Source organism: Tetrao urogallus (assembly GCF_951394365.1).
Source record: "Tetrao urogallus genome assembly, chromosome: 3".
Classification (NCBI taxonomy): domain Eukaryota; kingdom Metazoa; phylum Chordata; class Aves; order Galliformes; family Phasianidae; genus Tetrao; species Tetrao urogallus.
The window spans coordinates 150,483-294,661 of record NC_136815.1 but is presented as its reverse complement, the minus strand read 5'-3'; the positions used below and the strand labels follow the sequence as shown (position 1 = coordinate 294,661).

At 51.7% G+C, this 144,179-nt stretch overlaps 1 protein-coding gene across 1 annotated transcript; it reads right to left on the bottom strand.

Annotated features, from left to right (window-relative positions):
- Positions 1-39,113: 39,113 nt before the first annotated feature.
- On the bottom strand, positions 39,114-140,931 carry SCRIB (scribble planar cell polarity protein; the record flags this gene model as incomplete). Its single annotated transcript, XM_079533726.1, has 45 exons — positions 39,114-39,274; positions 42,032-42,083; positions 45,112-45,186; positions 45,927-45,964; positions 46,356-46,495; positions 47,178-47,342; positions 52,055-52,243; positions 52,560-52,649; positions 54,114-54,282; positions 56,851-57,007; positions 60,193-60,300; positions 61,185-61,313; positions 62,066-62,107; positions 62,660-62,698; positions 66,529-66,591; positions 68,488-68,895; positions 73,863-73,946; positions 74,716-74,772; positions 76,780-76,836; positions 77,083-77,202; positions 77,908-78,096; positions 83,329-83,445; positions 84,371-84,547; positions 88,732-88,842; positions 89,076-89,333; positions 93,834-93,914; positions 94,359-94,673; positions 97,165-97,242; positions 97,871-97,960; positions 110,209-110,271; positions 112,316-112,633; positions 113,171-113,404; positions 114,674-114,799; positions 115,281-115,405; positions 116,340-116,506; positions 116,762-116,961; positions 117,158-117,276; positions 117,936-118,080; positions 118,164-118,238; positions 119,140-119,203; positions 122,247-122,303; positions 122,720-122,809; positions 124,088-124,166; positions 124,399-124,516; positions 140,770-140,931. 45 exons carry the CDS (start codon positions 140,929-140,931, stop codon positions 39,114-39,116), a joined length of 5,901 nt encoding a protein of 1,966 aa, XP_079389852.1.
- Positions 140,932-144,179: the final 3,248 nt, after the last annotated feature.

Sequence of the window (144,179 nt, the reverse complement as noted above, 5' to 3'; positions counted from 1 at the left end):
CTGAGAGCCGCCCTGCAGGGAAGGACTGGGGGTCCCGGTGGACGGCAAGCTGGACGTGAGCCAGCAGTAAGCGCCTGCAGTCCGGAAGGCCAACCGTGTTCTGTGCTGCATTGAAAAAGGGGTGGCCAGAGGGACAGGAAGGTGATTGCCAGGTGTTTGTTCCCCTCTAGACAGCTCTTGTGAGGCCCCATCTACAGGGATCCTTGAGGTCCCTTCCAACCTGGGCCATTCTGTGATTCTGTTGTGGATGCCCCATCCCTGCAGGCATTTGGAGGCCAGGCTGGATGTGGCTCTGGGCAGCCTGGGCTGCTGGTTGGCGACCTGCACACAGCAGGGGTTGGAACCAGGTGAGCGCTGTGCTCCTGTGCAACCCAGGCCATTCTATGAGGGAAACTGCCTGCTTTCTGCAAGTGTCTATACTGCTCAGCACTAATATTCACAGGGCCCCTGTGTCTCTGGTGGGCAACAAGAAGTGCCTGAGGAGGCAGCTGTGAGCAGGAGGGACAGGCAATGCTTTGTCAGAACCCTTTCCCACTCTCTAACCATCTGTGGCTGGAAAGACAGGGCAGGAAATCAAGGAAGGCTGAGCAGGGCTGTGTGTGCAATGGAGGAAGCCGCTGAAGTCACCTCAGGCTTTCTGGTTGCCAATATGAACCAGCAAGAAGTGAACAACTGAAGAAGTGCATTTCTGAAAATGCAAAATCGTATTCATGTTCTTCTTTAAGTCTTTGGCTTAAGCCAAACACAGAGCTGGAGGAATTCCTGTGGGATTGAATACAGAGATCACAGCTGAGGTAGGACAGCAGCCCAGGAGGGTTTGGAAGGAGGCTGATGAGACAAACAGGGACAGACATCTGCACCCAGTTGTGCTGCCGCAGCAAAAACAGCCTTGCAGGAGGGCGTTGGCTCCGCACATACGTGTTGGAAGCTGTCATTTCTCTGCGTGCACTTTAAGGAGTGTCAGCTTAGGCTGGGAAAGCCATGGGATGCCTGCTGGGCTCTGTGGGCTGGGCCCAGGGTGCGGTACGGCCCGCAGGGCAGGCAGCGAGCAGGTTTGTCAGCACAGTCTGGGACGTCGAGCGGCCATCGGCCGTCCTGCTGCTCAGCACACGGCATCACCGCCCCCCCCTCCCCGGCAGCAGGGCAGGCAGATCGGTGCTGACCTCAGGGATGAGAGCTGTGGGGCTGAGGTGGGGCCGGGGAGGAAGGGAGGCGGTTCCCCCACGTCACCTTTACCTGTGAAAACAGAGCCAGAGGGCTGCAGCAAACACCCGAACTGGATCGCACCAAACTCCGGTCCTGCGGCCGAGTAACCGGGCTGGAAAATCTGCACCGTCACCCTGCTGGGCTACGGGGTGAGAAGTGGGGAGGGAGATGCCGCGTCCTCTTCCAGGCAGCTCCTTCTCGGAAGGCAGTGCTGAAGAAGCACCATCAGACCCTGCGTGCGGAGCAGCCGCCGTCTGCCGAGCGTGCCATTGCTGTGCCTGCCTGCTAAGGCTCTGCCATTCAGCTCCGCACGTCCTTCAGGTGCTGCCGGTATCTTCAAAAGCAGAGGCACAAATCTGAGAACTGTGGAGAAAAAAAAACAACAACAAACACAACAGAAGTTATGGATCCGTTGCTATGAACCTCAATGCTCGGAGCTGCAAGGACAGAAGGACAGTCCCCAACAAGTGGGTACCATGAACTGGGAGCAGCGGTGTCTGAGCGTTGTGCTGCTCCCAAGGAGAGGCTGAATGCTGTAAAAATGAGCTCTTTACCCTCCAAAGTCATCAGATTACCCAGAATGGAAGGGTGAGGAAATCCCAAAGTCAACACACTTTTCAGGATGCTTCCCCAATCCCCTCCTTGCAAATCAGTCCCACAGCAGAACGGCTGCTTGGAAGCAGGTGGCACAAACCCTAAGCAGGAGTATTCTTAAATATCCTGCAGCTCTTAGGAAAAAAATAATGGGATTCTGGAGAGCGAAAGCAGCAGGGCAGTTCTTGGGAGCTACCTGGAAGGCATTCAGTAAGATGGGGTCCTATTGCACCGGCATTTCAACTGCTGGTATATGAGAAATGGAACAAGTGTCTGCACCTCGTGGTTGTGCTGAATGGAAAACGGGTTGATACAGACTGAGAGTGTATTACAGAACCCCAGCGTGGCCTGGGTGGCACAGGAGCACAGCGCTCACCTGGTTCCAAGCCCTGCTGTGTGCAGGTCGCCAACCAGCAGCCCAGGCTGCACAGAGCCACATCCAGCCTGGCCTCCAATGCCTGCAGGGATGGGGCATCCACAGCCTCCTTGGGCAGCCTGTTCCTGTGGGTAAAGCCTGTAGTCCTCAATCAGAGTATTATTATTATTATGCTCATTTATTCGAGCTTGTTCTGCTCATATACAGAAACTTCAACCCTTTCCAATTTCCATTGGGCTCAGAGACTGTGGTCATCCTTCCTTATATACACAACCAGTTGCTCTTGAGGCCGTCGATAGGACAAGAGGAATGGTTTTAAACTGAGACTGGGGAGGTTTAGGTTGGATATGAGGAGGAAGGAAGTTTTTCAGCCAGAGGGTGGTGAGGCACTGGAACAGGCTGCCCAAGGAGGCTGTGGATGCCCCATCCCTGCAGGCATTGGAGGCCAGGCTGGATGTGGCTCTGGGCAGCCTGGGCTGCTGGTTGGAGACCTGCACACAGCAGGGGTTGGAACCAGGTGAGCGCTGTGCTCCTGTGCAACCCAGGCCATGCTGGGGTTCTGTGATTCTATGATTATGGGTCCCCTATGGCACGCTGTGGATCCTTATGGCACCCTGTGGATCCTTATGGCACCCTATGGATCCCTATGGCACCCTATGGATCACTGTGGCTCACTATGGATCCTTATGGCACCCTGTGGGTTCTCTGGGCAGCCTGGGCTGCTGGTTGTCGACCTGCATGCAGCAGGGGTTGGAACCAGGTGAGCTCTGTGCTCCTGTGCCACCCAGGCCATGCTGGGGTTCTGTGACGCCATGAACATTATTTTATCCCCTGTGTCAAACACATTGGCAGCCGACTGCCCAGGCCAAAAGGATGCTCTGCAGGCAGGGATTTGCTCCTGCGGTGATAATGCAATGACATTCTATACAACAGCCTTCTTTAAAGCTACTGGAGTGGAATCATAGAGTCCTAGAATGGCCTGGGTTGAAAGGGACCATAATGCTCATCTGGTTCCAACCCCTGCTATGTGCAGGGTTGCCAACCAGCAGACCAGTGGCTTCTAGTTAGCAGTTAGCTTGGAGCGCTTTCTAGTTAGCAGCTGTTAGCACTTCTATGGCTAGAAAAGAAGGCAAGTGCTGTGTAAGGTGATGCGATGTGCTTCGGGTGCTTTCTGCATGCTGCAGAATTGGCTGCCACTCATTAATTTCCCAATCAGCAGCAACACAATGGCTTGCACGAAGAATGCTGCTTTGTCTCCACGCACAACCAATACCATCTGTCTGCACTGAACCATTTGTAAGGGCTAAACAGCACGAGTAGCTTCTGCGAAGAAAACCCCAGGAATACATCTCACCCCAATAAACATCCTCCAGCTTCCCACGTGCTGCAGTTCTACCAAGAGCTCATCCCAGGCTTTGCATGGCGAAAGATGCACAGAATGAGCAACACGCTTTCAAAGCACTTCCTGTCAATGCCAGCAGCAGAGAAGCCAGCTGCAGCTTCAGATATTATCTTGCTTCACATGCTACCACGGTAAACATGAGCTGACCAACCATCCCACAGAAATGGCTTGGTACATCCTGAGCAGAAACTGCTGCGAATGGGAATGCACTGTGATGCAGAACCACAGCTTTTGGATTCCATGCAGCTCTGCAGGTACCCCCTGCTCTGCCCACCTCGCAGACTTCATCTCAGCTCTTACTGCTTTCAGTTCGTGCATCACTGGGTTTTATCTCCACGGGGAACAGCTGTATGAAACCTGCAGAGCTCTGCGATACCGCTTCGAATCTGGTGTTGTTAATCAAGCTGCTCCTAGGCTGAGTCTCCTGTTATAAGTAGAATAAGCCAACATTTGATGACTAATTCCCTACAAATTAGGCGAAAATGGTAACATTCTAATACTGGTTTTTCACAATGAGGTTCCCAAGATACTTCTATTTATTTTTTTAGTATTGCCTCTTTATAAGAAAGGATACGAAGACACTTGGAAGCGTGCAGAGGAGGGTAAGAAACCTGGAGATGGAATTGGAAGCCACGTGCTGCAAGGAGAGGCTGAGCACAGCTGGACTGCAGAAAAGAAGGCTGAGAGGCGACCTCACTGCTCCCTGCAACAAACTGAGCAGCAGAAATGGACGGGGAGCTGTTGGCCCCTTCTCCTCTCTGTGTCCCTGTGCATTGCAGGGCAGTTGGGCACCTTCCAAGGTCCCTTCCAGCCCTAAGGATTCTGTGATTAGATGACAAGCAGCTCCTCATTCCCTATGAAACCTGTGGCAGCTGTCAGGTAGGAGCTCCGGAAAGAACCGAAATGAAGGAGATGTTGGGCAGAAGTAAAAGCAGGGAGGGGGCCCTGAGAGATGGGAGGCCCACGTGGGACCTTGCTTAAACCCACCGACAAAGGCTCTCATTCAATTCAGATGCAAATGTTTGCTTTCATGCCTTTGTTCTTTGGATGAGAATGCACTGAATCCCTTCTCAGATTTCCTGAACCCAGAGTGACAAAGATGATGACAGACATCATTTATTGGCATTCGTGCATGATGGCTAGAAGATTAATCCTAGAAGCTTAGGGAGCATTGATAAGAAAAGAGGAACACCATGAGGGGGTGCCTTATTGCTTAAACATCGCCTGCAAATCTCTTCCTACAGCTTCACTCAGCCCCCTCCCAAAAACCAACCAACCAAGCAACCAAACAGCCCAACAACACAGGCACCATGTTTTTGAGAACCTGAACTGCTGCAACTGGCGAAGAAATTAAGTCACAAACTAAAAATAATACACGAAATGTGTGTACAGGAAGGACTGGAGCTCTTGGAGAGGGTCCAGAGGAGGGCATTGAGATGAGCAGAGGGCTGGAGCAGCTCTCCTATGAGGAAAGGCTGAGGGAACTGGGCTGGTCTGGCTTGGAGAAGAGAAGGCTGCGGGGAGACCTCATGGTGGCCTTCAGTGCTTGGAGGGAGTGGATAAACAGGAGGGGAACGGCTGTGTGTGAGGGTGGGTGGTGACAGGACAAGGGGAATGGCTTTAAAGTGAGCCAGGGGAGGTTTGGGTTGGATATGAGGAGGAAGATTTTCAGCCAGAGGGCGGTGAGGCACTGGCACAGGTTGCCCAAGGAGGCTGTGGATGCCCCATCCCTGCAGGCATTGGAGGCCAGGCTGGATGTGGCTCTGGGCAGCCTGGGCTGCTGGTTGGCGACCTGCACACAGCAGGGGTTGGAACCAGGTGAGCATTGCAGGCTTTGCAACCCAGGCCATGCTGGGATTCTGTGATCATTCTATGATTATGTCTCTTTGTGGATCTCTATGGTACCCTATGGATCCCTATGGCACCCTACAGATCCCTATGGCACCCTACGGATGAGCACTGTGGTCCTTTTCAACCCAGGCCATTCTAGGGTTCTGGTTCTACGATTCAGGAACTGAACTACACGCACTGCTATCATTCAGCTCCTCCAGCTCCTCCAGCTCCTGCAGCCATGTGAAAACGACCCCTCACAAAGAGCTGCTGCCCATCCCTCCATCCAGCCCTGCGCCACGTTCTGAAGGAAGATCCGCAGCAGCAAAGCGATAAAACCTACACTGAAATAGCAGAAGGGGACTGGAAAGGTGAAGCAAACAGGAATGCTGCCCCTGCATTGCACAAGAAAGCAAAGGCCCCATTTTATCCTGCCAATATGACCTGGCAACTGTTTGAAACTCTACTGTACGAGCAGAACTCAGCAGAGCGGGACCCGAGAATTTCTTTCAGGCCATTAAGCGTGCTGGTTAATAGTCCTCATTCGCCTGCTCTGCAGTCCCTGTTGCTTTAGCAGTACCCAAGCAGAGATATCAGGCAGTAAGAGGAACATCCCAACTCCTTCTGAGCCCTTCATGTTTGACAAACTGAACATAAATAAGTGCAAACAAACTACAAGAAGGGGAGCAATCCAGGTACGTGCACACAGGCTTAATGCCACCTGAGGCGCCCACAGGCACTTTTCCTGCCCTTCCAGCTGCTGGTTGAGAAAAGCTGAGTCTCTCATGGGGCTTTGTGCCACAGCTCCATACTTCAGATACCCAGGGCGGCTGCGTAAGTCAATAAAATGGACTGTGTATGCAGTGAGAGCCATCCATCCGCTGAACTTCAGCGCACTGCTTACTCTGATACCCGTTCGGTTTTGAGGGGTCTGGAACACAGGGCTGATGAGGAGAGGCTGAAGGAGCTGGGAATGTTCAGCCTGGAGAAGAGGAGCTCAGGGCAGAGCTCACTGCTCTCTATGGCTGCTGAAGGCAGGCTGCAGGGAGCTGGGGGTCGGCCTCTGCTCTCGTGCCATCAGTGATAGGAGCAGAGGGAATGGTTTCAAGCTACGGCAGGGGAGATTCAGGCTGGACATGAGGAAGTATTACTTGTCAGAAAGGGTGGTCAGGCACTGCAATGGATGCCCAGGGAGGTGGTGGAGTCACCGAGCCTGGGGGTGTTCAAGGAAAGGCTGGATGTTGTGCTGAGGGACGTGGTTTAGTGGGAGCTGTTGGGAATAGGCGAACGGTTGGACTGGATGATCTTTTAGGTTTTTTCCAACCTTGGTGATTCTATGATTCTATGATTCTATGAGACGCAGACTCCTTTATCTATGAAGTGGATTCTTAATGAGTACACATATAAGCCGCATGTCCTGATGCGTCACTTTTCCAAATGACCCAAGGTGCTCCGTGTGGGCGCCTTCCATTGCTGTTGGCTTTCCCAAAGATTAAGTATCCAACAGCTTTATTATCAGTGCTCTTCTTTCACTGATCAAAACGTTAAATAGAGAGGACACATCGCTGACGTTCTGGGATCTGTTCAACACAAACCTACCCGACGCTCTCTACAAACTTCTTAATAATTTAAAGCGTGCCTTTCCATTCTGCAATGCCTGCTGCACGGCAGTACCGCAGCTTCCTTTTAGCAAAGAGCACACCAAGGGGAATACTACAGCATCTCACACAGTACTGCAGACCACTGGTTAGCACCATTGCCAGCCACCAGATATCTGCCCTGAATGCTGCAGCATTTCCCTAGCATTCTATCTGTGGCAGTCCAAGGAAGATGGAAAGCCTTACGTACAGCTCTACAGCTGTGCCATGAGGAAAAGCCAGTGCTTTGGACATGGCCTCAATTCCAGCAGTGCATCACTTCCACTCCAATCTGCAGGGGGAGAAGCAGCAGGCACGGCCAGCAGGCAGCACACAGCCCCACTCTCTGCAGTGCTGACCGCTGGAGGCTGTGGAGCAGTGGGCAGAGTACAGAAGGGTGCCCAGGCGGCCAAGAGGGCCAATGGCATCCTGGCCTGCATTAGAAATGGTGTGGCCAGCAGGAGCAGGGAGGTGAGCATCCCCCTCTACTCGGCACTGGTGAGGCCGCACCTCGAGTGCTGTGTTCAGTTTTGGGCCCCTCACTGCAAGAAAGACATTGAGGCCCTGGAGCGTGTGCAGAGAAGGGCAACGAAATGGTGAGGGGTCTGGAGCACAGGGCTGGTGAGGAGAGGCTGAAGGAGCTGGGAATGTTCAGTCTGGAGAAGAGGAGCTCAGGGGAGACCTCATTGCACTGTACATCTGCATGAAGGGAGGCTGTGGTGCAAAAGGGTCTGGCCTCTTCTCCCAGGCAAATAGCAGGAGCCGAGGAAATGGCCAGAAGTTGTAGCAGAGGAGGTTTAGGTTGGATATGAGGAGAAACTTTTTCTCTCAGTGGTCAGGCACTGGAATGGCTGCCCAGGGAGGTGGTGGAGTCGCCGTCCCTGGCGGTGTTCAAGAGGTGCCTGGATGAGGAGCTACGAGAGATGGTTTAGTGCTGGTGGTACTGATAGCAATGGGAGGGGGGTTGGACTGGATGATCTTGCAGCTCGTTTCCAACCTTGTGATTCTGTGATTCTGTGAAGGGCAGATACAGAAGGCAAAAAAGAGCACAGCAGCCCGTCCTCCTGCACAGCCCAGCACTCATGGGCACCTCCCAGGCACTACATGCATTAAATGGGTTTTGTGTGAAAAATACCCTATCTTCTCAGCAACCTGCTTCAGCCATCTTCGCCTTTCCTTTGTGACACTGAACCTCACCACAAAGTCAAATTAATCTTCACCTTCCCCTTTTAATTGTCTCAATGCCTCCATTAGCAGAGTAGGACGATGACCCAGTGCCACATCTCTGTTCCGGTGCAGCATGCATCACTTCTGAGCTCTGTCCATGCTAAATCCAACACGTTTTCTGTTGTTCGTTGCCTCTGGACAACGTCTGTGTCTTTTTGTGACTAATTCCTTGGACTTCCTCTCAAAATGCCATTTGTCTCTGCATCTCTGTACCAGAACAAGGAGCAGTGCCCTAACAGCACCTTTATCTGATGCTGCACATCACAGCAAAATGGCCTGGTGTTCAATTCCAACCTCCATTCTGCATTTTGGCACTTTGTTCTCCACTTTAACTTACATTCCATCAGACTGTGATGCCGCATTTACTGATATTTACCATTTCCTACAGCTTTAGGCTACCACAGCAATTTACCAGGACTGCTTAATGACTACCTGAACATTTCAGCATCTTCCTAAGCAGCGCCAGGCACAGACCCCACTGCTGGGACGTCTGCTATCAATGAGCATTAATGCCTTCTCTTTAATGATGGACAGCAGCCCAACAGAAAACCTATTAACATAACACAGGATTTCTGATCATACTTCAGAAAGCAGCAATTTACATTACTTGGGAAAGTCTGGCCTTATAATAAATGCACTCACACTATCACCAGCCAAAACTGTTTATAATCCCAAAGGACATGTAATTGTATGAATAACCCTGCACCAGCAGCACGTGCTTTCATTTGCATTATTCTGGCTTTCCGGCCAGGCTGGTGAGGTTTTGTTCTGGAGTTACCTGCATTTACCTTATGGCACCCTGTGGGTCCCTATTGCACCCTGTGGGTCCCTATGGCACACTATGGATCCTTATGGCACCCTGTGGATCCTTATGGCACCCTGCGGATCCCTATAGCACTCTGTGGGTCCCTATGGCACTCTATGGATCCCTATGGCACCCTGTGGATCCTTATGGCACTCTATGGATCCCTATGGCATCCTGTGGGTCCCTGTGGCACCCCATGGATCCCTATGGCACCCTATGGATCCCTATGGCATCCTGTGGATCCTTATGGCACCCCGTGGATCCCTATGGCACCCTGTGGATTCCTATGGCACCCTATGGATCCCTATGGCACCCTATGGATCCCTATGGCACCCTGTGGATCCTTATGGCACCCTGTGGATCCTTATGGCACTCTATGGATCCCTATGGCATCCTGTGGGTCCCTGTGGCACCCTATGGATCCCTATGGCACCCTGTGGATCCTTATGGCACACTATGGATCCCTATGGCACCCTGTGGATCCCTATGGCACACTGTGGATCCTTATGGCACCCTGTGGATCCTTATGGCACACTGTGGATCCCCACAGCATCCTATGGATCCCTATGGCACCCTATGGATCCTTATGGCACCCTGTGGATCCTTATGGCACTCTATGGATCCCTATGGCATACTGTGGGTCCCTGTGGCACCCCATGGATCCCTATGGCACCCTATGGATCCCTATGACACCCTATGGATCTTTATGGCACCCTGTGGATCCTTATGGCACTCTATGGATCCCTATGGCATCCTGTGGGTCCCTGTGGCACCCTGTGGATTCCTATGGCACCCTATGGATCCCTATGGCACCCTGTGGATCCTTATGGCACCCTATGGATCCCTATGGCACCCTATGGATCCTTATGGCACCCTGTGGATCCGTATGGCACCCTATGGGTTCTCTGGGCAGCCTGATCTGCTGGTTGGTCACCCTGCACACAGCAGGCTGTGATCATTTTCAGAAAACTTTGTGGCAGATCTAATTAACGGCCTTCTGAAAGCAATCTGCTTTTATTCACTGGAACGACTGCAGCACGCTCATGTAGCTCACAGCTGGCAGAGCACGGACGCATCACACCACCAGCGTGAAGTCAGCTCTGTTTGTAGAAATCTCACAGCAATACCTGCCCTGCTCTTCCCTCGCCACGAGCCACAGGCAATTACCTCTGCAATGGAAGTGAACTGCAGCGCCCTGCACTCACCGTGGGTTTTACACACAGGCAGCCCTGCAACAGCCACTGCGCGATGACACACCTCACTATACAGTGCTTTTGTGGGTGGCCATTAATCTGGAACTGTATTTGAAAGAACACACGTCAAGCCATTTTCTCTCATTAAATTGCTACGATGACTCTTCCTCACACGAACGATGTTGATTTAGGTCATAATCCTCCATAAAGATTATAGGTTTGCCCAATCCCATTCCATACACAACACCAAACTCGGCACTCTTCAGCACTAAAGCTCTTTACTTTCTGGCCTGTCTAAACAAAGAGTCCCCACGCGTTCAGTGTCCAACATTCACCCTCAGGGCCTGAACCCTCCCTCTACTCTATGCTTCTGAAACGGGAGAACAGAACACGAAATCCTCTGTTTGGGATCAGATCAAATATTCTGGTAGTCCAGAATCGCATTTCCAAAAGGATCAAAGAGTCCTGCAGAATCTGGAAAACACACAGAGATAGGACGAGCAATTATAATGCTTATAGCCAGCTTCCCTAAGTCCATTTGAGCTCCTAAGGCACACCAGCGTCCTGAGCCAGGCGTGCTTTAATGACTTCAAAGGATTTTGCTTATCAGAAACTCACAACGTTTCCCCAAATCCACCCATAATTTCAGTATCCACAGCAGCCAGAGGCAGAAGTTTTACAGTTCAGCTACAAACAACAGCCTCCTTTGCTCCCATTCTTCTTTTGCTTTGGCTAGGAAAATCAGTGCCTACAGAACCTCACTGTGCCACATCGATTGCACACATCAACTCAGCCATCACACTTCTGGATGGACACCACCCCCTTTATCCAGCTGCTTCTTGCATGTTTCCAGCAACCCTGATCCAGGTCTATCAGTATCTGAGGTGTGGGGGGCAGAATGGCGAGGCCGGACTCTTTTCAGTGGGGAGTGGAGACAGGACGAGGGGAAACGGCCGGAAACTGCAGCATAGGAAGTTCTGCACCAATGTGCGAAGGAACGGCTGTGCAGTGAGGGGAGGAGCGCTGGAACAGGCTGCAGGGAGGTGGGGGAGTCTATGGGTCCCAACGTGTCTCAATGGGTCCCAACGTGTCTCTATGGGTCCCATTGTGTCTCTATGGGTCCCAACGTGTCTCTATGGGTCCCACTGTTCACTGCAGCAGGCTGCCCAGGGAGGTGGGGGAGTCTCTTGCTCCGGAGATGTTCCAGACCTGCCTGGATGCCAACCTGTGCAACCTGCTGTAGGAACGGCTTGGGCAGGGGGTTGGACTCCATGAGCTCTGCAGCTCCCTTCCAACCCCTACAGTTCTGTGATTAACCCTCTACTCAAGCGCCTCTGAATTATTCTCTTCTCCTGCATCATTACTGGAAGTTGTGGGGTTGGAGCTCCAAGGTGAGAGTGTAGAATAGCTTTATATCACAGAATCACACCCACAAGGATCACTGAGCCAGCGCATGGCCCCACACAGGAGCACCAAAGCCCCAAACCCAACATCTGAGTGCTGCCCCAATGCTCTCTGAGCTGCAGCACCTCAGGGCACCCCCACTGCCTGGGAGCTGCCCCATGCCCGAGGTGCACAGCCTCTTCCTAACACTCTCCTGCTGGCATCAGAGGAAGCCATGGATGCGACGGGCCTCCCTTCAGCCTCCTCCTGGGCTGAACAAACCAAGGACCTCAGCTGCCCCTCATACATCCCTCCCCACACCCTCACCACCTCTGCAGCCTTCATCTGGATGCTAAGAATTTCATGTCCTCTTCATTCTATGGCACTCGAGGTGAGCCCACGCCAGCACAGAGTAACTCTGCTCCTTTCATAACATTCCATCTGACTTTGGGCTGCGACGGAGCACGGAGCATCCTGCTAACGGGTAGGACAGCATTACTAATTTCTTTTTAATTTCCTTTCAGTTCTCCCGTTGCTGAACTGCCCCAGCAACAAGCAATGATTTCCCTGAATCCCAACAGGCAAACGCCCGTGCTGCTTTGGTTCAATTTTCAGTTACAGTAAAAGGTTTTGGATGGGAGACAGATTAAGTATCAGCTCTCATCATATTGGTCCTTGCTTAAGAAGCCCTCATAATCTAAACCACATTAAACACAGCAAACAGATGAAAGGGAGAGATATCCAAGGGGTGCAGAGGAACAGGGAGATGTGTGAATTTGGCATTATGCATCACCTGCTGTGCAACTCAGTGGCTCATGAGCTCTGTACTGCAGCCAGCTTCTACAGGGAGATCAGGAAAGCAACATTTGGATGGAGTTTCATAACATAACAACCATCACAACGCCCAGAGAAAAGAAACTTGCAGGCAACAGATGAAGTCTCCTTGAGAATACTGTGCCCCACCATCAAGGGCGTGTGGAACAAGAGGACACAGCTGTGGATTTATTTGTTCCATAGATTCTAGACTAGCTTTCCAAAAGCACCAGTCATTAATTAGAACCTTTCCACAGCAGGTAATGAATGAACCCAAACTACAAATCTGAGCTCTTCCCCGAGAAATTCCTCCTCCCAGCCCATGAGGAGAGGCAATAATGAACACAGGGAGAGGAGAGGGCAACATAAAGAAGCATTCAGCACGCTGCTCCTCAGAAGTTGCTGCTCAGCACTGTAATATAGCACAGATGTTTCAGTGCAGGAAGAAGCTGAAGGAGAAGGCAGACTTTGTAGCTGCTTATGAACAACTCCTCCCATGCTCAGGGGCAGCGGATGAAGGAAAGCAGGAAGGAGCTCGCTGAAAACCTGACAAGTGGGAGATGAAAGCAGATAAAAGGGGCTGATGAGAGGCAGGATCTCATCCCAGTAGCCAAGATCTCCCCACCCATCTGCTCAGGCTTTCCCAAAGACACTGCAGTGGCTGCTCCTGTAGGTGATCACTGCCCTCCTCATCCACAACACACAGAACCCCAGCATGGCCTGGGTTGCACAGGAGCACAGCGCTCACCTGGTTCCAAGCCCTGCTGTGTGCAGGTCGCCAACCAGCAGCCCAGGCTGCCCAGAGCCACATCCAGCCTGGCCTCCAATGCCTGCAGGGATGGGGCATCCACAGCCTCCTTGGGCAACCTGTGCCAGTGCCTCACCGCCCTCTGGCTCAAAAACTTCCTCCTCAGATCCAACCCAAATCTCCCCTGGCTCACTTTGAAGCCATTCCCCTTGTCCCTACATTGGCAGGGCAGAAACAGGAGGAGAGAAAGCAGCGTGCAGCTCTTCATTCAGTTACCAGGGGCTGTTTTGAGTCTCCTATGAAACCTCCCTCTGGCTCAGCCCAAGGCCTGGCTCTGTTCACATCGGTGTAATTGGGAGCACCTTTGTCAATTCGATATCACCACAAGCACTCTGCTTTGCGAGCCACTGAAGCCATCAGACCAGAGAAGGCTGCCCACTTCATAGTGAGAACAGCAGGAGGTGATGTGGGCACAGCTGCACGCATCTCTGCAAACGTTCAGCCGTAAGGACAGGTTTCATCTAAGGCAGAGGAGGGGGAAATAACAGAAGAGAGACAAAAGTTTTACCTCTAGACTAAAACTAACAGCAGAAACTATACTCTAAACTATAGAGCATGTTAACTTGTGCTTCGTTTGATCCTCAGGCACAGAGACACGGGATGCTTTGGGTTGGAAGGGACCTTTAAGTGCATGCAGTTCCACCCCTGCTGTAGGCAGGGATCACAGCCCCGTCCAGCCTGGCCTCCAGTGCTTCCAGGGAGGGACACCCACAGCCTCACTGGATACACCTCAATGGAGTTTCACTTCATTTCCAGAAGAGCAGTGTGAAACTCTGGGCTCAGAAGAGGTGCCTGGAGGATCACGAAGCCCTACATTTAAACAACCACCAAAAAAAGACCTGCATCTTTCTTCATTCTTCCGAATGAAACGTCAGGCTTGAATCAGAACTGAATTGAGACGGACTCTATTTCTCCACCTAAGCAAAAGGAAACTGGCTCGATGTTTCCCTTCCATCTGCTGCTGCTTAATGCCAGCCCTGGCGATGCCTCAGCACCTCAGGCAGCTTTATCTGCCTTTGCAGCGCTGACTGCAGCGCTTGTTGTGACGTGTTCTGCCTGCACAGCGAGTTCCCACTCTGCCTCTCTCAGGTGATGCCTTCCCTGGCTGGACCTGCTTCTCTGCTTCCAGACACTCCCAAAAGCAGAGGCTTCCACAGCACTCCATGCACAAGCAGACGGGGCTGACTGACAAGCAGCGGCTGTTCCACACTGGTTGGTAGGTGATCTCTGCCCGAGACCCCACGCCTATGTGCAAGTAATTGCACACCTTCCTGAGCATACCCACCTTGGTTTTGTTGCCTGGGTACCGTCAAGAGCAGGGGGCGACCCAAAACGATTCACTTTTGCCTGCCAGACTCCCAGCACGGCCACGCAACCACTGCATGCTATGGGCGTGCGGAGGGCTGCCAAACTGCAACGGCGTGAAGCAGAACGATTCTGAGTGCCACCAAGGATGGCGTGAAGCAGAACGATTCTGAGTGCCACCAAGGATGGCGTGAAGCACAACGATTCTGAGTGCCACCAAGGATGGCGTGAAGCACAACGATTCTGAGTGCCACCAAGGATGGCGTGAAGCAGAACGATTCTGAGTGCCACCAAGGATGGCGTGAAGCACAACGATTCTGAGTGCCACCAAGGATGGCGTGAAGCACAACGATTCTGAGTGCCACCAAGGATGGCGTGAAGCAGAATGATTCTGAGTGCCACCAAGGATGGTGTGAAGCAGAACGATTCTGAGTGCCACCAAGGATGGTGTGAAGCAGAATGATTCTGAGTGCCACCAAGGATGGTGTGAAGCAGAATGATTCTGAGTGCCACCAAGGATGGCGTGAAGCAGAATGATTCTGAGTGCCACCAAGGATGGTGTGAAGCAGAACGATTCTGAGTGCCACCAAGGATGGTGTGAAGCAGAACGATTCTGAGTGCCACCAAGGATGGTGTGAAGCAGAATGATTCTGAGTGCCACCAAGGATGGTGTGAAGCAGAACGATTCTGAGTGCCACCAAGGATGCATCCTGGAGAACGGCAGGAAGGAGAGATTTCTCAGTTGTGATCCCAAAGGAGCGAGTGGGCCACAGCTGGCTCCTGCTAAACGGCATCACTTTCGCCTCTGTATGATGGGTGGGTTCCCAAAATGTCCCGAGCCTCCAAAGCTCAGAAACAAATGATTTAAAAACGTGCCTTTGGCTTGATAAAATCGAAGACAGCAGAACAGGCTGCTAATATCCTGCGAGAGCAGCTTCTAGGAGAGCACAGCGATGCCTATGCTCAAACTGCTTGGGCTGGCATGCTAACAGGACATGGAAAACGCTGGCTTGCTCTCAAGGAAACGCTGCGTTAGAAAGAAGAGTGGGAACGGACCCGTCTCCTGGAACACGGTTAAGGTGTGTTTGGTTCTTTAGCTCTGCACAGTGCAATGGATGCACGGCTGGTGCCTTCTAATCCTGCTGCAGCAGACCATTAACAGTGACAGCTATGCTCGTCCCTCCCACCACCTTCTCCTGTACGCACTTCTCAACAAAGGATTTTAATTCTGCGCAGCAAGGATCTCTCAGCTTAAGGCCAACCTCACAGTGATCTGCACAGAGCACTTCAGCTTTCAGTGCACCCCAGGATTTCCTGGCGTAGACACAACAAACCGCCATGGAAATTTCACAAGAGCTACAGCGAAGATGCCACACCGCAGCCCTCTTCCAATCTTCCTGTCTGTATTTTCTGCTGTCTCTCAGCGCTTCCATTCCGAGTTTCTCTCGGTTGTCGGCTCAGTGCCTGGGCTGCTGATATTTGAAGACAGCAATAGGAAACCTGTTATTCCTGTCACAGTGTTGTGTGCACGCAACTCCAGGCTCCCACCTGAAGCCATCTGTTCAGCCCCTGCTAACAGCCCCATGTCAGAACACCTGAGCAAACGGGAGCCCACTCTTTGCTCGGTGGTTTTATACGAATCATAGCCATCATCCTACAAGATACCGTCTTTGTCTGCTGTGGTTTAGGAATTTCATTTCACCTGGAGTCACCAGACAATAATCTGCTTCAATTCATTTATTCAGTTCGCTCACTGAACTTAGAATCATAGAATCACCAAGGTTGGAAAAGACCTCAAAGCTCATCCAGTCCAACCGTTCACCTATTCCCAACGGCTCCCACTGAACCACGGCCCTCAACACAACATCCAGCCTTTCCTTGAACACCCCCAGGCTCGGTGCCTCCCCCACCTCCCTGGGCATCCATTGCAGTGCCTGACCACCCTTTCTGACAAGTAATACTTCCTCATGTCCAGCCTGAATCTCCCCTGCCGCAGCTTGAAGCCGTTCCCTCTGCTCCTATCACTGATGGCACGAGAGCAGAGGCCGACCCCCAGCTCACTGCAGCCTCCCTTCAGCAGCCATAGAGAGCAGTGAGCTCTGCCCTGAGCTCCTCTTCTCCAGGCTGAACATTCCCAGCTCCTTCAGCCTCTCCTCATCAGCCCTGTGTTCCAGACCCCTCACAGCTTTGTTGCCCTCCTTTGAACACGTTCCAGGGCCTCCATGTCTTTCTTGCAGTGAGGGGCCCAAAACTGGACACAGCACTCGAGGTGCAGCCTCACCAGAGCTGAGTACAGGGGAACAATCACCTCTCTGCTCCTGAATTTCTGGAGATAACAGCTTGATCTCCCACACTACACACATTTGAGTTCACCGTATGAACCGATGCAACAAGCAAACCATCTGAGGTGAGCAGCAAACAGACTGTGTGCTACCAGCAAGTGATGGAGCAGAGCTGTCAGCACACACCTCTGCTTGCCGTGCAAGGGATCCCTGACAGAATTAACTGCTGCAGAGTCAAAATGAACCATGCATTCAGAACCACACAACCCCAGCATGGCCTGGGTTGCACAGGAGCACAGCGCTCACCTGGTTCCAACCCCTGCTGTGTGCAGGTCGCCAACCAGCAGCCCAGACTGCCCAGAGCCACATCCAGCCTGGCCTCCAATGCCTGCAGGGATGGGGCATCCACAGCCTCCTTGGGCAGCCTGTGCCAGTGCCTCACCACCCTCTGGCTCAAAAACTTCCTCCTCATATCCAACCCAAACCTCCCCTGGCTCACTTTAAAGCCATTCCCCTTGTCCTGTCACCACCCACCCTCACACACAGCCGTTCCCCTCCTGTTTATCCGCTCCCTCCAAGCACTGAAGGCCACCATGAGGTCTCCCTGCAGCCTTCTCTTCTCCAAGCCAAACCAGCCCAGTTCCCTCAGCCTTTCCTCATAGCAGAAGGTCCAGGGGATCCTCCTATGGGGCAGTGGAAGGGCAAAGGAGGAGAAAAGTTACATGTTGTAATTTTCCCTGTGAAGTGGTTATTGAGAAAGTATTTCAGCTTGTCAGTCTTAACTCTTATGCAAGAATAAAGAGTGTGCAGTGGCATAGGCAGTCACTGGGGCAAAACAATATTCAGAGCTACTGCTGCGTGCTGAGAAGGACTGAAAACTGAGAGTCTGCATTAAAAGGGTCCTCCACAGAGGGGTTACCCGATGAGAAAGCAGTGCTTATGCCAAACTCACTCTCTTTCAGTCAGTCATGGAATCACACAGTGCTTAGAGCTGGAAGGGACCTTTAAAGGCCATCTGATCCAAGTGCCCTGCAATGCACAGGGACACCACAGCTACACTGGGCTGCTCAGAGCTGGGTCCAGCCTTACCTCGAAAGTCCCCGGGGATGAGGCACCCACCACATCACTGGGCAACCTGTTCAGTGCCTCGCAGCCCTCAGCAAAAGATTTTTTCCTTATATCTAACCTAAATCCCCCTCCTCAAGCTTGAAGCCGTCTCCCTTGCCCATCACCACAGGCCCCGCTCAAGAGCCTGTCCCCTCCTTTCCTGCCGCTCCCCTTTAGATGCTGACAGGCCGCTCTCTGCTCACCTCGCAGCTTTCCCTTCCCTTCTCCATCAGCACAGCCCCAGCTCTCAGCCTGCCCTCGTAGGAGAGCTGTTCCATTCCTGGGACCATTTCTGTGGCCTTCCTCTGGAAGTGCTCCCACAGCTCCACGTCTCTCCCGTGCTGAGGACTCCTCATCCGAACCCGGTGCTCCAGGTGAGGCCCTGCAGCACAGAGCAGCGGGGCAGGATCCCTCCCCTCCATCTGCTGGCCACGCTGCTTTGATGCAGCCCAGGTCGGCTTTCTGAGCTGCGAGGGCACAGCGCTGCCTTCCCACCCACCATCACCCCCAGGCCTTTTTTGGCAGGGCTGCGCTCAATCCTTTTATCCCCCAGCTTGTGTCGGTAATGGGCGCCGCCTCGACCCGGGTGCAAGATCTGGCATTTGGGTTTGTTGAACCTCATGAGGTTCACCTGGGCCCACTGCTCAATGCTTTTCCTTGGATTGCTACTCCTGAGAACATGTGCAACTCCAAGAAAAGGCCCAATAAGGTGTGGTGCAATTTGGAGGATAACTGCATGCAGCCCTGGGCCTTTACGATCCCTCACGCCCTGACTGACACTTTAGAAAACAACTCTTCTCCATCAAGGTTTGCCAAACGGGGCCTGAAAAGCAGCCCCAAAGCGTTCCCCTCATTCGTGAAAGTGCAAGAAGTCCAATCCTGCCAGGTTTGCTGGTGAGTTCCAGTGGTTCAGAACAATTGCCTGAGCCACGAGGCAGGGCTCAGTCCGCCTCCTGAGCCCCGACCCCACTCTGTGCCCATTACAGCATACTGCGCTGGGACATTTTCACTTTTGCCTCTTGACATGCAGTTTTCCCCACAACCACACCAGGAGCATGACTTTTTTTCTTCCTCAGCCTATTTGCTATTGGCACTGCCAGATGACAGCAGACACACCTCCCTCAATCATTCCAACACAACTCTGCAGCTCCTCGGACAAATGGAGGCCAGGTTAAAATGAAAATAAGCAACATTGTGTCCCCAGGCTGCACACCCGGGCCAGTTTTAATGGCACGGAGGGATGCTACCTTGTTTCTTGTCTGCTTGCCTCTTTACTCTCACCCAACGGAAGCTCAGCTGCTGAAGCCTGATGCAAAATGATGCTGATCACCAGAGCTTTGCACTGAATTTGTCCCCGCTGTGCATGGAGGCTGTTTGCATGCTTGTCCTCTATCACGGCTGAGCTGATTGCAGCTTTCACAAATTGGCTGCTTTCAGCAGAAGGTTTTTATAGGCGCTTCTTCCCCTCTCCAAGCGCCTCTAACCGCTGTGGATGACAGAGAACCTGGGTCCTGGGGCCAGACAAAGGCCATAATTGAACTCCATTGACCGTAGTCAATTGAGAGTGCTGAGAACACAAAACCTTCCTTCTCCTTCCTCTCTGCACACACACACAAAACCAGAGTTCAGTCAGACAGGCTCACATCTGTGGAAAAAATGAGCTATACGTGCATGTGAATGTGTCCACACACATCTGCCTGTGCCTCTGCATGTACGTGCATGAATGTCTGCGCTGCTGCTTGCAGGCTGTGCTGGCAGACAGCTGTGCAGCCACGCACACAGCGTGAGCACAAAGCAGGCAGGGGGACAGGGAGCTTCATGAGATGTTCCTCATCGCAGCATTTCAGTACCTAAAGGGAGCCTGCAGACAGGAGGGGAGTCAGCTCTGTGCAAGAGGAGATAACAGCAGGACAAGGGAAATGGTTTGAAGCTGAGGGAGGGCAGATGGAGGTTGGATGTCAGGGGAAGTTCTGTGCTATGAGAGTGGTGAGGGGCTGGAACAGCTGCCCAGAGAGGCTGTGATGCCCCGTCCATCCCTGGAGGTGTTCAAGGCCAGGTTGGATGGGGCCCTGGGCAGCCTGGGCTGCTCTGAAATGTGGAGGTTGGTGGCCCTGCATGGCACAGGGGGGTTGGAGCTTCGTGATCCTTGGGGTCCCTTCCAACCCAGGCCATTCTGTGATTCTGTTCCCTGGCTCTTTGCCTCCTGCAGGGCTCTTCCAGCCCTACCACCACGCACTGACCCAGCGTCTGGAGCACACGTGCCTATGTGTGGGCACGGACCAGTGGTTGGTGCCCTGCACGCAGCAGGGGCTTGAAACTAGATGGGCGTTGTGCTCCTTTCCAACCCAGGCCATTGTAGGATTCTAGGAGGATTTCCCACCCCAGCAAAAAGCCAGTTCAGACTTCTTGGGAAGCCGAGTTAAGCTGTGAGATCTCTTCCCAAGGACAGAGCTACGTTTGGAAATATTCTCTCTTTGGGTTTTTGTCCAAGAAGATGGGACAGGTCGCCTCAGCAAGAAACTGGTGGGTCCCTTTCCTCACGACCACAACACCGTCTGTGCTGAGGTACTCTAGCCCAAGCTGCCTCTCCCATTTGGAGGCATTCAAAGCCAGGCTGGATGAGGCTCTGGGCAGCCTGATCTGGGTCGGAACTCAACGATCATTATGGTCCTTTTCAACCCAGGCCATTCTATGATTCTACGGTTATGGCTCCCTATGGATTCCTATGGCACCCTATGGGTTCTCCAGGCAGCCCGGTCTGGTGGTTGGCGGCCCTGCACACAGCAGAGGGTTGGAACTCAATGATCATGGTGGTCCTTTTCAACCCAGGCCAGTCAGTGATTCTACGATCTCCTCGGACTCTCCTCGTCCCCCCGCATACTCACAACACGTTGCCCCTAAGCCCACCCAGCCCCACCTCCCACCCGTACAAAAGCCCTGCCGCAAACTCTGAGCGCCCAGCCCAGAGCAGAGGAGCAGAAACGGCCTCCCCAGCCCCTGCCCACCGCTTCGGGTACCCCAGGAGCTCCGAACTTCTCCTACCTTCCCAGGTGTGCAGGGCAGGTGGCGGGTCTCGCTCTCAGCTGGCTCCGCCGCCCTGGACGTGCCTGCAGCCTGATTCACGGGCACCTCCGAGCCCGCAGGATCAAGCTCCACCCAGGGCAGAGGGTGAGTAAGAGAGAGAAAGGCAAACTCCGGAGAGTTGTTCCCTCCCCGGGATTGCAGGGGAGCCAGAGATAAGGGCTGCGCATTCCTGAGCCGCGGGCGGCCTCTCCCTTCCGTCTGCCCCGAGCCTGTCAGACCAGCTCAGGCCTGGCACCGGGAGCGGGCCCGGGAACCATTGCGGGGAACCAGGGCCGGGCCCGGGCACGGCGCAGGCCGGCACCGCGCTGGGACGGCGGGCGTGGGCTCAGCAGGGCCTTGCCGCGCTCCGGGTCCGGGCTGGAAGGACTTTGGTGTGCGGTGCGGCCGCGCTGATGCAGGAGCAGCTCCACAGAGCAGGGCTGGCTCCTAGGCCTCCCTCAGCAGAGTGCTGTGCATCCCAGGCCTTACCACAGCCACAGCCCCATATCCTATATCCCCAGTGCCTCACCCACAGCCCCACATCCCATATCCCCAGTGCCTCACCCACAGCCCCACATCCCATATCCCCAGCGCCTCACCCACAGCCCCACATCCCATATCCCCAGTGCCTCACCCACGGCCCCATATCCCACATCCCCAGTGCCTCACCCACAGCCCCACATCCCATATCCCCAGTGCCTCACCCACAGCCCCACATCCCATATCCCCAATGCTTCACCCACAGCCCCACATCCCATATCCCCAGTGCCTCACCCACAGCCCCATATCCCACATCCCCAGTGCCTCACCTACAGCCCCACATCCCACATCCCCAGTGCCACAGCCACAGCCCCACATCCCACATCCCCAGTGCCACAGCCACAGCCCCTCATATCTCCAGCACTGCCCCCAAAGGCTCCATAATTCCTTATAAACATGCAGAGCAGCAGGGCTGATGCAGGAGCAGCACCACAAAGCAGGGCTGGCTCTTAGGCCTCCCTCAGCAGAGCAGCCTTACCCACAGCCCTGTATCATGGAATCACAGAACAGTTGGGTTGGAAGGGACCCCAAGGATCATGAAGCTCCAACCCCCCACCACAGCAGGGCCACCAACCTCCCCGTTTCAGAGCAGCCCAGGCTGCCCAGGGCCCCATCCAACCTGGCCTTGAACACCTCCAGGAATGGACGGGGCATCACAGCCTGTCTGGGCAGCTGTTCCAGCCCCTCACCGCTCTCATAGCACAGAACTTCCCCTGACATCCAACCTCCATCTGCCCTCCCTCAGCTTCAAACCATCCCCCTCGTCCTGCTGCCATCTCCCCTTGCACAGAGCTGACTCCCCTCCTGTCTGCAGGCTCCCTTTAGGCACTGCAGGCTGCACTGAGGTCACCCCGCAGCTTCTCTCCTCCATGCTGAACGAGCCCAGCTCCCTCAGCCTGTCTTTGCAGTGGAGGTGCTGCAGCCCCTGATCCCCTTTGCGGCTCCTCTGGACCCTCTCCCACAGCTCCCTGTCCTTCTTGTGCTGGGCTCCAGCCCTGAACGCAGTGTTGCCGATGGGGGCTCACGTATCCCCCAAAGGCTCCGCAGCTCCTTACAAACGCGCCCCTGCCTACACGGCGATGCCCTCAAAGATAACGCGAAGCCGGGACACCCCGCCCCCCAGCCGGCTCGGAGCAGGGCAGAAAAAGGGTTAAGCGAGATTCCCCGCAGCCCCGGGCGTGGCAGCTCCTGTTATTTCGCCTTTCATGTTCTATCTTATTCCACTTGGCAAACTCCGCGGCCGCCGTGTGCCGGGCGGTGCCCGGGCTGCGGGGAGGGCGAGGCGGCTCGGCGCTGACTCAGGGCGGGCGGCCCGGTTCGGGCGGGGCGGGGCGGGGGGCGCGGCCGCCATTTTAGGGAGTGAGGAGTTATGGGGGGGGGGGAAGGGGGCGGAGCCGGGCGGGTGCTTCCAGCAGGGCGGAGGGGGTGGGGGTCATAGAACGGCCTGGGTTGGGGTGGACCGCAACGGTCATCTGCTTCCAACCCCCTGCTGTGTTCAGGGTCACCAAGAGACGCATAGGGACACATGGATCCCACATAGGGACACATGGATCCCACATAGGGACATATAGATCCCCACAGAGACCCATAGATGCCACATAGGGACATACAGGTCCCCCATAAGGACCCATAGGGACACATAGATCCCACATAGGGACACGTAGAGACCCATAGGGACCCATAGGGACCCATAGATTCCACACAGGGACACATAGATCCCCACAGAGACCCATAGATGCCACATAGGGACATATAGGTCCCCCATAGAGACCCATAGGGAAACATAGATCCCCATAGGGACCCATAGATCCCCATAGGGACCCATAGATCCCCATAGGGACACATAGATCCCACATAGGGACACATAGAGACCCATAGGGATCCATAGGGACCCATAGATTCCACACAGGGACACATAGATCCCCACAGAGACCCATAGATGCCACATAGGGACATACAGGTCCCCCATAGGGACCCATAGATCCCCATAGGGACACATAGATTCCCATAGAGACTCATAGATCCCCATAGGGACACATAGATCCCCATAGGGACACATAGATCCCACATAGGGACATATAGGTCCCCCATAGAGACCCACAGATTCCCATAGGGACACATAGATTCCCATAGAGACCCATAGATGCCACATAGGGACACATAGATCCCACATAGGGACACGTAGAGACCCATAGAGACCCATAGGGACCCATAGATTCCACACAGGGACACATAGATCCCCACAGAGACCCATAGATGCCACATAGGGACATATAGGTCCCCCATAGGGACCCATAGATCCCCATAGGGACACATAGATTCCCATAGAGACTCATAGATCCCCATAGGGACACATAGATCCCCATAGGGACACATAGATCCCACATAGGGACATATAGGTCCCCCATAGAGACCCATAGATTCCCATAGGGACACATAGATTCCCATAGAGACCCATAGATGCCACATAGGGACACATAGATCCCACATAGGGACACGTAGAGACCCATAGAGACCCATAGGGACCCATAGATTCCACACAGGGACACATAGATCCCCACAGAGACCCATAGATGCCACATAGGGACATACAGATCCCCCATAGAGACCCATAGGGACACATAGATCCCCATAGAGACCCATAGATCCCCATAGGGACACATAGATCCCACACAGGGACACGTAGAGGCCAATAGAGACCCATAGGGACCCATAGATTCCACACAGGGACACATAGATCCCCACAGAGACCCATAGATGCCATATAGGGACATATAGGTCCCCTATAGGGACACATAGGGACACATAGATCCCACATAAGTACACATCAATCCTCATTGATCCCACATAGAGATCCATAGATACCACATAGGGACACAGAGGTTCCCCATAGCAATCCATAGGGACACATAGATCCCATATAGGTACCCATAGGGACAAATAGACACCCATTGAATCATAGAATCCCACCATGGCCTGGGTTGCAAAGGCCCACAGCACTCACCTGGTTCCAACCCCTGCTGCGTGCAGGTCGCCAACCAGCAGCCCAGGCTGCCCAGAGCCACATCCAGCCTGGCCTCCAATGCCTGCAGGGATGGGGCATCCACAGCCTCCTTGGGCAACCTGTGCCAGTGCCTCACCACCCTCTGGCTCAAAAACTTACTTCCTCCTCATATCCAACCCAAACCTCCCCTGGCTCACTTTAAAGCCATTCCCCTTGTCCTGTCACCACCCACCCTCACACACAGCCGTTCCCCTCCTGTTTATCCGCTCCCTCCAAGCACTGAAGGCCACCATGAGGTCTCCCCGCAACCTTCTCTTCTCCAAGCCAAACAAGCCCAGTTCCCTCAGCGTTTCCTCATAGGAGAGCTGCTCCAGCCCTCTGCTCATCTCAGTGCCCTCCTCTAGACACTCTCCAAGAGCTCCAGTCTTTCCTATGCTGGGGGTTCCAGGCCTGGATGCAGCGCTGCAGATGGGGCATCACAAGAGCCAACGGATGGGGGCATTCACCTCCCTGTCCCTGCTGGCCGCCCCTTTTTCAATGCAGCCCAGAACACAGTTGAATGCAGCTGAGGCTGTGCAGAGCCCAACCCTGGCACAGGGCAGCCCAGAGGATGAGGCAGACACAGCTCTGGGCATTGCTGTGAGTCATTTCCACCTCACACCTGAACTGCCTGCCTCACAGCGTCATAGAATTGCTCAGGTTGGAAAAGACCTTCAAGATCATGGAGTCCAAGCGATAGGACAAGGGGAATGGTTTTAAAGTGAGACAGGGGAGGTTTGGTCTGGATATGAGGAGGAAGTTTTTGAGCCAGAGGGTGGTGAGGCACTGGCACAGGCTGCCCAAGGAGGCTGTGGATGCCCCATCCCTGCAGGCATTGGAGGCCAGGCTGGATGTGGCTCTGGGCAGCCTGGGCTGCTGGTTCCTCCGCGATCAGCGCAGCTCAGCTGCAGTTTATCTTTGTTACTGAAGGTCTGCATTGCATCCCAGGCTGCGCTGACATTGCAATGCCTCCAAAATCCATCCCGTGCCATCGGGTGGCTTGCTCTGCTGCAGAGCCCCACGTGTGGTCACCAATGTTTGGTTAAATCAATTCTGCCCTAAACGTGTGTGGCAAACAAGCTGTATTACCCTCATTTGGACCTCAACAAGTTTACCTGATAGATTATTCCACCTTCCTGTAAGATGGATCATCCCAAAGGTTTAAATAATCAAATCAGCCTCTACATTCTGTTGCAGAATCAAAGCCATGATGGAATGCCTCGTCCAAGAACGCTGGCCTTCAGATAGCTTCTTCCCTCCCTGCTGTCCATGCATATGGCATTTTCTAGCACCCTGCAGCAAGAGGTGCAGAAATTGAAGACAGAGTGGCCAAATAAAACAAAATAAAGCTATACAGCAATAGCCTGTTTGCAAGTACATTAAAGCTGGGCTTGGGCTTAGGGGAGGTTGCCCAAGCAGGCTGTGGATGCCCCATCCCTGCAGGCATTGGAGGCCAGGCTGGATGTGGCTCTGGGCAGCCTGGGCTGCTGGTTGGCGACCTGCACACAGCAGGGCTTGGAACCAGGTGAGCGCTGTGCTCCTGTGCAACCCAGGCCATGCTGGGATTTTATGATTTCATGATTCCATGGGTCCCTATGGCACCCCATGCATTCTCAGGGCATCCCTATGGATTCTTATGGCACCTAGTGGATCCCAGTCACTCCCTGTAGATTCTTAGGACACCCTATAGACCCTTAGGACACCTTATGGATCTCCATGGCAGTCTATGGATCCTTATGGCACCCAAAGGTGACCCGTGGATCTGCCAGGTGCCTTAAGGGAACCTATGCATCCTTAGCGCAGCCTATGGATCCTTGGGGCACCCTATGGATCTGTATGGCATTGCTATGGATGCTGATGTAAGCCTTTGGATCCCAGTCACACCCTGTGGATTCCTTGGGCACCTTCTGGATCCTTATGGCCCAGCTATGGGTCCTGTGGCACCCTTATGGCACCCTATGGGTTCTCTGAGCAGCCTGGTCTGGTGGTTGGTGACTCTGCACATAGCAGAGGGTCATTCTGGTCCTTTTCAACCCAGGCCATTCTGTGATTCTATGATTCTGTGATGGAGGAGACGGGCGGCAGTGCCCTGAGAGCCTGGAAATAGGCACGATGGAACAGACACGTTACATACCTGTGGGATATTCTGCTGTAGGAACTTATTTAACTCGGTGCTACGAGACAGGAGAGTGCAACTGCAGTTGTCACCAGTGAATAAATGCTGCTTTTAATTGTCCCTCCCTGCGTGGCCCAGGGCTTTATTCACCACCTGCCACTCAGATTGCACCAATGGAGCCATTAACCTCCGTGGAGCCACGCTGCTCATCACTGCGCTGCTGGAATGCTTCACAAACACCAATTAGCTCCTCAGTACTCAATTGGGATGTGATGAGGTGATTATCCCTATGTTGCAGGAAGGAACTGGAGCAGGAATATTCCATTTCCAACCCCCTCTCTTCAAGTGCTCGGTTGCAGATCGGCACCTTTGGGGAATGCAGCTGGATGGCGATCTGTGGAGGTGAAACAATTTTAAATCTGTAATTTCTTAATCTTTCAGTGATTTCTGCTCTTAGAATGGCTGCATTCCTGCAGCACATCGTTGTGGTGCTGATCCCTCTGCTCTGTCTTCTTCTTTTCCTCTTCTCTTGGGTAGAATCGTGTGTGGCCTAAAATATTTTCCTTTGATAGGGCTTTTATGTTCTGTTCTTGCTTTTAATGTGCAGCTGGCTGTTTTGCTGAAGGCAAGATCAAATGAACGTGTTTTGAAGCAAAGCAGGAGCAAAACTGCACTCATAGGAAGTCTTGCTGCGCTGCTGGGATGCTCTCAGTCCGTCTGTGGCAGTTTGGAACCTCACAAGGTAGGTGTGTATCCTGTGTGTCTCCTGTGTGCATACCCTGAAGGCCTTTGCCAGTGCATGGAGTGCTTGATCAGTTCTTGTGGTTAACACATTGCTAAGGAAGTGCTTTGCTGCTTTCTGTAAAATTCTTACAGCCTGATTGCTGAATGCTTTGTTCAAAAGCACAAATAACTGTGATCATAGGCTCACAGAGTCATAGAATCACCAAGGTTGGGAAAGACCTGCAAGATCATCCAGTCCAACCTTCCACCGTTCCCTGAGAAAGGACTGAATAGATGAGAGCAGGAGAAGCTGTTGGTCGTTGCTGTTATCAGAGAGCGTCACTTAAGAAGGAAATCACAGAATTGTTTTGTTTAAAAGATCTCTTTGGAAACACGCAATGCCATGCAGAGCCACTCAAATTCAGCTGTGTCCAACCTGCAGCCCATCATGGCTCACAAAGAGGGCAGAGCTGTGCTGACTGCAGTGATAGAAAATGCTTGAGAAGGCACCCTATGGATCCCTGTGGCACCCTAAGGATCTTTATAGCACCCTAAGGATCCATATGGCACCATGTGGATCCCAATGGCACCCTATAGATCTTTATGGCATCCTATGGATCCCTATGGCACCATGTGGATCCTCGTGGCACCCTAAGGATCCTTATGGCACACTATGGATCCCTATGGCACCATGTGGATCCCAATGGCACCCTATAGATCTTTATGGCACCCTGTGGATCCCTATGGCACCATGTGGATCCTTGTGGCACCCTAAGGATCCTTATGGCACACTATGGATCCCTATGGCACCATGTGGATCCCAATGGCACCCTATAGATGTTTATGGCACCCTATAGATTCCTATGGCACCATGTGGATCCCAATGGCACCCTATAGATGTTTATGGCACCCTATGGATTCCTATGGCACCATGTCGATCCCTGTGGCACCCTAAGGATCCTTATGGCACACTATGGATCCCTATGGCACCATGTGGATCCTTATGGAACCCTGTGGATCTTTATGGCACCCTAAGGATCCATATGGCACCATGTGGATCCTTATGGCACCCTATGGATCCCTATGGCACACTATGGATCCCTATGGCACCCTATGAATCCCTATGGCACCCTATGGATCCTTATGGCACCCTATGGATCCTTGTGGCACCCTCTGGATCCCTATGGCACCCTATGTGTTCTCTGGGCAGCCTGGTCTGCTGGTTGGTGACCCTGCACACAGCAGGGGGTTGGGACTCAGTGATCATCGTGGTCCTTTTCAACCCAGACCATTCTATGACTCTATGGTTCTGTGCTCCTTTGGCTTTCCAAAGCATCAACCCTGACCCAACCACTTTCTTTCTCGGGTCGTACTTTGGCCATCTGGTTTTCTCCTTTGAGCTGAGCTGTCTGTGCTGCCCTGCTGTAGGCAGGCTGTGCCAAAGGACAGCAGGGCTGTGTGCAAGCTTTGTGTCATCTGAGCTTATCATCAGTGGCAGAGACAACTGAAACTGTAGGGGAAAGGTTTCTTTCCCTGAGTGAAGTTATCTCCACCTCGGTGTTCATTGGCACTCCAGTTGCAATACAGCATGCTTCAAGAATGAAGGATGTGTGCGACTCTTCCTCTTTGCTTTATGCCTTCACATGTCTTAAATGCTGCCTTACGATTTTTGCCTTCGCTTCTCCACATTTTTACCTTTTCTACACATAAAACCACAATTGTTGTCATGGGCTTTGCTTTATAGTGTCACATTGAAGGTGTGGCTGTTTTCTCTGCTTCTGAGGTCTTCTGCATGGCTGAGCATGGAATGCCACACTTGAGCTTGAGATCATAGAATCATCGAATCGTCACAGAATCCCAGCATGGTCCGGGTTGCAAAGGCCCACAGCTCTCACCTGGTTCCAACCCCCTGCTGTGTGCAGGTTGCCAACCAGCAGCCCAGGCTGCCCAGAGAACCCACAGGGTGCCACAGGGATCCACAGGCTGCCATGAGGATCCACAGAGTGCCATAGAGATCCATAGGGTGCCATAGGGATCCACAGGTTGCCATAAGAACCCATAGGCTGCCATAGGGATCCATAGGGTGCCATAGGGATCCACAGGGTGCCACAGGGATCCGCGGGGTGATGTAGGGATCCATAGCAGTGCCATAGGGATCCATAGGGTGCCACAGGGATCCATAGGGTGCCATAGGGATATATAGGCTATGCTAAGGATGCATTAGTTCCCTTAAGACACCCTGCAGATCCATAGGTCACCTTTGGGTGCCATAGGGATCCTTAGAGTGCCATAGGAACCCATAGCACTGCCATAAGGATCCTGAGGGTGCCACAAGGATCCGTAGGTTGTCCTAAGAATCCCCAGGGCACAATTGGGATCCATAGGGTACCATAGGGATTTATAGGGATGCCCTAAGGGTGCATGGGGTGCCATAGGAACCCATAGAATCACAGAATCCCAGCATGGCCTGGGTTGCACAGGGAGGACAACTCTCACCTGGTTCCAAACCCCTGCTGTGTGCAGGTTGCCAACCAGCAGCCCAGGCTGCCCAGAGCCACATCCAGCCTGGCCTCCAATGCCTGCAGGGATGGGGCATCCACAGCCTGCTTGGGCAACCTCCCCTAAGCCCAAGCCTGGCTTTAGTGTACTTGCAAACAGGCTACTGCTGTATAGCTTTATTTTGTTTTATTTGGCCACTCTGTCTTCAATTTCTGCACCTCCTGCTGCAGGGTGCTAGAAAATGCCATATGCATGGACAGCAGGGAGGGAAGAAGCTATCTGAAGGCCAGCGTTCTTGGACGAGGCATTCCATCATGGCTTTGATTCTGCAACAGAATGTAGAGGGTGATTTGATTATTTAAACCTTTGGGATGATCCATCTTTCAGGAAGGTGGAATAATCTATCAGGTAAACTTGTTGAGGTCCAAATGAGGGTAATACAGCTTGTTTGCCACACACGTTTAGGGCAGAATTGATTTAACCAAACATTGGTGACCACACGTGGGGCTCTGCAGCAGAGCAAGCCACCCGATGGCACGGGATGGATTTTGGAGGCATTGCAATGTCAGCGCAGCCTGGGATGCAATGCAGACCTTCAGTAACAAAGATAAACTGCAGCTGAGCTGCGCCGATCGCGGAGGAAGCTGGGGAGCCAAACCAGCTATCCTAAATACGGCCATGAAATGCGGCTGGGGAGCAGCACTCCTTGTCTGGAGGCTCAGGATTGATGTGTTGAACCAAAGATGATGTAAGAAAAGCAACTTTTATTAACGAGGATGGGGCTCGTCCCTTTGTGACGCTGAAATAGCACCGGATCACAGACCATCCCCAGCTGGAAGGCGCCCATCACGTCCAACTCCCTGCACTTCAAACCCTGCTCCTGCGAGCATCGCCCCAGGGCTCCTTCAGCCTTCATTGATTTTGGCCCTTCCTGAGCTGCTGTCCCACCTGTCCCTGAAAAATACCCAGAATGGTTGATTACAGCAGCAGGATTCCTAGCACAGAGATCTCGCTTCTGAGGGTCTGCAAGGATCCTTCGTTGTCACACTGCAGCGTGAAGACATTGCCTGCTTGTTTCCAAGCAATAATTAGTAATAATCAGCTTTGAAATAATACGTTTTTTCAAGCGGAGTGTTTCTTATTCTGCAAGATGATTGCGTTTATTTTTCCTTATTATTTCCAAGATAATAGTGGTTATTTTAAGGGAAACCTCAGCTTATGCGTCCACTTGTGCATTTGGTTTGCTTTTGTAATTAGGATGTAGATCATGTCACACCGCTTCCTTCTGTAATACCTCTGGATAATGACTGTTTGTCACTGACGTCTCCAGCTGGGCTCTGCTATGCTATAACTGCCTTTGAACAAAGAGCCAACAGGAGGGAAACGTTTGCTGCCCCAGTTTGCTGATAATCCCAGTTAATGACACGATGCTGCCGGGGGATCAAACAAGGAGTCAGAGAGGAGCAACCCTCGGTTCAGGTGGCTGCAGCTGCCACAGCTGTGGACTTCAGTGCTGCAGAAGAATGAAAGGAGCATCCAGAGGGACCTGCACAGGGTGGGAAGTGGGCCCAGGTGAACCCAGTGAGGTTCAACAAGGCCGAGCGCAGGGTGCTGCATCGGGTCGGGGCGATCCCAGGTGTTGATACAGAGTGGGGAAAGAGCTCCTGGAGAGCAGCCCTGCGGAGAAGGACTGGGGGTCCTGGTGGGCGAGGAGCTGGGCATGAGCAGAGGGCTGGAGCAGCTCTGCTGTGAGAAAGGCTGAGGGAACTGGGCTTGTTTGGCTTGGAGAAGAGAAGGCTGCAGGGAGACCTCATGGTGGCCTTCAGTGCTTGGAGGGAGCGGATAAACAGGAGGGGAACGGCTGTGTGTGAGGGTGGGTGGTGACAGGACAAGGGGAATGGCTTTAAAGTGAGCCAGGGGAGGTTTGGGTTGGATATGAGGAGGAAGTTTTTGAGCCAGAGGGCGGTGAGGCACTGGCACAGGTTGCCCAAGGAGGCTGTGGATGCCCCATCCCTGCAGGCATTGGAGGCCAGGCTGGATGTGGCTCTGGGCAGCCTGGGCTGCTGGTTGGCGACCTGCACACAGCAGGGGTTGGAACCAGGTGAGCGCTGTGCTCCTGTGCAACCCAGGCCATGCTGGGGTTCTGTGATTCTATGGGTTCCTATGGCATCCCTATGGATCCTTATGGCATTCAATGGATCCCTGAGGTGGCACTCAGAGGTGACCTATGGATCCACAGGTTGCCTTAAGGGAACCTATGCATCCTTAGCACGGTCTACGGATCCCTGTGGCATCCTATGAGCTCTATGGGCAGCCTGGTCTGGTGGTTGGTGACCCTGCACACAGCAGGGGGTTGGAACTCCGTGAGCATTGGGATCGTTTTCAACCCAGGCCATTCTAAGATTCTATGGCAGCAACAACAAACCCAGCTGAGAAGAAGGGCTCTGCTTTCATTTGCCCTTTGCTCCCCGTCCTGAATGTCGTCTGGAGCTGCATTTCCAGCTGGCCGCTCAGCACCGCTGTGTGCAGCCGGCGATGGAGGTGGCTGACTGAGGGGGTGCACTGCAATGGAACTGCTGTGTGCACCTTGTGATTAAAGTAGTCTGGGGCTCGAAAGAAATCAATTCAGGTACAGCAGGGCTCAGTAATCAGCTCTTTTCCATTCTTAAGGCAGGACTTGGATGAGATTTGCCTGCTGACTCAGTATAATGTTTTTTTCTCCTGTTAGCTCTGGTGTTTTGGTCTCCTTGGTTGAGATCCACGTTTCCATCTCACCGTCTGTGCCAATAAAAATAAAGATATGACTACAAAATGAATAGGTTATATTTTCCTGCACATCTAGCTGCATACAGCAGGTTTTTGGTCCAGCTGCTCACAAAAAATGCCACTGCCTTTCCTTGGGCGCTGCGCAATAAAGATGCTCTGTGTTCCTGTGTCCTGCATCGCATCCTGGTTTTAACTGGCTCATTTCTTCCTCACATTCACACGCATCTCCCTCACACTGCACCTTCAGCCTCGGCAGTTCCTTTTAAATGCCTTCACATTTGGAATTGTTTCCTGAGCCGTTCCTACGATGGCCCTGCAAAGCAGTTTGGTGGCACGACTGGCCAGAAGGGGCAGGAGCACGAGGTGGCAGCGCGCCTCCAGGGCTGCGTTGCTCCCATCCAATTCGTGGCTTTTGTTGGCATTACACATAGACCAACCCTGCCAAAATACACCACAGGAAATCAGCGCCTGCCTCCAGCGTGTCTGTGCCTCAGCATTCATCCTCCTGCTTTGGAAATCACAATGGACTGCAAGAAAATCATGGAATCACAGAACTCCAGCATGGCCTGGGTTGCACAGGAGCACAGTGCTCACCTGGTTCCAAACCCCTGCTGTGTGCAGGTCGCCAACCAGCAGCCCAGGCTGCCCAGAGCCACATCCAGCCTGGCCTCCAATGCCTGCAGGGGTGGACAGGCAGTAACTGAGAAGGCATTGCTATTCAAGGGACGTTTGGATGTTGTGCTGAGGACATGGTGTATTGAGAACGATTGGTGGTGGGTGGGTGATTGGACTGGGTGATCTTGTAGGTCTTTTCCAACCTGGGTGATGCTGTGATTCTGCACAGAAAGGCCAGGGTTGGAAGGGACCCCAAGGATGATGAAGCTCCAACCCCCTGCCACATGCAGGGCCACCAACCTCCACATTTAATACCATCCAGGCTGCTCAGGGCTGCATCCAGCCTGGCCTTGAGCACCTGCAGGGATGGATGGGGCATCACAGCCTCTCTGGGCAGCTGTTCCATCCTGGAACGTCTTCCTCCACCCCTGGCATTGCCCTGGCATTTCAGATCCCCTGTTCTGCTGCAGTGGAAGAGAAAGCTGAATGCTGCTGAGCGACAAATCCTTTCTGCCACTCCTGGGTTTGATCCGTTCCAGACACTTTATTTGTATGGATTCACTTACCCGGGTTAAACACAACTTCCTCCCCTCCGTCGATCTGCCCTGGATTCGCCTGGATTTTCCTGCTTTCGGCCCAGCTCATATCAAGGAGCAGCGACAGCCGGCGGGCGCCCAGCAGCCCGGTGCTGCATGCAGCGCACGCCGCCCGGCACCGAAGGATCGATTCCCTTCTCTGCGGCTTCTCTTTGCTGACAGGTCCTGCAGGAGTCTCTTCACTGCCTCGCGGTTCCCCACGGTAATCACTCGCTGTAAAGAACTTCTGAAGTCTGGCTGCGACGAGACCCGACGTTACGATGACGAGCAGGGCTGACGCGAGGACCGGCCCGGGGCTCCGGCTGTTCTGACCGGCGTTCAGCTGCTGCCACCACGCTTTTCTCTCGGGGAAAGACACGGGACGCGGCACGAGGAGTGAAGCTCCCTGCTGCCGGATCGGCTGCCTTTAACACGAGACCCGACGGGCAATCAGCACGGCGTGGTGTTCGGCTTCAGCGGGACGGAATATCGAGCGCGACGCGACGAAGAGAAAGCAGCCGCTGGTCCTGGATGGGAATGGTCAGAAAAAGGCTGAGCAACATCCCCTGCCCAGAGCTCATAGCTCCTTTTAGCAGCCCTCAGCTTCGGAGCAAAAATTAATTCCTAATGTGTATTTTATTTGCACAAAGCAGTGCTGCGGCACGCAGGGAAGATGCACGGATTGTAAAGTGATAAGAAAACGTGCTGCCTCTTCTGCTCTGCACTCAAATGAGTCCGGAGGAGCATCACGGAGATGGCCAGGGGTCACTGAGATGAGCAGAGGGCTGGAGCAGCTCTGCTGTGAGGAAAGGCTGAGGGAACTGGGCTGGTTTGGCTTGGAGAAGAGAAGGCTGCAGGGAGACCTCATGGTGTCCTTCAGTGCTTGGAGGGAGCGGATAAACAGGAGGGGAACGGCTGCGTGTGAGGGTGGGTGGTGCATGAAGTGAAAAACTTCCTCCTAATATCCAACCTAAACCCCCCCTGTCTCAGTTTAAAACCACTCCTCCCTTGTCCTATCACGATCCACCCTCATAAACAGCCGTTCCCCCTCCCTTCAAGTACTGGAAGGCCACATTGAGGTCTCCCTGCAGCCTTCATTGTTACATTATTCACAGAATCACAGAATCACTGAGGCTGGAACAGACCTTCCAGATCACCCAGTCCAACCATCCACCCATCACCAACAGTTCTCACTAAACCACGTCCCTCAACACCAAATCCAAACGTTCCTTGAACACCTCATAGAATCATAGAATCACCAAGGTTGGAAAAGACCTCAAAGATCATCCAGTCCAACCGCTCACCTATTCCCAATGGCTCCCACTGAACCACGTCCCTCAGCACAGCATCCAGCCTTTCCTTGAACACCCCCAGGCTCGGTGACTCCCCCACCTCCCTGGGCATCCATTGCAGTGCCTGACCACCCTTTCTGAAAAGTAATACTTCCTCATGTCCAGCCTGAACACCGCTCACGACCGGTCGCCAGCTGGATTTGAGTCCATTCACCACCACTCTCTGTGCCCGGCCCTCCAGCCAGCTCCTCACCCAGCCCACAGTGCAGCCATTCAAGCCTCAGGCTGCCAGCTTCTGCAGGAGAATGCTGTGGGAGACAGTGCCAAAGGCTTTGCTGAAGTCTAGGCAGAGCACATCAACAGCCTTTCCCTCATCCACCAGATGGGTCACTGGATCATAGAAGGAGATCAGGTTGGTCAAACAGGACCTGCCCTTCACGAACCCATGCTGCTAGGCCTGATCCCCCTGCATGATCTCCCTCCAGACAATCTGCTCCATCACCTTCCCTGGCACCGAGGTCAGGCTGACAGGCCTGTAGTCCCCCGGATCCTCCTTACGACCTTTCTTGTAAATGGGAGTCACCTCCAGGCTCAATGACTCCACCGCCTCCCTGGGCAGCCCATTGCAGTGCCTGGCCACTCTTCCAGAAAAGCAGTATTTCGTTATTTACTTATTCATCACCACCTGATTTTCTTCTGAAATCACGAACTCCACTTGTGACGCCTCACACGCACTTCTGTCCTGTTCTGCTGTGCCATACAGTTGCTGTGTGATGCTCAGTGGCTCCAATGATGAACTTTTGCATGCGTGCTTGGCTGGAGGCCTTACCCAGCAGGGAGCGTAGCGCTGCCTCGTCACCACTGCATGTTTCTCCTCACAGACTCATTGGTGCAACTGTTTTTATTTATTCCCTCTCTTAATTTATACTAAATCACTCGAATTAGAGTATTAGAAATTCCTGAGCTTTGCAGATAGAAGTTCTACCATTTTTTAAGATAAATTAAAAGAAAGTGTGACCTGATAAAGGTAACGAGCTTAGAAATATTTATTGCACTTGAGGCCTCCTTTCCTTAGGATGGATAAGTTCAGATCTCTTTGGTTCTCGGAGTGAATATTCCACATTCAAGGCAGAAACACGGAACTGTTTTTCCATTAAACTGAACACAGCACTCGAGGTGCGGCCTCACCAGAGCTGAGCACAGGGGATGCTCACCTCCCTGCTCTGCTGGCCATTCCTAATGCAGGCCAGGATGCCGTTGGCCCTCTTGGCCACCTGGGCACACTGTGGGCTCGTGTTCAGCCCAGCATCAACCAACACCCCCAGGTCCTCAAGCACTTCTCCTCCCCATCCTGACCTCCATTTCCCTCCGAAGTTTAAAGCCATTGACTGCAGCATCCCGTCGTGTTGTTTGTTTCATCAAGTTTCATTGATCGCAACTGCTCTGTAGCTTTTTAGCTGCGCAGTGGCTTCCAACTCTTCGTGATCGCTACCCATGCACTGGTATTGAGCCACACCAACTGGGCCATTGACCGCGTCACGTTTTAGATGAACGCACCCCAATACGCCACACCACACCTTGCAGGCATTTCACAGATGTCTGCTTCCCTACTGGTTCCCAATACGCCAGCATCTCCTGGCCTAAACTTCATCTCCTTTCAGTCCACAGAAGCAGGGAAATGGCTGATATGTTTGCTGGATTACGGCTTCGTTAATAACAAGAACCAAAGTTTAGGAATTGCAGACTTCACACCGGGTAAAAGGAATAACTCAAGGTTCTAAAATGTAAAGTAAACTTTATTATCCTTGAACCACAAAATAGATTTCTTTGGTTGTACAAATGTCACTAGTTACAGTCTTGATGCGCTAATTAATTTTCCCTCAGAGTCTCTCAGGAGAGAAGGGGAGAGAACCCAGAGCCTGGCAGCGGGTACCAAAAAGGGAAAGAAGAAAGAATCACGTTAGTCACCAAAACAAATCCGAGATCGCTTCCAAAACTGCTCTTGTTAAAAAGCATACGCTAAAATTAGACTTTAAAAAAGGAAAAGCTCCAATTGCTGATGATGGAAGCAGCCGTAGCTGCAGCTTGTTATTCCGAGTTCCCCCTTCAGAGCCCTACCAAATTAAACCACGTGGAGTCAGTACAAATGAGTTTGGCATGAAGGGAGATGCTCGACCATAAAAAAAATGCATCCAGTCACTCAGCAAATGCATAAGCAGACGTGCCTGCTGCTCCCAAGCCACGTCCCAGGTAAGGTTCAGCCCTGGCCTTACTGCTGGAGTTCAGCAGAGAGCACCAATGGATCTGGATGGACAGATCAATGACTGCTGAACTCTGACGCCTTTCTCTGTATTGGAGGCTTTAACAAAAGAAAACCCAACGAAAACAAACCAAACAAAATCCATTAAAAAAAAAAAAAAGGAACGGGGATGTTTTATTTCAGTAGTGGGCAGTAGAACAGCAGAGACCGATTTCAGAGCCGTGAGCAGCATCAGCCTCCTCCATGTCTGTAGAGCACACTGGATGCAAACTGTTCACGGCCACTGTTCCATGTGCGGCAACCAGGAATCACACCCAAGTCCCTTTTTCATTTTTCTTTTTTCCTCTTGCTTGGACAAGCATGTGTTTGCCCTGTCCTATGCAGACAGCGGCCTGAAGTCGACACGCAGGCACACAGCAGCACCGTGCGCTTGCTGCAGGTTCTTCCCAGATCCATCCCACCCGCTGCGCTCCCTGCCTGGCAGGCAGTCACTCCTTCAGACCCCGCAGGCACCCTCACAACATCACCTATCATCTCACAGCCAGTGGGACTCACCCACCAGTACCCTACCTGTAAGACCCCGTTAGTCCTAACCTGACCCAGCAACGCCACTTCCTACCCTTCCCCGTTCCCTGAATCCTAACCCCTACCTTATTTGCTGTTTACACCTCCTACCTCTGCCGCCGTATTCCTAACCCCTCGCTATTCTGCTTGCTATTGCTGCCATGCACTCACATTGCTATTGCTCCTTCTACAGCTTCTCAACTCCTTTCTCATTTCTGCCCCAGCGCACCCGTTCAGCTGTGATGTGGACAGCAGGCAGACACCTGTCTGACACCCAGCACCGTGCGCAGTGGTACACGCTACGTGCACACAGTGTGTGTCTGGGGTAGATTCCTGTCTCCCAAAACAGTACAGCACTGCAGGCAGGAGCAGCTCCCTACATGGGACAGGTGCTGCGCTCACAGAGGCAATGGAATGGAGCTGATGCTTCCTGGAGCTGGCACAGGCTCCGGCTCATTCAGTCTTCTTTTGAGCACACAGGTGTCAGTGTTAGAGGGAGGCACTTCACTAAAATTCCTTTTTTGTTTTTTTCTTTTTTGCCTCCAAGCTTCCACACGCTCCCAAAAGAAAGTGAGGTGACAGCGTGGGAGGTGGAAGAAGATGCTTCTTGGCAAAAGACTGGAAATTAAATAGGAGTGAAGGCTGGAACTTCCTTCTCATTCAGACCAGAGTAGAAGCTCTCATATTAACCATTAAACAAAAGACCCAAGTTGAGGAAATAACAGCTGGAGCCCAACACACTCACACTCTATGTTCTCCCTGTCCTACCGTCCCCGCCCTCCCCCCCAATATTTACAGGCTAACAAACTGCAGCTGCCCACTGTCCTACCCACGCTTCCTCTTGGTTACCATCCATCAGTCCCGTGCCATCCCACGTGGGGTCAGGACGTGCCCCAGTGCTCTACCGGGTGAGAAAATAGGGCGGTTCACAGCCTTAAGGAAGTCGGTTGACCGCAACGCTCCTGGGGTGCTCAGTTCCACCCGGAGCCCAGGAGGCAGCGCTATGGGCAGTCTGGTGCCGCTCCTGGAGCACGGGAAGTTCAGGAGCCCCGTGTCGGGCCATCCCAAAGCCCAGGAGCTTTGGATTGCCTACGTCGGGACGGCGGCCTCCAGGCTGCGCCGGCTGTGCCGCAGTTTGCGTTTGCTGCTGTACAGAGCCATCTCTTCAAGTGCAGATGCGGTTGGCGTTGATGAGTCACGTGTTAATAGCATTTCCTCCTCCTCTGGCTGTCCGTCTTGCTCCTGAGGAACTGCGTAGATAAGAAGAGAAGTAACAGATTTAGGAGGAGGTGCTCGATTTAAGCATTGAGATGGTTAACGATGACACGAGGGTGCCCTGCATGCTGAGACGTAAATCACAGCAATGCCATGCCCAGAACTTTTAGGTGATATGTACCTGAAGTGCTATTAGTTTCTGGGAAGGAAGTGGCACTCCTCAGCAGACATCTTCCCCCAACACCCAGGACTCACTGAAAACGGTATGGAAGTGCCAAACTGCAGGAATAATCAATGCCCAGAAGGCACTGAGGTGCGCGCTTGTGCTCGAAGCGCTGCAGTAGTTCCAACAGAGCATTGGGCACTGAAGAGCACTATGAGCATCATATGGGACTGAGAGAGGTGAGCCTCTTGGTTTTGCTTAATGCTGAAGCTGGATGAGTGAAGTCCTTTCTGTAGGCTGCATCTTGGGTCTTCCACCCAAGGGCCTCATCACAGAGCCACTGTGGCAGGGCTGACCCTCAGTTAACGTGGTCTGAGATTTGCACCTGACCTACGTTGTACTTTTACGTACCCCAGAAAATCCACCCTTTGTGATAATGTGGCTTGAATGACTTCCACGAAGTACTTTTGTAAGAAAAAAGCTTCATGAAGCCACAGAAGTTTTCGTTCGACTTCCTGAGAAGCTTCTCTGAAGTCTGTGAATTCAGCAGAGAACCTCAAATACAGCAATCTGTCAGATCAGAGGTGCAGTCAAAGCTGCTGATCTGTACTTAATGGCCCACCCTCTGCTCTACAGCCATGCTCACAGCAATGCCCTCTTTCTTACAGGAAGCAGGTAGAAGCTTGTTGTGACCCAGAACCCTTCCTGAACTACTATGTAGCATCAACCTATGGTTTGAAAAGGACGCAGAATCAAGAGAACACAGGTAACCAATGCGACGTCTTGGAAGGATGCTGGGACTGACAACCAGGGAGCTCACTTTCAAGCAAAACAAACTGGAATAAAACAAAGGCACTGGCAGACATGTAGGGAGATGTTCAAATGGGGTGGAGGACTCAAAGTGCTTGGAGGGAGGTCGCTGCTCTTAGACCCAGTGGAATTTGCCAAAGGAGACATCAAACATGGAAATAAGTACGGTCTCACCACAGCACACTGCATCCTTCAAAAAACTTTTGAACTGTCTCAAAGCTCTTAATGAAAATAAACTGCTATAGGATAAAAGACACATCCTTTAGTGTGTAAGTAAGTAGTTAAAGCAGAGGAAAATCGCAGGAAGAAATGACCTGCCGTCACAAAACAAAGCAGTTGTCTGTAGCTGGCTCTGTGTTTGGAAACTAAAGAGAAATAGCAGAAGCGATGATGACTGCATTGAGAGGCACTACAGATTACTCCCCACTGGGGCAGTCAAATGGAACTCCACTCCCAAAAGGGCATCAGGATGTTATAGAGATGGCTGGGAAATAATGTGGAAGGTGGAATTAACTGCAGGTGTGTATACAGATTCAAGAAAGTGAACAACTCTGAAACTAAAGCCTCTGGTTTATAAAATACAAAACCAAAAAGGTTGTAGTTTGGAGCAGTATTCTGGAAAGAATTGCTTTATGCTCCTTTCTTCTATGCTTTTCCTTAGCACTCCATGCAGCTCATTACCAGATCATCCCAAGCCTTGTGCTGACGTCGTGCATCTGCTTTTATGCTTTTGTTTGAAGCTCGGGTTCAATATAGATGGTGTGTAGCTCTGAACTGATTCTGCAGGCACTGGAAGGAGCTTTCTGAAGATATGAGCACACTTCTTAGCAATGCAATTCCACTTTTGATTGTAAGATATCAGAAAAGATGGGAGAACGATTGAATTGAGAATGGACCACCTCAAATGAAAAACCCAGGATTTTCATTTCGGAGGTTTGCACTACAGCAAACAGAAGCTGTTCTCAGTACATTTCATTTCAGCATCTCTGCAGTAGAATCCCCACTGCCAATGTCCTGTGTATGGATCAGCCATCTGGAGTGGAGCCTTTACTAAGAGTGATTTGCCAAGATAAAACTGACAGCTGAGCTGTGTAAAATAAAATAAATAGCTGCAGAGGAGGGAGAAGAAAGCCAGCATCAACTGCTGAATGAAAGAAAAGCGCTGTTGAGAAGAAGGCATGCCCTGCTGTGCTCCACTACAGCACCTGGAATGAAGCAGGACATGGTCTGAGCTGTCCTTTAAGGTCGGGAACACAAAGACATACTGCAACTAGCACAGTATGAAGAGATACAGAAGTCAAAGCTTCAATTAGTGCTCGTTTAGGTGATGGTGCACACAGCTCCACAAGCTTAGACCTGGGGAGTCACTCACCAAGCTCCATCCAAATGCCCTCCAGTGCCAAACCAGGATGACCTCCTGCACTGCCTGCTGCTGGCAGCGACTGTTCCAGCAGAAGGGGTACAAAGCACCCCTAATATGGATGCTGTCCCCTTAGAGCAGCTGCCAAAGGCCAGGACTTCCTACCCGCATTCTACCACCCCTCTTCACTCAAGAGCACAACACGAGGTTAGGCATGCTCGTAACAAACAGTTCTCAGCAAATCAGCCATTAATAACCACAATGCAAATATCCTACCCAAAACTGAATGTGGCGAATCTCAAGGTTTCATTCTAGAATGGACAAAAAAAAAGGATAATGCTTCAAGTAGCAAGAAGGTGAGGACCTCAGGGTTGACTCCACAAGCAGGTCAAGAAGAACACTCTAGAAAAGGATGGGATGTAAGTGGTACAGGAAAGTCTCCTTTTGCCACTGGCTTACCTGAGTTATTTCTGTCCTCAACATATCTGAGGTCATCAGCTGCGTCAGGAGACTGGAAAGAAGAAGACATGAGCATTTACCTCTGTAACACCAGTGCCAGGTAATTTCCCTCTCAAGCCTGTGACAAACTGCAAGAACACCTTTTGCCTCAAAGGCTCTGGTGGTGCAGCAGCCAGGGCATGGCCCTCACATTCAAGTTTTCTGCTGCCATCAAGCAGCCCGTTGTCTGAACTGTGAGGTGAGAGCTGTGTCTGCCCACCACAGCTCTCTTATTACTTTGTCTGGGGAGAGAGGAGGGGACAGTAAGTGACAGGAAAGGCAAAAAGCAGGAAGGCTGTTAAAAAGGAGCAGAAACATGGGAGGGGACCGACAACACAGGACAGTGATGCTTCCTTGAGAGTCCTGGACCCAGCTCTGCACCTGCGCTGCTCTCAGGCCTGGCTTCTTAGGCAAAATCAGTGGGATTTTTTTCTTCATTTAATTACATAAGGAATCATAGAAGCATTAAGGTTGGAAGAAGCCTAATAGATCACCAAGCCCAACCCAACCCATCCCCACCATGCCCACTAACCACGTCCACAGGAGCCACATCTCCACGGCTCCTGAACACCCCACAACTTCTGCCACCAGGGCACCCGCCTCAAGCATCAGTGGGCCTACGCTGCCTCTAGTGTTAGTTTTATCTGCAGTGTATTTGATGAAGCCCTTTCTGTTGCCCTTGACCCCCTCTTGCAAGGTTAACCTTACAGCCTTCATGGAAGGAGGACAACTCTAGCGACCAACCACAGGTGCCTGTAGTTCAGCAGATCAGAGCAACGCCACCATGTGAGAACCATGACTTTGGTCACGGGCCAAAACTTGAGATGGCCTGAAAGTCAGCACTCAATCACAGAATCAAAGGGGTAGGAAAGGATCTCAAGAGATCATTGAATCCAATCCCCCTGCCCAAGCAGTTCCGTACAACAGGTCGCACAGGTGGGCGTCCAGTTGGCATTGAGTATCTCCATGGTGGAGACCCAACTTCTCTGGGCAGCCTGTTCCAGCGCTCCGTCACCCTTACTGCAAAAAAGTTCTTCCGTGTGTTAGCACAGAACTGCCTGTGTCCAGCTATTAGGCTGTCACTCCTTGTCCTACTGCTACTCACCACTGAGAAGAGCCCGGCCTCATCCACCTGCCTCCCACCCCCCTATAGAAATTTATAAGCATTTATCAGCTCCCCTCTCAGTCTTCTTTTCCCCAGGCTGAACAGCCCCAGGTTACTCGGCCTTTCCTCATACAGGAGATGCTCCAGGCCCTTTATCATCTCTGTGCCCTTCTGCTGGGCTCCATCTAGGAGATCCTTGTCTTTTTGGAATTGGGGAGCCCAGGGCTGGATACAGGGTTCTAAATGTGGCCTCACCAGGGCAGAGTAAAGAGGGAGGAACATCTCCCTCAACCTGCTGGCCACGCTCTTTTTAATGCACCCCAGGATCCCATCGACCTTCTTGGCCAGCAGGGCACACTGCTGGCTCATGGCCGACCTGTCGTCCACCAGGACCCCCAGGTCCTTCTCTGCAGAGCTCCCCTCCAGCAGCTCAAGTCCCAACCTCCACTGATACCTGCGGTTATTCCTTCCCAGGTGCAAGACTCAACATTTGCTCTTGTTAAACCTCATCAGGTTCATCCCTGCTCAACTCTCCAGTCTGTTGAGGTCTGGTGGAATGGTAGCACAGCCTTCAAGCCTGTCAGCCACTCCTCCCAGCTTTGCATCATCAGCAAACACGCTGAGGGTGGACTCTATCCCTTCACCCAGGTCGTCAATGACGATGTTGAACAAGACTAGACCCAGCACCGAACCTTGGGGAACACAAGGTCTCTGATCTCTGGTATCCAACCAGAGAGCAGTTCAGCAATCATCGCTGCCAGTTCTCTCAGCACACGTGGGTGCATCCTGTTGGGGCCCGTGGATGTGAGCGCTGATTTTGGCTACGTGCTCCCTAACCAGACCCACCTCAACCAATGGAAAGCCTTCCTTTCCCCAGACACTCTCTCTTACCTCCAGGGTTTGGGATTCCCAAGGGCTAGACTTAGCATTACGCACCGAAGCAAAGCAGGCATTCAGAATCTCTGCCTTCTCAGCATCCCCTGTTACCAAGGCACCCACTTCATTCAGTAGGGGACCCACATCTTCCCTAGTCTTCCTTTTACTGTTGACATACTTTAAAAAACCTCTTATTTTGTTGTCCTTTACCTCCTTTGCAAGGCTTAATTCCCAGAAGGTCTTTGCCTTTCTCACTGCATCCACAGAGGCCCTGACAACATTCCTATAGTCTTCCCAAGTGGGCACTTTTTCCACAAATGTGGAAATATGGACTTTCTTATTTTCTTTCTGTTCATCCAGGAGTTCCTTGCTCATCCGCACAGGATGATAAACTTGGGGACTGGTATCAATGTCCCAAGCCCTATTTATTTTGCTCTTACAGAAAATTTAGTCAATCTGCACACAGTGCTTCAAGGACAGAGAAGTCAAAGCGCTCTGCATTTGTTCATCTATTAATCCAAATTTGTACTTAATACTTACCCTAAGCTTAGCACTTCAGAACTACGCAAACGTTTCAGAAGAGCTCAGTATTCATTTTAATAATGTCATATGAACTTATTACTTCATGATTATCGTAACATCTACAGCACAGCTACTTGTGGGGCAGGCTGCTGGATAATTCCACCCTGAAGTTAACACCAGCTCCCATTTGCAATTAGTTGGCAACCTTTTCTCCTTCCCTTTCAGTTCTCATCTTTCGCTTGAAAACATTTCAGGATCAGTTAAGGTGAAAACGTGACTGCTTTGTATTTGCAAAAGCTTTGCCATCGCTTTTAAAACCATCTGGACCAACTTCTTAACACCTGACTGACGCCTCCAGTGGCTCCTCAGTGCAGCATGGCCAGCTGTCATTGCCCCATACATGGGGGGCACCCTGAAGAGCTCTTCCTCACGCCATTCAGCCTCTGTTCTGAGGGTCGTCACATCATATGCAGCACTTCCACTAAATCAAGCCCTGACCGATCCGACAGCAGGCAGAAATTCAGCATGCAGTGAATACCTGGATTTCGTAAACAGGTTTGGAGGAAGGAATAGCAGCAAATTCCCGGTAGTCAAACTTCTTTTCAGACATGGACTAGAAGGGACAGTAAATGAGAAGAGAGAGAAAAGAGAGAGTGAGGAGAGAGGAGTGGATGGACACACAACAGCACCCTGAGTGATCTATGGAGAGTTAGCAGCAAAGCATCATTCACAGTTAGTGTCAACGGTGTCTGGATCCAGCCTCTGGGAAAGAAGGCATCTCAGGGACACTGGGACTCTGCATTTTGTCTGTCCTGCTCTCAGGGTAGGTGCTCCAAGCTGCACAGAAAACACGACGTGCTCCAGTGAGCTGCACATCTGCACTAGCTTGGGTAAGAACCCTCTCTGTATGGAAAAAATCAGCAGCAAGATTCCTGACAGCTCCAGCACAGCTGACACTTAATTCAGAGCTGGTGTGTGACTTTGGGCAGAACCAGGTCCCACATTCTGTTGTACCAATTTTGACAGTTCTCTGCAACGACGTCCTGCTGCATTTATACAGCACTTAGAAAAAGTAAGATGCTGATTTCAGCTCAAGTTTTTGGTTTCGTGTTATTGAGAAGAGAATAAAACAGAGAAGGGGAAAACAGACATTGCTGCCTATTTGTACAAAGGGGATGTCCCTAGCAAAGGGCATGGCAGAGCTCCAGCCACAGTGCCCTCTTCACAACTCTGCCTCAGGCTGAGTATTTAAATAGGGACCTCGTAGCCCAGATGCACGATCCACACCCAAGGTGAGTAACGGAGAAATCCCAAGCTTACAAAGGGAACAAAAGCAAGCAGAACGTGTCATACCAGCCTTCCTGGTGAAGTGACGTTCCTGGGACTGCAATCTGCAAAAGATGACACAAAAACACTGCTTACTGAATGTCTGTATTACATGCAACACACACACATGCCTGCCCCTTCCATTCAGCAGTTATTTAAGTCTGATAAAAGACCAGACTCACAACAGACACTCTCAAAACAAATGCCTCTTTTTTTTTTTCTTTTTTTTCTCTTTTCTCTTCAACTCTGCTCTTGTTTCCCACAACCATCACTTCGATGTTTTGGTATCTCAAGTTTTCTGTCTGTTAGAAACATCTCCTGTGCTCAGAGATGTCATGTGCTCAAGCAGGTCCTTCCAGCCTCAGCTGAATGAATAAACTGCATCCTGCCAATCTCCTTTCAAGCCAATTAATCTGCAGAAGCATTAACTCTTCCTCAGAAGCTGCTGTACAGTACCTTCCAGTGGTGTTGGTGACGGGGTAGGAACGGGTGAAGGTGACTCTGTCACCTGCTCCAGAGTGCTGCGCTTCTTTCCCTCCTTGGACTTGGCAATGACCATTTGGGCTTTAAGGGCATCCTGTTCAAGGGATTTCATCCTGTCTCAGAAAGGAGGAGGAACGGAAGGAGAAAAAGACATCAGACATTGCTTTCTCTACAAGAGATGAATGCCGTCTTCTGTGCCCAGCAGCTGAACCACAGTCAACAAGCTGAGTGCAGAAAGGCCAGACGAACCCTCGGTTCCCCGCAGCAGACATTCAGAGCAGGAGAGAACAGCTCAGTTTGCTGTCATCAGACGTTACTGTCCTGAAATGCACGCGTTGTCACGTGTGCTGAACAGAGCCTGGAGCTCAGCATCAACCCACTGAGATGCTGGAGGCCTTCCCAGAGGCGCCGTGTGTGACAGAGAGCAATCCAAATTGAGGAACGTGAAGGGGAACTGCCAGGGCTCAATGTCTAGGTGAGCTTTCAGGGCTTTACTCTCCTGTGTTTCTCAAGTGTGCCACACTTTATCCCTCTGCTGCCACTGGGACATTATAAATCACCTCTGAAAAAGGGGGTTCAGCCCTCACAAACGCCGGCTCCCACCCAACCAGACAGACCCAGCGTCCACCCATCATCCCCACTGACTGCCAGTAGTCTGTGGTACCTTAGGGAAATGAACTCCAGCACCACTGAATCCTCCCTAGCCCTACAAGGACGCAGCTGGGAGCACGGTGTTAGGATGGGGGACACAGACAGGACGGAGCATGCAGCTGGCAGGGATGGGGCTGTGCACACCTGGATTGGTTTCCTGACCCAGGGGTTCTCGAGGCGTGACTCTGCACTGGACTAGGCATCTGAGCTGGCCTGGCCCCGGGAGCAGGAGCCCATTGCCGGGACTGGTACAGCTTCCTGGCCAGATCCTGCTCGTACTGTTTAATACTGTCTTCAAGAGTTGAGGATCTGAGGAGGAGGAGGAGGAGGAGGAGGAGGAAGAGAGGAAGAGGAAAAGGAGAAGGAAGAGGAGATGATGGTAATGAACATTACAGTGGACAAATACAGGGAGAGAAAGAAACAGATACAGGAACATACCCTGGCAAGGAGAAATGTATGTCTGAAAAGGGAGCAGCCATGGTTACAGCAGGCTCCTACACCTCGTCCTTCCCAGCACCAACTGCTGCAGAAGAGGGCAACCTGGGATGATGTGCCCAGAATTGCTCGCTTCAGAGACTACATGTCTAGAGAACGCCCTCCTCACGTGCTGGGAGGACTGGAAACATCAGCAGATCAGTGCAAAAGGCTCAGCAGTGGCTGCAAAGAAGTTTGTGTGTGTGTGTGTGTGTGTGTAAAGCAGACTGATGGAGTACAGGGCATGAGCACACGTGCGTGCACGCACAGTTCATCACCTCCATGTACGCTGCATGCTCATACATATCTGACCATCTGTCAGCATTTACTTTTGTTTGACCATTGTAAAACAGGATCACGGAGTTGGAAGGAACCCATGGCAAGCACTGAGTCCAGCTCCCGACTCCACAAAGGGCAAGGTGAGTGTTAAACCACAACTCTAAGAGCATTGTCCAGATGCTTCTTCAGCACTACTGACGGGTTTGGAACCACGACCACCACCCTGGGAAGCCTGTTCCAAGCTCACATTCTGGTGCAGAATCTTTCCCTCGCCCCCAGCCTGACCCTATTGACACAGCTCTGTGCTGTTTCTTTGGGCCCTGTTGCTGTCACCAAACAGCAGAGATCATAAGTTGGCTGTGGGCTGCCACAAACGAGCTGCAGGCTGCCATGAAGCCTCCCCTCTGTCTTCTCTCAGCTGAATAAACTGTGGCTGCTCCTCATACATATCACAGAGTCATAGAATGGCTTAGGTTGGAGGGGACCTTAAAGATCATCTAATTCCAACCCCCTGCCTTGGGGACAGTTGCCAATCACTACATCAAGCTGTACAAGGCCACATCCAACCTGGCCTTGAATGCCTCCCAAGATGGGGCATCCACAACTTCTCTGAGCATCCTGTTCCAGTACCTCACCACCCTCTGAGTAAAAGATTTCTTCCTAACATCTGAACTGAATTTCCCACCTTTTAGCTTAAAGCCATTTCCCCTTATCTTGTCACTATCAGATGGTGTAAAAAGTTGATCCCCCTTCTGCTTCTGAGCTCCCTTCAAATATTGGAAGGCTGCAATGAGGTCTCTCTGGAGCCTTCTCTTCTCCAAGATAAACAAGCCCAGCTCCCTCAACCTTTCCTCACAGGGGTGTGCTCCAGCCCTTTGATCATCTTTGTGGCCCTCCTCTGGATGCACTCCAATATTTCCCTCTCTGGTCCTTTAACCAACTTTGTTGGTTGTCCTCCTTTGGGCACATTCTCTTATTTTCATATCCTTCTAATACTGTGGAGCTCACGTATGCTAGGCAAAGTGAAGCCACACCAATGCAAAATGAGCAAGTACATTGTGAAGGGTCTGTTTGGCACAAGCCCCAGCACACACGCAATCTCAGAGCTGAGTGCATCCACAAAGGAGCGCATTGGAAAAACCAGCAGGACGCATGTTGGCCTCAGCAAGCTGCTGCTCCTTCTCAACGTGTGCCTTTACCCCCTCAGTCACAGCCTTCCTGGGGCACAAACGTCAGCATCTGTGTGTGCTGAGATCACCTATGGAGGATGGGTCCCTGTGTGTCTCCCCAGCAGAGGAAAGGGAGTGGGTGTGTGGTGGTGGGGGGGCACCGCATGTCCTGGCAGGGCACTGATGACACAGGGAGAAAAGGGAAAGCCCAAGGTGGTGTGAGTTGATGGGGTCACAAGTGACAGCACACAGACCAGAGAACTGGAAAGAAGCAGAAGATAGAAGATTAGAAAGAAAGTAATAAAATCATGCACTTAAAGAAAATACACGTTAGTGAGGCAATCCTCCCCACACAGCACGTGTGGGGCTGCACGGGGAAACGAGACGCGAGCCTTGGCTGCCACCACGTCACCACTCTGCAGCAGTGATAGGAGATGGCTCACATCAGTGAGAGCTGTGGTGGTAGGGACAGTCTGTCCTTGGACTGGAGGAGCTCACTGTGGTGATGATCCCTGCCACTGTCAATAAGTCAGGCCTTAACACCACCCAAGAAACAGCCAGATGCTTCTTGGAGAGGAAAAATACACCTTGCTATCAGCAGCAAAATGAAGCTGAGAAGCTGCTCTGCAGAACTCATAAACTGAACACTGAATCTGACAGAAGCTGCACTGGGCATGCTAATATTCAGGCTTACAAAAGATCAAACCTGACAGACCCTGCCCCATCAGGGAAAGACACACAGGAATGGTAGGCATGAGGGAGAGAACATCCTGGTGTTCTGCTTGGAAAGGGATGGCAGATCAATCCCCACCACTTCTCTAAACAGAATGATGTTGAACTTCAGGTGGGGAAGCACAGCAGCCAACTTCTCTTCTGTTGGACCAAATGCAACAGTGGAGGTTGGCGTGGTCGCTTTTTAGTTTGTTTTTTTAAGACACCAAACGTGAGTAGCAACTCTACAGAGTATGCCTTCTCCAAATGTGTCGGTGGTACTTAAACAGCGTTCTATTCGTGTGCAGTATTTCATGTATTTAACACCCCCAGCCTTCCTGTGAGACAGACTCGCTATTACAGTCCTCTCGCAGTGCAGAGACTCAGAGATCTGACCAAGTTCATAAGGAACCACGTGCCAGAGCCAGAATCTGGGATCAGTCCCAGCCCAACCTCTCCCAATAGTCTGTAAGCACACATTCGTTGCCCAGAGATGTGGTGGATGCCCCATCGCTGGGGACTTTCAAGGAGAGGCTGGATCAGGCCCTGGGCATCCTGATGTAACTGTGCACGTTCCTGTTCACTGCAGGGGAGTTGGACCAGATGGCCTTTAAAGGTCCCTTTCAATTCTAAGGATTCCATGATTTAGGACTCTTTAATTGGTTCTGTGACACCCATCCAGCTTCTGGTCTTGTAATCAAAGGCCAGTGCCTCTATTAAAGCAAGTACTGCTGTCAAACACTCTTCCTTACACACATACTGTTTTTGGCAAAGGGTTATTCCTGGATTAATGTGAAAACACAGGACTTTCATTTGCAAATGATGCCTCCTGAAAAGCTGTGACACAGAAACCACAGGAATAACATCAACTGGAGCAGGAGTGTGATGCCATAGACTGCAGAACATTCAGCAAGTCAGAGAAGCAGACAGAATCTCACCGTGTCTGAGTCAACAGCCCATAGAGGAAACAATTCTGTCACACCACACTGTGGTCACTGTATGTAGGCAACCCCATTTCTGGGGTGCAGGCAAAGGAGAGATTGCTGAGTGCAAATTCCCCCTGGTTGGAAAGGACCTCTGGAGGTCACCTAAAACCACTCCAAGCAGCGCCAGCTTCAAATGTGTAACAAGGATGCTACGAGATAACAGAAATCACTCTTCCAAATGAAGAGTGATTCTAACTGGCAAGCTTTTCAGTGAGCTGATCAGCCTTCTGACACTGCAGAGCACTGCACTGGAATTAAGGTAGTGCTTCATAACAAAAAAACAACAGCTGAGAAAGACCAGGTAAAGGGATCATCCACAGCAATGGAGCTGGAGCATGCCAAGAAAGTGTTCTTCTACAGGGGAAGAGCCTCAGTAACTGCAGACGTTAGCTCAGCACAGCTCTAAATAAGCATAATCAAAGCCACAAGCAGATCTGTCCTATGATGAAGTGACAATGGAAAGCTGAGCCCTCTGCAAAGCTCCAGGTGAGCCGTCATCACTGTGAACTCCACCCAAAGATTTCTTCATCCCCAGAGCCTCACCAGAGGGATGTGGCACCATTAGGATCCACACCTCACCTCAAACATGAAGGTTTTAGGTTGTATCACCTCACACCAATCCCTCCAGCATCCAACTGAGCAGTCTGGCAAAGGCGAGTCATTAGCTTTGCTGTTCTTCTAAAGCCTCCCACTCAACCTCCCCAGAAAGAGCATTTCAGATTTATTTTGAGTCCCGGAATGCTCTTGTAGCAGACAGGAAAGCTGTCATCAGTTATAGCAGCAGCTTGACTAATTCTTTAAAGGAATTATATTACACAGCAAGGGCCTGGACCGACTTCCAATCTAAAGCTCTGAAGCTCTCTTTCTTTCAAGACAGATGCTGACTCACTCTGTCGTAGCTCACGATACAACCGGTGTGGATAAAAATTCCCTCATCTTGCTCATTTTTTGACTTCAGCAAACCTAGCAGCCTAGCAACACTGACTCTATGAAATGTCCTTGCTGTTTTTCGTTTTGGATACGTCAGCCTGCAGCTTGGAGAAATGTGATCTTTCTCGTGTTACAAAAGAGATGGGGAATGGTGTGCTGGAAGGCAAGAGATGCATTCACTGTCACACATAGGCATAAGAATTGTTGGTTTTTTTTTAAATAAAACTCCACTATCTTCAGGTCTGTGCAGACACAGTTGGAATATGGGACTTCTCACTCACATAGCTGGTCAGAAGCAGATGAGTTCAGCCAAGCAGCGGATGCTCTGCACTGTTTGAATGGAAGAAATGTGCAACTACAACCTCTGCAAACATATGGCATAAGGGAAGTTTTTCTGTTCCCCATCTGAACACCCCGGATTCTTCCCTGAACTGGCCTAGAAAAGAAAACGATGAAGCTCCTTCTGTCTCACCGTGCTGCCCTCCACATCGCTCGCTTCTCTGCCTCCAGAGCACGACGTTCTGCTGGAGAAAGTTCCTTCTCTTGGCTGCTCAGGAGCTCAGGACTCTGCATTCGCAACCTCTCCTGGTGCCGCCGCTCCGCTTTGGCTGTGCGCACCGGGGCCAACGCATCCCCTGCTGCAAGACTTAATGGACTCAACCTGGGCAGAGAGAGAAGCAGTGAGAAACAGGCAGCCCTCATCCACTTCAATACTGCCTGCTCTTCTCAAGGTGATGACCAACACCCTCGGACGCTGTTCTGCACCACCCCCAAATCCAAGGACATCATTTTGAAGGATAGAAGAATAACACAAACACAAAGGTAAGTTTCTGCTAAGTATTTTTTTTTTTCCCCAATTACAGTTTCATCTTCTCCACAAGATTTTTCCTTTTACACTCCGTATTTGCTAAAAAGTAGGAGTCCCTTGTTCCATCACCTGGCAGTTTCAAGGCAAAGCACATTGCTCATCCCCTTACCCAGACATGGAGTTCGTTCTCTGTTCAGGCTTCATTCCTTCTTCCAGTGAATTCCTCTGTGAGCTGTTGTTCTCATTCACCTCTGAGGTCCTAAACCAGACGAGCACATCAGCCAGCAGTGCCACAGGCTGGTTCAGAATAGATGCACACCCCAGAACACAACACAGACCAGTTCGAAGACACAACCTAGAATGTTTTTGCTCAACATCTTTTTTTCTCCATTACTGCAAGCATTTCCTTGTTGATTTCATAATAGTTTATGCTCTCCAGCTCCCTTTCCATGCTTTACAGCCTGGCTGCTCCCAGCCTTTTCCTTTGCTGATGTTGGATATGCATGAACGTTAACAAAGGCTGATCCTCCTGAGCTGTAAATGAATGCATGTTTGGGGTAGGGACAAATCCTGACTCACCTCAGAGTAGTGATTCTCTACACAGACATTCTACATGCAACTGCTTGACAAACTGAAGTCGTGTGCTCAATGACCAAACCACTGCACATCGCATCAGCTGACAGCAAGCCAAACAACCCTGCTTTCCACAGATGAAGGCGTCCCCAGCCACTGTGCCTTAGCTGGCAGTCAGAAAGCTCATGAATTTGAGCTTTCCTTTTTACTACTCAGGTTTACTTTGCTTAAATTCCAGTCTCAGCATGAAAAAATATTCCAAAATGCACAAATTCAGCCTATTCTACTGCATCTCCTTTGTCCAAGCATAAATAATAAGTAACTGGAAGTCTTCCATCTGCAGCTGTCCCTGCACAGATAAGAACTGGGAGCTGAAAGCTGGACTCATCCTCAGAGCTTTCCATTGCTACATTCACCGTAGGCTGAGCAAAGTAACCTGATGGAATCAGCCTTGCTGTTCCATAAATTCCCACATTTCAGTATGAAAAGAAGAGGGGATAAGCAGGGCTTCCCATCGAGCCTAACAGTTGGTTTGCACTCATTTGCTGCCCTTCCTCAGAGCTGCCCACTGACGGGCCAAGGTCAGCACAGAAGGTGGGAGGTCTCCGTGCATTCATTGTGCAAGCACATCATCCACAGAAACTGGCCAGAAATCATTGAGAGAAACGAGACTGAACACAACAGCATGAATGTTTTCAGTGTCTCAGCCTGACAAAAACAGTATCAAAGGCTGAGGAGAATCAGATAAGTCCAAAGGCGGATGCTGCAGTTTTATTCTAGTGCAGCCTTACTTTTATTTGAAGTTTTATGAGAAATGTTTTCTCATTCCCCAGCTCTGTGCTCAAGAATGAGAAAAACACCAGAGCATTCTGGAGAACAAATTCAGGAAAAAAATACTACAAGAGCAAAGCTAGGTTCAGCACCAGGGCTGTTCCTGAGCTGGCTATCTCCAAAACTCAATGGCTTTATGCACCCGAGCATGGAGCTGAAGGAGGCGTTCTTCTGAAAAGAACACTTGGAAACAGGACTGCACATGGCACGCTTTTACATCCAAGAGAAAGTAATGTTCAGCTTTCTTCCCCAACAATCACTGATGCTGAGACACTCTGACACACAGGGGTGGCACCGAGATGCTGCTCCATAGTCTTACCGAGTTGCTGGAGCCTGGCTGCTCCTTCCATTCAGCCTCTCAATCTTGTACTCAACTCCTTCAATGATGACAGTGGACTGCATGCTCATCTCAGGCACTTGTTTTATCATCTCGTCCTCTTCCACTTCTTCCTCCAACAGAAGGCTACGTTTCTGCTGCAGTTTTCGAGCTGCCAAAACAAGACGGACTCATCTTACACCACACTGAACTCCACTAAATCCCACAGGGATGCAGACTCTGGGCAGGACCTTGCACTCAACATCACTGCAACTTTGTGTTGCTTTAAGCCTACCCTCTTCTCGACAAGCATTTGTTTCTCCTCCACTCCTCCAATGCTTCAGGTGTAGAAGACCCTCCCCAGTGCTGGGCCTGTCCTCTTCAATATCTTTATTGATGGCCTGGAGGAGGGCATCGAGTGCACCCTCAGTACATTCGCAGGTGACACCAAATGGGCTGGAAGCGTGGATCTGCCTGGGGGTAGCGAGGCCCTACAGAGGGATCTGGACAGGCTGGAGAGCTGGGCTGAAGCCAATGGGATGAGGTTCAACAAGGCCAAATGCCAGGTCCTGCACTTCAGCTACAGCAACCCCAGGCGACGCTGCAGGCTTGGGGCGGTGTGGCTGGAGGACGGCGTAGAGGAAATGGACCTGGGGGTATGGATGGATGCTGGGCTGAACAGGAGCCAGCAGTGTGCCCAGGTGGCCAAGAAGGCCAATGGCAGCCTGGCCTGCATCAGAAACAGTGCTGCCAGCAGGAGCAGAGAGGTGATTGTGCCCCTGTGCTCAGCACTGGTGAGGCCGCACCTCGAGTGCTGTGTCCAGTTTTGGGCCCCTCACTGCAAGAAAGACATGGAGGCCCTGGAATGTGTTCAAAGGAGGGCAACGAAATGGTGAGGGGTCTGGAGCACAGGGCTGATGAGGAGAGGCTGAAGGAGCTGGGAATGTTCAGCCTGGAGAAGAGGAGCTCAGGGCAGAGCTCACTGCTCTCTATGGCTGCTGAAGGCAGGCTGCAGGGAGCTGGGGGGCAGCCTCTGCTCTCATGTCATCAGTGATAGGAGCAGAGGGAATGGTTTCAAGCTACGGCAGGGGAGATTCAGGCTGGACATGAGGAAGAATGAGGTGTCAGAAAGGTGGTCAGGCACTGGAATGGATGCCCAGGGAGGTGGGGGAGGCACCGAGCCTGGGGGTGTTGAAGGAAAGGCTGGATGCTGTGCTGAGGGCCGTGGTTCAGTGGGAGCCGTTGGGAATAGGTGAACGGTTGGACTGGATGAGCTTTGAGGTCTTTTCCAACCTTGGTGATTCTATGATTCTATGATTCTAAGTTCCACTCCATTCTTTCAGTCCCACCCTTACTCAACAAGGAATCTCTCTCCCTTAGGTGCATTTTCTTTTTACATTCCAGTGCTCCTGATGAGAGGCGACGTTTCTCCTCATCTCCCACACTCAGCAATTCTCAAAACAAGCTCAAATTCAAACCTGAAACTCTGCAGTTCTCCTTCCCATCGTGTTCTTTGTACATAAAGAATCTGATGTACCCAGAACATTTTTACAGGCTGGATGTGTGATTCTTTCAACCACATCACATCAAAGAAACTCCAAAGCACAGCTGCAATTTCTTTTTCTTACCTTCCTTTCTACCTGTCAGGATATCTGTTATGAGCTTACTCTTGTCTCAGTTTGTATTCACGTTCCTGAAACTAAGAATGCTTCTGATGCTTCACACCAATTCACAAACAGCCTCTGAACAGACATATGGGAGGGAAGGCAGGAAGAACAGCAAGATACAGAACGAAAGAGTCAATTTGCAAAAGGAATTCTTCTATAACTCTCGTGAGCAGCAGCAAGTCATGTTGTTGTACATGCTCCCAAAGCCAGGAATCTAATCCCACCTGTATTTTCTTATGGGGGGGGACCAAACTTCACCAGAACCCCTTCAATCCAATCACTGTTGTTCCTGATTGACATTTAAAGCACTGTCCAAACAGGAAGAAATTACACCGAGGACTACAGCAGTCATTTTCCCTCCTGTGAAAGTACTGCACAAAATCAGAGCAGTATACCAGGCCATGAAAGCTCTTCTGTCACACGATCCTGCATAAAGATGTCACAGGCAATCCTGTTTTCATCCCTGCAGGATTGCACCAGCTCATAACCTCCTGCTAATCAACTCTGGCATCTTACAAAGAAACACATTTGCAGTAGCTCTGTAAAATTGTTTTGAGGTGTTTTATGAACTCCAGGAAACCCTGACCCTACAGCACCACCACCTGTCCACACAGAGCAGCAGCCAGTAAAATCCTTGATGTTCACATGTATCAAGCAATCAAAAAATACAGAATCACATAAGGACTTCAGTTGAAAAGGACCCTACAGATCATCAAGCTCCAATTCCCCATTATGAGAGGTGGCCTCAAGTTGTGCCAGGGGATGTTCAGGTTTGATATTAGGAAAAATTTATTCTCTGAGAGAGCGGCCAGGCATTGGCACAGCTGCCCAGGGAGGTGGGGGAGTGGAGGAGCTCCAAAAGCATGGAGATGTGGCACTTGGGGACGTGATTAACGGGCATGGTGGGGATGGGTTGGGGTTGGACTTGGTGACCCTAAAGGTCTTCCCCAATCTTAACGACCCTGTAATTATAAATAACCTCCTACAAGCTTTTGTAGGTGTTACATTCCCAGTGTGTGCAGTCTGATGCTTCACTTCAGAGGCCAAATTTCCCTTCACAGAACGAAGCGTACCTTCCTCTTCCTTCATCTTCTTCAGGTCATCCTCTCCCACCAAGGAGACGCGTTTGGGAGGTTTGTCCACCTGCTGCTGCTTCACCTCCACTTCGAAGTATTTCTGCCTCTCACGGAAGGATCGCTGCTCAGGGCTGTGCAGGCTCTGCGTCGGCACCTGTGAAAACCCACAGAGGCACTGCTCACAGAGCGCCCAAGCCAAGCCCCAGCCTCAGCCCCGTGCTCCACAGCACTCCCTTCCCCCTTCCCCAGCCTTCCCCTGTGCCTGCACTGGGATGCTTTCTCCATATCCACAGTCCCAAAAGCCTGTATCCTCTCTGAGGTGCTGGCCCAGCTCCTGCTCCAGCCACCAGACCTCAACTCTGGGGCTGGTTTGGGTTTCTTCCTTAGCAGGAAGTTTTTCACACACAGGGTGGTGAACCACTGGCACAGGCTGCCCAAGGAGGCTGTGGATGCCCCATCCCTGCAGGCATTGGAGGCCAGGCTGGATGTGGCTCTGGGCAGCCTGGGCTGCTGGTTGGCGACCTGCACACAGCAGGGCTTGGAACCACGTGAGCGCTGTGCTCCTGTGCAACCCAGGCCACGCTGGGGTTCTATGATTATGGCTCCTCATGGGTCCCTATGGCACCCTGTGGATCTCTATGGCACCCTGTGGGTCCCTATGGCACCCTGTGGGTCCCTATGGCACCCTATGGATCCCTATGGCACCCTGTGGGTTCTTATGGCACCCTATGGGTCCCTATGGCACCCTATGGCACCCTGTGGGTTCTTATGGCACCCTATGGGTCCCTATGGCACCCTATGGATCCCTATGGCACCCTGTGGGTTCTTATGGCACCCTATGGGTCCCTATGGCACCCTATGGATCCCTATGGCACCCTGTGGGTCCCTATGGCACCCTATGGGTCCTTATAGCACCCTATGGATCCCTATGGCACCCTGTGGGTCCCTATGGCACCCTATGGATCCCTATGGCACCCTGTGGGTCCCTATGGCACCCTATGGATCCCTATGGCACCCTGTGGGTTCTTATGGCACCCTATGGGTCCCTATGGCACGCTATGGATCCCTATGGCACCCTGTGGGTTCTTATGGCACCCTACAGATCTTTATGGCACCCTATGGATCCCTATGGCAACCTGTGGATCCCTATGGCACCCTGTGGGTCCCTATGGCACCCTATGGCACCCTGTGGGTCCCTATGGCAACCTATGGGTCCCTATGGCACCCTATAGATCCCTATGGCAACCTGTGGATCCCTATGGCACCCTGTGGGTTTTTATGGCACCCTATGGATCCTTATGGCACCCTATGGATCCCTATGGCACCCTGTGGATCTCTATGGCACCCTGTGGGTCCCTATGGCACCCTACGGATCCCTATGGCACCCTATCAATCTCTATGGCACCCGATCAATGTCAATCAATGCGGGTTCTCTGTGCAGCCTGGCCTGCTGGTTGGCGACCTGCACACAGCAGGGGTTGGAACCAGGTGAGCGCTGTGCTCCTGTGCCACCCAGGCCATGCTGGGGTTCTGTGATTCTACGATTCTCTGCGCTGGTCTGAGCAAGCCATTCCCAAGGACACTGAGAAACGGGCATGCATTAAAAGGATGGTCTGCCATCACTCCTCCTCCACAACCAAGTGTCACCGATGTCACATCAACAGCAACAGTCAGGGACATCACTTGGCGGAATGGTAAATCTACTTAAAATTTAATTCTAAGAAGTGGAAGCTTCGCTGTCAAGATAATAAATCCCTATTTAACAGAATAAATAACATAATATCAGAAGAACAGAACGATAGGGAGTAAAAAAACATTGATCCACAAAATCGATTTGTGAACCAGAAATTAGAAATTGTAAGAGTATCATGAGAACTGCCAAGAATTATTACAGATAACACTGTTTTTTAGTTATATAAGTGAAAATGAATCGCAGGAGGAGAGAAAATAGACTACCTTCAACTTCAGCCTTACCTCCAACCAGAATGTTCTTGGAGCAGATTTAGCCCAGCCCTATGTCTTGGAAGCTCAGTGAGCTTCTTTGTATCAGAACAGCAAGGTTAAGACTCATCACCCTAATGCCCTGGGAGAACAGTGCTATGAAAGCCAGTAAGCTTTCAGTACTTCATGGGCAAGGGTGACCACCTGCAGTGTGAGCAGACACCAAATTCCAACAAGACAACTACGCATCCCTCCCTCAAAGCACAGAATCACAGAATCACAGAATTGTAGGGGTTGGAAGGGACCTCCAGAGATCATCGAGTCCAAACCCCTGCCAAAGCAGGTTCCCTACAGCAGGTCGCACAGGTCAGCATCCAGGCAGGTCTTGAACATCTCCAGAGCAGGAGACTCCACCACCTCCCTGGGCAGCCTGTTCCAGTGAACAGTGGGACCCATAGAGACACGTTGGGACCCATAGAGACACATTGGGACCCATAGACTCCCCCACCTCCCTGCAGCCTGTTCCAGCGCTCCTCCCCTCACTGCACAGCCGTTCCTTCGCACATTGGTGCAGAACTTCCTATGCTGCAGTTTCCGGCCGTTTCCCCTCGTCCTGTCTCCACTCACCACTGAAAACAGTCCGGCCTCGCCATTCTGCCCCCCACACCTCAGATATTTACAGACCTGGATCAGCTCCCCTCTCAGCCTTCTTTCCTCAAGGCTGAACAGACCCAGCTCACTCAGCCTTTCTCCATAGCAGAGATGCTCCAGGCCCCTCACCATCTTGGTGGCCCTCCGCTGGACTCTTCCCAAGAGATCCCTGTCTGTTTTGTGCTGGGGAGCCCAGAACTGGACGCCGTGCTCCAGGTGAGGCCTCACCAGGGCAGAGCAGAGGGGGAGGATCGCCTCCCTCGACCTGCTGGCCACGCTCTGTGCAATGCACCCCAGGATGCCATTGGCCCTCTTGGCCACAAGGGCACACTGCTGGCTCATGGCAACCTGTCGTCCACCAGGACACCCAGGTCCCTCTGCGCAGAGCTCCCCTCCAGCAGCTCATCCCCCATCCTGTACTGCTGCATGCCATTATTCCTCCCCAGATGCAAGACTCTACACTTGCTTTTGTTAAACCTCATCCGGTTTTTTTTTGCCCAGCTCTCAGCCTGTCCAGCTCTCGCTGAATGGCAGCACGGCCTTCAGCCAATCCTCCCAACTTCGTATCATCAGCAAACTTGCTGAGGGTGGCCACCATCCCCTCATCAAGGTCATAGATGAAGATGCTGAAAGCAGGTCTGTCTGCGATAAACCAGTTGCTGTCTCCTTCCTACCCTCACTTGCGATGCTCCTTCTTCTCTGTGTTCCACTGTTTGGGTGACGTTGCCCCCAACCAGCAGCAGTTACCTGTGTCTCGAGCAGAGGGTGTGACAAGGGCACTGCTGCAAAAGTCTTGTATGCTTGCTTGACGTTGATGGGAATCTCATCAGGAGAGGGTGGTGATGGTGGCTTTGGCTACAGCGACAAAAACAGAACATAAAAAAAAATCACAGTTGTTACAAAAAAACAGAATGTGGGGGAAACACTTCGAAATGCTCATCCTGCAGAGCCTGAGCATTGGAATAAGAAAGAGATGGCTGCTACAGCCTTGTGCAGAAGGGTGAGCACTGCACTGTGTATGTGCTCTATAGAGCAGCACAAGTATCATAGGCCCATTTTACTTCCTGGCAGGTGGAGGAACGGTAATTCTGGTGGCACCAATCCTCATCGACTTCACCAGAATTTCGTGACTGACCTCTTGGCCATGGGGCCAAACTGATGTCACGATCCTAAAGGATTTCCACCCAACTCAGTGAGCACGCAGCCATCAATCAATGGGCTTTTGGAGCTGGAATACAGTGACATACAGTTAACTGAGCGCTCCTTCGGACTGAGAAAGACAAATCCAGTCCACTGGGAAATGAGAGATAAGCTCTGGCCTTATCCAGTATTTCTGACTAACAGAACCTTCCTCATTGGAAGAGATCTACCGGCGTCACTCCTTTTTTCTTGTCTTTTCCTTCTTCTCCAGTGGCTGTTGTGCTTCTGATTTGGTACAAATCCATACGCGCTTCAATAAAAAGAGAAAGACTATTCTGCAAGTACGCAGCAGCAACTCTTACCCAGGCGAAGACCAAAATACATAAACCCTTCTCTCCCATCAACATAAAGCCCTGAGAATGAGAATCTCTGAAGGAAAACCGATCATTTTGCACATCACCAAACTTACTACAGATGCCATTGGCTTTTGCCCCAAGACGCAAGGCGCTGACAGACAAGGTTTCACGCCTCAGCATAACTCTAAGTGGCAGCGGAGCAGCCTAGGACAAGCTGAGTGAGAAGGAAGTGTGGCCACTTACAGAGCTGTGGACAGCGGAGCACGGCTCGGGCTGCTGGAAGGGATTGGGGCTGTCCCCCTCCTCCGGGTTATGCGAGGCAGCATTTTGTCGCGCTCGAGAAAGAGGCTGAATGACGCCTGGCTTGGTCTGCTTGTGTCAGTGCCACACGAGGGGGGAAAATGCAGACGAAGAGAGAGAGAGGGAGAGAAAAGAGTTGAGCGGTCAGGGCAGCCAGGTGAGTCCTTGGGAAGGAGAGCTACTGCAGCAAACACCAAGCACAAAGCCACGTCTCTGGTGCAAGCATCTGGAGAAGCAAAGAGGTTCAGGCAAAGCAACACCAATGAGTTTAGTGATGCCTGAGTGATGAGGGAGAGCCTTGCCATAGAAATGGCAGCTGCAGCAGTCAGAGGGGAACAGCACAGATATGTCAGAGCTTGGGGAGTGTAAGCATCATGAATGGGAGATACAGCTGGGAATGGGCACTGGCAGAAGTTGTGGTGCAATGAACAGAACACCAGCCAGGCCTGCAATTAGGAATGCAGACAGATAGGAGCAGAGAGGGGTACAGGGGACCAAGATGTCATCAGTGCTGGGTATTGTGTGGAAGTGAACGAAACTCCAAATACTTAAAGGGACCAGAAGCACAATTGGCCAGAAAAACCAAGAGAGCAAACTGCTAACGTAAGCAGGAATACAAGCTATAAACACTGAGTTTTCAGTGTAGGAATATTGAAGACAGTGCATTTGTACAAACTTGGAGGGACACTGAGAAAAGAACACAGGGCCAACAGTGAGAAGTAAGCAGGCTGGAAGTAAGCACACGCAGGAGGAAGAGGCAAGCTTTACATGCTGGAGGATACACAGAGGACACTACTGGAAGGTCTCAGAGCAGATGTACTTACTGATCTGCTGTCATCCTGCGATGCAATGAAGTTAATGGAAGCCTGAAAGCAGAAATAGAAGTGTCAATGCGGAGTCCATAACGGAACCCTTCAGCTAACCCTGCTCCATTCAAAAACAGACTTACCCAACTCTTTCCCCCTGCCCTTCTTCCCATACAGCACAAAGCTTTCAAGTCCCACATCACCCCCTGCAATGCATTCTCCACGTGGGGAGCAGCTCAAAGAGCAGCTTCTCTGAGTTCCTCTGCAAGAAGACACTCACAATTCTCTGCACTTCACACATCAACCCCCCCACCTCTCCACTTCTCCTCCAGCTCAGCCGATCGTGGCCCCTCTTTGCATCCCCTGCGCTCTAGCAAAGTCATCAGCGCTGCAGCTTCTTGGCCAACTCAGCAGAAGGAGCAGGGAACAGCCCTGAGAGCAGAGCAGCTGCCCGGGCACTGCTCTGCAGCAAGCTGAGGGGCACCCCAAGCCCACGAGCCGGGCAGCACGGAGCTAAAGGAAGCGAAAACAGCAGGGCCAGGTGGGAGCAGCACGGAGCAGCATGGAGCAGCACGGAGCAGCAGCACACACTGCACACCAGAGGGAACTTACAAAGCGTGTCTCCCTGCCTGGCCGAGCAGCTGCAGGCATCTGCAGGGGGGAAACACCAGGGGAGAGAATGGAGAGAAAACGGAGAGACCCGCGTGCCCCGGTGAGGCTGAGAGCTTCCCCAGCACACAGAACGCCCTCGCCTGGTGCTATCAGTGCCCCACTGCTCCCTGCCCCAAAGGAAGGCTCACTGCCCACCTCTGCTGTCAGCCATGGAAGAAGACCCACTGCATGTGCAAACCCGCTGCAAACAGTGGAGCAATCATCTTGAGTGCAATCTTGTGGTATGTCCAGGACAGCACAGTGATTGTCTTACGTCCTTTGGTAACATCTGGGTGACCTCTTACATTCTGCGTAACATTCACTGTTCAAGAACTAATTCCACCTGATATCATCTCACCTGATATGCAGGAGACTGTTGCACAAGGCTCTGACTCAGAGGCATTAAATCACACATGTCTGTGTACCAGAAAACTCGTGGATAGAATAGAAGATGGGTGGAGAGTGTCACTAGCAAGGCAAATGGCTCAGCACTGTGACACATGGCACCTTAGGAAACAAGTGCCCAAGTTACTGAGTCCTAACAGCCACAGAAGAAATAAGGAAAAAAAGGCTGTTAAAACAACACAAAGATTGGATCTCAGAAATCAAAGCAGTGAGGAAAAGTTTTCTAAGGACCTTAAGAGACTAAAACGAATGACAAACTCAAGAGAAGGTCAGAAACGTTGTAAGAAATCAGCAGCATCTCTAAAGGCATACTCAGCTCTGAACACAGAAAAGCAAGAGAAAAGCTGGAGAGATTATTCAAAATGGTTCACTCGAGGTACAGGGAACTGATGGCACAGAAAGCTTGAAGTGACAGAATATAAAGTACAGCCAGTGCTGCGTAACAGAGAGATCCCTCTTAAAACTGGGAAGGGAAAGGCCTGCACCTGCAGAAACGCTCCTGGGATGCTCTGAACTCTGCAGAACACGGTTAAATCTGTTTTATTCTTCTCAGAACTCAAGGAGGAAGGAGTGAATGGTTTTACTTGGAAAGGTTCCCCTATCAAACAGTCACTGCTAGGAAAAGCCAGATGATCACTATTGCCAAAGGAATCAAATAGCAATGAACCACCAGTGTCCTCTGATGCCAAATGATTTATCATTGAGCAAGCCCATCCAGAGTTCAGAATGCAGATGGCATTAGCTGCAGGGCGGCTGGTGGCAAGGATGTGTCACTGTGCCTCCAATGCCAACACATTTCTACAAAAAGTACCAGAGTATCACGGCACCTGACTACGACAAGCTGGAACTAGGAACACTCCACCCAAATACCTGTTTAAATTCAAAATAATAATCAACCAATTATTATAATAATCACAGAATCACAGAACTGTAGGGGTTGGAAGGGACCTCCAGGACCTCCTAGAAGGGATCATCGTGTCCAACCCCCTGCCAAAGCAGGTTCCCTACAGCAGGTCGCACAGGTCGGCATCCAGGCAGGTCTGGAACATCTCCAGAGCAGGAGACTCCACCACCTCCCTGGGCAGCCTGTTCCAGTGAACAGTGGGACCCATAGAGACACGTTGGGACCCATAGACTCCACCACCTCCCTGGGCAGCCTGTTCCAGTGCTCCTCACGTCACTGCACAGCCGTTCCTTCGCACATTGGTGCAGAACTTCCTATGCTGCAGTTTCCGGCCGTTTCCCCTCGTCCTGTCTCCACTCACCACTGAAAACAGTCCGGCCTCGCCATTCTGCCCCCCACACCTCAGATATTTACAGACCTGGATCAGCTCCCCTCTCAGCCTTCTTTTCTCCATGCTGAACAGACCCAGCTCACTCAGCCTTTCTCCATAGCAGAGATGCTCCAGGCCCCTCACCATCTTGGGGCCCTCCGCTGGATTCTTCCCAAGAGATCCCTGTCTGTTTTGTGCTGGGGAGCCCAGAACTGGACGCCGTGCTCCAGGTGAGGCCTCACCAGGGCAGAGCAGAGGGGGAGGATCGCCTCCCTCCACCTGCTGGCCACGCTCTGTGCAATGCACCCCAGGATGCCATTGGCCCTCTTGGCCACAAGGGCACACTGCTGGCTCATGGCAACCTGTCGTCCACCAGGACACCCAGGTCCCTCTCCGCAGAGCTCCCCTCCAGCAGCTCATCCCCCAGCCTGTACTGGTGCATGCAATTCTTCCTCCCCAGATGCAAGACTCTACACTTGCTTTTGTAATAAACCAGCAATCTCACAGTGAGGGTCGGCACACATTGGAGCTGCTGGCTGGAAAGATGTGGGCTCTCCCTCCCTGGAGGTGTTCGGAATTTGGTGACCAGACCCCTGACCCGTGCACTTTTTTCATCCAAAAGCTGAGCTTAAGGGTGAAGTAAATGAATATCTAGATCTCTGTCCATTGCAGAACGAGGAGTACCATCCTCACCCCAAGAATACCTCTAGATGGGAAGGACCCTAAACTCAAAGAAAGCTGGCATTTGTGGTCAAAGGAAAACTTACAGGCAAAGAGCCCAAAATACACCTCTGAACATGTATCTGCTGCCAGAAAAGCAATCGGATGGAGCTGGAAGAGAATGCACTGACACTGCATTACCATAATGAACAGTACCTTTCCTTAGTCTTCCTGTGCCCCTGGAGCTCACTTGATTTTAAGGATCTAGGAACTGAAGGAGATGCAAGACAGCATAAGGAAGCAATAGAAGATGGACTGCACTACTGCCCACGACAGCTCCAGCGTTCTATCCACTGCTCCCAGCCATATGCTTTTGACTCTTGTTCTTGACTCTTACTACTGGCAGTGTTAACGGTCACCTCTCCCCAAGATGATGCAATTCACCCTCAACGAGCTGGTTCCAAATTAACTGAGCAAAAAAGGCAGTTCACTTTTGTCAAGCTCAGATTGCTGGAATGGCTCAACCAAAGACCAGGTCACTGCCAGAGCTGTTCGGTCCCAACAGCTGCACAGCAGCCACACTCCCAATGGATGCAAATAACTGAGGACAGAGCACACAGCACAATTTTCATTACAGCTCACAATGCAATCCCATAATGTCCGTGAAGGGAAAATGTCAACGTCCACTTCAGAGTATTTCATTTCAAAAGGCTCACCTGGTTTGCGAAACCCACTGCCATAGAACGAACACTGACATCTAAAACTTCACGAGATTTTAAACAAAGGATCACAGTTTGCACGTGTAATAAGAAGAGCCAGTGAGAATAGGGAACGCTGACGAAAATAAACCAAAAGTTACAAGAGAATTGAAAGATAAAAATCAAAAATTCAGATAGAAAGGTGGCTTAAGTCTTCCAGAAAATCAGTCCCTCGGGGGAGGTGAGCCTGTAAGTGTGTGCACAGCTCCTTTGGTTCTCTTCTGAAGAGCCCGTGTGAGCTGCTGGCACAGCCAGCAACAGAACAGGGGTCAGAGCGGGAGGCCGAGCAGCAGTGGTTCACAGAGCTGAGCTTTCTGCAAACCTTCACTTCCCCACTTTTTCTGACGTGCAGAATTCAACACAGTCTGCATGAGGCACTGGTGAAGCCATTCTCAAAACAGGCAACGACCGCTTCGTAGTCATCTTAGGTACTCCCCTGCTTGTTAATTACTCTGATAATTAAATTAACCCTTAGAGCAGTAGCTCTCCACTGGGTTTATGACCAGCTAATTAAATTCTGGGTCTCAGAAACATTTTGAAAGAGAAGAGCTCCCTTCCTTGTTCTCCAGTTGCATCCTAGAAGGGATTCCTCCACCACAAAGGTATCACTCTCAAATACAGGAACGGCTCTCAAATAAAGGAATTATCCTCAGCTCCCTCTGCCTTGCTGCCCAGTTCTGCCCTGGAAGCACACCTGCCTTCTCCCCATTGCCTGCCTTACGTGCAGCCTCACCTGCTGGTTACTGGGAGAATAAGGGGTTTCTCGCCTCGAATTTCCTGTCCCCGACTCAGGAACCTGCAAGAGAGGAGACAAAGCTCGAGAATTACTGTGCAGCAGCAACTTCCACACTCTGATATCCAGCCTGAGGGCAACTATGGACCACTTCACCACAAGAAAGCAGAGTTAGCGTTGGCCTAACGGCAGGCGTCATATTGCAAAAAGCACTGGAAACAGCAAGAGAACTGTATGAAACAGAGCTCAGATCGCATCCGAACATCCTGCACAGCCAACAGCACCGGGTTAAGACTTCTGCCTTGCAAGGATTTCTGGCAATCCTCTCCCCCAAATCGAGAGAAACTTCATGTCTTGAAGCAACAAAAGCCACTCGTAACCAAAAGGAGACTCTTTCACAGCCACATCCATTGCAGCTGGCCTGCAGCTGCAGAGCAGGGCAGAGCACAGGAAGGACAAAGCTCTCACCCCTTCTGCAGGAGCCCCCACAGCAGCATCACAAGGGCAGAGTCCCAGTAGTTGTGCTGGTTAAGGAACACTACTAAAAACCATTTTAGATGCCTAAAAGTGGAAATGGGTCCTTTGAGATTTCAACAGTTCTTGAAGCAAATCTCTGGGTTTTGCAATTATTATTGTTACTCATGCAGTAGTGAATCCTGTTAATGAAACTCGGGTCAGCTGTGGGCAACGGTATGTATTTCCATATACCAAGCCAGGGGATGGAACCTAAAGCTTACACTGGAGAAAAATCTGATCCTTCCTCTCACCACAGTGACAGCACATGGCAGTCTCAAACCCATCACTTCCATGGCACCACTGCAGTGCTCCCACTCGGTTTGGCTCCGTCATCCTCTGCCCAAAGCCTCCACGTGCTGTTCATCCACCCACCGAGGAGGGTGCTGCTCTGCAAAGAACTCATCCTACAAAGAAAACCCTTCAGCTCCCTGGCCCACCTGACACAGCTCTGCTGCCAGCGCACAGGAGAACAGATGATGGGGAGCAGTCTTTTTACGACAGCGCTGTGGAATCAGATTAGCTTAAGCTAACTGTGACAGCCACCTCCTGACTGATGATCGCTGGATGTGGATGAATCCACCTTTTCTGGTCCACTAACTATAGATCTAGATCTGTATCAATTCAAAGCACAAACTTTGACTTTTAATACACTGAGAGGTTGCAGACATTCTGTCAGATGCCTTGCTCTATTTTCAAATGCCTACACATGTGGAAAAGACAAACTGCCACCACAGAACTGGGCTACGACCACCTAAGACAACTACAGCTGGCTGATCAGCCTTGTTTCCTCCCACTGCTGCATCTGTGGCAGGAGGGGTGCTGTCTGCACGTGGTTCTTCAGCTTCTCTTGCTGTCCAGATCCCCAAAAAGGCCAAGATGAAGAGGAGAGCAGTGCTCACCCGCAACACCTTTGGGCTGAGTCCTCCCAGCAATGCTGTGGGTTACAGGAACTTAAACGCAAGCAGATTTCCCACAGCGAGAAGGGATGTTTTCTCCTGAAATCTAGAAGTCTGATACACTGCAAGCAGTCCTTCAAGGAACAGCACACCCTTGTGCTGTCAGTTAGCTACCTCAGCTACACTCTTCGCTTGCAGAGGTCTAAAACATCCAAGCTCGCTGAAGCCCACAGACACACGTGACACCATCTCCCCGCAGCTCTCTGCTCCCACAGAACACCGGAACACAGCAACACTGCTGCTCCTGCAGGCTGCCCATGACGACAGGAGGTCCTCCCCAGCCCCACGTCTCGGCCTCCTGGCGGAGGGCGCATGCACAGCCGGTATGTTAGTGCTGGAGGACGACCACAGTCAGACAGCACACACACATCACGTGCGTTAGGTTGGGAGCAGCCCAGGCCTCGTGCTGCCTTTGCACGCCCCGTGGTTTAGTAGGAGCTGCGTGGCTCCTGTGTGACCGCATGCTGCACGCCGTAAGAGCGCTTGCCTTGGAGTAAAGGTTGGTCTTCAGCACTCCCTCCCTGCCATAGCCCAGTGGGGGGCCCCCCAGGCAGGCCTTGCCCGCCGCCTTCCCCCTCCGGTTGGCCACCACGAAGGGGTTCTCGCTGAAGAGGATGGGCTGGGAGTCGATCATGCACTCTTGCTCTGGTGCCTCCGGCTCCCGGGGAGGGGAGCAATGGTTGGGATCCCGTTCGTCTACAGGGGGCTTTTCTGCCCCGCACGTGCGCCGGCAGGGCGACGCGGGGTCCTGGGGAGGGCCAGGCTCACATCTGGTGGTCAGGGATGCTGCTGCTGCTGCTGCTGGGGAGCAATCCTGGCCGTCCTGTGCCACCGGCAAGGACAGCATAGTGCGGTCAGTCCCCGTGCCGGAGGTGGCCCTATCACAATGAACGGGCTGTGAGGAAACAGAAGTGTCAGAAAGACATGAAGAGAGCAGGGAAAAGGAGAGGAAGAGAAAACACAGAGCTGGAGGACAGGGGAGAGAGGAACTCCAGTAGTAATGCCCACAGCACCATTCCACCTTCTACTCCATCGCCAGTCCTGTGAGCCCTAGTGCTACTTGAAAGAGAGGACCTTGCTGTCACACGCGATACACACACTGAGTTATCAGCAGGCTCACGCACACTCCCTGCATTTTTCCAGCTCTCATTTACACTCCTATTTGCATTTCAGCAACTCTGCTGCTCTCCAACAAAAGCAACTCCAAGAGCAGCACATGGCCTTCCCCCTCCCGCAGCATTCTCAGCTCCACCACCACACACACTGCCAAACACCATCTGTCTCACCCCAGCTTACTTCCACGTACCCCCAGCACACACAATAACATAAATCTCTCCTCTTGCTCCACTGAGCTCCCACACAGTCACGCCACATCACTGTTCTCCATGCAGATCCGTCCCATCTGCACGCACACGCTCGCTGTTCTACGGGCCCATTTCATCGCTATGCACTCGCGCAGCTGTAACGGCTAAGCAGGGGGTAACAGCACAGATCCCTTCACACGCTCGTTCTGCACGGAACCCATCCCAGACGAAGCACTGACCTTTTCTCCTTTAGTACCATAAAAGAGTGTTTGTTACCCCACCGAAGCCTTCAGCAGTGAAGTGGGGATAATGGGAGAACAATGCTGCAGCCTCCTCCTCCCAGCTGCCGGCGGCGCAGCAGAAAGCCCCTTTCAGCTCAGAGCACATTCCCCAGTTCCTGTGTCACGGCAGCGCTCACCAAAATAGCTCTGGTGGCCGGGTGGGCTGCTGGCTTACAATGGCAGCTGAGAGGCTCAGGAATTCCTGCTGCCCTCCCCCAGCCTTCACCCCCACCCCAACCCAACGCAGCGGATGGCAGAGCTGCTGCTCAGATCCTATTTCTACAGACACTGAAGTCTGTGCTACCCCCAGAAATTTTGCTACTGGACTGTATCCCTTCCCAATGCAAAAGGCTCCTATCAAAAAAATCCCCCTCCTCCCCACCAAAATCCAACATCCTTTTCCCAAGAGTACCATAAAGTATCCTAATACAAACTTACAGTAGGCTAAAAGTGCTTTCAGGAATGTTGCCCATTTGTGGATGCACTCATTAGAAGAATGACAGCAGTCCTCCAGCATGAGGTGGGTTTGCCACCCAGCAGCCATGTCACCCTGACACTGCTTTTCCTTGCCAAGCAGACAGCAGAGATTATCACTCATTCCAAGTGATCCCACAGCACCAAAGCTCACTTTGCTCACGCAGACGGTAAAAAAGTAAATGCTGCTTTTAGGGCACTGTGGAGATGGGCATCTCCCCAAGGCTGCACAAGGACTGGTGGAACTCAAAGTCCCGTTCTGATGATGGACATGACTGGAGCTGAGCTTCACCCACTCCTCGCGTTCATCTCCATCACTGCTGCATGCGTCTCGGTGCAGGATGCCCTGCTCCATCGGCTCCGCATGGATTATTTTTATCAGACGAGCAACAATTTCTATTTTGGGGAGTCAACAATTCTGGCAATGCAGTGTGCTTTTCCCAGCCTTGCTCTGTCACTCTACACTCCAGCACAGAGAACAGGAATATTTCACTTTGCGTTCTCCGAGCAAATACAGAAGGAAATGCATTTGCAGTTTTGACCCATCGCTTTGCCTCAGATGCTAACACAAATCTAATCTGAAAATGAACTTGTGTAACAGTGAGAGAACTAGAGAGAATGGCTTCAAGCTGCGCCAGGGGAGATTCAGGCTGGATGTTAGGAAATACTGCTTTTCTGAAAGAGTGGCCAGGCACTGCAATGGGCTGCCCAGGGAGTGGTGGAGTCACCGAGCTGGAGGTGTTCAAGGGACGTTTGGATTTTGTGTAGAGGGACGTGGTTTAGCGAGAGCTGTTGGTGATGGGTGGGTGGATGGATTGGATGATCTTGAAGGTCTGTTCCAATCTTGGTGATTCTGTGATCAGCTACAGAGAGAGAACTGATTGAGACAAGAATGGTTTGGGTTGGAGGGGTCCTTAAAGATCGCCTGCTGATTGAGTCAAGAATGGTTTGGGTTGGTTTGGCCAGGAATTGAAAGCTTCAGACTGGAAAGCACAGATTAATTAACCAACAGTGGTGACCCGTTACTGACGGATGTAAAGTCATCTTCTTTTCTATAGTCCAGAAAGCAAAACGAGACTATAAGTGTTTTGCTGTGGCTTGGCACAGTCATTCATGGGTATGGTTTCCAAGCCTGTAATATCCAGATAGACTATAACACAGCACCTTTGCTACTGTGATGGCATTATCCTGACTTCTGAATGCAGTACTGCAAACACTGCAGTGCTGAGAAGCTGCCACTGCAGAGGGCATCACTGAGAGGAGCCCTTTCATGCAGCTTTCCACAAAAGCTCTTCAGCTGCACAAACTGCACAAACACGGTTTTGCACGGCAAAAGCCTTCAGGACTCCTACTTACAGAACAACCAGCACAGCAGTACAGATCAACCCAAAGACAGACAAACATCTGCCCCTTTTCTGGACACTGCCCTTGGGGCATCCCCAGGAGAAATTCCACTGCAACCTACAGCAGAGTCATGAAAGAGATTGACCCTTATCGTACATCCTTCTGCTCAGCAGTGCGGAGAGTGGCTCTGCACGGCCTTGAAAGGAGTTACACAGCAGCAGAAGATATGCAAGACAGCTCAGAGGAGAAAGCGCTTGGTGTGAGAGCTGCCAAAGCACAGACAGAAACAGGGTAATACTGTGGGAATGGGGCAATAGCATCAGCCATCTTAATTCAGGCATGCTGTTTGCAGAGAGACAACCTGCTGATTGAGTCAAGAATGGTTTGGGTTGGAGGGGTCCTTAAAGATCACCTGCTGATTGAGACAAGAACGGTTTGGGTTGGAGGGGTCCTTAAAGATCACCTGCTGATTGAGTCAAGAACGGTTTGGGTTGGAGGGGTCCTTAAAGATCACCTGCTGATTGAGTCAAGAATGGTTTGGGTTGGAGGGGTCCTTAAAGATCACCTGCTGATTGAGACAAGAATGGTTTGGGTTGGAGGGGTCCTTAAAGATCACCTGCTGATTGAGTCAAGAATGGTTTGGGTTGGAGGGGTCCTTAAAGATCACCTGCTGATTGAGTCAAGAATGGTTTGGGTTGGAGGGGTCCTTAAAGATCACCTGCTGATTGAGTCAAGAATGGTTTGGGTTGGAGGGGTCCTTAAAGATCATCTACTTCCAACCCTCGTGCACCAGACCAGCCTGCCCAGGGCACCCCCAGACGTGGGCCACTCACACTTCTCTGGTCAGTCTGTGCCAGGGCCTCATCACTTCCACTGTGAAGATATTTGTCCTTATATCCAATCTAAACCTGCCTTCTTTTATTATCCCTTGCCCTATCACTGCACACCCACGTACAAAATCCCTCTCCAGCTTCTTGTAGGCCCTTTTGGGTACTGAAAGGCTGCTATAAGAGAATCCTGACGCTCAGCCTCTCTTCTCTGGAAAGGTGCTCCAGCCCTATGAGCTGCATGCTTTTCTGCTGGTTGGACTGCTTGAATCTTCCAGGCTGTCACCACATGGGCTGGCTGCAGCCAGAACCCTGCTGTCATTGGGAGCTCGTATCTCACAATCAAAGCAGGTGGGATTTTTTCAAGCAGAGCAAAGGTAGGGCTGAGCAAAAGACAGTTGGGAGAAGATAAATGTGCACTAATTGGCCCTTCCCCTGAGATGGGACATTTATAGATGCTGCCCCACACGCAGCATTCCAGTGCTCTGCTGCACATTCCAGAGCCAGGCGCTCCCAGGCTCAGCCATAGGCTCCCAAATGCTGCTCAGCTCTTGGGCTGCTCACAAAGGAACAGCTGCTTGCACGGGGTTGGCTCTCCCCTCGCTTCCAGCTACTCAGTTAAATGAAGAGATGCTGGAAATACTTCAGATGTTCTTCTGATGAAACAATTTTTTGTGGACAGCCAGGAAAGAAAAGGCAAAGCTTGGGAGGATGGGGAGGAATAAAATAAGACAGAACTGGTGACAGTCATGAGATGATACACAAATATGAGAGAAGAGCTGTCTCAATGGAATGAAACAGAGATGGGTAGAAGAGATGATCTGAAACAATGGGAGAACAAAGAGATATTCTGTCTCAACATCAGCAAAGGGTTGGTCCTTCCTGTAACACCAGGAAAGGAATTGGGGATAAGCCTGAGGATGCGAAGCTCTAAGGGAGCAGGCAGCAACTCAGCAGAACAAGCGTGATGCAGGGGGGACAAAGAAAACAGAGATGGAGATGTGACATTTTAAACAACCCAGGAAAGACGGATAGCTCTGTAATCTGTGACATTTGTGGAATCTGGATTTTCTCTTTGCTGAGTTTCCACCATGTATCAGAGATGGCAACACAGGAGGGCAGAGGGGCAGCAGTAGTGCCAAAGGCATCACTGTTATCTCTGCTAGGTGGGATATGCAAGCACTTCTGCTTCCCCTTTTGCAGTCCTAGATGGATCCTAACCTTGCTTTCTCTGCACTCCTTGCTTTCTCTGCACACAGCATTGGTGTCTTCTGTGCCTGGCATCATCTTCCCCTCCTGCTTCTGCAGCTTTCAGTACTTGCTTATTTCCCCACCAAAGCCCCCACACTCCATTCACGTGTATTCTTCCCTCCTGCTGGGCTTGCTTTCTGCCTTGTTCACATCATCTCCTGCACCAAAGCAACCACAGAAGCCACTTCCCTTTCCACAATGGGAAGTAACTTGGCTTTCTGCTCTCACCATTTTCTCCTTCTAAATCTTTCCGCTGCAGCTCCTCCTGTTTCAGACACCTGAAGCCCACTGCAGTTCTGCAGAGCACCGCTACCATCACATAAAGGCAGAGGAGAGGGCAGAAAAGGGAGCAGGGATGTGCACTCAGCACCCATCACTTACAGTGCGATTGACTCTCTGTGAGCCACTGCTGGGCAAAGCAGCCAGGGTCCGATAGTCCATTCGCAAAGGTTCACTCGTGACATTCTGGAGAGGGGGAAGGGGGGAAGCAAAAAACAAAACAGAAACACCAGGAAGAGATCAGGCCAGAATTCAGCTACATCAATCTCAGAGAGCAATTCAAAGGAAACCACCCCTCGTCACAGCCAAGGCTTTGTCTCCAAACGCTGCAGGAAGCTCCCACTGCTGGGATGTGAACCTGGGACTGCTCCAAACGCAGCCACAGGGAAAAGTGACAGCAATACTGCAGGGAACAGCCACACTGGGATGCTGGTCCCCACCATTTCTCCTGTGCAGTGCACACATCCACTCTCTTACAGAAAGAGAAAAGAATACTAAATATATATAACCAGTTTTCACCAAATCCAGAAAGATTTTACAGTCCGGAGCTGGCGATACAGGAGTTGGACTCAATGACCCTTATGGGTGCCTTCCAACTCGGCATGTTCCATGATTCTACATTTAACAAAGTCAATCTGCAATTCCTCTGTGGTATCTATTTTCAGTATTAACTCACACTGTTTGCATAATTGTGCCTGATATCACTTCCTATTTTAATTTGCTTTCACATTTTAGTCATTGTTTTTCGCTAGCTCTTCCTCAACCACGTTAAAGAGTTCCCAATTTCTGCTATCTCCTCATACGCTGAAGCTGTGCTTTTTGCAGGGTACAGGGGGGTGAGGAGAACACATGCAGAGGGCAGTGAGTGCTTCTACTTTTCGGGGGCTCCTCCAGCCCTTAGGCTGAGCTCTGCCTCTTCTCTCCATCTCTCCATCCCTCCCACCACGCTCCTCACCTCTGCCGCCTCCTCAAGCTGCCGCGTGGCCGCTTCCCGCTCCCTACGCATCCACTCCTTCCATGCCACAGGACAGAGCCAGACCAGCATCCAAGCAGTGCAGGCAAAGAGAGAGGGAAAGAGGTCAGCTGCATGCTGGGCAATCATTCCAGAAGGAGAACAGAGGGGTATGGAGGGGGTTGGTGTCAGGATGAGGTGAGCAGAAATCAGCACGTGAGTTTGGCCCAGGGAAGGAGAAGCTGGCATTCTGCTGGGCACTGCCAGCAAAGTGATGGCAACAGCCATCCCATACAAGTAAAGACAGGGGGTTACCAGGGGAGGGAAGAGGGCAGGTGGCTCTGAGATCCTCAGCAGGGCAACTCCTAGGGAGAGGAAGTGGAGCTGAACCCTATGCAGCGTCGCTGAGGGATGGGAACAGGTTGCTTATAGCTACAAGAGGGATCCTGGCAGAGCACAGAGTGGGGAAGCTGCAAGGGCACAGAGAAACAAATCTAAAGAGCACGAGCTGGTGGTCATCGAGGAAAAAGTCCTAAAAAATCACATGCTTGTTAGTAGCATCACAGCCACAAAGCTACAGAGATGGCAATTGTACAGAGGGCTTAAAGCCAGTGGGTGAGCACAGAGTGTCATGAAAGTGGCCAGTAACCAAACTCACTGCAGCTTCAGAGCTGCAGAAGGAAAGAAATAACACCCACTGCTTGATTTCAAGAGGAATTACATCTGTTCATTTATATTCTGTGACTTTTTGCCCAGAGCCTCTGCAGCAGAGTGGGGGCTGTGGACAAAAGGAGCATAATTGCTTTGCTCTACGGCACATTTCAGCCCTTCTGACTGCTTCTCTCCATAAGCAGCCCCCAAAGGGTCCTGAGGGCACAAGGCTGATGGATGGGACGCAGCTGAGGAACAGACAGAGCAGAGAGTTCTGATCAGCACCCGGCCATCCTGTGCATTACCACCAGTGCCCAATATCACACTCCCAATCTCCAGACAGTGATGAGCCACATGAGAAGACGCCAGCGCTCCAGAAAACTGCAGGACCCAAAGGGATATTCAGGGATATTTAAGCTGAAGTGTATGTTGGTGCTGGGTGCTTTGGATAAGTATCATCTACAAAACTGGAGGTCATAAAGTGAAAAGTAACAGGAGCTCCAGGCAGTGCTGATGGAGCTGGGCAACGCCGGAAGTCCATCCCTGCAACATCTGAGCCAAAGCTCTGCGGTAAGGTTACAAAAACAACTGGCAGCAGAGCTGAGACAGAGAAACGTGCCAAGGATCGGCCCATGGAGATTTGGAGTCACTGATATTGCTCTTAGAATCTGAACGATCAAAGAACCAAACTTGGAAGACGTATGCAGAGTGCAACGGTGGTTCCTGAAAACTCGTTCAGCTCAGGGACTGAACAACAGAGAGAACCCAGCAAGATAAATAGATCTAAACTGGAAACCTGAAGAAATGCAAAATGTACACAAACTTATTTGCCAGGAGAGCAGATTGACAACGCACAATGCTAAAGAATTCAATTTTTCCCTCATTTTCCAACAGGATCTGACTGAATAAATTGCAGTTTTAACAGAGAGAACTGGAAAATCCAAGCCCCTCAGGGACAAAGTTCTCGTGCCCAGCCAGAACAACAGCCATGGAAACTGAGGAGCACAAACTCCTGACTGATGAACGGGGCTGATTCCTCAACCTTTGAGCTGTGTGTTCTCATCTCCGCTCATGAAAGCTGTCAGATCATGGAGAGAAGTGATGAAACGTGGGGCTCCCAAGCCAATGGGCCATTTTCCTCAAAGTTGCAGCTTTAAGAAAACCTTGGCCAGAAAGTCCCAGCAGTAACAAACTGCACACATAACAGGTAAGTACCACCAAAGAGGCACACAGGAAGGTACGCCAAAGCCAAAAAGCAACTACAATAACTGAGAGGTGCACTATGGAGAGACGAGGCCCACAGCCCCCACAGCGATCACAGTCGAGTAGAGGCGATCTGTGCCATTTTCCTCAGGGCCTGCAGCCTGGGCAGAACTGCTGTCAAGAACAAACTCCACCACACGAAACATCTCTCACCACTTTCTCCATTTCTTCTCTCTCCCACTGAGTCGCTTCTCTCACCATTTCCATCTCCTAGGAGAGACCAAAGTTAGAGCCACTTCACCCCGTGCTCTCTCCCTGCGTGGAGGATGGCAACCTCGGGAAGAAGCCAGACCACGTCTCAGCCTCGTGCTGGTCCATGTGCTGGGAGCTGCTGATCCCACAAACATGAAGTCCGCTACTTGTTATGCTGCGGGTCCCACACACCAAGGGCAATACTTGAGATTTAACAAGTATTCCATTCCACACCACTCTCCCAGCCAAAGCCAGAACACCCACCTTCTGCAGCACCTCCAGTTCCTCAGGGCTGAGATCCCGGTCAATAGATGAGATACTTTCCAGGCTATTCTTGCGTCCAATACCAGCAGCAAAAGGGTTTGCAATAATTCCTGGAGACATCTACGAAGGAAGAACACAATAACGCATGGCAGAAGCCCATAGTATACCATACAAGATTCCACACCCTGGGCTACCAGATACAGAGCACCAAGATGCTCCTGGACAAGACAGAACTGCTTCACAACTCAAAACCTTGTTGCAACTGTCAATTACAAAAAGAAACTGAGGGCTAGGGAAGAGGAGTTTCAATTAAAACAGGTACAGAAAGGGCATAAGATTACCAAGGACTGAGTATATGCTCTAGCAAAGGATAAATAAAGGCTTTCTAAGCCTCAGTAAAAGAAAACTCAGAAGGCATGGGGCTACCGTGGGTGTTTCCCTGGGTGAAAGGTGAACACCAACGGATAGAAAGAAAATTTACTTTAAATATAACGTCAATACAAGAAAAAATGACTAAAAGAACACTGCAGAAAATTTGTTTGAAACCCACATTTCTATGCAGCACAGTGATATGGTGAAAACAGCTCTGCAATCAGCAGAAGATATCAGCCTTGCGAAGCTACTGTTTTATGAACCGGCAATCACTTCTAGTTCATAAAGCAAGAGAGAAAACTTTGGGATCTGACACCTCAAAAAAACCCAACCAACGAACCGACAAAAAAATCTACAGCAAAAGGCTGGAAAATGCAGCAAACTTCTGTGCAGAAATAAGTGGGCTCCTTATTTCCTTGGTCTCCGCGGGGCTCCTCGCGCCTCCCTTCTCACCTCAATGGCAGCTGCAGCCTTGGGATCGAAGCCATCACACACCAGCACCAGCAGAGCATCGCCCACACTTCGGAGTATCTGCACTGCTTCTGTGTGCGTCATCCCCAGCAAACTCTGATGGTTCACCTCCAGGATCCGCATCCCCACCTTGAGACGGCCGTCCCGCGCTGCGGCCCCAGAGGAGCTCACCTGTAATCCATGGTGGAATGGTGGCTTTACTCAAGGAGCAAAGAGAAGGTCGGGGAGCACGAGGGCCACATCAGGGAGAAGGAGTACAAAAGAGACACGGAAAAAAGGCTGAGGCTACACGACAGGGAAAGAGATTGAAAGTACACAGACACATTGACAGAGAGAGCAAAAAAGGGAAGAATTTGTGTGTTTCAATAAAGGGGAAGTGTAGAAGAAGCCCATTCTGAGAGACGAAAAGAATCTGTATTTGAAATATCTTGTTCCAAGGGAATAAACTGTTTGTTTGTCGATGAAGCAGGTGAGAAAGAAACCTCATGCATCTATGATTTACCCTCAGAGCAAGGAAATTCCATTTTTTGTTGCTGTTCTTGGGAGAGAGGTGGAAAAACGCAAGCATGGGGCTAAATTTTCTGGATAAAGATAAATGAGTCATAAAGACTTTTCACTTCTTTGTGGAAGACAAAGGCATAACAAATCAGAGAATCATAGAATCATGAAGGCTGGAAAAGACCTCTGAGATCACCAAGCTGAGCCACAACGCGTCCCCACCATTCCCACTGAGCACGGCCCTCACTGCCACATCTCCACGGCTCTTGAAAACCTTCAGGGTCAGCAACTCCACCACTTCCTAGTGCAGCCCGTTCTGATGCTTGACTGCTCTTTCTGAGAAGAAATTGCTCCTAACATCCAACCTGAGATTATGAACTTTCCCTCCTCTTTCTCTGAGAGGTACCACGCGTAACTGCTGCTTTTTTTCCCAGCAAATGACAAGAACTTATCCCTGCCTCACGTAACCAATGCCATCGGGGGAAGCAACTTCACATCACATACTGGTAAGGCACAGAAAATGCCAGAGTTTGTCTTAAAAAGTGCAAATATCAATGTGTGTTTGAGGAGAAAATGAAAGCGCGTGCTTTGTCACCAGAACAAAGGAAGTAAAGTTAAGGGAAGGTTATTAACGTTTTCCTCTTTAGGATAAGGAAAAGAGACTGCAGGATTTGCTGTGGGCACAATGTGGAAAGGAGGAAAACAAAGTATGATGTTTGGTATAGGAGAAATATGCAAGCTGGGAAAGTGAAAAAGAAACTGAATGGTGGATTTAGGAGAAAACGCTGTCAGGGACTGTGCAGAAACAGAGGATTCAACTGAAAGGAACAGAAACAGTTGGGGGAAAGGAACAGAACCCTAAATGGTCCTTACTTCTAATGGGAAACCAAAACCTTGTAACAAAACGGGATGCATGCATGGCCAAGCTCAAATGAAGGTCTTGGCAGACTGGCTGTACAAGCAGATGTCGCTGGGAACATGAGTCAAATAATGGCTTTAATTCAACTGCCCAGACTCAAACCAAAGAACCAACATGAATTACGAGCAGCGCTACATAAAGGCTTTGCAAAAAGAGCGTGGAAATGCGGGGGATCTTCTGCACAGCCTGCAGATTTATGCCAAGAGGATAAGGAGAGCAGAGGGGCACCAGAGGGGTGGGGGAAATGCAAGGGCGTGCAGGGCTGGTTGTCAGAGCAGCAGGGAGGCACAGAGAGCATGAGAAGATCTTTGAGGTCCTTTCCAGCCTTAATGATTCTATTCTAAGACAAAGACAATGCAGAGAACTCAGCGATGGGGGGTGGAGGGGGGGAAGAAAAAACAACCAGCAAAGGAAGAGTATCTATTTGGTTCATTATTTTATAGAAGTACTTGGAAAAAGAGAAGGGAATGCTGCACGTGATCTTTTTGTAGGTTTTCAGGAGGGAAAATAGGCATGCATTCATGATGATAGGATTCTATGATTCTATGCATTCATACAATTTCCTACAGGGAGGAAAACAGGAAAATGTGTGAATGGAACGTGCAAGTATAGAAGGTGTCACATGAAGCTAAATGGAACACGACCAAACTCTCCCATTTTCTTTCCCAGGGAGAGCAAATGCACAAGCATGGCAGTAAAACACGCTGAAATAATGGGAGGAAGAGGAGCACATGGAAAAGTATGCCCATAATGCTAACAGTCATCTGTATTACTCTTATCTCACCAGGGGAGACTACGCTATTCCCATTGCAACAGACCATGAACTTCAAACTGTGGATATGTTTAAGGCTTCTGATTGTGTTCAACTCGTAACACTTCAGCAGTAAAGTTTTAACAAAGAAGAGCCAGGTTACAGGTTAAAAAAATGTATGATAATGAAGAGACTCAACAAAAACAACAATTAAGGGAGACTGAGAAGAAAGAACGTTGTAATCAGGCAGCCAAAAAAGAGGAAAGAGAAGAAAAACAACGCTCCATCTCTCAGCTAGCAGAGATAGAGAGGCAGAATAAGCCAAGCAGGAAAAGCACACTGGGTTGGGGAGCTGAGAGTGAAGCTGAAAGACACAGTCAAGGCAGCTGTGATCAGTGCCCTCTGCTCCTTTCCCCTGGCAGCACGGTTAGCACAACTGACGATAAAGTCAGCATCCACAGCACCTAAGTGGCTGCTAACACACAGCCCTGCCTCCTCCCCTCACCCCCTCTCTGCCCAGGCTGTGGGGACCCCCACTGTCAGGGTGCCAAGGGGCAGAGATGCTCTCAGGACCCAAGGGCTGGGTCACTACGGGGGTATGGAGAGTAGCCAACGACAGCACGGACAGGTGGGTTAAACCCCTCAGCGGCATCAATTCCTGCAGGCTGGCTGTCAGGAGATCACAGAATCATTCATGATGAAACAGACCTCGAAGATCACCACGTCTGACCCCAACCCACCCCACGATGCCCATTAAGCCACGTCCCTCAGCGCCACATCTCCACGGTTCTTGAACACCTCTGGGGATGGTGACTGCCCCACTGCCCTGTGCAGATGTGCCACTGCATCACCACTCCTTCAGAGAAGAAATTGGTCCTAATATCCAACCTCAACCCCACCTGGTGCAACGTGAGGCCATCGCCTTTCATCCCATTGCTGTTTCCTGGGAGCAAAAGCCAACCTGCACCTCGCTCCAACCTCCTTTCAGGAGCTGGAGAGAACAGTGAGGTCTCCCCAAGTCTTCTCTCTTCCAGACTGAACCGTCCCATTCCATCGGTCCCCATAGCACTGTGCTCCAGACCCCTCACAGCTCCATTGCCCTTCTCTGGCCACACTCCAGGGCCTCGATGTCCTTCTTGTACTGAGAGGCCCAAAACTGAACGCAGCACTCGAGTTTTAGTCTCACCAGTGCTGACATCCATGTCCTGGAATAGGGAAATGTAACAGCACTGGGAGCACTGCCTATAAAATCTGGCAGCATTAAGCCCTCAGTGGGACTCAGAACAGAACTGTTGCTGGATTCCCCGTGGCCTGGGATGCATCAGCACAGTCTTCGTGAGTCCTGAGTTGTGCCTCTCGTGTGGTTTTACCTAAAATCTGAGTCTGGGTGATGACTGTATTGCACGACTGATAGGAATATGTCCTGATAGGAATATGCCCTTAACATGAGCCAGCAGTGCGCTCTGGCAGCTCGGAAGGCAAATGGGATCCTGGGCTCCATCAGGAGAGGGGTGGTCAGGGACAGGGAGGTGATCGTCCCTCTCTACTCGGCTCTTGTGAGGCCCCATCTGGAGTCCTGTGTCCAGGTGTGGAGCCCTCAGTACAAGAAAGACAGAGAGATTTTGGAAAGGGTCCAGAGGAGGGCGACTAAGATGATCAGGGGGCTGGAGCACCTCCCCTATGAGGACAGGCTGAGGGAGTTGGGCTTGTTCAGCCTGGAGAAGAGAAGGCTGCGGGGCGACCTCATTGCAGCCTATCAGTACCTGAAGGGAACCTACAGCCAGGAGGGGAGTCAACTCTTCAAAAGGGCTGACAATAGCAGGACTAGGGGAAATGGATCCAAGTTGAAGGAGGGAAGATTTCGGTTGGACGTTAGGGGGAAGTTCTTTACGAGGAGAGTGGTTGGGCCCTGGAACGGGCTGCCCAGGGAGGTTGTGGATGCCCCGTCCTTGGACGTGTTCAAGGCCAGGTTGGACGGGGTCCTGGGCAACCTGATCTAAATGTGGATGTTTGGTAGCCCTGCTAGGCAGGGGGGTTGGAACTACATGATCCTTGGGGTCCCTTCCAACCCGGGTGATTCTGTGTGATTCTGTGATCTGTGATTCTGATCTACACAGGGTCCACCCAGATGACAGATGAGCCCGTGTTACTGAGACTTCTAATGATGCTGTGCAACTATAAGGCACACTAAGTGCTAGAAAAGGTGGTAACTAGTTATGCTGGCTGTTAAATCCTTGTTTAATTCGTAGCAAATCTCCAATTACAACCACAACCCCGCGGTCAGCCCTCAGACCGCCAAGGATCCCTAAAGATCTTGCCTTTCCTCTGCAGTGTGCCAGTACAGAAGCACAGAATCACTCAAGCTGGAAAGGATCGCTACGACCACCACATCCAAACCCCAACCCACCCCACCATGCCCACTAAAACAAGCTCCTGAGTGCCACATCTCCACAGTTCCTGAACACCCCCAGCGTCGGTGACTCCACCGCCTCCCTGGGCTCGTTATTATAAGTGATTAACTGGCGGATATGAAGAGTCCACCATGCAACAAGGATTAAGACTCTTCAGAGCAAGGACAGCGTTTCTGCTCTTAGCATAGCAGCTAGAGAAGGAAACAGTGATATCAATACGAACATTCAAAGCAAGCAAGAGATGTGAAACTGCACTGTTCACCACCATGCTCTCTTGACTGATAGCAAAGAAGTTGCAATACTTTTTGATAAGGGTCAGAAAAGCATTAGCTTATACACAGCACTGCATTGGAAAGTGTGTGTTCCTGCCTGGGGAAAAGTGACATGACAAATCAGTATGCATACAAAGGAAAGGGAACACAGTGCACGGCACAGCAGGCACAGCAAGGAACTCATACTGTGTTCAGTGACAAAGGCAAATGCACCTCTGACTGGGCAGGTAAGCAAGCGGGGTAGCAACAGGAACTGAGGGGAAGAAGGAAAAAGCATAGGTTTGTGTCATGGAAAAAGGACCAAAACTCGCATAGCAAAAAACAAAAAGGCAAACAAAGGAAATGAAAGAAGAAATGTTATAGCTGTTGTAAAGGAGGAAACATGAAATGAAACACATTTACGTGCTTCAGCGGTTGGAGAAAACTAAAAGAGAATCAGCGTAGCCAGTGAAAAATGGAGAGAGCACCAAACACAACAAATTCTCTCAGGGATCATCTTGCCTCCTAGCAGGGCATGCACATCACCAAGGGGCAGAATTTGTGGGCTGGTACCTTAGAAATGAAGATGCCTTCGTCAGTAGGATCAAACGGATTTCCAGCATGACCTTTTGCTCCACCCCGGATGCTGATGCCCAGCTTTTCTCCTGGAGCCTTTTCAATGCATATTTCCTGAAAATACAGAAAGATCTCCTTGTTTCTGGCTTTAGATCAGACTGGAATTGTATAGGAAAAGCTTTTAGGGGATGGGCATATTCTAAAAATCCTGAAAGTGACCTGACTTGGACGTTTCACACATTTGGCAGTTGATTCTCTTCTTTATATGGCTTTGTATTTTTGTTTACTTTCTACCTCTATTCATGAAACACGAGAACAATCAGTTCTGATCACAGTATCACCACTGGTACAGCAAGAAGCTCCCTACAGTCCTCAATTGGATATGAACTCACAGGACAGCAGATTCTGTGACCTATTTTAGCAGGGGGTTGGACTTGATGATCTCTTGAGATCCCTTCCAACCCCCCGTGATTCTGTGATTCCACCACAAGCAGAATAGTTTGGGTTGGAACAGACCTTAAAGATCATCCAATCCCCCTCGCTGTGGGCAGGGACACCTTCTGCTACATCAGGCTGCCCAGAATCCCATCCAACCTGGTCTTGAACGGCTCCAGGAATGGGGCACCCACCCAAGCTTCTCTGGGCAGCCTGTGGCCTCAGCGCTCTCTGAGGAAAGAACTTCGTATGTCATCAAGTCTCCCCTCTTTTGCTTTAAAGTCATCACCCCATGTCTTATCACTATCATCCACAATAGAGTCCCTCCCTGTTTTCCTGTAGGCCCCTTTTAGGTTGAGGATGTCTGCAATGAGGTCTTCCCAGAGCCTTCTCCTCCCCAGACTGAACAATCCCAACTCTCAGCCTCTCTTCACAGGAGAGGTGCTCCAGCTCTCCGACCATCTTCACGGCCTTCCTCAGCATCCAGAAAGTTCAGACAGAAGTTCAGTTGCCCTACAGACTCAGACCCCCAGCTAGGTAAGAAACCACCTTCAGAGTTGAGCTATCTGTGAAGAAGGAAGTGCAATCCCTGCTCAGAACCCACCTGCATGCCAGGCGGTGGTGGATCTCGCCTTACTAACACGCTCAGCTCCTGGGTGTTGGAGAGCAGAGCGTTCACGGCCTCCTGGTGCGTGGCATGGCGCAGGTCAATGCTATTCACCTCCAGGATCCTGTCCCCTACCCGCAGCCCACTGCGAGATGCCAGCCCGCGGGGAATGACCTGCAGAAAACAGTTCGTGTTACAACCAGAGAAGGAAATCTGCCCTTGGAGAGGGGCTGACAAAGCCTGTGGCCGCTCCTGTGATGAACAGCAAGTGAGTGAGTGTTATAGCTTCGGCGGCAGGGAGCTCAAGGGCCAATTTTTACGGTGTCTGAAGGCAATCCTCCAACATCCTCTGAGGCCATTCTGACCTTCTCTCTGCAACTGAAGCTCCCCGAGAGGCAATTAATTCATCTGTGAAGAAGCAGCTCAGTGCACTGATGGGTTGATGACATTCAGTGAGCCTCCACAAACAGGAAAATTCCACCCTCATCGTCCCTTATTACATGTCCAAGCATTGCTTGGAGAACTACTCGTCGCCTGGATGACTGCTCATTATCTGAGTGACTCAACATTGCAGTTCATTCATTGTGATGCTTCAACAATTTTCAAAGCCACTGCTTTCTAGAAGAATTTAGAAGAAACACTGCAGAAGGGGAACCGGTCTACACTGTTCATTTCGAGATGCAAAACATCACTCTCGGTTACCCTGACGTGTATTTCTTTGAAGAGGAAAAAGTGATCAACATGGCTGTTTTCTACTTGTTACAAATTACAATTCTAATATTTCCACATATGGTTTCTTCGTTGCAATTTTGGATTTGCTTCCATAACGTTGCTGAAGCTGAGCAGTGTCAGGTCTGGTACAAATCCTTGTACAATCTGCATGGACACCCTTCCAACTCACTGACACTCCATTGATGGCTCTGATGGCTACTGCTTGAAAACTGTCACCCCATTTTCAGCCTGCTGAGGACATTCTGCACCGTAATTACAAGGTCCTGACTTTCTGCAGCAATCAGTGTGTGTGTGTGCTGAGGCCTGGCTTCCCAGCAGATTGCTTGCTGATGGGAAGTAGAGAGTACTTTTTTGCCTGTTGCTTGTGTGCACAGCTATTGCTTTTCCTTCATTAAACTGCTTCTATCTCAAAAACTTGCAAGTTCTTTTCCATCTCACTTTCTTCCCCCCATCCTCTGTAGGACAGGGAGCAAAAGAGAAACTGTGCAGTACTGAGATGCTATCACCAGAAAGATCACAACAAATACCAAGCTACTTCATCCATAAAAAACAATGAATGAAGTAAGATTTGCTCTAAAATGCCATTGAGTGCATTCTTATTTCTCATATTATTATTTGAATCTAATTCCTCTGTCAGTTTTCTGAGAGAGAAAGGTGATACGGGACAACGAGTGTGGCTTCACCAAAGGCAGGCCCTGCCTGACCAACCTGGTGGCCTTCTGTGATGGCTTCACTGCCAGTGGACATGGGAAGATGACTGTATTCCATCTGTCTGTAATTCAGAAAGGCCTCTGACACGGCGCTGAGCTACCAGGTGAAGAAGCTACAAAAGGAGAAGAATGCACTGCATGGTGTCAGGGAAAACAAACAGGACATCAACACGTCCTTGCAGAGAGCTAAGCTAAGCAGCGTATCACTGCAATAGCAGAGGGTACACACTGGGTTGGACTACAAGGGAGTAAACTGTGAGTTGAGAGCAGTGATTATTCCCCACTAACCAGCACTTGCATCTGGGGTGTAAGAAAGACACTGGCAAACCCATCTGGGATGCCTTCCTGTGCAAGCTGCTCTGGGGAACTTCTAGAGGGGGTGGTTGGACTGGGTGAGCTTCCCTTCCAACCCCTATGGTTCTGGGGTTCGTGACTGTCCAAAGGGAGAGAGGCAAGGGAAAAGAGATGGAACAAAGGAAACTAAGTGTTAGGAATAAAGCATTCTTTGTAATGGTAGCTGAACATTAGAACAGATGCCCAGAGAGAATGCAGCATCTCCATTGTTGTGGCACTCAGAACCTGACAAGGACCTCAGCGAGCTCCTCTAAGCTGGTTCTGAGATCAAATGGTTCCTTACAGGTTCCTTACAACTCAAATGATCCTCTTATCCCACATTTTAAGAAGGCCACAGTGGAGGTAGAGAAGGTTCAGAGACAGGCAACCAAAAAAACCAAGAGCATGAAGCAGCACCTCGCAAGGAGGAACAAAAGCCACAACTCTTGATTTTGGGCAGAAAGCTGAAGAAGGAATACGAAGGTGGTGAACAGCCCAAATACAGGACTCCTGATCACCAAATCAGCAGCGTAAGAATGGGACACTCAGAGAAACCACTGAGACATGGGCTAAGAGCAGATCCGAGTGTGCCTCCTTACTGATAGGTAAAGATGTTCTGGGATTTGCAGGCATGCAGGAGACAGGATCAGCAACTCCAAGGGAAGAGAGATGCATGGATGCAGAGAGGACTGGGCAGGGGTATCTCCCCAACATCTCTCATCTAATGAGTGTGGCTGGCTTTCATGGAAAGGAGGATCCGGGGAACTACAGGCCTGTCAGCCTGACATCAGTGCCAGGGAAGGTCATGGAACAAATCCTCCTGGGAGAGATCACACAGCTTGTCCATGGGATCAGGCCCAGCCAGCACGGGTTCATGAAAGGCAGGTCGTGTTTGACCAACCTCATCTCCTTCTACGACTGGGTGACCAGACTGGTCGATGAGGGAAAGGCAGTTGATGTCATCTACCTAGACTTCAGCAAAGCCTTTGACACAGTCAATCACAGCATCCTGCTGCGGAAACTGGCTGCCCGTGGCTTGGACAGTTTTACCTTCTGTTGGATAAGGAGCTGGCTGAGGGCCGTGCTCAACGGGTGGTGGTCAATGGAGTGAAGTCCAGCTGGAGACCTGTTACAAGTGGAGTCCCCCAGGGGTCGGTGCTGGGGCCCATCCTGTTTAATATCTTCATTGACGACTTAGATGAAGGGATTGAGTGCACCCTGAGTAAGTTTGCAGATGACACCAAGTTGGGAGGTGGTGTCGATCTGCCTGAGGGCAGGGAGGCCCTGCAGAGGGATCTAGATCAGCTGGATCGCTGGGCTGAGATGAATGGGATGAGGTTTAACAAGGCCAAGTGTCGGGTTCTGCACTTTGGCCACAACAACCCCATGCAGCGTTACAGGCTTGGGGATGAGTGGTTGGATGAGTGTGAAGAGGAAAGGGACCTGGGGGTGTTGGTTGGTGCTCGGCTGAACGGGAGCCCACAGTGTGCCCAGGTGGCCAAGAGGGCCAGCGGCATCCTGGCCTGCATTAGAAATGGTGTGGCCAGCAGGAGCAGGGAGGTGAGCATCCCCTGTACTCAGCACTGGTGAGGCCGCACCTTGAGTGCTGTGTTCAGTTTTGGGCCCCTCACTGCAAGAAAGACATTGAGGCCCTGGAGCGTGTGCAGAGAAGGGCAACGAAATGGTGAGGGGTCTGGAGCACAGGGCTGATGAGGAGAGGCTGAAGGAGCTGGGAATGTTCAGCCTGGAGAAGAGGAGCTCAGGGGAGACCTCATTGCACTGTACAACTTCCTGAAGGGAGGCTGTGGTGCGAAAGGGCCTGGCCTCTTCTCCCAGGCAAATAGCAGGACCCGAGGAAATGGCCAGAAGTTGTAGCAGAGGAGGTTTAGGTTGGATATGAGGAGAAACTTTTTCTCTCAGTGGTCAGGCACTGCAATGGCTGCCCAGGGAGGTGGTGGAGTCGCCGTCCCTGGCGGTGTTCAAGAGGTGCCTGGATGAGGAGCTACGAGAGATGGTTTAGTGCTGGTGGTACTGACAGCAATGGGAGGGGGGTTGGACTGGATGATCTTGCAGCTCGTTTCCAACCTTGTGATTCTGTGATTCTATGAAAAGGGCTGCAGTAAGCAAGAGGTTTGTGCACTGATCCTGAATAAGATCTGCCAGTGGTACCACGGCACAGAGAGTGGGAGGTTGAAGGACACTGGCCTGGATGCAGGAGAATCTTCTGTTTTTCCTTACAGCTACATATCCATCCCTGACACCTTTTGAGTAATGGCCAATTTCCTGGAATGCCTGCATCTTTTCAGCATTCACTAAAACAGAAGCTCAGCAATTTCAAAAGCTTTCTCTCCCCAAACAGTGCAGCAGGAACGAACCCTGCAGGTTATTATTAAATCATTCAGATTTCTAAAACAGCAGAGATATATTTAACAGAAATTAACTCTTCACATATGCATGCATTTCTCCTCCTCATCCCATTCATTTTTTTTAACCCATGTTACACTTTTCAGACTCTTGCATCAAAATCCTCCGTCTTAACCCCAATAATGAAAACAGCTCAGGAATGTTCAGTGCCGGGATTACCTTTGAAATGAAAACCCCTGGTTCGTGAATCCCAAATGGGTGGCTCGAATGGTCGCTGCCTCCCACGATGCTGAGCCCCAGAGGACCACCTGCTTTTACGAGGTGAATTTCCTGGAAGGAACAAGAAGCAGAGTCACGGAGAGCGGAGAACGTCACCTTATGAATCAGGGATGCTCTGTGTGAGTGAGCACAAGACAAGGTCCCACAGGACAAGAGGGCCCCCCGTTGCTTCTCCATAGCCCAGCAACCCACCCAGCCCTCATCACGCGACCACATTTTCGAACCAAGGGCGCTCAACACCACACACCTATTACCCAACACCATCCCCTATTCCGGTGGCTCACCTCGATGGGATACTGATCCTCCAGGCCTTTAGAGAGCTGGCTCCTCTGCAGCGAAGGCATCTCCTCTGGTGGGCTCTCCCCATGGCTGGGGGGTGGCGGTGGGGAGTGCATGCGCACCCACGGCGCGCCAGGCGCGTCTCCCTCGCCGGGCTGCTCTGCAGCCTCTCTCTCTACCAGCAGGACGATGGTGGGGGAGGATGCGGTAAGCAGCGCTACGGCCTGATCATGCCTGGCTTCTGTCATGTCTACCCCATTGATCTAGAACAACCCGCAAACTCAGCGTCAGACCGTCACCTGAGCACAAACAAACACCCTGAGACCCACGCTGATGCCCTGCCCCTCTCAAAGTCCGCTTCCCAAAGCGCGGTGTGGCTCAGAACACTCCTTCCTGCCTTGCAAAGGGACCCGGGCAATTTCCCATTCCTGGCTGAGCACAATCCTCTTTGCAGACAGCTCACTGACCCCTCTCACATTCCCTGCACACTTCCAAGCTCTAGCAGCACCAGCGATGCTCCAGAAAATGCCAAAGATCAATGGTGATGCACCACCTCCCGGATGCCACAAAGCTAGCTATTGCCACTTTAGCTATTGCTAAGACTGTTTGCATATTCATGACCAAGAGAATCCCTTCCACTCCTTTTTGGCTTTGTGCTCCAGCTTGCCTACTGGGTCAAAGGAAAAAAAGCCCAAATGGTTGCATTAGAGGAACGGGTCCAGCGACCTTAACAAGGGAAAAAGGCAAAGCAGCGATTCCCAGAAGTGATGTCACGGCACACCAATGCACCATGCCACCAGCTGCCTCTGTACTCGGGCATTTGCCCATATCAATCACTCTCCAAGCTTGGACAGAGGCGATGAAGAGCTGAAGGGCACAATCTGATGTGCAGTGGGACCTGCTGCGAGCTACTGGGCTGCTGTCTGCCTGCACTGGGCAATATGGTGGCACAATGATGGGAGGATGGCCCCAGTTTTAAGTCACAAAAAGTGTAGCACAGGTACAAAATCATTTGGAAGCACTGAGAATGAGATTCAACCAGTCAATAGCAAATGTCTGGCGGACAAAAGGAAAAGCAGAATTCTTTTTGACAAGAAAGCATACTGCAATACACTCTCCAGCCTTGCAATGGTATCAGTGAAAGATAGAAATGCTTTGGACAAAGAGGCACCTGCAATGCAGAGGGAAGCAGCAATGTCATTTGCAGAGCAATGGAAAGACTTCAACTATAGAACTGTGCACTATTGTCAATCTTCACACTAAAGAAAAAAGAACATCTAATACAAGTTAACAATATGAACAAAATGCACGAAGAAAAGCTTGCAGGACAAGCAGAGGAACAGCCCTGCCTACAGAAAGAAGATATAAAGCAGCCTGACTTTAGAAGAGACCAGGAAGAATGTGACTATTCACCATGAGAATACAAGGGACATTAAATTGAGAAGAGAGCTAAGCTAGAACACTGCCAAAGGGACCAAATGTGCCATGGAAACAATAATTTGACAAATTAAAAGGTTCTTAAATTCTGAAACCACTTTCCAAAATGAACAACAAAGACGTGAACACAGCAGCTGCTCAACAAACAATCACACAACAGTCACAGCAGCTGGATTGTGTAGCCTGATTCCTCACTATCTAACCCCCAGAATTATTATAACTACTAACAGTTTCTGGGCCAAGTTGGTTGAAGAGGCTCTGAAGAGCTGTCTAAGAGCTTTGTCCAGAAACTCCACCAACACGACCACTACTCAGCCCACCTGCCCGTCCCATCCAAGCCAGCTGTGCTCCTCTGCCAATGCAATGGGGGTTCAGACCACAGCAGGGATTTTGGGATTGCTGGGGCTCCCAGCGATGCTGCCCATCTCCTGACAGCCCCACAAACAGCCAGGTGAGGCAGCTCCCAGTTGTGATGCAGATGGGAAACTCTCAGCCCTGCAGCCTTTGCTCTTACGCTGAGACATCTGTCCCCAAAGTACACCTTTGGCACCAACCACTGAGGACCAACAGGGAGGTGAAGATGTCAGCCTGCACGTTATCACACACAGGAAGGGGCTCCAGGAAGGAAGCACCCAGGTAGTGGCTCGTCAGCATAGAAGACAAGGCAATAAGCAGGAAAGAGAAACAACATGCAGATGCACAAACCTAACGAAGAACAGATAAGAGACGAGATTGGGGCACTCACAGATGGATCATTAAACAAACTGCTCATCAGGTAACATCATGGCCTGATTTTTGGGAGGTTCTCTGTGATCCTCATGGATAACATCCCAACTGGGGATATTCTACGGCCTTTTTTCTTTCTTTTCTGATGATAGCGGTTGGACCACAGGCATACAGTGGTATTCCCCCAGGTGCCAATGGATGAGGACACAAGATGTCCTTAGCACCTCCCATCTAACAGCCCTTGGCAGAATTTTCTGCATCAATGGCTCATTAGGCCTCTCATGCACCACCTGGTGCCACTACTGCCCTCAGCCTCCCTCAGCTAAGGGCTCTTTGTTTAATCCCAGACCTATCCCCAAAAACTAGCTGCCCTTGGCCACTGCTCCCAGTCCTGAACCTCCCTGCTGGATCTGACGGTTGGACTTGGATGATCTTCGTGGTCTTTTCCAACCCTGATGATTCTATGATCTCAAACTATGTCCAAAGTCTCCGTTACCTCCCTGTCCCATGTCTTCCACCACCCAGGTGACTCTCAAGATGGCCATCACAAAACTGTGTCAGGTTCTGACTCATAAGAGACATCAGAACACGGAGAAGGTTGGAGAGTTAGTGAATCAGTCACTGGTGAGCTTTGTGGAGCGTTAACTTTGAAGACAGCTCTAGGCTGGGCTCTTCAGTTCTTTTACAAAAAGCTCCTGAAGAAAACAAAGGGAGTTTTCCTGGCCCTTCTCTGCAGAGAAATCCAGGATGGTACAGAGCACAGGGGAAGACCATGAAGCTCTGTTGTATTTCTTTCCTCAAGAAAACAAAAAGTTCACTTTCAGCAAAGTGAAACAGAGGCATGACCAGGAGACCATGACTTTGGTGGGAAGCTTCCGCCTGCTGGACCTACAGACTGCTTCCCAACCAGAGCCCTCCTGCTCTCCCCATAGAGAAACACAAGCAGCCTGCAGAACACATCTGGTTAATCACCATGTCCTGAAAAGTCTTCCAAAAACCAAACCAAACCAACCAAACAAAAAAAAACCACTAAAAAAAGGGCAATCACTGCTTCAGAAAAGTTGTGGCAAATAGGGACTTCTGTCACACAGACATGGTGTTGAGGTGAACAGGTATTCTCAGCATCCAGGGCAGCTCCATGGGCCTGACCTTGCTGCAGATTTGTCCAGAGATGGGGTAAAATTCACAGGGCTGCTCATGCATTTCTTAGAATGAGCAAAAACTCTCAAGGAACAAATATCACCAAAGAGAGATGAGGTCTCAGGATGTAACACCATCTCACATTTAGCAGCGCACCCCACAGGAAGGAAAGGCAGAAGAGCAGCTGCCACCAGGAGGAATGCCTGCTGGGGCTGCTGCAGTCACTTGCTGGAAGGTGCAGATGTTATACGAACAGTTTGATGTGAATGAAAATGCCCATAGACGTGACCATAAAGATGCAACAGGGTTTGGCTTCTGACTCCATTCCGAAATATCACGATTCCTTCTTGCCACAGGCAGAGCTAACAAACACCATGCAATCATGCCTCTCAGTCATGCTTCCATGGCAGTGGAGCATCGAAAGAAGAGCAAAACGAAAATAATTTGGGCTATGGGGAGGGAATCTTCACCAGGAAGTGTAATAGCAGGACGAGGGGGAATGGCTTGGAATTAAAAAAGGGAGATTTAGATTAGACAGTAGGAAATTCTTCACTATGTGGGTGGTGAGGCACTGGAGCAGGTTGTCCAGAGAATGTTAGATGTGTTCAAGGTCAGGCTGGATGGCTTGTATCCCTGCCCACAGCACAGGGGTTGGAACTGGGTGGCTGTCATGTCCCTTCCAACCCAAGCCATTCCATGACTCCACAGTTCTGACTGACAACAACCAAGGTGGGTTGTGGGAGGAGAGAGGAGCACTAGAAGACAAGGAGAGATGTTGTAGCAGTTCAGGTCTCCTGGCAGGATATGACTGCCAGACCTAGGTCAAAGCTCCACTACAGCTTTGTACCAGAGCAAATACAACGCAGCCCCCAGCCTAGGGATAGAGCAGACAGAAGCCAGCACTGACGAGGCTGTATCAGTGTTTACCCACGCCAGCTCTGTGGTAACACGCGCTCTTACCACAACAGCTGGATCAGAAACCCACCACCAGCACCAAGAGGCAGGAGCTTTCACCTGGAGGCAGCATGCGAGCTCGGGAGGAAGGTCAGGAGGCTCAGCAGGCTCTCCCCACAGGAGGGGAGCCAGTGATGCATTAGGCAGAAAGACTGAGGTTAGAGGCAGCAGTGAGATCTGTATAACAGCACAAACAGGAGGGGAGCTGGGGCCAGAGGTTGAAATGAAAGCAGGGGAAACACTCCATGTGCCCTGCCCGACTCCATGTTGCCCTCCCTCTCCTTCAGGCAGCGCTGACAACTGCTGCCCTGCTCTCCGCAGGGCGCAGCGCTGCCCCTTCACATCCCTTGCCTTTGAGGAGCTTAAAAAAAGGACTCCAAAATCTAGTATTAAAGACAGGAGAACAGCTGAGGCAGGGCAGGGAACTGTACTTGTGCCTGCTACCCCAAGGGCAGAATCAGCCCCTTCCCATTCCCTCCTGCTGTTCCCCAGCCACCCACACTCACCGAGATGACCCGGTCTCCTACGTGCAGGATCCCGTCCCGATGGGCTGCACCTCCCTCTGCAATCCGTGAGATGAAAATCCCCTGAAATGCAATCAGAAGGATCAGAGACTCTGTGCCTCCCCAAGGCTTTGCTCCCCGACACCAGGCGGGTCTCAGCCCACTCCCTCTGCAGAACACCCCCCTGGCATTTTCCCTTCTTCCTCACTCCAGCAAACCCCGTTCTGCTTCCGGAGCCACCTGCAGGAAAGCCTTCATGTGGCCAAGAGCCCAGAACACATGTCAAGAGGACAGCAGCAGGATTAAATGTCACTGGCAGGGATTGCAAGCCTCTGCCCCACCTCCTTCTGAACTTCTCCCTTCCCCTGAGTTAAGAGCAGATTCTGTCTCTCAGCACTGCAGGACAGCCCCCGGGCCATGCCTTGCTGCCTCTTGCCCGCAGTGACGAAAAGACCCCGTGCTGCCCGCTCAAGCAGTGCCAAAATGCAGAGATTGGAGCCCCTTTCCTCCCAAAGAGCTGTCACTGACCGTGTCACCAGCCCGGTATGGCGTGGAGCCTTTGCCACCAGCGATGCTGAAGCCCAGACCCTTCTCGTTGCGCATCAAGCAGGTGGAGTATCTCTCCGTGGGAGGTGCCCCCTCGGGTCGCTCAGGGAAGCGGAGGCCACCCCTCCTCTCTCGAGGGCTGTAGTCGTCCTCAGGGCGCAGCGGGGTGACGGTGATGGCGTTCTCCGGTTCCACCATCCGCTCCCTCAGGACCGTCATGGACACGGAGCTCCCCGAGCCACGCAGCGCTTCCACCGCCACGTGGTGCTCCGCGCAGTGCAGGGACACTCCGTTCACCTGGGGATGGAGAGAGCCAGGCACAACCCTGCCCTTCTTCCTGCACTGCTTCCACCAGCACGCACAGACTGCTCCGGCCTTTGGTGCTGCTCCCCAGCACAAGCACAGTTCATCATCACACTGCAGCAGGCTCTGAGCGCTCTGATCTAGCTGTGGGTGCCCCTGTTTTCTGCAGTGGAGTTGAACCAGATGGCCTTTAAAGGTCCCTTCCAACTCACAGAATCACAGAATTGTAGGGGTTGGAAGGGACCTCCAGAGATCATCAAGTCCAACCCCCTGCCAAAGCAGGTTCCCTACAGCAGGTCGCACAGGTCGGCATCCAGGCAGGTCTTGAACATCTCCAGAGCAGGAGACTCCACCACCTCCCTGGGCAGCCTGTTCCAGTGCTCCGTCACCTCACTGTAAAGAAGTTCTTGCGTATGTTTGTGCGGAACTTCCTATGCTGCAGTTTCCGGCCGTTTCCCCTCGTCCTGTCTCCACTCACCACTGAAAACAGTCTGGCCTCGCCATTCTGCCCCCCACACCTCAGATATTGACAGACCTGGATCAGCTCCCCTCTCAGTCTTCTTTTCTCAAGACTGAACAGACCCAGCTCACTCAGCCTTTCTCCATAGCAGAGATGCTCCAGGCCCCTCACCATCTTGGTGGCCCTCCGCTGGACTCTTCCCAAGAGATCCCTGTCTGTTTTGTGCTGGGGAGCCCAGAACTGGACGCCGTGCTCCAGGTGAGGTCTTACCAGGGCAGAGCAGAGGGGGAGGATCACCTCCCTCGACCTGCTGGACACGCTCTTTTTAATGCACCCCAGACTCATGACCATCCTACGAATCTGTGATTCCCTACAGAGCTCTGTGCTGTCACTCTGTCCCCCCTGGGACAGACATCACCTGCTGCCCTTCAAGGAAGCTTCCCTCGTGCATGTGCACATCCTAATACAGTGAGTGAACAACTGACTGATGAGTTGGGCCCAAAGAGGGGTGGTCAGTGGGGTTCCATCAGGCTGGTGGGGTTCTGCAGGGCTCTGTCTTAGGGCCCATTCTCTTTGAACTCCTCATCAGTGCCTTAAATACAGGAATTGAAGGAATTGGACTCAACAATCCTTACAGATCCCTTCAACTCAGGATATTCTACGATTCTACGGTCCCAAATCTAATTCAAATCTAATCTCTCCTACTTCAGGGCATTTAAGATCCTTTATCCCATCACGGCCTTTATTAGTGAGCAACACTATCCTTATTCTAGAGTGGAAGAAATATTCCATCCCACTCAAAGCCAATGAGAACAGAACTGCTGCAAGTGACTTGCAGACGTAACCGTATTTTAGAAAGAATAAGAGTAATGTTGAGTGAGTACCTCTGATTTTACAGGAGGCACAGACGAATGGACACCATGGAAGGTAAACTAGAACTGACAAAGGATCTTTTCCCAAATCTTTAACTGGAAAGTTATCTATCTTCCATGAAATCACCTGGTGCCAGAAATTAAACTGTTGAAAAAAGGAATATTCATTCATCTCTCAAAATCCTCAAGAGCTGACTCTCCTTTTTCTGCAGCAAAATGCAACTCAGCGCATGCAGCACAAAGATGCAAGGTGGCATTTAAAGCCCTGGAACATAGAAGAAATCAGACTAGACTTCTACCACGGTCTGTGCCAGGTTGAGTGGTGAAAAAGAAGGAACGTGTAGTCACATAAAGGCCAGATCTCCCCTGCCCAGATATACACTGCAGCAGTAGAAGGGCATAAGACACCACATCAGCTCCCACAAACAGCACAGTGCTCCAAATACAGACCACTTATTCTCCTGGTCTCTATCCAACATTGTAGTGACATCTATTCCCTGTGTAACGCAATCAATCCTTCCTCAATTGGATCCCAATCTTGTACAATTAATCATGCCTCAAATAATCTGGAGATAGGCATTTGGCTGGCTGGAGGTTAAGATTTATATTACAAGGTTCGCTTTTACCCTTTATAAGAAAGTAGAAAGGAACAGCACAGAGAGGCTGGCTGCTCAGCCTGCTGGGTTTGTGGTCGCACTCAAGTGCAATTTTTCCCTCTCTGATTTATAGAACTATAGAATCCTTAGATTTGGAAGGAATATTTAAAGGTCATCAGGTCCAACTGCCCTGCAATGAACACGCACAGCTCGATCAGGTTGGTCCAGCCTGGTCCAGGCTTGCCTTGAAAGTCTGCAGGGATGGGGCATCCACCACACCTCTGGGGAACCTGTTCAGTGCCTCACTACCCTCACTTGTGAAACACTTCATTTGGGGAGAGTGAACCTAGGAGCGATTTCTGTCCTTACAAAGAAGCAAAAGATTCAGCGTAATGTTAATTAAACAACCTACGCTTGGAGTCAGGAGGATTTTGTTTTCTTCTTGCAGCTCCTGATACTCGATATGGCCTCCAGACCAGCGTAATGGATATAAGCACCAGCCCACACCTCTCCACTCATTAAAATTATTTATGAACTCACAGCAGCCAGGCCCTTACCTCCAGAAGCTTGTCCCCAACACGAACCCCTGCACGAGCTGCAGGTCCCTCCTCTGAGACACGGGAAATAAAGATGCCCTGGGGGAAAAAAAAAGTGTGTTAAAGGAGACGGAGTCCATTCTTCAAGGCTGTAAACCATGGAAGGAAAACATTCCACCTCATCCACCTTATGGGAAAGGGGAAATTTCTTGCCAGCCCCAAACCCTGGAAGGAGGGACAAGACATTCACATCACTCCAATCAGGAAATGATATGAAGGGAAAAAGGTATTCCAGGGGATGGATCCCACGGGTGACAAAAGGGAAAAGGGAAGCACGAATCCTTTTCCAGTATGGGGAGAACAGGACAGCTGATGCAATCACAAATGCTTAAGCCAACGCTGCACTTTTCTCCTTTGGAGTCCTGCATACAAAGACAGGTGGGAGACAAACTGCTGTTCTCATGGCTGCTGGTGGGCAGCAGCATGAAGGCTCGAGAAGCTGTGCCTCTGCACTCCAGCCCAGGGGTGAAACATATCGAGCAGACCCCAGAATGCCAGAAAGTGCTTTTAGTTGGTCCTTTACAGCATGCTACCGGGCTGCTCCCAACCGCTCTGCGAAATCCCACCCCGATCACAAAGCTCCTACATGTGGACATCCAACACACAGCTACAGAGAAGCAGCCCCTGACAGCAGGTGCTCCCATAATGACACAGCCCAGAGCCTTACCTCGTCATCACCCTTATAGGGGGTGGAGCCCTTGCCCCCTGCGATGCTGATGCCCAGCCCCCCCGTCTGCCGCACGATAGTCAGTGTCAGCTGGAAGCAGAATGGACACGAGTTACACGTCAGCACAGGCAGCGAGAATGCCACAGACATCTTGAAGAGCAAAGGATGACGACTTAGAGAACATGCACGAGAGCACAGACTTTATCTGCATGCTTCTGCTCGAGTATTTACGCAAGCTTGGTATCCGTGTCTCAACGGGACCGATGTCACAATATAGTTAAACCATTTTTCACAGCCGAGTCCTGAACTGTATCTCAAGACTAAGAGTCAGTTTGCCTGTAATGAACACACTGGAATGAGATGTCCACCATAAAGCAAACTGAGCAGTGGGATAGGACTGGGTAAGGAAACGGGGCTGGTGTTCTATCACAGCCCAGCTCTACCGCACAGCTCCCTTTGGGGTGCGTTCTGTACAGCTGCTGGGAGGTCGAGGGCTATCCCAATGAAGCATGCAGGCACAAGAATGGCACACCTACAACGCCCTGGAGGGACACTTGGCTTTAGTGTGTAGATGGAAATCAAGGTGTGACTCTGGAAAAGCCACCTGTTTTGTCCAGTGGCTCCTTCCTCTCCTCCCCTCTGCATGGACAAGTCTGAACTGTGGCTGTGCCATCCAGAAGTCTCTTCTTCCCATTTCCCACCTCCACACACCAAATTATAGCCCCCTCCAACAGCAAAAATCTCCTCAAACTTTAACAGACGTTGCCTACATCCAGGCCACCAACGCAAACTGTTCTTCTTGCCCCAGACACGAGAAGGAAGGTAGAGAGCATGCAGTGGGAAAGCGAAAGGAATAGGACAGACAGGAGACTCTGGGATCTGTCAGGGCCAAGGAGTTGGTGAGGTTAAGAGACAGAAATATACAGAGACTTCTGGAGAGAACTGAAGTTGCTGTCCTCCAGATGTCAGCTCCCTGGAAACAAAGTCCAGAATGGAGAGAGGCTGCTGCAGAGGGGTCCAGCTTCACCATCAGGTGCATCTGGATTGGCCAGATAACATGGCAGGCAAAGAAGCAGGAAACACCTTCCTTAATGCTCTTCCTCCAAACCCCTCTTCACTTTCCACAGGGACAAAAGCAACATCCTGCGGGGTCTTCACATGCTACCAAGATCAAAAACCCCAAGAAATGCAGAATTAGAACAAGGTTCTTTGCCATTTCCTCATTATGTCTGTTGTGCAAGACCTGGAGTCTGAGTTAAACCCAAATACTGAAAGACGTGGATTTGTTCAGGAGAGACAAAAAAGGGGGTGGTCATCAGATAGCATTCTACATCACCGACAGCACGTTTTAAAACCAGTTACAGATTAGATACACCCTGCTTGCGTGAAAACCTTCATTAGGTTGTAACTAAAAACATCCACCTTCTTTCCTCCAGCCTCAGCAGGTTTTGACAATACTCTCAAGGCTTCTATCTAATGATGCAAAAACCTCTTGCAATCGTGCAGAACTGGATTCCCACACATGGACGACAGATGGAGATGTTTCAAGTAAGATAGTTGACGGTTTCAATCAGTGACTGAATGATTATGTCCGAATCACTACTTCTGTCGTGGTTTTGACAACGAACAGGGAATATACAACGTCACTGGTTGAAGTCACTTCCAGTTGCATGGTGTGTTGGTCATTGAAACTAACTGAAAGATAAACCACAGAATGAGGGATTTCACAAAGCCACTGAAACCAGTCTAAAAACATGGGGAAATTTGCCAGATCAAAAACAACTGGGCTGAGGGTGAAGAGCCTCCCTGCGCCTCACGTCTAACAGTGTGAACAGAAAAACCAGAACACCAAGGAGGAACCAGGTGTAATCAGGTTTAAAGACACTGCCAGAACACCACAGGGGCTCAAATGGGATATGGGTGTATTTAGAAAGGGGATTTCAAACTCCCAGAGCAAATGAGTCCTCACATAAAAAACAGTGCTGTAAGAAGAAGAGCGTGGCCAGCAGATGGAGGGAGGTGATGCCAGCCCTCTGCTCTGCCCTGGTGAGGCCACATTTAGAACCCTGTATCCAGCCCTGGACTCCCCAGCTCAAAAAAGACAGGGATCTCCTAGAAGGAGCCCAGCAGAAGGGCACAGAGATGATAAAGAGCCTGGAGCATCTCCTGTATGAGGAAAGGCCGAGTAACCTGGGGCTGTTCAGCTGGGGAAAAGAAGACTGAGGGGGGATTTATTAGTGTTCATAAATTTCTAAAGGGAGTTGGGAGGCAAACGGGCCCTTCTCAGTGGTAGCTATAGGGCAAGGAACAGTGGCCTAAAATCTGAACAGAGGAAGCTCCATACTGACATGTAGAAGATCATCTTCATGGCAGAGGTGGCAGAGCACTGGGACAGGCTGCCCGGAGAGGTGGAGGAGTCTCCACCATGGAGATATTCAATACCAACTGGATGCCCACCTGAGAGACCTGCTGTAGGGAACTTGCTTGGGCAGGGGCTTGGATTCCATGATCTCTTGAGGTCCTTTCCTACCCCTGCAATTCTGTGAAGCCAAACTGGTGAACGTTTTGTTTGAAATCTATGAGAATAATACGAAATGAGTACATAGCTGACAAAAAAGGAGCTGGCTCCAGTAGCCTGCGTGTGCCCTTTAGTTTTCAGTCCAGGGCTACGAAGGTGGTGAAGGGTCTGGAGGGCAAAAGGAGGGAGGAGCAGCTGAGGTCCCTTGGACTGCTCTGCCCAGAGAACAGGAGACTGAGGGGAGGCCTCATGTTGGTCTGCAGCTCCTCATGTTGGTCTGCAGCTCCTCATGTTGGTCTGCAGCTCCTCAAGTTGAGCTGCACCTTCCCCACTGCAGCCTACAGCCACAGGGCTGCTTCAGAGCTTTGACATCCATCGGCTGGAAGCACAGCAGCAGCTGCCCATGCTGCAAGGGCCAGCACAGTCCTATCTCTGTATCACTCTCTCAGTGACTTCTCTCTACTTTTTCTCTTCTTCCATCTTTGCCCTTACCACCTCTGATCCATCACCAGCCATCCAGCAACGGTTCATCTCACAGTTCACAACAGGTCTGCAATATTCACCACATAGAAGCATGCTGCTCATCTGATTCTGATTCCTTACAGCAGCAGAAATGGCAAATTGTCACTGAATGACAGCAAATCCAGGGTTTCATCCTACGTATGCAAGCTTCTCCACGGACACACGATACTGGGACTGGAGGAAAGGCAAAATGGCAACAGCTGTCACTTCAGCCTGAAGTTGGTATTTCCCTCAACTGCCACTTAAGACCAGGCAAAATCCATTTATCATGATTGTACTCAACCCCAGTGAGGCTGCTCCTCGAGTGCTGTGTTCAGATTTGAGCTCCTCACTGCAGGGAAGCCATGAAGGCCCTGGAGCATGTCCAGAGAAGGGCAGCAGAGCTGTGAAGGCTCTGGAGCACAGTGCTATGAGAATCAGCAGGGAGAGGAGGGTGATTCAGCCTGGAGCAGACAAAGCTCAGGGCAGATTTCACGGCCCTCTGCAGCTCTCTGAAAGGAGGTTAGAGTGAGACGGGGATCGGCCTCTGCTCACAGGCATCAGTGATAGGATTGGAAGCGATGGCCTCACGTCGGGAATTCAGGTTGGACATTTGGAACATTTCTTCTCAAAAAGAGTGGTGATGCAGTGGCACAGCTGCCCAGGGAAGCAGAGGAGTCACCGTCCCTGGAGGTGTTCAAGAACAGTGGAGATGGGGCACACGAGGACGTGGCCAGTGGGCATGGTGCGATGGCTTGGGGTTGGACGTGGGGATCTTGGAGGTCCTTTCCAACCTTAATGACTCTCTGTCTGCATCGCAGTGTAAGCCAAGGAAGCAGATACGTGTCCCAATGTGCTCCTCTGCCTCCCTTGGTCCCATCTGTGTTTCTACCTATGTGTCTCTGAGGAATACACTCAAGTAAGGACTGGCTCCATTCCCACCTATTTTCCATAGACCCTATAAAGCTATCTTTTAACAGAGTCTCCAGATCCTGCTAGCTTTTCCAAATCACAGTGAATAAACACCAACTATTGCAAAGAGACAAATGCTGCACTCGCGGGCAGGCTTACTCTTCCAGTAGCTGCCAGGGATATCACAGAATCACAGAAACACCAAGGTTGGAACAGACCTTCCAGATCATCCAGTCCAACCATCCCCCCATCACCAATAGTTCTCACTAAACCACGTCCCTCTACACAAAATCCAAACGTCCCTTGAACACCCCCAGGGTCGGTGACTCCACCACCTCCCTGGGCAGCCCATTGCAGTGCCTGGCCACTCTTTCAGAAAAGCAGTATTTCCTAACGTCCAGCCTAATCTGAACACTGCCAAAAAGATCTGGGACAGTCCATTAAGGGTTTTGACAGCTTGCTCCGAGCAGGGGCACAGCAGGCAGAGAGGCACCAAACTTGACTTTCACAGGTTTCCACTGGCACAGCATGGAGCTGCTGCGCTTCAGAGCTGCTGAAAGATCAAGTTGTTTCTCCAGGCATAACCAAAGCAGTTGGGTTTAAGGATGGTATTTTGAGAAGGCAGCAGTTTTCTGCATGCACAGACATCTTTTTATGGTACATACATTTGGAGGCAGGTATGTGTCTGATCCCTAGAGCTGCATGCCTTGAAGCTTTAAATGGGACTGCGACACAGAAAAGGCAAACGTACAACGAATACTTCCCATTTGTATTTGGATAGAAACACAGTGATGCATGCGTATCACAAAGAATCACGCCCTAACAGGAGCTAAAGAACCCATTAAACATCACCAGTATGAGAAATCCACCTAAAAAGCCAGAAGGGCTAAACAACGTGTGCCCAAGAGTCCCAACAAGTGGCCAAGACCTCCAATATGCTCACAGAGTTGTTACAAAACTCTGGAATGCTGAAATAGCATTTCTGTTGTGCTGCTGGATTGAAACTGCCATGGGATGATGCCTGCAATGACCTGACAGCCATCCCAGCACCGTTTCCAGAAGAGTAACTGAAGAACCAGTACGCATGCCTCTATCCAGGCAGACAGAAATAATACTCATGTCAAGCAGTTCAACACTTGGAATATCTCACTGCCATAACAGACAAAAAACACACCACCACTGTTATTCCATTCCTTGACCAGACACTGAACTTGGCTGACAGAGCAGCACAAATTTAATAAGCAGACGCTGGTAAAACTTGGTGCTTCTTGTCACACAAGCTGAGAACCAAGCACTGGCCACCAGCAAAGAACCACGAGGTAGGTGGGGATCCGCAGATCTTAACAGGCTTGATCTTATTCCAACTCCCCAACAGAAAATAATATTAACTGTTGTGTTTGAGGGGAGGCCAGGATGCTTCAGATATAGCAGGGGATGGGAGAGGTCAGAATTTTGGATCCTTTTTCACGCCATTAATGGCTTCAGAGGAAATGATTACTCAGAGATGAACAGGATTAACAGTCCAGAAATCCTAAATCACAGATTACAAGGACCTGGGGAAATAGTAAGGGCTCATCACGCCTTGCTAAAGACTCCAATTTGTCATCCCCAGAGGAAGACCTGCACGCTCACCATCAGAGGCCTCTCTACACAGACATCACTCAACTCTGTGTCTTTTTCCAGGAGCACCTCCACAAAACAGAGGTCCTCACAAAGTGACCCGCTGGGAGCCAAAGGCTCTGACTCACCAGGAGAGATTAGAAGAGCTAAATACGTCCTTGTGACTCGTGAGAACGCGTGGCCAGGCTGAAAATAACGATGAGCAAATGGAAGGTGAGAGAGCGCTGCGTGAGCTGGTGAGAAAAACCAAGCTAAAAATGAACAATGGAAAAAGGAACGTGGAGGAAAGGTCCTGCCCTGGCAAAGAAGCTGAGCTGAGGGTTTTCTGGCTGTGACGGTGCTCATTTGCCCTTTAAGATGGTTTGGTTACGGACAGCAGAGGTGCCCTGCAGTGCTACGTGCTCAGCTGGGCTCCCGCACACCCCTGGGGGAGGCCCCAGGACAGTGATCCAAATCTCAATAGTAAGCGAAATGACAGAAAGGATGCAATTTATTCAATATCCACATCGACGGTGGTTTTGGAACCACGCATAAAAAGCCCTCCAGGCACATACAGGTATGATCAGTTCATTCGTTAACGAATTCCAGAAATAAGGATTTAAGGAACTTCATCCTGGCCTGCATCAAAAACAGTGCTGCCAGCAGGAGCAGAGAGGTGATTGTGCCCCTGTATTCAGCTCTGGTGAGGCCGCACCTCGAGTGCTGTGTCCAGTTTTGGGCCCTCACTGCAAGAAAGATATTGAGGGCCTGGAACGTGTTCAAAGGAGGGCAACGAAATGGTGAGGGGTCTGGAACACAGGGCTGATGAGGAGAGGCTGAAGGAGCTGGGAATGTTCAGCCTGGAGAAGAGGAGCTCAGGGGAGACCTCATTGCTCTCTATGACTTCTGAAGGCAGGCTGCAGTGAGCTGGGGGTCGGCCTCTGCTCTCGTGTCATCAGTGATAGGAGCAGAGGGAACGGCTTCAAGCTGCGGCAGGGGAGATTCAGGCTGGACATGAGGAAGAATGAGGTGTCAGAAAGGGTGGGCAGCACTGCAATGGATGCCCAGGGAGGTGGGGGAGGCACCGAGCCTGGGGGTGTTGAAGGAAAGGCTGGATGCTGTGTTGAGGGACGTGGTTCAGTGGGAGCTGTTGGTGATGGGTGAGCGGTTGGACTGGGGAAGCTTTGAGGTCTTTTCCAACCTTGGTGATTCTATCATTCCATGATTCATCACAACAGGCACTGGGGTTTGCCGCAGCAACGGAAATGTCAGCAGTAAAATACGGATCCCAGATGGAACTGGGCTGGCTGCACCATGGCACAGAACAAGGCAGAGTCCTTCTGGAAATGAAAAAGTTCCACCTCCTGGACAAACCAAATCCTTACTGGACAAACACACAAAGTGTTGAAGCGTTTCTGGAACTAGAAATAGAACAAATGCCCAACACACGAATGTGCTGGGGATGCAGGTAGAGTGAGAGATGTTGAAATGCGTTCTCTTTTTTCCTCTCTTTAGCAGTAAGGCATTTTTGTTCCTACACGTAGGGACTCCTTTCGTGGTACAGTCATTCATTTGGTCTCATTCTGCCTGCAAAATCTCACCTTGAAACTCCTTTCAGTCCAATAGCCTCTCATTGCTTTCAGCATCCACTTCAGCCCATTGCTTAATAGCAAATTAAAAGATAAGGTACTGGAAAAATTTTGAGACTTGTCCACCATGTGTTCCACCGGTTGCCTCACACCAAGAACAGTGCTGCATTTCCATTACGTGCTGCTGAGGACAGACAGCACGTGGGGACAGATGGAAAAGGGGAGTCGACTCTTTGAAAGGATAGACAGTAGTGTGACAAGAAGAAATGGTTTGAAGCTGAGGGAGGGCAGATGGAGGTTGGATGTCAGGGGAAGTTCTGTGCTATGAGAGCGGTGAGGGGCTGGAACAGCTGCCCAGACAGGCTGTGATGCCCCGTCCATCCCTGGAGGTGTTCAAGGCCAGGTTGGATGGGGCCCTGGGCAGCCTGGGCTGCTGTGAAATGGGGAGGTTGGTGGCCCTGCTGTGGTGGGGGGTTGGAGCTTCATCATCCTTGGGGTCCCTTCCAACCTGGGCCATTCTGTGATGCTATGAAAACTACTGCTTCACTCACCATGAAGTACAGGAGCGGCACAAAGATCAAAACTCCCTGAGGACCCAATGCTAAATGCAGGAACAGAAGTGAGGTGGCTGCAGAGAGCTTTGGTTCATGGATGGGAAATGGAAGAAGAACTATGGAATATGGTGTACTGAAGTCGGATCACAATGCCGTATCATCCACAGCCAACAAAGGTAGAGAAGAACAGGTGTAGGAAAGGGCAGTGAGAAAGACATCGAAGGGAGAACTGATCTTAAAGCAGAACCTGGTTTCATCAAGCTCACGGACCAAAAGCTGGAGTTGTGACTGATGGCCACAAAAATACCAAAAGGACAAAGGAAGCAGAAAATACGCTTTACAGGATAAAATTTAATTAAAACAATGAATAAACAAACGCAAGTTTAGAGGGAAACGAAGCTTTCTAATCATACCAGAATAAGAAATCTGGAGAAGCTTTGCAGAGGCGAAACCTGAGCAGGAGGAAGTGACTGGCATTTAATAAAAAGTTGATGAAAGAGGGTACAGCATACGGTTACTGATCTGAAAGATGGGGCAGAGTGCACCCTCAGCAAGTTTACAGCCAACAGCGTGGGGGAGCAGGGGTACATCAGTGTCCTGCTGCCATCCTGGGGCTCTGGACAGGCTGAGAAATGGGCTGAAAGAAAATGATGGGATCCAACAAGGAGGAACAACCCCACAGCAGGATGTGCCTGGGGGACCCGGTTGGAAAAGGACGCGGGATCCTGGTAGGTCCCAGTCATGACGTGAGGCAGCGCTGAGATCCCACTGCCAGGGAGGCCGATGGTACAGCAGGACGTGATCCTGCCCTTCCATTCAGCAGTGCTGGGATCAGCGTGGGCTCCCAGGAATAATAAAGACCTGGAAACGGCTGGGAGAGTCCAACAGAGGGCTGCAAAGAAGATGAAGGGCCTGAAGTAGCTCTGCTTGGGAGCGAAGCTGAGGGAGCTGCATGGATGTGGTGCCCAGCACCTGGGTATCCCTGCCACAGCACATCTTGGGCCTGAAGGACCCTGAGGTCCCTGCCATCCTCAACCTGTGACTGTGGTGTGATTGCAGGAGACCCGACTGGAAGAAACCCTGCACGCCTCATCCTTAAATTTAGCTAATTGCTCCTGAATTGAACGCAGAGGGTTTTTTGGGGATGAAGTCTATTTTCCAGAAGTGCCAACCCATCACAGTTCTGCTTCATTTGGGTTCCCGGATCACATGCAGAGATTACATTCTCCATCACAAGGTCTAAAGCTACACTACAAGTTGTCTTTTTCTGATACTGACACAGTCAGAAAATGCTGTTCAGCTTGCAAATATGAACCAATGTTTAAAGATGTGCAAACGTGCTACTTATTTCTACAGAGGTCATTGACATTTGTTGCTTTGCTGGGCCTAAACAGTGAGACTTTTATCAGTTAAATACATTCTGTTTTGCTGTTCCAGAAAGGAAAATCAGATGGTTCTACTGCTTTTTGGCTTTGCTGTGTTGTTTTTGTTCTTTATTAGAGAACCAGAAAAGGAAAGTCCAGGAGGGAATACTCCCCCAGTGAGTGACAGACAGGCTGGTAACAGCAGACAAGGAGAAGGCTGAGATACTTCACAAATTTTAGCCTCTGCCTTCCCTGATAACTGCTCCCCATGCAGCCCTCAAACATTTGGTTGGGTAGGAAGAGATTGGGGAAGCAGCGTCTCTCCCTCTGTAAGCAAGAATCAGCTTTGTGACCACCTGAGGAACCTGAGCATCCACAAGTCTATGGGTCCTGGTGAACCAGAGTCCTATGGGAATTGGCTAACATGGTTACCAAGCCATTCTCTTCGACATTTCAAAACTCGTGGCAATCAGGTGAAGTCCCTGATGAGTGAAAAAACAGTTTCCATTTTTCAGAACTTGCAGTTCACATGGTGGGAGAATTGAATTTTCTACATAAGAACTTAAAGCATGATGGTGTCCTGACAGGTACAAGCAAACAAGAAGCTACAACACAGAGTTCCAAGTAGCAAAGGCAGCACTGCAGCAGTATCAGGAGAGGAGGGCTGTCCTGAGCAGTTCCCATAGGGTAAGGCTGCTCCAAGGAGATGACCTGACTTGCTCCTGGCTCCAGAGTGACATAAGAGCAGAGGAAGCTGACAGGATCTTTTCCACCTTCCACCAAAGGCCTCTAAACCTCTACGATCAGCCCAGCTTTCTCCTAGGACCCTTCCAACACAAGAAGGACACGGAGCTGCTGGAGTAGGTCCAGAGAAGGGCCAAAAGGTGATGACAGGGCTGAAGCACCTCCCATACGGGGACAGAGCTGGGGCTCTACAGCCTGGAGAAAAGAAAGCTCCAGAGAGATTTTCTAGCAGCCTTCCAGTACCTGAAGGAGCGTACAGAAAAGCTGGGGAGGGAGCAGACAAACACAAGGGAGAACACTGCTATTCCTGCAGACAGTGCAGCACCAAGCAGAACTCCAGACTCCCTTTGCACTGCAATCTTCCATTCTCACAGCAGCTCTTTTGAGACTATTTCTTAGAAAGTTCTCTGAAATCAAGCAAAATTCAGTTGCAAGCTCATGCCTTCAAAGAGCAGTTTGACACACTACTTCACACCTCCAGCAGCCTCTCTACGATTCAGAAAAGGCCTTTGCCATCTGTGTTGCAGACTGAACCAAAACACTGGGAATTGAGGCAGCAGTGGAACCCAAGCATCAGCCACTCCTGTGCTTCTACAAAATTATGTTTTCCTCTGTAGCAGAGTCTCGTTGGCCCTAACAGTCAAAGGAGCTCTGAGGTGCCAGCTGCATGCACAGCGCAGTGCTCCCTATCCCTGACAGTGCACTGCTGACTGAAGTCAGGTTCATGTCTCCAGCTCTGCTCTGATGAGGTCAGATCTTGACTCAGTATTAGGGTTCAGTATTAAGCCATAATCAAAACTCAGTATTTTCTTTTAAGAGTTGCATAAAAATAGACAAGGATTGGGATCGCAGCGCTGCGAGCTTACAACCATCTGCTCCCCAAAGCTAATCACAGAATTGTAGGGGTTGGAAGGGACCTCCAGAGATCATCATGTCCAACCCCCCTGCCAAAGCAGGTTCCCTACAGCAGGTCACACAGGTCGGCATCCAGGCAGGTCTGGAACATCTCCAGAGAAGGAGACTCCACCACCTCCCTGGGCTAATCTGTTGTGGGGCACCTTCAGCCCCCACCCACCTGGAGAATCTCCAGTATTTTGTCCTTGTGAGCTGCAGCACCACCTCACACCTTACGTGGCTCTGCACAGCAGATCTGCACCAAGAAGGAATGGCACTACGTGGACAGCAGAGCAACATGGGGCCTCTGATCAGCTGCCCTCCCCAGAGGTCTCCAAGAAATCCTGGGCAGTTCCATCAGATGCACGCAGAGCACAGGCAGGAGACAAAAGGAAGGGCAAGCAGTGTGCCTGCTGGTACGAGGCTGATGGCTCCTGGCTGTTGCACATGCAGTAACCTCCACATGTGGACCTTGAGGTCTGGCAGTGCTCAACGAGGAATGAGAGCAGTTCCCAAACGGAGGACCAGGAAGTGCCTGCACTGAGCTGCTGCCTCTTTACCTGTGACTGCAAGAAATGTAAATGTGTTTTTCGTTGACCTACAGCTAAGGAGATAAAAAAAACCTTTAGCACACACAAACAGTGCACCAGGTCGAGGCAGCTCCTGTTTCACTCGAAGCAGAAATGAAGTATCTGACATCTCCCTTCCAAAGCCTTCTTCCAAAACCAGGGAAGAACCCCCATCGCACACCTAAGGGAGGAGCAGAGAGGCACATTCATGGTCAGACAGGCCAGCAGCTCTAGAACTGAAGACACAGGTCTGGTGCCACTGTGCTGTCTCCAAGGGAAGCATCCTCCACGCAAGCAGTTTCTACTGCTTGCCTCCTGCCAGGGGCAGCATTCTGCCTCCAACAGCTCTCTGCGAATACTGCCTGCAGAGAACCACTGATAAAAGGGATTAAGCAAACCTGATGAAAACTTGTGTTAAAATAAAAAATTTTAAAAAAATCAGGAAAATAATCCTGGTCAGAGGATGAGCTAAGACAGCAAAACAGCATTTAAACCAGGGTGCAGAACACGACACATGACAGAGCACCTCCAGTGCCACCCACACCTTTCTGATGTCCCAAAGCACTGCACGAGAACACCTGGTGGGAGGTGTCCGTAGGGGCTGCCAAAGATGCAAGCATCATTAACTAACTCCAGTCCACCTCCTTCATGCAATGGCACAATGCCTTGAGATCCATTCTATGCCAGACCCCAAAGAGTCATCCCACTGCGCCCAGAAGATCCTGGAGCCCTCTGCTCTGCCTGGGCTACCATCAACTCCTGAATGCACATATACCATTTCTTCCACCTCCCTCAGTGCACAGCAAATAGGAACTGAGCCTTCCACCTGTGACCCCTCTGTTTTTTCACATTTCTCCCATCTCAGTCTGGATCTGCAGCAGCCATTCTCACCTCGGGGACAGAAAGGGAGGGAAAGGAGCAGGGAGAAGGAAAGCAGAGGAAGAAACAATCATGGTGTTGGTGATCGGTCAGGTCCAGAAGCCACTTGACCCCAATAGATCAGAGTTCCCCTACGACAAGGGGTGAGCCTGGGAAGCAAATCAAGCAGACGGAATGATTTTCGGCAGAGAGAGAACAGTGGGAGTGGTACAGACCTCTTCCTCCTCAATGCGAGCAGGTTCAATCAGCAGATTATTGGCTTGATCAAACGACACCCCCTGTTAGGACAGGAACCAGCAAAGAGGCATGCGGATTAGTGGAGCATCAACCAAACCCGCCACCACAACCACCACCACCCAACACAACGTAACACACAGACGCACACCGCTCTGCCAGGGCTGCCCGCCGAGCAGACCCTGCTCACACCGCTCCTCAGGGCCACCTCCCAGCGAGGATGGGGACAGGGCAGCTCCCCCGCTCACAGCGTGCAGCACGTCAGCACGGCCGGCTGCAGGCTGCCTCCTAAAGGCCTCACTTTGTCCGTGCCGAGGCGCCGAGGCTGTGGCCACCGAGTTCAAAGCTGAGCACCGTTAGCTGCCTTCACCCCCCCGTACAGAGCTGCAGGGTGGAGGAGAAGGATGGAACGACCCAGAAGAAATGGCTCGTGGTGCCACCTGGCGGCCCACGGAACCAGGCTGTCCCAAACCCAACTGCGCTGCTCCCACCCGTAAGGGAGACGCTTCTGGTGGGACAACGCACACAGGGATCCCACTCCCAAACGTGGGAAACGTGCTCCCAAATCCCAAATGCAGGAATGTCCCCTGAAAGAATGCTGTCCTGGTTTAAGGACCTTGCATCCTGCGTGCCCTGGTCTACCTCCTTCCTCACTGCACAAAACTCCATTGGGACACTGCTTCCCTACGTTACTATTTCTCTATCAGCTCAGGAGGAGAGCTCATATCTGGAGCAGGCATTCAGTCCAGCCCAAGAAAATGAGAACTGTGATTCCCAACAGAAGGCTGAGCTTGTAACAGAGACGACTTTTTCTGACAGGTACCAAACCTGTGGCCTCAATGCCTATGGAGGTTTTGCCAACTGCTCAGTGCTTCCTTAGTTTTGAGTCCCAGCTTGTAATGAGCCTTTGGGTCAGAGCATTTCCCCACCGTGGCAGGTGTGGATGCAGGGCACTCCGGCACTCAGCTTCACACGCTCTTGACAGCAGCAGCCACAGCGAGTTCTGACTCTGAAGAACTTCAGAGGCAGTAAAGGAAGCTGCATACCTCATCCCTAAGGAGCAAACATCACTCAGACAGCGAGGCAGAATGCACTGAGAGAAACATTCCTAAGCACAGACCCAAACCTGAGCACAGGAGCCTTCCCTGTGCAGTCTGAACTCCAGAATGGGGATGAAATGATCCCAACACCCTGGAGCACGCGCAGTAACAGCAAAAACAGGTTTTACTCCAGCATATCCTACCTACACCTCACCCATACGACTTGCTGGTGCCATACAATGTGATGGAGATCCACCTGCATCCCAACCTCTGCCTCCCAAGCACACCTCATAAAACCATCATCAGTTGCAGCAAGAAGCGCTCTGATCTCATACAGTGTCCCCTAGAAGTAAATCCCTGTCACTGCGAGCAGCTCCTCCCAGCAAGAATCTGTGTCCCTAACCAAACAACCATGGTGGGGGTTCATCTGAGCAGAGCCAAGCACCTCTCAACTCATCAGCCCCCAGCGTGACCAGAAAGGCCCACTGCCGTCCCACGTAAATGGGGAACTCCACAGCAGAAGCTCCCCCAAGTGCCACACACACTTCATCAGACCTCACCCGTGCTGGGGCAGGCACAGGGGAGCGCTAAGGAGAAGATGCTGCAACCTGCTCTCACAGCACAGGAAGAACTGTGGCGTAAAGGCAGTGGCAAGCAGCCTGAACCCAAGCTTGAGGTTAGGTCCATCCAGAGACACAGCTCATCATCCTATTGCAAACAAGGTGCAACAAGAGCAGGTGAGGGCACGGAAAGGAACGGAGGAACTGTCAGCAATAAGAGAACTGTTCTTGCAGCACAGATTGCAACATCACACATCACGGGCAGCGCGTGCTCACAGCACCAGAAGTCAGACACAACAGCGTGGCACAGCTCAGACAACTGACTGCAAAAGCCCCAGAATGAGCTTCAGCTCTCCCACCCTCAGCGCATCTCTACTGAAGTGCTGGAGCCCGCAGTGTTTTCACTGAGGCCACATCAACCCACTTGGCAGCTTGGAGCAGAAGGGAGCTCTGGCACCCTCCGGTCCTCTCCTCCCACAAGACCTTACCTTCACTGATGGCTGAGCAGACAAAGATCCGTTCTTCCTGTCATCCTCATCCCACGCTTCCTCCTCATCCTCAGGCTCCGCGTTGTTGTTGCAGCCGCCCAGTTCCTCCTCTTCTTTGGGGACTCCATCGGTATTCAGCCCCTGCAGGAGTGCTACCACTGCCTCTGGTTTGGGCAGCTTAGTTATCTTGAAGTGTTTCTTATAGTGGGGCGTATCCTTGCGGATGAGCCTCTGTTTCTCCACTGGGAACGGCCGCTCTTCATCTTCATCTTCATCCTCACTCCTTATCAGTGTGTCCTCAGCAAAGTGTACAGTGGGCTGCAATGGCAAAGGCCCAGAAAGGCTGTGAGCCTCAGATAACAGCCAGACATCTGCTCTCCCTCCAACACCAACACAGGCAGAGCCAGCACTTCACAGAATTGTAGGGGTTGGAAGGGACCTCCAGGGATCATCGTGTCCAACCCCCCTGCCAAAGCAGGTTCCCTACAGCAGGTCGCACTGCTTTCACACCACAGAAGATGCAGGAATACATCTTAGCTTCCCTCTAACTGCTGCTCCAACCCCCGCCCAATATCAGCACCTTCACCTGGACACATCTATCAGCTCCATGGGCACCCAAAACGGCACCCCTGATATTCCCACAGCTGCTGTCTGGCTCCCACGTATCCTTCCTAGTCCTCAATGAACCCAGCTACACCAGGGCCCCCAAATCTCTACCTGCAGTCACATGCCATGCCCTTTATTTGCCTTCAGCAACGCCCAAATCACACTCTGTACATCCATTCACCGTTTCCCCAGAATCTCTCAATCCTTCCAATCCTTAACTGGATCCCACTGCACTTCCCAGATTCCTACCTCATTGTATTCCACTTCCACATCTTCATCCTCCTGGGCAACCGCTTCCTTATGCTCTTCTTCAGCTCTTGGCTTGGCCTCCTTCTCCAGTTCCTGCATCTCCAGCACCTGCCCATTCGGCCGGCTCCTCTGCCTCTCCTCTCCCTGCTCCTCTGCCCTGCAGTCAGCAGAGACGGTGCTGTTGGACAGATGGGAGTCCTCGCTGCGGTTGGAGGTGGCACTCAGTCTCTTTTCCTGAGAAGATGACAGATTGTAAAAGTCAAGACAGAAGCCCAGGCAGGAAGTGGAGCATTGCAATGAGACTGCTGCAAAATGGAATATGCTCCACTGCCAACAGAGCTGGCTTTTTCTTCAGGCTGCCGTTTCACCCAGCTCCACCTGTGTCACCACTGATGCTGGCATCTACGGTCAGCATCACACCTGTGCAGCAATGCACCATCCCCCAGCACTCGGGTCCAGTCTTCATTCAGAAAATCAGTGACTTCCTCTCCCTGCGTTATGACAGAAGTAGCACACAGTCCTCCCCCTATGCCCTTCTCTGCGTCCTGGCTATGCCTCCCGCCCCATCTCAGTGGCCCCAGCTGAGCCAAGGTGGGTTCGAACCCATGGAATGCAGGCAGTCTGTCCTCAGCCTGTTAGAATCATAGAATCATAGAATCACCAAGGTTGGAAAAGACCTAAAAGATCATCCAGTCCAACCGTTCACCTATTCCCAACAGCTCCCACTAAACCATGTCCCTCAGCACAGCATCCAGCCTTTCCTTCAACACCCCCAGGCTCAGTGACTCCACCACCTCCCTGGGCATCCATTGCAGTGCCTGACCACCCTTTCTGAAAAGTAATACTTCCTCATGTCCAGCCTGAATCTCCCCTGCCGCAGCTTGAAACCATTCCCTCTGCTCCCATCACTGATGACACGAGAGAAGAGGCCGACCCCCAGCTCACTGCAGCCTCCCTTCAGGAAGTTATAGAGAGCAATGAGGTCTCCCCTGAGCCTCCTCTTCTCCAGGCTGAACATTCCCAGCTCCTTCAGCCTCTCCTCATCAGCCCTGTGTTCCAGACCCCTCACCATTTCGTTGCCCTCCTTTGAACACGTTCCAGGGCCTCAATGTCTTTCTTGCAGTGAGGGGCCCAAAACTGGACACAGCACTCGAGGTGCGGCCTCACCAGTGCTGAATACAGGGGCACAATCACCTCTCTGCTCCTGCTGGCAACGCTGTTTCTGATGCAGGCCAGGCTGCCATTGCCCTTCTTGGCCACCTGGGCACACTGCTGGCTCCTGTTCAGCCCAGCATCCATCCATACCCCCAGGTCCGTTTCCTCTACGCCGTCCTCCAGCCACACCGCCCCAAGCCTGCAGCGTCGCCTGGGGTTGTTGTAGCCCAAGTGCTGTTCCCACACTTCTCAAAGGTTTTTTCTGCCCAGCTTACAAACACAGCCTCCCCATTCCCCAGGTTGCTGCGTGTTCTCTGCAGTCGCCATTTCTCAGCAAACAGCATTCACCTCTGAGCTGGATGAATTCAGGTCTGTGCCAGGTTTTGCAGCACAGACCTCACTGCGCCGAACTTCGATCACTTTCTTCATCACCTTCAGTTCACTGGGATGAGGGGTTGCTCTGCGCTGTAAGCCCTACAGAAGGAGAACACAGAGCATGGGATTTCACAGTGAGAGCAGCCCTAAAAGTGGATCAGTTCAAACCACATGTTCTATCAGACCAGTGGAGTCCCGGCTGGATGTGACCCAAACGTCACACTGCAGGACCTGATTCCTCTGCCATTACTGTACAGCTGGGAAGAGGAAAGAAATGGGGGATGACATTCCAAGCAGCAGCAAAAAAATCATCTCTGTGCTGGAAGGACAGGTGCAAATATGTTTTATATGAAGGATCCAGATTAAGATAATCTCTCTTCACAAGACAAAAAAAAAAAGAGAAAATATTCTGCAAGAGATTTAAACCAATAAATATTTGCTGTAAGCTGAAACTTCTATCCTTCCCTTTGCGTCTGTAGCTAAAGGAAAATGATCTGCCATCCTTTTTGAGTCTGTCTGCAATGAAAACGCTGTGCTCACGCTTCCACAGGAAGGTTACAACCCTGCAGGAACTCCTTACCCGCCTCTCAGCTCCAGATTCATCCTCGTCATCTCCTTTGGGGTCATCCAGGAACTGAATGACACTGACTCTGTTTAAGTTCGTATCCGTCCAGCTCTCATCCACGCTGTTCTGCAGAAGGTTCTCTGGGGAGAAAGACAACAGAGTGGGAGCTACTCTCTGAACACGTAGAGTTGTGTGCTTGGACGAAAGACAGCTCTCAGCCTATCAGGACACTTCTATCAGCCCACAGCAGAGGGCTGTGATGCATCGGATGCACCTCCAGATCTTCTCACCTCTGTATGTGGCAGCTTCTACAGAACCCAGTGAAGAGTTCAGGCTCACATCTTAAGGACTAGAGGAAAAGGTCGGATGAAGGCACAGATCAGAAGCATTAACACAGTTACACTACTACAACAGGAAGCAAACCTCACAGATAATGCACTACCCAGTCAGTAGATACAGCAGATGATCTGCAGACAAGGCTGCAGCACTCTCATGCTTTTAGCAGCCTCTGCCTTGGAAAGTTGGCATCAGCCCATAGGAGTCAAAGTGTGCTGCAGCCACTGCAGTAACCAAGAACGGTGCAACCAGGCAGAGAGGTTTGTGGTCTCTCTTCTACGTCGCTTTCTGGACTGATGTACACAGCACTGCTGGAAGCGTTCACAGCACAGAATCATAGAATTGCTCAGGTTGGAAAGACCTTAAAGGTCATTGAGTCCAACCCAGCCATCCTACCCCAACTCTTACAGCCCTCTGCTAAATCGCGGCCCTGAGCACCACATCCAATGGCTGTTAAACACAGCCAGGGATGGGGACCCAACCGCCTCCCTGGGCAGCCATTGCAGTGCTGAACAGCCCTTCCTGTAGAGAAGTTCCTCCTGAGATCCATGCTAAACCTCCCCTGGCACAACTTGAGGCCATTTCCCCTCGTCCCGTCACCAGTGAGAAGAGAGCAGCCCTGCTCTGCTGCAATCCCCTTCCAGGTACTGGAAGAGAGCCATCAGGTCTCCCCTCAGCCTCCTTTCCCCCCAGACTAAACAGCCCCAGCTCCTTCAGTTTTTCCCCACAGTCTCTTACCTAGGCTAGGAGAGGGCTGCTGGGGAAGCAGGTAGCACGTGAGAACTTTTTCTCCCGTCTTTTCATCATCCTCTGTCTGGAATTTCAGCATGGGCTGGGATTGGTTTTCTGCCAGCCACAAGGCTTTCAGGTTAAGATTTGTCAAAGCAAAGGGCAAATTCTGGAGCCTGCAAGAGAAAGAAGGGTGGTTAAACATACTGGTAACGATGACACTTCCACTCAGCTCCAGCCTGCATCAGATAAGGACAGAGGGACTGCAGGTCCACCACTTCTGTATGCACAGAAGCAACGATTCATGCTGCACGTGGCTCTGCCACAACCACACTGCTGCATCAACTGCAGGCCTGCACTGCAAACAACTGTTTGCCCACAGGTGCCCACGGACAATTCAGACACCCGCAGCCTTTCACCCTCCTGCTGACCTGTTTCCTGCCACGTCCAGGACGTGCAGCTCGGTGGTGTTGGCGAGCTCTGCTGGCAGCAGGGCCAGGCGGTTGTCTCGCAGAGACAGGACGTTCAGGTTGGCACAGCCCCCGATCTCAGCCGGAAGGGACGTCAAACGGTTCCGATCCACGTTCAGGTTTGTCAGCTTGGTTAGCTTCCCAAGGGATTTGGGTAAGGCCTAAGAGGGACACAATTCAGTGGCTAATAAAGGACAGCAGAACGGGTATAGAGCCTTCTTGACAAAGAAAAGAACTGCCTTCTGTCCTAACGAGATTCCAGCAATTCCCACTACAGCTTCAGGACAGGTTCTCCCTCAGGTTCACAGCCTGTTCCATGCCCACTATTTATCCCGGGATGGCTGCTGGTATACTTACTGTCAGCATGTTCTCTGTCAGGATGAGTTCTGATAGGTTTTCACAGTCCCCAATTGACTCCGTCACCTCTGTCAGCCGATTCTGATCCACCTTGAGGATGGAGAGCTGCTTCAGCTGACCTGCTCGGAGCAACAAGCAAATGTGAACTAAGCCACAGAGAGCTACGCTGTCCTATGATCATCTGCCCTAAATACCTCCCAAGAGGGATTTCCTAACCCAAGAACATAGGCTCTTCCTCCCAACCAGACTTTTTCCACAGATTTCACCCATGCATCCTTCCAGAACTTGAAGGGACCTGATAAGCAGGAGGGAAACTGACTTTCTACGCATGCAGAGTGTGACAGAAAGAGAAGAAATTGCTTTAAACTAAAAGAAGGGAAGTTTAGGCCAGTGTTAGGAAGAAATCCTTTACCTAAAAGTGATGAGACCCTGGCACTGCTGCTCAGAGAGGCGCAGGTGCCCCATCCCTGCAGCTTCTCAAAGCCATGAATGGGGCCCTGGGCAGCCTGACCTGGTGGGGGACAACCAGCCCACAGCACAGGGTGGGAACTGATGAGCTCTGAGTTTACTTCAACCTAAACCATTCTAGGATGTGATTCTACAACACAGATCAAGAACCCGAACACAGCCTGCACAGTTCTGCTCAGCAGCACCATCTACTACTTCTGCACTCTCCCAGCGACCGCATCCATCAGGCCCAAACGCTCTGCTGGGCACAGCCGTGCCTGAAGCCTCCCCAAAGGAGGAGTCCAGCCCCGCTTCCCATCCCAATACTCACCGATCCCATCTGGAATGCACTCCAGCAGGTTCTGTGACAGCAGCAGGTCCGTCAGTGCTACCAGCCCACTGACCTCGTTGGGCAGCTGCTCCAGCTTGTTCTCCGACACATCCAGGCAGACCAAACGGCGGAGATTGCCCAGCTCCTAGGATCGGAAAGGAGACCCTGTGGCTCAAAGCAGCAGCACAGGAAGGGAGCGGAGCGGTGAGGCAGTGAACAGGTACTCACCGGAGGCAGAGCAGAGAGCTGGTTGCGGTCCAACCACAGCTCACGCAGGTTTGGCAGCGCTCCCAGGGTATCCGGCTGTAACACAGCGTGACAGTATGGCGTCAGTCCTCCCAGGAGGAGAAGTTGCTCTATGATCCTCCAAATCCCACCAAGCCTCTGCAAAGCTTGGCACTCTTGCTGTTTTCACATCTCCTAAACCATATATCCAAACTCTTTGCGTCAGCACGCAGCAATCTGTTTGGGAATGTCTGGGCTGCCATACTGGCTGCAAAGCTCCAGCAAGAAACACAGGACACACCAGCAAAGACCTCCCAGCAGCGGGCAAGACAAGAGGCAAACAGCGACCTGGAGGGGCTTTCTGCCAAAAAGCCTTCCAGGCATTAAAGGCAGAATTCAAGAACAACTTAATCTGCAGCTGCAAAACGAAAAAATATCACTGGGTTTTCCCCAAAGTCAAAGGAGAGCTGGGTTTCAGGACTGAGCACTGGCTCCCAGCATGTCTAGGCTTTCAGCACTCCATGGAGACACCCCTGTCTGAGGGCACACACCGTGCGCTGGGCTGACACTGCTGCCAGGAGTAATGTAGGATGGTCCTTCTGGCTGAGAAATTAAAACAGAAAGGGGAAAGATAAAGTTGGCCCAGCAGCAATGAAAAGGAACGACAGTGCAGCACAGAAGTGGAAGGAAGTATCAGACAGAACCTCCTTGGGAAGGAAAATCCTTTGGCAGCTGCATAGCAAGAGAGAACATCTCAGAGCAGGAGGACTTGGAAAAAGCAGAACGAGGTGTGCATGAGAACAGGAGGAAGGGCCAACGTAGCAAAGGAAAATTAAGCTGGGAGCAATGATTGGGCAGAGCCTTCCATACAGCCTGAGGGTCCGTTTCTGTGCACTTCAGACAAAAGCCCGCTCACAAGCACAAAGGTACAGGTGCTGCCCCCTCCCACCCATGCTCCTTCCCACCACCCCTCACCTACCAGGACTTCCAGGTCATTGCCACCAAGATCCAACTGCTCTAACTTGACAAGGAATGAGAGTGAACTGCAAAACACGGGGAGTAGAAATGAGAGGAGGGAAAGGAAGAAAGGACAGAGGGTTAAGCATCATCTCAAAAAAATCACACCATTCCGAATAATTCCTAAACCTGATGGAGCACTGATCCCACCCCTTCCGTAGTCTGGGCCAACCAATTTAGGGACACTGATACCTTCCTGCCATCAGAAAGTCTGCACAGGGAACTGCATTCAGCAGCATCGGCAGCTCCAAAGTAGGCAGTTTCCACTGTCACCCATCTGCCCTCTCCTCCTCCCACCACAAAGCATCACCTGAGCAAAAACATGATAGTCCACGGGCCACACCTCAACACTGCTGCCCATTTTGTCGCAAGGAGGGGATCACAGAGCAACAAACCATGGGAAACAGCAGAGGACCACACGTATCCAGGAGACAAGGGAAGCAGAGCTGCAGGGAGAGGCAAGAATGAAAAACTGGGCAGCCCTGAACTGCACAATGGGACGCCACGCTGCCTCAGCAGAGGCTGAGACACACAGACAAGGAGATCACCAGGCAAGATGCTGCAAGAAGCCTGCAAGGAACCACAGTCAGTCAACAGCAGCGGCCCAAAGAATGCACAGACTGCACCCAAAACACACTGCTGATATCGAAGGCAACCCCACAACAGCACTCAGTTCTTCTGACGTGGCCCAGGTGCTCTCAGTTCAGTCCTACCCATCAGCTCCAACAACTACTCCCTTAAACAGGGCTTGCTGGCTCTTGCTTTACAGCGAGGCACAAATCCCATTTAAACCCTGCCTACGCTCCACAGTGAGAGACTTCAGACCTCTTTATTATCTCCATAAGGGACTGTCCTCATAAGGAAGCCACTGCATTAGTCTGTCAGCACAGCTCTGCATCTCAGCAGCTCCCACACTGAGGTACTGGAGGCAGTAAGAAGTCTGGCCTGCTGGACACAGGCAGTAAAATAAGGGCACTACATGGGAAGAGCGAGTTCTTGTATTTTGCAGCGGTGGATTTGGAGATATTAACTCAAGCAAAGGTTTATCAGTTACACTGCCAGAAGGATTCTGCTGGATAACAGCATCTCATTACAGAATCACAGAGCAACCCAAGCTGGAAGGGACCCATAAGGATCATCACATCCAGTGCCTGCTATAACTGTACATTTGCTCTTCGACCTCTCTAAGTATGAAGCAGCCCTGACTCTTCCTCAGCACCTTCACAGTTTGGTTTCCAAAACAGGGCCGGGTGAACCACGGGATTCAAACTGATGTGAGGTCCTATGAGATACATCAGTACAGAGCCCCCCTCACCATTCCATGAGAGCACAGCAATACAAACCACGCTTCCAAGTGACTGGCAGGATGTCCCCACCACGTGGGAGAGATGAGGAGCAGCAGTAGCTGTACAGCATGGACCGAAGGCCAGCCCATGAATTCACACTTGGACAAGTTAAGGTCGCTGCATGTTGGAAGAGCAATAAAAACCAGAAGGGTGCTGGACTTGTTTAAAGTCATTCCTGGGCACAGTTTGTAGCCAGACTAAGTGCAGATCTCATATTTGACAAATAGATCTGACACAAATTGCCTTGGCCTTTAGGATACTGGCTTTGGACATGATCCTTTCAATGGTGGAACATGCAAAGAAGATGGAACTGTGCTGCAGAATGAGCACGCAGACCGTATTTAATGCTCAGAGAAAAATCCCCAAACTCAGAGCGTGTTACGAGGGAACTCAGGGAACCGAAGGAACATGGGGGCACTCGAGATTTCCCAGAAAACATTTGGGTTTTTGTCACAGACTGAATTCTCAAAATCTGCACGCTTCCTGGTGTCTCTAGATAGTGAAAAGCCACTGGGATCATTCTTCATCGCAGCTTGGAAGCCCAGCTCTGGATGCAGCTACTGGACCTCTCTTCTCATGCAGTTTATCACATGGTAGCCTCTGCCTGCAGGAACACTGAACTCATCCAAAGACAGCAGTGGGCATCACCTCCAGATCCGAACTCATCCAGCTTCAGCTCTTGCCTTCACTGTTCTGGCTCTATTCCACACAGGCTCACCTCAGCTGGAGATATTACGAGGACACGACCTTCCTGCAGCAGGGCTTCAGCGTCAGCTTCTGTGCACAGAAGGTCTTTGGGACTTTGGGATCAGGATGAGATGACAGAGTTAATTTGAACTAAGCTTCTATCACTGTGTGCTCACCAGGCACGACGGCTGGGAGCTGCTCAGTGCAGAATCAGCTCTGTTTTGGAAAGGACTGTCTAAACGGCCTCAGCTGATTCTACAGGTAGCTATAGCTGATGCCATGCAAACCCTGTGCCTGCAGATCTCACAGGAAAACAACTACCAGGAAGAGCATGCGTGAGTCACAGCAGCGTCCTGCAGAGGGGGAGGCACAGCTGTCACAGAAGCAGCAGACTAAAACTCCAAATACTTGCAGTACTTGTCTCAATGGAAGCTTCTTTTGCCCTCTTAAAACAAAATAGGAGAATGTAGAAGAAAACACAGGCAGCCAGACTGAATACTTGCCACGAACAGTAAGGATGCTAAGGAAGGGAGACAGTACAGCCACTGAAGACGGAGCGTGGCCACAAAACTCACTGCTATTCAAAAAAAGTCAGGTGGAATCCCTTCTGACATACAGGAGTCAGAAGTCAGCTGGATGAACAGGCAGGCAGAATACAAGCTGACAGAGCTGACTGAGATGCAGCAGACACTTTGTATGGGGCTTCAAAGCAGAGCTCTTCCAACACCCGCGTCAGAACACTTTTCTCCTCTTTTTCCAAAACAATCATCTTTTGTTCTACCTGAGGAGGAATAAGGATCCTCACAGAACCCTGTCTGCTCAAAAATCAGACTTGACACAGCATCTTCCCCTGCTCTAGAGCCCTGTGCCATTTCTCTCCCTCCTCACGGCAATTTAGAGACTTGCAGCAAGATGCAGCTGACCTAACCAAAGCTTCCAGCTCTCCCAAGCAAAATGACAGATTCTTTACTACAAGTCCACAACGGATCAGGAGGAGTGATGGGGCAGGAGACCTCTGAAGCCACGTGACACTCACGTTGGTAGAGTCTTTAGCAGGTTCTCCCGTAGCTCCAGAGTCACCAGGTTTGCCAGACTGCAAGAGAAAAGGGAAATGAGAAGGCCAGATTCACTGAAAGGACAGAAATACAAGAAGATACTCATATCCCTTCCCTTGAGACAGCCCCCAGTGGCTTGCACAAGTGCATGGATCATTTCATCATCACAGGACAGAGCACATCTGTTTGGAAAGGGGCAAACGGGCACGCATAAAGGGAGAGGGAGGACTTGGGAGGCCAGGATTTACTCCTTGCCTCTGCCATTGACTGTAGGTAGTATAAGCAGCTGGGATCCAGGAAAGGAACCTTCTCACAGGCTGCCTTTCACAATAAGGAGAATACCCAGAGGTGCAGTACGTCCAGGAGAGCAGCACTCTGTAGCTGCAGGGCACAAGTGAGCATGGTGCCCCGCTCCCACCTTCCCCTCCTTGCTGAGGAGCAGAGCCACACTCACTTCCCGATGTCGTTGGGGAGGCTCTGAAGTGAAACATCGTTCAGGGCCAAGTGGCCCAGGCTGCGCAGCTGCGTGAAACCCTCAGGAAGCCTGTGAAGAGACAACAGAACAAAACACCATCAGTGCTGAGCACAAACCCAGTGCTGAGCTCTCTGCTCACATTCCCGGCAGCCAGTCCCACCCCAACTGGTATAGCAGGTGTGAAAGGGAGAAGCAGGAACCAGCCCTGACCCAGGACGTGCTCCGTTTCCAAGATGCCATCACTCCCTTGCACCAAAGTTGCTGCACGTCCGAGTGACAAACACGTCTCTCAAGTATTTAAGCACGAACCCCAAACTGTGCCAGGTCATTCACCAAAACTTGAAAGGAGGGAGGGTGAGCTACCAACCCAAATACTCAGCAATGGATACTGCTGCACTCCCCAGAATCAGGCAGTATTACCAAAAGAGTTTTGAGGTATCATAGAGGAAGGAAAGACCCTGAAGAGCAGAAATCCTTTCCTGTTCATAGGCTGTTCCTGGAGCAAACGACACATGTCTTACAACTCCGAGCCACAGAAAGTGACAAATCATTGCAGGGTTAGAAGTGCCTGTGGTACTACATGTCACACCTGTGCTTGGAGATCCCCAGCGACTGAAAAGCTTCTGCCCTTCTGCCAGTGTTTGGCACCACCAGAGGGAAGCAGAGTTAAATCTATTCAAATGTGAAACGGGAAGCAGCTGCCCAGCAGTATGAAGAGCAGTGGGCATGGGGAGACAGACTGGCACTTATCTCCAGGGCTCCAGCAGACAACAAGCCACGGCATTCAGTGCCTGGAAGCGTGGCTCCTCAAGGCAGAAAAGCCAAAACTTCGCAAGACAGCCAGAATAGAGGCAAGTAGAGCCAGAATACTGTAGAGAAGGCAAAGTTCTTGGGCATAGTTCTGGCCACTGTAATACCAAAACAACCCAACAATTTCATCCTAAGCTATAAACAAAGCCAAGAGCAAAAAGGTCCAAGAGATAACGAATGACAACATGCAGCCTTCCTACCAGTTCTCTGTAATCCTATCAGCCCTCACCCACTCTGCTTTGTGCAGCACAGCGAAGGAGGAAGAGAGGAACCAACCTATGCTAGGAGGACAGAAGTCCTTGCCACCCACAGCAGTGGCATCGACATGAACAAAGCCTCAGGAACCAAGCCACAGGCCCTGCAGAAGAAGGAACTGGCACCAGCTCTTCCCTATGCTGAATGTCCCATGTGTCATGGAGCAGACAAGCAAAGGTCTTGGCAAAGGGAAGACGATTGCGAGACGCAGACCAGAAAAAGGATGGAGAACTTCAGCTCTCATTCCCAGCTGCACAAAGGGGCTGCAATGCACCCTCCTACCTGGAAAGGGGATTCCCACTGAAGTCTGCGATCTCCAAGGATTTGCAGAATTTGATGCTTTCTGGAATTTCTGGAATGTCTAGGGGAAACAAAAGACGTGAAAGAAACAGAGGCCCGGAAAGAGTCTATTGTGTAGAAAACAGGACACCTGGTACCAGTGACAGCCTGAGACACAGCAAGACAAGTGAATGTTGATATGTTCACAGCTCCAGCCCCACGATGGACCACTCTGCAGCACTGCGAAAGGGAAATGCCTCTTTCAGAGCAGAAGTGCAGAGATGTGGTGCCGAGGGGCACGGAGCCGGCCTTACCATTGCGGGAGATGTCCAGTTCCACCAGCTGCATGAAGTTGGCCACCTCGGGGGGAAGTCTCTGGATCTCATTGTCACTCAGGCCCAGTTTACGGAGGTTCAAAAGCCTAAAGAAAGGCTGGGGCAGAAAGAGAACAGAAACGGGTCAGCGACTCTCTGTGAGCAATTCTCACCTCAGGGCAAACCCCAGTTCCCATCATCTCCTCTCAGCGCCCTGGTGAGGCTTCGAAGTGCACTGCTGCACAGATGGGAGCCCCAATTACAGCCTGCAGAGACGAGGGCGAAAGTCAGCAATTAGTGAGGTTAACTTAATGACTGATGTAACATCTCCATCACACCACTGCCCTTCTCCTTCCCTTGTAAGATGTGCCATGAAACAGAGCACCCAGGCATTCAAGCAGTGCACAGTGCAGGGATCACTGCACAGCAGCTGCCAGCAGACCTGTGATGTTCATGGCTCAGAGAAGCCAACGAAGGAGAAAAACTAAGGGACATCCCAACCAAACTCCCATCCTCACTGTACAGCAGATGCTTATGGCAGTTCGTCTTGCCAGGACATCAAAGATGTTCCCAACCTGCAGGGAAATGTTTGTACCACATGGACTGGAAAAAAAGAGAGTAAACTGTCTGCAGGACCCAAGAACCAAGAACTGGAGGAGGAAAGCAAATATTTCTCATAGAAACTCATGGACTCAGAGTGACCCTTAGAGGTCTGCTAGTCCAACAGTACCCGACTTCTTCACGCCCCTGACTTTGGAAATTAATTATTTGGTGGTAAATTGGAAGATCCAACCAGACACCCTCTTTCCAGACATTAACAGCTCTCAGTACTTTTACCACCAAGCACACTCTATCACAATAAGCAGCTCCTACAGTCCTGCAGCTGCTCCTACTGCTGGATATGGGGTATGGGACAGGATGGAAACCAAGCTGTGGTGTTTGCTGCATTTCCTGGATTGTGCTGGGATAACAGACAGTCATAAGGCACTGCAGAAAGTCAGACAGCTTAAAAAGCTCACCTATAACCCCCAGGTACATCCAGAGCCCATTCCACACATCTGCAATAGTGCAGAAGCCTTTGCCTGTACGCGTTTGCCTTCTGCCACACTACAGAGTGCTCTGGGTCGTCCCCACCAGTTCAGAGGGTTCAGACAACCAAACCTTTACAGGTAATAACCCACGATGCCAACGAAACACAAGGAACAAACTGCTGATTGTGAAGCGCCAAACGCAATCACAGAAAGCCCCTCGTTGGAAGGGACCCATAAGGACCAGCAGGTCCAACCCACAGCCCCACGCAGCAGCTCTGCAAACCCCGGGTCTGAAAGCAGCATCCCAACACCTCCTGAGCTCTGGCAGCTCAGCGCTGTGCCTGCTGCCCTTAGCAGCTGCTCCACATCCACTGCAGAACCTTTTCCTGATTCCCAATCTGTCTCTCCCCAGGTATCAGGAAAAAGATGCAAAGATGCACAGACCACGAGGAGAGCAGCTCTCCCCACAGAAGGGACCACGATGAGGTCCATCATCTGACTGCAGACCCTTCTCCGCCGTGGACCAAAAGCTTTGCAGCAGAAAAGCAAAGCCCTTCTGACGTCAAGCAGCACGAGCTCTCTTTAATTCAGTTTATCTAACGCAAAATCAGTTTAAGAAGAAAGGAAGTAGGTGAAAGTCTACATGACAACAAAGCCCCAAGCAGAGCAGGAGATGCAGAGCTTGATTTGCCATTGTTCCTTGAATCCTTCTCCTAATTTTAGAATGCAAGGAAATTCCAGGCAAGACATTGTGTTGGGCTGGGGAAGAGTGTGCTGCTGGAGAGCAACAAAGGGAAGAGCTCATCCACGGCCGCAGCCCCAACTGCTGTGCCTCTGGTACCAACCGTGAGCATCTCACATCACTTGTGCAGACTTCTGGATAAAATACAATAGAATTTACTGGAATAAAATCATGCTATATTGCAAGATACGTGGGAATTATGTATCGCCTCGTACCAGCACACCTACAGTACTGAAAATGCTTGTGAACCAACTGCAGGCCAACTCAAGCACTGCGCTACCGTGACACCTTCAGTTCTTCATACTTCACCTCTTGGAGCCGCTTGCAATATTGCAAAATATCCCATCCTGTGCATCCCCTTCTCACACCTATCACTTCTTCCTGACCCAATACTGCAGGACAAGGGGGATGGTTTGAAGCTGAGGGAGGGCAGATGGAGGTTGGATGTCAGGGGAAGTTCTGTGCTGTGAGAGCAGTGAGGGGCTGGAACAGCTGCCCAGAGAGGCTGTGATGCCCCGTCCATCCCTGGAGGTGTTCAAGGCCAGGTTGGATGGGGCCCTGGGCAGCCTGGGCTGCTGTGAAACGGGGAGGTTGGTGGCCCTGCATGGCACAGGGGGGTTGGAGCTTCATCATCCTTGAGGTCCCTTCCAACTCTCGCCATTCTGTGATCCTGAATACTGACGGAGTGTCATCAGATCTGTGCACCAATTTCCATTCAGCAAACAGCACAACAACAGTACACATCCCATGTCCTGAGTGTAAGCAAAGCTGGACCTGAACAACACACTTTGATGCGACAAGAATTCAAACCAGGCAGAGGTCACCAGACCACAAGCAGAGCGCAGTGCTGCTGTGCAAGAATTGAGATTTTATACCTGCAAGAAAAGAAAATGAAGCAGAACACAAGCGACCCCTCATGTCTACACTGCCCAGAAGACCCTTTTTCATCACTACCAGGGCTGAAGTCAGCGTGAAGCAACCCATGACACTGGGACGGAATGGAGAGCTGACAGAACTGCACACACCGAATGCAGCACGATGCAACGCCCAGCTCTGCATGGAGACCTGGGAACTCCAAACTCCAACCACCACATCCAGGGAGCACAGCTGCACAGCAGACCCATTTGTGACAGCAGAAAGAGAACAAATTAATTTTAAAATCGTCACTGGGACTAAGAGTGAAAGCCCAAGCAAACGTCTCTTTGGAGGGCAGTAATTATCCCTTTTTCTAATCACTGCTGACCTTGTTTCGCACAGTGGGCAGAAACCATGACAAATTAAGTGCTGTGTGAATCTACTGAGATTAAACAAAAGCACAGAGGAGTGGTGGAGCACTGGCACAGGTTGCCCAAGGAGGCTGTGGATGCCCCCATCCCTGCAAGCATTGGAGGCCAGGCTGGATGTGGCTCTGGGCAGCCTGGGCTGCTGGTTGGCGACCTGCACACAGCAGGGGTTGGAACCAGGTGAGCATTGTGGGGCTTTTCATCCTAGGCCATTCTGTGATTCCATGATCTCAGGGCGACTGTGGCCACGCCACAACCCGGGGTAAATCTGACGAGCTCCCATCCCCTGAGCTGTGACCCCACAGACATAGGATTCTATGAGCGCACAGTGAGGGCTGCAAGCAAGGGCCACAGATCCCCAAATACAGCTTTGCTGCAGCAGGTCCAGCAGAAATACAGAACAGCTGAGGCTGGGAGGGATCTCTTGAGGTCAGCCCCAGAGGGCTGCTCAACGCTGTGAGAGGAGGCTCTGAACAGCAACAGGGATGGGTGCTCTGCAATTTCACCAGGCACACTTCGCAGAATCACACGATCATTAGGGCTGGAAAGGACCACAAAGTTCATCCAGTTCAACCCCAAGCCATGGCAGGGGAGATTCAGGCTGGACATGAGGAAGTATTACTTGTCAGAAAGGTGGGCAGCACTGCAATGGATGCCCAGGGAGGTGGGGGAGTCACCGAGCCTGGGGGTGTTGAAGGAAAGGCTGGATGCTGTGCTGAGGGACATGGTTTAGTGGGAGCTGTTGGGAATAGGTGAACGGTTGGACTGGATGAGCTTTGAGGTCTTTTCCAACCTTGGTGATTCTATGATTCTATGATTCTAACTGAGCACATCCCCAGGTGCCAAGTCTCCACGGTTCTGGAGCACCTCCAGGGACGCTGACTCCCTCACCTCCCTGTGCAGCTGTGCCACTGCATCAACCACTCTTTCCAAGAAGAGATTGTTTCTAATATGCAACCTGAACCTCCCTGGGCACAAAGTCAGGCCATCAGCCCTTGTTCTATCACTGCTGCCTGGGCACACCTCACTCCTACCTCTCTGCAGGCTGCAGGGCCCCGGTGTCTTGCTCTGAGCACAGCACTGAGGTGCAGCCTCACCACAGCTGAGTACAGAGGGATGAGCACCTCCTGCTCTGCTGGCTGCACTGTTCCTGGCACAAGCTGGGATGCCATCAGTCTTCTTGGCCACCCAGCACACTGCTGGCTCACAGTGAACTGAGCATCAGCCAATACCCCCAGATCCTTTTCCTTTGCACACCTTTCCACCACTCCATCTCATGCCTGTAGCAATGCATGGGGCTGTTGTGACCAAAGAGCAGGACCCAGCACTTGTTTTTGTTGGATTTCATCCCATTTTCTTAAGCCCAGTAATCAATCCAGCTCTCTCTGTAGGGCCTTCCTTTACCGGGCAGATCAGTGCTTCATCCCAGCTCAGTGTCCCACACCAACTTATGAAGGGTGCACTCAACGCCTTCATCCAGATGGCCAATAAAGATACCAAACAGGGCCACCCCCAGTACTGACCCCTGCCTAACACTGCTCGTGGCCATTCGTCAGCAGGACAGCACTCTGTTCACCACCTCTCAGGTCCCGGCCATCAGCTGGTTTGCCATCCAGCAAAGAGTGCACCCACCCCAGCCATGGGCTGCCAACTCGTACCTGTGAAGGTGCCAGCATGACCACTGAGGCTGTGACAAGGCCCCAGGACGTGAATGAAGGGTTATAACAGAGTACTGGTCAGGAACAGCAGCTTTCAGAGCACGATGCCAGGATGGGACCCACCTCCAAAGGCTGCCTTCTAATGCAGGGCAACGCCTGGCAGGGCCCTGCCTCCTCCCTCTGCTCACTCATTCAGAGGAATCAAGAAGTGGAAAATGCAAAAAGGAGAAAGGACAATGGATAAAAGGATCAGAATGAACCCTTTGAAATACCACTCGACTACGTCATTTCCCAGAAACAACAGACTCCTGAAGGCAGACCTGGAGAGCCAACACTCCCACAGGGTTAATGGCCAAGGAGCTCCCCCAGCCCGTTCCAAGGAGACGCAGTGAAGCATTCCCTCTGCTTTGGTCTCTCGGGATGTCATCCTGTCCCTCAGGGGTGTCACCACATCGTCTCCATCCACATACCAAGGCACTGACCACCACCACCGTCTGGGCAGCGCTCTGCTATAGGCAGAAGAACACCCAACAGAGTGCTTCCCAAGGCTGCAGCGCCACAGAACAAAGCCAGGTCAGAAGCCACAATGACCCTGCCTGCGATGCTACTCAGATAAGGGAGCAACAACTTATCCATCTGGAGACCAGGAACTGCCTTCACCATGTAAACACAGCCTTTGCCAGAACCGCACAGAACATTCCTGCCCTGGCAGTCAGAACCAGCAGTGTGTTCTAAGCTCCCAGGGCCACATGCCAGGCTTGGACCCCTCCTCGTTTCCTCAAAAACAACCTGAGCCCAGGGCTGCCCTGAGGACAAAGGCCCAGAGGTGCAGGCGTTGGATCAGGTGAGGATGGATCAGGTTGGGAGGTGGTGGAGTCACCGACCCTGGGGGTGTTCAAGGAAAGGCTGGATGTTGTGTTGAGGGACGTGGTTTAGTGGGAGCTATTGGAAATAGGTGAACGGTTGGACTGGATGATCTTTTAGGTCCTTTCCAACCTTGGTGATTCTATGATTCTATGATGCCAGCGTGCTTCTGCACTTCCAGCCCAAGCTGGAGGGGCTCCAAGCACAGCTCCTGCTCACCTTCCAACCCTCACAGCGCAGCGATAAGGACAGGTCCTCCCTACACCTCATAACTCTTAGGAGAATTTCAAGTCCAGCTGTCAGGCCCTGCTGGAACAGCCCCACTGCCTTCAGCAGGACAGCACACGTTTAATTAAAGGCCAAACCAGACTCTGGAGCAGGAGGGTAATTACAACTCTCCCGGTGATTCACATGCCCAGCACCTGGTTCCCATGCTCCAAGAAGCGGGGTCACAGCAGCACGCAGCACAACTCACCACCTGTCCCCAACCAGAGCCAAGGCACAGCGCTCAGCTGCTGTGGGCAGAGCTGTGAGCAGCGTGAGCGGCTCCTTGGTGCAAAGAGGGACTGCCCTGCATGTGTCAAACCCACCATGAGAAGTGTGAACAGAGCGGGGCTCCTCCTCCTCCACCTGCGACGAAAGGAAAAGCCACGCTTTGATGGCAGCGCCAGCAGGATTGCCTCTGGGCAAAGGCAGCTGCATGGGAGAGATCCACACCGAGCTGGGAGCAGAACTACAAAGCAAAGCGCTCGGGAGCTGATCACCTTTAAGGCTGAACTCGGTCCTTCCAAGTCACTGCGCTCAAAGCCAACTCATTACAGGTGAGGCCACAGAACCAGACAGACTTCCAGCCCTCAGCTGGACACACAGACAGAAACACAGCCCTGCAGCAGAGCAGGAGCAGCCAGCTGCAGCACAGCACGGCCTGCTGCGTTTCATCACCAGAGCAGAACTCGGCACACACCTTTCCCCCCACCCTGGGAGAAATGGCCCCAGCAATACATATAGCCAGAATGCAAAGTGCAAGAAAAAGGAATTATTCCACCTGAAATGCAGTGAGATTAATGGACTTGAGCAGGACCAGCGTAACCAAGAGATCAGAACAGCACGGAGCTCCAGCGGAAGGGCAGCACCCAGGTTTGAAGGGAAGCCCTGATGCCAAGAGACCTCGGTGAGGTCCCTATGGGAGACCTCACTGCTCTCCACCACTCCCTGAAAGGTTGTAGGTGGGTGGGGGTCGGCCTCTGCTCCCAGGTAACAGCAACAGGCTAAGAGGTGATGGCCTCACGTTGCACCAGGAGACAGGTTGGACATGAGGAAGAATTTCCTCTCCAAAGAGGGGTGATGCAGCGGCATGGGCTGCCCAAGGAAGCGGGGGAAATCACCATTCCTGGAGGTGTTCGAGACCGTGGAGATGTGGCACTTGGGGACACGGCCAGTGGGCATGGCACAGACGGGCCAACAGCTGGTCTTGGTGGTCTTAGTGCTGCTTTCCAACCTTAATGACTGGGGCTCTGCTCCCACCACTCACACACCTCACACCAGGACGGTCCTCACAGACCCCTCCGAATCACAGAATTGTAGGGGTTGGAAGGGACCTCCAGAGATCATCGAGTCCAACCCCCTGCCAAAGCAGGTTACCTACACCAGCTTCGTGCACGCTGCCAGGACACTCAGACACACCTGAGTAAGCACAAGACCACGTGCAGCAGTCACACATCCATTCGCCATCCCAAACAAGGGATCTTGCCAAATAGCAAATCCAACTGCAGCAGCGTTCCATCCTTCACTCCTTCACCACTGCAGCTTTGGCCTCTTCTGACCACAGGCGCACATGGCAGCACCTGAAAGGCAGCAGCTCCGCAATCCCAAGGAGAAACTGCTCTGAAATAGCTAAGCACCGGGCTGCAGACCCACGGCCGCAGTAACGCAGCTCTCCGTAATGCAGCCCAGCCGGATTTCCGACTATTTAACCCCACGGATCAGGCCCTGAGGAATGCACTTGAAATCTATAAAAGCGCTTCACCATCGGGAGCGCATTCCAGCTGAGACAAAGCGAGCTGTCTCCACGCCAAGCGCTCAGCCAGCTGCCTCTTCCTATAGGCATTTACCGGGACAAAGGAATGCAGCCCCCCCGGGGGGGGGGGGGGGAGCACAGCAACTGCTGGGCTGCAGACAGCAACAGTGTCCCAGAATCTGATGCAGGAGCAAAGTGGAGCAAAGTGGGAGTAAAGTGGGATCTCTGGTCCAAACGAAACAACAAAAACTAAGTCAGAGCTGCAGAGAGGAAATCCCCAAGTCAGAATCAGCATCACAGTTAACGCTCTGCTCTTGCAAAGAGCTGAGTTTGGGGCTCTGTCGTGTTTTTGTTCTGTTTTTAACAGAACTGCAGTAATTCATCGCCTCAGAGTGCATCTCAAATGAAGAAGCAACAGCAGACAACCCCCTCGCTCTCCAGCCCCATCCTTTCTCGCCATCCTACCCTTTCCCCCCCCTCCCCAGCACAGCATCTCTCCTTGTGGTCCCCTCCAACCTCCACACCAGGGTCAAAAAAGAGACCCGATTCACCACCTCCTCCTCCTCAGCCATTTTTTGACCATAGAAGAGCCAGCCAGCAATTACAAAGGCAATTTCCTTATCTGTAATGTCACAAATGTTAGCAATAGGGAGTAATGCCAAGAGTCAGACAATAACCTGTCCCAACTGTTTCAAGTAGGAGTGCATTTTCTTGCAGCCCCGTGCATTCATACAGCACGCATCTCTAGCACTGCAAGTGACTTTGAGAGGCACAACAGAAACAAAACCCCCGAACCAAATGAAACCACAAATCAGCTCTAATCCTGGAGCTGGGAAGCAGACAGGGCAGGCATGGCCGGGGAGGATGAGCTGATTTTGAGCAGGGCAACCACAGCACTGCAAATCACAATCCTGGGGTCCAGAGGAGTGCATTTGGGGCTGGAAAAGGTTCTAGGAAGAGTGAAACGTCCCGTGTGGAAGGAGGGAGCAGGAGATCTTCAGACAAAAGGCACCAACAGCTTCTGTGGACAGGAAGGACGCAAATAGGAAGGTGTCAAAGGGGCTCTCCAGGGAGCAGCTCAGACACCACGAAATGCCCAGAACTGGAAATGGGAGGAGGAGGAGGAATTGGGAACCTTGAAGAACAGCACAGCTGAGAGCCGTGCTCGCTATGAACCACGCACAGAGCATCTGAGGCCCCACCATGCTCCTTCACTGCTCTTCCTCATCTGTGTTTGTCGAGGAGACATGGAAGTAAAGCCATCAAACCCAAGGCATCAAACCCTGCATCTGGAGGCAAGTGATGCCACTCCGATCTTCAAGAAGGGCAAAAGGAGGATCAGGAGACTCCAGGTTGGGCAGCTTCAACTCAGAGCCTGGGAAGGTGACCAAGAGCAAATCCGGACATGAGAGAGGGTAAAAACCACCCAGAGCAGACAGCATGGGTTCATCATGCCTAACCAGTGTGGTAACGTCCTGTAAGGAATGGATGAGGGGAGCAGCGGGTATGGTCACCTTCTGCAATTCGGTACTGCCTCTGACACTCAGTCCCCCACATGCCTTCAAAGAGAAGCTGCCGAGCATTGGCTGGATGCAAAGATCACACATTCACAGAATGATATGGGGGAGATGGAGAGGAGGACTGAGAACCACCTGGACAGGCCAGTGATGGTGGCCAGCAGTTGCAAGGTCTGGGTGGAGGCCAGGAATGAGCAACGTGCCCCAAGGGTCAATGCTGGGGCTGCTCAGCCTGGAGAAACAGCAGCTTGGGGGATTCCATCAGTGCCCACAGATGCTGCCGGGAGGGCACAGAGGATGGAGGAGGCTCTGCTCAGCACTGCTCAGTACCAGGACAAGAGGCAACCTCACCAGCTGTGGCACGAGAGGTTCCTCTGCCCATCAGGAAGCACTCTGCTGTGCGGGTGGCTGAGCAGCAGCATGGGCTGCCCAGGGGCTGCAGGGTCTCCTCCTTGGAGATGTTCAACAGCTGCTGGGCACCTGCTCTGGGTATCCCTGGGGTGGGCCTGATGGAGCCCGAGGTCCCTGCCAGCCTCAAATTGTTCTGCGATCCCTGGCAATCCAGGAATATTCAGGGGAACACGCACAGCAGGTCGGGTGAGACCTAAGGAGGTTAACCCCTAATCATCAATTAAACACCACCCCAAATTATTCCCAGCAGATAATCAGAGAACAGCCGAAGGGAATAAGGAGGGATCTCAGAGATGTGAGCAGATAATTACCAAATGAGCTGTGGGGCCAGGGTGATACAGTATTTATTCATCTAGAAGCAGTGCCCACGATCAGGAGCAACGGAAGGTAAACATTTGCCAGTGGTATCACCGAGGAACAGGAAGAACTCCAAGGTGCAAACTCATCCCACGCAGCCACAGACAGGAGACACCATCAACCACATCACAGAGCCGTATCTGGAGGTTTGCAGTTACGAGATCGCTGAACCCAGAGGAAAGACCGAGTGGGTGCTGCTGCTGATGACCTCACTTTGTAGTGCAGAACCAGCAAAGGGGAGCACGCGTGAGAGGCAGCATCATCTCAGCCACAGCACCAAAACCTCCTGCCTTCACTGAGCCTCATCTCCCAGCCCGCCTTCCTGCCTCACTGCTGCACTCACTTGATCCTCCTCCTCCTCCAAGATCCGAGTTTCTTCCCAGCAGGACGCAGGGCACACCAACATGAAGGCAACCACACACCTTGGAGCTCACACAGAAGTGCGTGGTCAGCTCTTGTTGGTAGTCCACTAAAGTCTATGTAAAATCACCTCCTTGCTCCTCAACACCTGGAGTTGCACGAGCTCTTTTTTCCCCGTCAACGAGCCGATTCTCAGCTACTGCCACTCCAGCACAACATTTCCTCTCCTCACCACCCAGGCTGGATGTGGCTCTGGGCAGTCTGGGCTGCTGGTTGGCGACCCTGCACACAGCAGGGGATTGGAACCAGGTGAGCGCTGTGCTCCTGTGCAACCCAGGCCACGCTGGGGTTCTGTGATTCTATGAGTATGGGTCCCTATGGCACCCTGTGGATCCTTATGGCACCCTGTGGATCCCAATGGCACCCTATCAATCCCTATGGCACCCTATGGATCACTGTGGCTCACTATGGATCCTTATGGCACCCTGTGGGTTCTCTGGGCAGCCTGGGCTGCTGGTTGGCGACCCTGCACACAACAGGGGATTGGAACCAGGTGAGCGCTGTGCTCCTGTGCAACCCAGGCCATGCTGGGGTTCTGTCATTTATAAGACAGGCAGTTACAGCACAGAGGAGAACGAGGGTGACACAGCCTGCCCTGTTTATCATCTGGGTAGCAGCACACCCAGCAAGTCGGCTTTCAGAGCACCAAACCCACATCCATGTGTACACATTAACTATACAGCCCCTGAGAGGCACGGAGCAGTGCCAGCCCTGTGCACAGGTAACAATCAAGCCAAACCAGTTTGCTGGCTGGTTCTGCTAACCGAGGCAAGCAGCGTGCAGATCTGACACAACCATGACACAGCGGTGCCTGCTGCAGCCCTCGCTGGGCACGGAGCACGCTGGGTCTCACTGGGCAGGGCCAGCACTGATGGGTGATTCACGGCTCCCAGCTTTCTCAGGGAAAGGCTATTAGCATGGTCAGATTAAAAGGAGCAGCTCCACTCCGCCATGCAAGTAAATAAAAGACGCCACCCTGCTTGCAAGCCGCAGATGCCAGAAAATTAAAAGCTTAATTAGGCTCGGAGGCTCCACCTCGTCTTGGGAAAGTGACAAACAGGGCTCTGGGTTTTGTCCTGCTCCGGACAAAGGGCAGCGATGCTCGCACCCTGGGCCAACTGCAGCCCAGCAGGAGGAGCCTGGAGCACTCTGCCAGCCGAGGCTGAGACCGTGCAAACAGCAACAGGACGGGGTCTGCAGGGCTGCCCTCCTCCGGGCTGCTCCAGCCAGGCGTGCACCTCTTCTGCTCTTCAGCGTGAGATGGAAGCAGCTCGCCACGCAGCAGGACACAAAACACCGCGCAGCTGACCAGGGAGTTTTTGGTAAGGACGGAGCAAAGTGGGGAAACCGCATCCCCTCAATCAGACGCACCTTTCCACATCCACCACTGCTCAGAACCCTCGGGATCCCATCAGCCCTGGGCTCCGATCAGCCACGTTTGTCCTCTTTCCCATCCCCGACTCACAGCTCTTGCTGTCCAGGTGTCCCTGCAGCCCCCGGTCCCCACGTCCCGCTGCATGCTGCTGCCGACACCAGGCCTCCTCCCAGCCCACCACCCGGGCTCATTATCTGCAGTCCCTGCTCAGCTCCACCTCCTCCTCCTCCTCCTCCACCAGGTCCCAATCTCCGCTCCTCCCAGGTGTCTCCTGACCTCCCCGGTGCCTCCCATGCCCCAAACCCGAGCGTTCCTCAGCAAAAGGCACCGGACCCACGCAGCCCGCGCTGAGCAGTTCTGAGATGCCAACCCCATCAGAAAGGAACGAATCACAGAATGTCACCCGTTGGCACAGACCCACAAAGGATCCCCGAGTCCACATCCAGGCTCTGAGAGCAGATCCCACCGACCACACTCTGCTCCATCCACACCTCCGCGGTCCAAATGCCACACCACCTTCATGTCGGGTGCTCCCTATGGGTCCCTTCCAACTGGAATGCTACGATTCAGTCCTTTCTGGTGAGATCAGCACCTCCAAACCCCACATTGCGGACTACGCCAGCAAGGCAGATCTCTGGATCTCAGGCACCCAGCGAAGAGCAGGGGGAACTTCTCAAATAAGATCACCTTCCATTTAAGCACCCATATCACCTGGCAGCAAATCCCCACCGCAAGGCAGCAGATGCTCCCAGCATTGATTTCATCCATCACTCAAGCAAGCAGAGTTCAGCCACCACGGTGCGAAACCCAGACTCGGCACAGACAACATTCCACGTGGGACAAATAAAGAGGAGCAGCAGCAGACGGCAGGCAGTTGAGCACTGCTGGGAGGAGAGAAACATGCATTCACCTCTCCAGCCAAGGAAGGAAGAGTCCAAGGAAGCACAGCCTTGTCACTCAGCAGTGCCAGAGGCTCACACATCCTCTCATCGGATCCAGGGCTAAACAGCATCAGAAGGGGATGTGGGAAGTGCTGGTCCAGAAGAAAACCATGCCACCCCTCTATTCCTTCACTTCAAATCCACCACCGCTGCCTTCCCCCAAAATCAAGCTGCTTTGCACCCTTGAAAACAAACTGCTCTGGCTGGGCGTGCTAACAATGACTGCGTACTCTCATTCGTGTTTTTCTACTTGATCCCCTTTTATTACCCTCCTGTCCCTCCCCTACACACACACTTCAGTAATTGACCGCCCTGCGTAATGCTGCTGGAGGATCTGTTTGTGCCCACACAGCAGCCGTATCCCGCAGCAACGTCCTTCTGCACGAGATGTGTGTGTAGGAACACCGCCTGGCACCCAGGAGAGCAGCTCTCCCTGCTCACATCATGACCTCCTGTGCCAGCCCAAGGGTGGTTCTGTACCAGCACATCCCTGCTCTGCCGGAGCGCAGCAGCCCCATCTGCGCCACGCGCCATCGGCGGCTCCACGGCAGGAGATCTGCTGGGGTGGCTGCAGTGGGAAGCACCATTTCTGCTCCCTCCTCCCCACACGGCAGCCCCAGCAGCTCCTTGGGCAGCATGGGAGGTGCAAAGCCGTTTCCCAGCTGCGCACCTCTGACCCTCACCTCTACTCGTACAGAAGAGCGCGACCACACAAAGTCCAGCACAGCACTTCTCTTCCAGGTCACTGCCAGGATAGGCAGCAGAGCCTCACCTCAGCCACAGGCAGTGCCTTTACACACACTCGTTCATGAACAGGCCTATTTCCCTTCTAAGCCTACGTAAATTTCGAGCAAACCTTGATTTGCCTTGTGCAAAAGCTGCTGCACACCTCCCACCAAGCTCCTTTCTGCTCCCTGCACCTCTTCTGACTCTCCACCACTTTTGGGACTGCAGGGCTACAAGCACCATTTATAGGACAACAGCCTTTTTTTTTCCCCCCCCCCCCCTCTTTTCTATTGCTTTTCTGATAACTCCTCACCAGAGAAGTCTAAAAACTGAGGACGTTCCATTGCCACCAAGGCAGCCACGATGCCAGGACAGGTTACAGCACCAGTGCTGATGTTGCAGAGCAGAGCAGACGTAAAACCCGGAGTTCAGCAACTGCATCCACCAGTACAGTCAGAGCGAGAGCAGAAAGGAGGCACAGAGGGGAGGACAGATGTAAAGTGGGCAGGATCGGACCCTCCTGACTGCAGAACAAGCCAAGTGTCAGCACAAAACTCACATTTATCATCCAAAAGATGCTCTTGAAAGCTGAGAAAAAAACAGTGTCTGCAGCTCAGGCAGAAGTCCAAACAGCTCTACCTGAACCAAGCTAAGGCTGCGACTGCTCACAGGGCGAGGAGGAGCGAGGATCAGCAGGTTCATTGAGATGTGTTGCAATGGGCCTCCTCTGCAAGAGGACGCTCATCATCAGCCCCAACCTGCCTGCAACACCAGCCTCCCAGCAGCCTGAGAAACATCTCTGCCTGGAGCTCATCCCTACAGACACGACGGGAGAGAGCCAGCAGAGGAAGAGCCACCGCTCCATCCCTGACCTGGACTGGCTCAGGGTGCCTCCAACAAGAGCGAGCAGGGAGGCACAGAGAAGAGCCACCAGTGCAGCAGAATCCATACAGACAGGGATGCACTCATGGTTCAGTGGAGCAAAAATGAAACACATCGCTGTGGACTGAATTAAAAGCAAGGCTTTGGGCTTTTTTTTTTCTTTTTTTTCCCCCCAGATCCTTTTTTCTTTCAGTCTTGATGGCAATAAGAGCACACCAGTAGTTCAGAGAATGAATTGAACGGTTGGCTTGGAAAGGACCTTAAAGCTCACAGAACCATGAAAAAGTTGGGTTGAAAAGGACCTTAAAGATCACCCATTTCCAACCACGGCCTGGATGCTCCCCACCACGTTAGGCTTCCAGGGCTCCAGCCACGGCCCTGGGTGCTTCCAGGGATGGGGAAACAAGAGAAGCCCAACGAGACACTTTAGAACAACAACATTGTTACGTTTTCCTCTCGATAATTACAATAAAAAGGCAACTTGGCTCACATTTACTCCTAGGAGCTCCTATCCAAACACTCTGCAGTGACACGCTCCCTCTCTCCAGCACACTTAACCACCTCTTGAAGAAAGGTACAATCACCAAGGGTGCGTGAAGAATTCCTTCCAGAATTCCTTCCACTCCTGTCCCGAGGTTCTCTCCCTCCTGAGAGCACAGGCTCACAGTCCAGCTCGACTCGCTGCATCCCACACTGCTCACCACCAATTCAGCACAAAGGAGCACGGCTGTGTTCAGAGCTCTCCCTGCGGAAAGGTCACAAAAACCATCACCACAAAGATCCACAACGATGCTCAGAGGACCGGAGCACCTCTGCATGGAGAAAGGCTGAGGGAGTGAGGCTCGTTTGGCCTGGAGAACAGGAAGCTCCAGGGAGACATCACTGCAGCCGCCCAGTACTTGAAGGGAGATTCTAAGGGGGACTGACATTTTACATGGACTGACAGCAATAGGAACGGCTTTTAAGTTAATAGGAGAGATTGGAGTGAGATGCGAGAGGGAAATCCTTTCCTGAGAGGTGGTGAGGCCCCAGCACCGCTGCCCAGAAACACGGGTGCCATCCCTGGAGCTGCCCAAGGCCACGGATGGGGCGAGCTGCTGGGGGGCAGCCAGGCCACGGCAGGAGGGGTCCCTTCCAGCCCAGGGATTCTGTGGCTCTGTGATTCTATGAAGGAAACCATGGGAACGGGAGACACCCGGGTCCTGCCCACAGACACCTACAGACCTCCACCATCGGATCTGCACCGTTTGTGCCGACACAACAATTTACCTCAGCGACACCTGTGCAGAGTGCTGGGGTGGATCGGAATTAGGGAAGGACCACAGAATCACGAAGGTTGGAGAAGACCTCCGAGATCACCCTCCCAACCCCAACCCAAACCACCGAGATCACAGAATGGCCGGGGTTGGCAGGGACTTTAAGGGTCATTAATCTCCAACCCCCTGCCACACGCAGGGAATCACCGGTCCAACCCCAACCCACCCCACCGCGCCTGCTGACCGCGTCCCCACGCACCACATCTCCACGGCTCTTAAACACCTCCAGGGACGGAGATTCCCCCACCTCCCCGTGCAGTTGTGCCGCCGCACCACCACCCCTACTAAGAAGAAACACCCCCTAATATCCGACCTGAACTCCCAACGTGGGCCCATCACCTCCTGTCCTATCGCCGATCCCCGGCAGCGGCGGCCGCCCCCCCCCCCTCGCTCCAGCCCCGCTCACGGGCCGCACTCAGGGAACACCGAGGTCTCCCCGAGCCCCGCTCCACCCCACGCCGGCCCCGCTCAGCCCCGCCGCCTTTCTCCGGACGCACTGCGGGCTCCCGGTGCGTTTTGTGCACTCCGAAGCCGAGCGGCGCACACGGCAATAAATAACAACAAACTTCCTCCCTGCCCGCTACGACCCGCGGACCGAAACGAACCCTTCCGTTCGCGCCGCCCCCACCCGGCGCCGAAGCGCCGAAGCTCCCGAGCTCGCAGCCGGCCCCGCTCGCGGCTCCGGGCGGCTTCGGGGCCGCAGCCCGCGGGGCGATCCAGGCCCGGAGCTCCGCCGGGAGCGCCGCGAAGGCCGCGCCGACGGGCGGGGGAAGGGAGCGGAACGCCGGGCCGCGGTCCCGGGGCCGAGGCGGGGCCGGGCCGAGGCCTCACCTTGGGCAGCTCGCGGAGCTGGTTGGCGTCCAGCAGCAGCTCCTCCAGCGAGCGGCTGTAGCGGTAGATCTCCTCGGGCACGGCCTGCAGCGAGCAGTGCCGCCGGTCCAGCGCCTCCACGTGCCGGTTGCAGCGCCAGAGCGGCGGGACGCAGCGCAGCATCGCGGCCCGGATCGGTCCGGGGAGGGGAGAGGGGAGGGGGGGAGAAACCGGGAGAGCCGCGCCGGGAAGGGCCGCCCGGGGTTGGGGGGGGAGGGCCCGGATGTGCCGTGCGGAGGGGGCGGCGCCGAGCGGGGAAGGGCCGGGCGGCACCGCGGCACCGCCGTGCGAGAGCACCGCCGCCGACGGGACGCGGCTCGGCCCGCCCCCCGCGGGCGGCGTCGGGAAACGGAGTGCGGAGCGGAGGGGAGCGGAGCGGAGCGGTCGGTGCGGCACCGAAAGGCGGCGGGGCGACGGGAAGCCGCGCTGTGCCCCGGGAGCTGCTGGCGACGGCCTCGAGTGGTGCTGGGAACGTTCGGAATGGAAACGGGAACGATTCCTTGTTGGAAAGAGCGGTAACGTGCGCTGGGCAGAGGATGCTCGGGGAATCGCAGAATGGCCCAGGTTGGAAGGGACCCCAAGGATCACGAAGCTCCAACCCCCACCACCACAGTAGGGCCACCAACCTCCACATTTCACAGCAGCCCAGGCTGCCCAGGGCCCCATCCAACCTGGCCTCGAACACCTCCAGGGATGGATGGGGCATCACAGCCTCTCCGGGCAGCTGGGGAAAGGGGTTGAAGTTGAGAGAGGGCAGATTAAGGTTGGATGTCAGGGGAAGTTCTTTGCTGTGAGAGCAGTGAGGTGCTGGAACAGCTGCCCAGAGAGGCAGCAGGTTGGCCCTACTGTGGTGAGGGTTGGAGCTTCATGATCCTTGGGGTCCCTTCCAACCCGGGCCATTCTGTGATTCTGTCCTGAGGGAAGCTGTGCTGTCAACAACCTGGTGAGGGTCAGGTTGGACATCAGGAAAAGGTTCTTCCCAGGAGGGCAGTGGGCATGGAGCAGCTCCTCAGGGCGGTGGGCACAACCCTGAGCTGCTGGGGGTCGAGGAGCATTGGGACACTTCTCTTAGACATTGGGTTTGGATGGTGCTGTGTGGGGCCAGGAGTTGGATTCAGTGATTCTCGAGGATCCCTTCCAGGTGGGAATATTTGATGATTCTAAGAACCACCCCTCTGTTCTCTGTATGCATCAGCAGTTTCCAGGAGAATGGCTAATTGATTGAAGTTGAAAAGGGACCTTAAAGATCACGGACTGCCAACCTCCTGCTGTGGGCTGGGTGTCCCCCCCAGCTCAGCCCAGGGCCCTGTGTCCCATCCTTGGGCACCTCCAGGGATGGGCATCCACTCTTCTCTGGGCAGTAGTGCCACAGCTTCACCCCCTCTGTGTGAAGGACTTCTTCCTCTTTTTTTGCTGGCATCCTCTTTCAGAATGATGAGGACACCCACTGCTGTGTTAGCAGCACACAGCCCTGTCACTGCCACAGCAGGAAAACTGAGGACCCACATAAGAGGGTGTGTAGGAAACCACCGTCAAATTGGAGTTTTCATAGGGGAAGTTGAACCGTTTACCTGGAATAAAGGTTATGTGGATGGAGTCTTCCCAAATACACTGAAATACTGAAGAAACTTCAGCCTCGATCTCTTCCTGCTCCTGGGATCAGCAATCCTCAGGATTCTCCCACTTTGCACTTTCACAGACCACCATCAGGAACCGGACAGAGAACAGAATTCCATACATTGAAGACCTGAAATCTGAGGTCCGGGGCCAAATAAAACATGGGTGGAATGCAGAGCTATAATAAGGTGCATCCGTGCACGGTGTCACTCAGGGATTGGTTGCCGCTTTTGTCCAAGCATTGAAATCTCAGTCAGGAGACTCAGAAAAACGTGTTTCATTGCTGGGGTTGGATAGGGACAAACAGGAGGAACAGAAAGAGGAACAAGCTGGAACCCAAGGAATACACAGACCGAACTTGGCCGAGTCTCCTGGAGTTATTAAACACCAGACAGAGCTCACCGGAGCACCTTTATCAGTTGGGGTGATGCCTCAAGCCTTGGAAGCAATCCTGCACAGGCAGAGGTCTGAGCAGAGGTGCAGAATCTGACAAACTTCCTTTTCCCTGCTGTGCTGAAACAAGCCGATTCAGAACTTAAGAACCACTCCTCCAGGCTCAAAGATTGTCCAGGCTTCTCTGATAGGTTTTTCTTCAAGCTGCATTCTCTTGAGGCAGTGCTGATGAGGCACCAGGAAGGGCTCAGACCTCCTTCAGGTTGGACATCAGGAACTATTTCTTCTCGGTGAGTGGTGATGCAGTGGCAGCTGCACTAGGCAGTGGGGGCTCTCCATCCCTGGAGGTGTTCCAGAGCCGTGGAGATGTGGCACCTGGGGACGCGGTTGGTGGGCATGGTGGGATGGGGTTGGACGTGGGGATCTTGGGGTTCTTCTCCAACCTCAGCGATTCTGTGATTCTATCACAGAGCTGAAGAGCTGGAGCCAACACCTGCAAGCCCAGCCCTGAGCTCTTGGCTTTGCTTTGCACCAGTGCTGTTTCTTTCCTGTAGGGGTCAGAAAAACTAATGATCAGGTCCAGGCTGAGAACTCCAGCACTCCGATAAAAGTGTTTTCTCCTCACCCCAAACGTTTTGGGGATGCTTTCAGCAGAACGCAGAGCCTCCTCCGCCAGCTGCCACTAGGCAGAGCTGGTCAGTGCTTGGTGCAGCTGCATCTCCACAGCTCGAGGCCATCAGCAAGTAAAGCACAATGCATCCCAGTTCCATCCCTGTTGGAACAGCTGGGCTTCGCTCCGGGTAAGAATGAGCCCTGGCCCCCCAACCTCCCAACCTGTGATTGCCACTCGGTACTGGCACACCTCAATTGGAGCCCAGGAACTGAAGGAACACAAGAACGCTTTGGATCCATCTCAACTTTCTGTGTCTTCCAAGCAACGACCGCAGATCCTTACAAGAGGGCTGTTCCCAGCGTAGATGAGCAAAGGAAGGTGAGTCCAGTGGAGTGGAGCCACGGGGCAAGACTTGCAAGTTGCTTCTACAAAATGCCCCTTGTGCTCACATCTCCCAACCAGCTCGCCCTGATGGCCGACGCTGCCAAAGGATGCACTGAGGAAGCCCTAGAGACAACTCATAGAATCATAGAATCACCAAGGTTGGAAAAGACCTGAAAGATCATCCAGTCCAACCGTTCACCTATTCCCAACAGCTCCCACTAAACCACGTACCTCAACACAGCATCCAGCCTTTCCTTCAACACCCCCAAGCTCGGTGCCTCCCCCACCTCCCTGGGCATCCATTGCAGTGCCTGACCACCCTTTCTGACAAGTAATACTTCCTCATGTCCAGCCTGAATCTCCC